A 144179-nucleotide genomic window follows, 5' to 3' on the forward strand; every position below is an offset into this window, starting at 1 on the left:
TTGCCCCTTAACCTCCTCTTGGCTGTGACAGTTTCTCAGATTTTCTTTGTTTTTAATGACCTTGATGATTTTGAGGAGTGCTGGCATTCTGTAGAACTTCCCTCTATGGGAATGCATCTGATATTTCTTCTCATGAGTATATTGGGATTATGGGTATTTGCAAGGAAAATGACCAAGTTGTAAAGTGCCATTTCCATCGTATCATATCATGGGTATGTATATATTACCAACGTGATTTATCATTATTTTGTTGACTGGTTGAGGTGAGATTGTCAGGTTTCTCCATGGTAAGATTACATTTTTTTCAAGGAAGTTACTATGTACAGTCCACAGTTAGGGGGTGGAGATAAGCTCCTCCTTGTGGGGCGAGTATTTATATAAATTGTTTGGATTTCTTAGGTGAGAGAGATGTATCCCTTTTCTTCATTTATTTAATCATATCATTTATTTATGTCAGCATTGCCCATATGTATTTACTTTGCACTTTGGATTTTCATTCTATATTACTTTTTAAATTTTATTCATTTGCTGCTCACGTTGCTCCAGCTTTGGTCAGTGGGGGCCCTTTCAGCTGACCTCCTGCACCTCCTGACATGCTACCATCCTTTTTTGTTTTCAGTTGAGCACTTCCTCACTTTCTAGCTCCCTGAGATTTTACAGGTTTTTTTCATATTTCCTGCACCAGGAAAATATGTTTCTTAGAACTTACCATTTATTCCAGACTGCATGTGTGCTTTTTTTTTAATTAGAGAAGGTTATTAGGCTATCAGATCTGAGCTCTAGCTGCATTCACACATACAATGTATTAGACCCTCCCAGCTGACAGAGCTAGGGAACATATATGTGTATACTAACCCATATACATAGGTTATGTATAACATACAAACATATAACATGTTTATATAACATAAACACACATGCACATATATGTATATATGTGTATAATACCCCATATATATAACCTATAGATATGTGTGATTATGTATATGTGTGATATATGAGTTCATATTTAATGTCTCCAACTCTAATCCTTTATTAAATGGTCCATTCTAAACTCTTCCACAAGGCACAGCATGGCTGTCATGTAATCAGAAACACTGGACATCACTTTAGCACTCTGCTAGGGACCAATTTAAATAGGGAGATCAACAACAGAAGCATAAAATTGCAAAAAGACAAAAAAAACACTGAATAGACTGTGAAAAGGACACTTGTTTTCAGCATGAGAGCTAAACCAAAAGGCAGGATATCTCCTTGTTGCTCTTGGTTGGGAGTGTGTGTGCTGGGCGACTAAAATTATTCCCAGCATCATGTATGTCCATGAATAACTGTAAAAGTGCCACAAGTATTGATTTTTGGGTTACAAACAAATTTCAACGAGTTGGCTAATTCGCAATTACAAAATATGTGAATAATAAAAAATTGCTGTATTAAATATAGGCAACATATAATTTGCATATATTATATGACACCTGGTAAAATGCTTTTATGAATATAGTCAATGAAATAGCTAATAGTAAATATATGTTTTACAAATAAGAAGAGCTATTTCTTAAGTATAAGCTTTTCTGTTGTTTTGAGAAGTGGAGGAAACTCAAAACAATAATTTAAAAAGTTATCTGTAAAGAATATCATTGAGAGGCAGAAGGGAGATTCTGAAAAAAATTTAAAAACTATTAAGGAATGTATCTATTTGGAGACAAGTATTTCATGATGAAAAATGAGCAGTGTGAAATATTGCCAAATTAAATGGCTAAATTGTATCACATGAACTCTAGGTATTGTAAGAATTCAGAGGAGGTGGGATCAATGGAGCTAGAGAATTCAGAGAAGGTTTGGAGAGAATGACTTGAGCCGGAAAATAAGGGAGATAGAAAGATCTGAATGGATGGAGACCAAGGAAAGAAAGGGCTTTCTAGGTCCAGAAATAATGGGAGAGATAAGACAGTAGTTTGGAAGTCATGGAGGAATGTATGCATAGTAAACAGGATGAGATAAGGGAATTTGTGTGACTAAAACTAATAAATAAGATGGAGAGAAAGGTGCAAAATCAGATTCCAGTGAACCTTAAGCTTTGGCAGAAGATTTCAAATGCACTCAATAAAATAATGGTTAAGAATCTATCAAGTGCTTTAGGCCTAGGAAAAGGTAAAAATGTCACATACCTTCTCTCATTTTTTTCTTCACAACAATGCTCTGTGCATGAGTATTATTATTTTCATTATTATAAAGATGAGAAAACTGAAGTTTGATGAGAAATAAGGAAAAGTGACCAAAAGGAGACAAGGGTAATATAAAATTTAATTTTAATAACTGAATTAATATTAAATAGAAAAAGTTTAACTTCTTTTGCCCACTAATGGAAGAATGATTTGACCAGAACCAAACTGTGCCTATAGCTAATTATTGCCCATTTTGCCCATATTAAGAAAATACCTGAGAAAATTCTACTCAGTGTCTTAAGAATAAGATAATTTTCCAGTTTGGTTAATGCTCAATGTCAAGCAAAAACCAATTTGAAATAATTGGAGCCAACAGCACTTGAAGGGCTGGAAAAATAAGCCATAGACTAGGTCCTGCCTGCAACCCCCTCTTACAGAAGTAAGACCTGTGGCAGTCAAGCAGTTGTGTAGCAACTTAACATTCTAGAGCAAAGCTCAAGAATACATACAAGAACACAAAAATATCCAGCACTTAAAATATAGATTTTATAGTTCCTGATAGCCAATCAAAGACTACTAGACATATAAGAAACAGGAAAACTTGACCCCTAGGAAGAACAATCAATCCCACCCCGAACTGCCACAGCTGTTAAAATGAGCAGAAAAGAGCATTAAAACAATTTTAACTGGAAGCTATACAAAACACACAGAAGTGAAGCGGAATCAATTGACCCTGCAGGGGCTGTTTGGAAAGAGGGAGGAAATGGGGACGTCTGTAATCGTGTCAACAATGAAAATAGAAATAAAGAAAAAAACAGAAAGAAAAGAAAAAGGTGGTAAAAGTCCATGGAGGGGAAAAAAAGACAATTATTGAAGAAATGAGGCAATTAGTTCTCAAACTAGAATCACAATATTAGTAAACAATATGTTCAGATATATTAAAAAATCAACATTGAGATGAAAAAAAAGCCAATGAAGTTCTTGTGAAATTGTGTAGGAAAGATAAAAATATTATTGTCGAAAAAAATATTGGATTTGGAGTCCCTCCAACTAAGTTTCAGTCTTTACTCTGTCATATACTACTTTTTTGATCTGGGACAAAATATTAATCACTATGAATCTCAGTTCCCTTATCTGTAATATAGGAATACTAATAATGATGTCAAATTGGTACAAATATGTACACACATACCTTTATGTACTTCACACACACATACATGAAAACACATATGTGTATATTCCCATGACAGTTTGACATGAGATGTGCCAATAAACATAGCAAGTGAGTTTACATGGCTAAAAGTCATGACAGAATTGAGCGTAGCTTTTTTCCGTTAGTGTTATTGTATTAAACTTACATCATTAAGCAACAAAACATTGGTAGATTTTTTTTCAGGACATATGATGAACACGGGGGCTTTAAAAATGAAAAGAGAGTACAGAGAATGTTCAACATAACAGCTTACAAATAAAAATAGGTTCGAGGAAGGCAACACGATTATCCAAGACAGAAAAAGAACTATTGTAAACCCCAGCAGGCTGTCAGGATTATGACAATGGAGGACTTCAGAAATGTGTTAATGAATGAGGAAAAGAAAGAATAAGACCTGCTCATTTCAGCGGTGAGGTCACAGTGGGTCAATCAGAATCTGAAGAAATATGATTAAAAGGAATAAAAAGCCACTTGTGGAAGGTCGGATTATGAATTTCCTCTGTCCTTTCAGTATTTGAGTTCTAAAGCAACCCAGAAAGAGCTTAGCTCTTGGAAGCGGGTGGGTAGGAAAGACCTTATTGGGTCAAATATTGTTGCATTTATAACTCTTTATAAGAAGAGACATTTTTACAGTGTGACTATAGTTTTCTGATCTATAGAGGATTTATAAAAACATACCAACAATTTTTGTAGGATAGATTGGCTATTTAAATACATGAGTAAAATAAATTAATGTTTTCTTCTGTGTAGTATTTTCTTCTCTCCATAATATAAATGCTTTTAATGAGATAATTGAAAACAAGATTAGCTAAGAGGCATATAAAATTTTGGTGACATCTCAAAATTTTCCCATGAATTTGAATTTTTATCCTACATACACATGATTAAATAATAAAATTCAAATATAAGCCAAGTATCTCACAACCACAAAAACAAATAGTTATACATGTTGCTACTATTGGTAGAATGCGGGCTACTTTTAAGAACATACTTTAAAAAAAAATTGATACAACTGCTCTCTCTCTCTGTATCTCTTCATAAATGTAAAAGAATACCGATCAGAAAGCCAAGACTAAGTGTAAATGTCTCTGCTGTATTTTGGATTTTATTGTTGATAATATAACTGAAGAAAAGTTTTTGGATCTTGTGGCTTGACTTTCATGTTGATCCTGGCATGTTAAATTTAAGTAAAAGAATAGGTTGATATGGAGCAAGAATACAAAAGTTTATATGAATCTTGTAATCTCTCTTCATCCACGCATCTATTCTGAGGTGCCTCAACATTTTCTATTAGGATTACTCATTTATTTTTGTTTTTTACATTTACAGTAATATAAGAGACTATTGTAAGCATTCTGAATCCTCAAGATGTACACTTTGTGACTGAATAGTGTTGTGTGATTTTAGGTCTGTCTGCCTGTCTTTTGTGGTGCCTGTTGGGAGTAGGAACTACTAAAGATTTAATGTGTTGCTTCTCCAACTGGAATCTTCATATACCTGAGTGTCTAATAAGGTATATTGGCAACAAGAGAGTTTTCAGTTTTTTCATTACACACACACACACACACACACACACACACACACACACTCTTCTTGGTCAGAAGTTGGATTAGATACTTCCTAAAAGTGGATGTCAAAACACTATTGGCTCTAGGACCCAGGTAAACATGCCTCCAGTTCTTCCTCTCCTACTTTCTGCATCTCCACTCAATGGGGAAAAGCAATATGTACCACATGACAGCTAGGAATGCTGGCAAGAATCCCCCACACACAAAAAATCAAAAAGTAAAGAATCATAATATCTATATATTTTATAATAAATCGGACACTAAGATAAGTAGACAGTGATGGTATTTTGTATGGACAAAAAAAGTACAAGTCATTTTGAGAAATAAAAGGTAAAGCAGTGACTTCAGTGAGGAATACCTCAGTTCTGAGCCCTTTCTTTTTTCTCCAATGTGTGAAAGACATGTAGCACTTCTTCACTACAGTCTTAAAATGTCTAATTTACAGTGCTTTTTAGTCATTGTATGAAACTTAATAAATGAGATGAATGCTTTTAATTCAAAAGAGTATATTATACTTTAAAAAGTACAGTTAAATACTTAAAATAGAAAAAATACCATGACTTCAGAGTGTCTCCAAATATATCTAGCTTCATGGTGAATCTAAACATTAAATGAAGAGAACATATATATGCTAATTTTGGTCAAGTTATCTTAATTTTGTTCAAATCCTCAAAATTAATTGCTTCCTACTCCCTCCCATTCCCATTTCCTCTGCAGCATATAACTCCTCTGGGTGATAATTAGAAACAGGACAGCAATTTTATTAAGTGTCGGACACTGTTGCTCTGCTACACACCAATTAGCACTGATATAAAAACATTGTATGACTGTGACTTACTAGTCTATGTTTCCCTGAAAGCATTGGTTTCAGTGGGTAGCACTGGCTACACATTTTGGACATGGAATGACATAATTATCTTCACTGACTTTGACTACTGTGATTAGGAGAAACAAGTTGTACCATGCCCCAAACTCTAGTATGTAAACTGATTGTACCTCTTAATCTTTTGTAAATAATTCAAATCAGTACCTTCATATCCTCACTTGTTCCCTGTAGAGCAATCCATCTCAGATGTCCTCTAGTTCTTCCCCTAGAAAGAATGTGGCTTTATCTCTAAATACTATCTATTTCATTTGCAGGTGGTTTTCCTTAAAATGATATTATATAATAGGAATCTTATTACCATGGCAACCAAGAGTGGAAGTATCATATTACCTGAAGCCTAAATAATGCTTATCAAATCCCCACTGGTTTTTTTATCCCACGTTGTTATAATAATTTAAAATCAGTGCAGTTCCTGCATTGCTACTTTGATTGTTTCTTTACAAGGTCTTAGTAACCTCTACCAGTCTCCTAATTTCATGTTTTCTATTTAACATAGATCCCCCCTGACTAATATAAATTCCCCTTCTGATCAATTTTGTACACTCACACACACACGTGCATGCTCACACACACACATTCTATCTTTAATGGTGCCAACAACATTAACTTTGAATCAGAAAGTTATAGTGAAAAATTCTAAATGGCTTTGATCTAATTCTTGTTCTATACATTTCTATAGAATTAGCTGATGCCATTCAGAAACGAGAAAGTTGTTTAGATAACATATTAAAGTTCAGGCTAAATAATCTGAATTTATAGTATGTGTTATGTAAATAGTATATACAGATAAATTTGGGCACTTCAACATGGTTACAAGGACTGCAGATATTAAGATATATAAGGTGGGGCAAAAATAAGTTTACAGTTGAGAGTATGCAAAACAGTTTATTTCTGTATCATTACTTATTAATTATTGTATTATTTTCCAGGAATGATGCGTAAGCCTACTTTTGTCCCACCCTATATATCATGTTATGTGTTTATTTGAATTATAAATATAGTTATTATTTCAGTGGTATAAGTGTTAGAAAGTATATAACTATTTTCATTAACTTATTATTTTTATTTCTTAAATTTCTGCTGTATGAGGGCCAAAGAGAAATGATAATAATTCAAAGGTGAATCAGACAAAGTCTTGTTCTTAAAGAAGATAGTTTTATTTGGCAACGATAACTAGTTTTTTTCTTGATTACTGAAACAATTTATTTCTCTTTTCATTCTGATAATTAAAAATTAAATATTTATCTTAAATATTAGGAAGGGTATGGAGCTACATTTAACTGTATTTAGTTTTCCTTTAGGTTTGTCATTGTTTTCTCAACCTCTTCAGTATAAGACATGCTTCATAATCATAAACTTCTTAAGTTTTTTAGTTCCCCTATTTACTCAAATATTTCAAAAAAATTATAACTCAGTTTTTAACAAAAATCATATATTATATCATATGCCATACCATGATTTTATCTTATTTGAGATCTACATATAGGTTTTTTTTTCTTCATTTCTGTATATTCTTAAAAAGACACAGGGGAAGGGGATGGTTTTTTCCATCATTTTTTCCCTAGTGACTACAAAATGGCATGTATTCTTTATTTATATTTTTAGCACCTGTTTTATGTCAGGAATATATTTCATCATTTCTCCACAGTTCTTGTTGCTCAAATGAAAAGTCCTGGGATAGAAAGCAAAAGTGAATAAAAAGCAAAAGACTCAACATGATGTAACGTCTCTAACTAGCTTAGGAAACAGATACAACTGGTGGCATTATTATCCTTTATTTCTTGTGTTTTTTATAATCCAGACCTGAATGAAGTAGCAGTTTAATTTTCTTATGGAAGTGTTGTTTGTCTCAAGGATTTGAAAAAAAAACACAAATATTTATCTTTTTTCCCTCACTATTATGATGCCCAAGTAAACATCTGCTCTTGAGTCGGCAGGATTTCCTTAAACCAAAATGGTCAGTGTGTAGATTTTCACAGCTTTGTTATCAGTGTGCTCAATCAGTGAAACTGTATTAAGCTTTGAAAGTTGTATTCTAGATCTACCCACCACAACTGATGCAGCTAAGGAGGAGTCATAGCTTCAGTTGCAGGATTTAAGGCAGGGTTCCTGAACATGCGTGCCCCATTCCTCCGCCTGTCACCGTGAAAATATGCTGTCAGTGCAGGATCAACTTTGATCCACATGAAATATAGAGAACTGCTAAAAAGAAAGAAATGCACATTAATAAAAAATAAATAATATAAAATAAAAGCAACCTCTGGAAATATAATGGTGATAGTAATAACTGTCCTATTTTGGGGATTGTATTTTTCTTTACTACCAGTGGTGAGAATAAATAGGGAGCTTAGATGCCTTGAAAGAAGGAGCCAGTAAGAACCTGATCATGCTGGAATCTGACATGGAATTTTCAGGGACTGAGAAAAAACTATTATTATGGAAAAAGGTCAGAGAAAGTGCTTTATGTGCATGTAGGATCATGTACCTGTATTAACAGAGAAACCTCATGTTGGTATTAAATATATTAGTAAAGTCTTTTCACATGTTTCTGATGCAAAGAACTCAACTACTTCTTATCTTTGGAGTAGTGATTATACCATTAAGATCAGGGTCAACTCTAAAAGCTGTATAAAGTACTTTACTTCTCAGACCAAACTTTCATTCTTCAAATAATATATGTAATAGACATCTAGGTACAGTTAAAATAAGAAACTCTAAATCAGAGCCAGAATTTTCATTATTTATGAGATTCAGAAATTATAAATAAAAGAGGTCTTTTGCTGTTCTAATATATCTTGTTTCTGACAGGACAATGATGCCCTTGGTTACCCTTTAATTGAATCACTTACAAAACATATTATTATTGAAACAATAAATTATCTTTGTGACCATTAAGATTTTCTTAAAGTGAGATTTGGTTTTTAACAGAAAATTGTATTACATTTAATCCATACTAAGCACTTTATTTCTGGGCTTGATATGTATTTGAATTGCCACTTCATGGGGAAGCCATATTTTAAGATGTTGGAAACAAAACGAAACAAAACAAAACAAAAAAATCCCTCACGATTCTGTCAAGTGGCTAATGTTAATCTTTGTGAAAGCTTAAGTAAAAGTTTTGGTAAGAGGAATATTTAAACACACTTAGCGTGAGTTCTTTATCAATTTAAGCATAAAAGAACAAAAAAGATTGAAGGATTGTTTAGCTTACATATTTGTTTTTCATTCTTTTTCCACCCACCACCCCCAATAATATCCACATTTTATCTTATTCTTTTGTGCCATTCAGTGACAACTTAAATTCCCATTCATCTTAGGATGTCTTGGTCTTTTTTTGTGATTGGGCTAGAAGAGTTGGATGTGTACCTGACATTTTGATGCGGCTTTTTTTTTTTTTTTTGACCTATGCAACTTCTTTGAGAAAAACACTTTGATTTTAGGAGATTTTAGACATGCCACTTTGATGTGCAATATTGATTCAGGGTTGTTTTTGACATGGTTTTAAAAAGACACCATTAAGCTTTCAGCTTTTATTATGACCAGCCTCATTCTGACACTGTATTGACCTTACCTATGCAGATAAGGGATGAGGTGAGCTTTGGGCAGAGAACACCTGTTAGGGATGGACTGAAGCTTAGATAACATGTTAGAGACACTGGCGAGGAGGTCCAGCCCTGGGCAAACTTCATGTATCTAGGAGTGACTACTTACCCTCTTTGTACATATTATCGAGATCTACCAAGCGTTCCAACAAGAACACACTCATTCTTTCATGACTCACTTGTTTCCAAGATTGCTTTATCTCAAATGCTCTGATATTTTCCCCATACACTTTAAGTGGCATTTGAAACACGATGGGATCACCTGTTATCATTTCCAAATGGCCTAGAATATGCAGTTTTTTTTATTACATTTGTAACAACTAGCTCTTGGTGTACTGATTACATATATTGTGAAATATCTTTAAACTGAAAATTTGTAAGACAAAACTTATATCCCCTTAGAAATGAACATATATCACAATCTTAACATATATCTGCATTTTGTCTTCTTATAAAGGTAACATTCAATCATATATATTTGTAAGTAAGACATAAAGTAAAACCCTTAGTAACTGAGGAACAAGAAATGTGATCTAAATCTAATGCCTTAACAAGGTCATTTCTTTCTTGCTATATTAAATTGACTGTATCAAAATGCCTATCTCAAAATGTCTTCTGTTTCAAAACAGTCAAGTGAAAAATGATCATTTTTAAAAAGTTAGGCAGTAGAAAATGTAAATGCCATTGAATTTCTTCACACATCCCATTTTTGTCTACGATCAGCTTTATTAAATCTTGTGTCCATGTTTTGATCAAGATATGAGGGCTGGCTGGCTAATCTTCACACCCAGATGCCATGAACATCACCATGGTTCAGAAGAGAGATTGCAAATTCTCTGTGGTCAGCTAAGCAGCTCTCTGCTTAGTGAAGTCCTGTAACATTACCTGATGAGGTCCTTGAGGACAAATACCTCCAAACTGAAGGGAGATGGCCATCTCTCTTAGTGATTGCCTGCCCTCATGGCTTATATCTAGCAGTGGAAGAGAGGTGAAATAAGTTGTTGAAAGATTTTGTGAAAACAGATATAGGCTACATAAAATTTAATGAGTTTTTACTCCCCTGAGATGGGCTGAAGGTATTGCCTCCCCTCAGGGCACTGGGATATGCCATGCTTTAGCATGGTATACCCAGAATACTAAAGCCACATCACTCTCCGCATTCCTTATTGCGCATTCCTGGCTCCTTATTTGAGGAGGCTACAAGTATGAAAAAATCAGATGTGTGTGCTCTCTTGCGCATGCTTGGGAGAGGACCATAAGAAAAAGTCAGTAAGAGTTATCTTTTATTTTTAAAAATAAGTTGCTGAATAAATTAGTGACCGTGCATGATACCTTGGGTCCTCCTTGACTATAAAAAGAGGTAAATGAAGCCATTATTTTTGCATAGGGAATGTCTAATCTCTTCATGCCTTTTATTCCCCTTATTATTTTGTTTGATTTTACTTTTCTTTTATTAGCCAGGTATTAAAATTACATAGAAATAGAAAATCAATTTTAACATATTTGCATTCTGATATTAATTTGGCAATATTGTCACTGAACACATACAAACACACCCACACACACTATTCATATTCACCCAGACCCACTCATGCCTCAGTCTGTGAACTTGGCTTACTATATATTTGTTGAAGTACAGACAATAAAGGTGAGATAGTTAATTTGCTGACAGGATTATTTTTGTTTGGAAGCAGCTGTGTATGGATCGCATAAAAATTATTTTATAAATAAAGGAAGAAAAAATTTTAAAGCTCTTGTATATGATAAGATGCCTTCAAAATTGTGTTTGGCTCTGAGGTAAAAGTAATATAGAAAAAAGAGATTAAGGTAATCTAGCCTGGTAAATGTTTAAGTAAAAATACTCCAAAAGAAACATGGCTGTGTTATAGAATCATTGATTTGTCTTCTTAATCTAGAAATCTGATTCTCTGAAGGCCTTAGCATATGTATTTATACAAGACTAGAACATCAATATATAAGTGTCTATTTTGTCTTCTCACATAAGCATAACAAAGTCAATCTAAAAGGGGGGGAGATGAGTGGAAAATTGCAGGGCAAGGGGAGGCACCAGCTGAGGTCAGCCACTGTGGCTGGCACATACTAACTGAGGGTAGGGACAGACAATGTTCCCCTGAGTAAACTGAGACCCATAGAACACAGGAAGTATTCTCCTAGTCTGGGGAAAGAGAGCAGTTATTTCTTCAGCTGAAGTTTTTTCACAGCCAGAAACCGATCTTGCTAAAAATTACCCAAAAGACAAAGCATAGTCCATTCCTTTATTTATCGATTTAACTCACACTAGTTATGATTCATAAACATCACAAAATAGATCCAGGTCTTTCACACTCTTCTTCATCCCAACTAACAAAGGAAAATACACAAGATTTGTTCCAACACTTCCATTACCCATTTACCTATTTACCTATTTATTACCTATTGACCTATTTAGAATTTTAGAGCTCTAAAGTCTGCAAATTTATTTGAAAATATGATAGATATCTAAAGGAAAAATTAATGTGGTTTATAGATGAGGTAATACCACCCAAAAAGAGATTTTTGAGAATTTTCACTGGCAACATCTTTTTTCTCATTATGGAGAGTTATTTTTTTTGTTGTTGTTTTTTGGTAGGCTCTTTACAGTTGCCAAATGTACTCTCACCTGCTTTTTAATTTTCACAACCATCCTGTGAAGGAGGCAAACTGTTGCAGCTTTGGAAACAGCTTGGACAGGTAGTGGTTTTCACATACTGCGCTTGAAATAGAGATGCTGCAGTGCCCATCTCCTCTCCTCTCCTCCCTCTCCGCCTTCTCCTCCTGCTGCTCCCTCTCCGCCGCTAGATAAAATCCTTGCGGCTTGCAAGAATCATGCCTGATTTCCTCAGAGGTAGCTAATGCTTGTCAGGAGTAGAGTGGGAGAAATGCAAACAGGATGAGCCTTCTTTGCCGCCCTCAGCTGACCACCATGATAATGTTCCAAGAGGCAGAGCTGAGGGATACCTGGAAATGTTTGAGAGTTCAGTAGCTCACAGATCAGAGCACCATCTGAAAACGGAGTCTTCAGAGCATTGACCTTGGGCTCCAAAGCCTAGCAAAGTTTTGTTATTGTTCTTCAAATTGTTTTTTCCTCTCTTGCATTTCTCTCTACACTGCTCCCAGCTTAAGTACCCAACAAAGAGGCTGTTGTTTCTTTCTCTTTATGAGCATTACAAGAGAACTGAGCTGCCCTTGAATGTGTGCCTTAACATTTTTATGTGCTGTAATTTGAACACACTATAAAGCCACTCAAAATAGCTGCAGATGCCACAGGTTACTCATCTCTGCAATGCAATTTGAAAAGTCTTACAGTTCAGTTTCTAAAATATTTATCTCACATAGATAAGGTTTACAATGAATGCCCCTGGATTTGCTTTAAGCCTTGTTTATTAGTTGTTTAAATTCTTTAAAAAATGATTACATGTTTTCATACTTACTGGTTTGTCATAAAGAAACTAGAGCAAGACATCTGAGGCTATAGAGTAAAAAACTAATGTTATTTTTTTCTGTAAATATATTTTGTATTCTATAAAGTTTTATCTTATTTGTAAAATGTCATACTTTGTGGAACTCTATTTCAAATGTTATAAAATGCTTGCTTTTATCTTAATTACTTTTACATCTCTATAACCATGCTAATATATCTGACTGGACCATAATAAAATAATTATTTCTACACATGATTGAAAGCTATAACGTGCTGAGAACCAGAAGCTGAGTTCACAAAAGTCATAGTTGTCATGGAAGCTATGAAATCCTTTGGTGTTTCACAGAAAGTATTGATAAAACAGACATATACAAACTGTTATCAAAATCCAGTGACCATTATTGTCCCAGGTCACTTGAAAGTTTCTACTAGTGGAAATATCTATCTAAAAAATTACAGAAGCAAAATCATAGAAATGTGTTACTAAAGATAATAGGTTTACTTCCTATATATAAAATGTCTATGTTAATATTGATTAGTATTAAATATACTCTTTTTCATGATTGGAGAAGGGAAGGAGGAGAATTAATACACACACACACACACACACACACACACACACACACACACACATACACTGAGTTGAAAATGCTCCTGTAATTTCCAGATTTCCAAAGTGAGAACACAATACCTAGAGCCAGTTTGCTAATTTTTAATTAGTACTTTTATGCAATTTCTTCTACCAAAAAACAGTACATAAGCTATGCTCTTTGAAAAAGTACCATTATCACTCTCATATTATACATGGCTAAGAGAAGTTAAGAGGCCCCAATAAGCTTCTTTTAAGTCTATATTTCTATATAGAAACATATCTATTTTTAGAATCACTGAAATTAGGATGTAGATTCCAAGTGGCAAATTATTTTCCCCTACTTACCTACTTTTCTTCCTTTAAACCAACGTATCAATAGAATATATTTTATTTTTTTCTTTTTCTAATTGTTGTTCAAGTACAGTTGTCTCCATTTTCCCACCGCCACTTTCAAGTAGCTCAATATGATTTTAAGGAAAATTAAAAATAGGATGTTTTTCAAGAGTTATTGTACACATTCGTAATAATGTATCGATTTATTTCATGTCCATGTATACTTTAAAATATAGTAGCATATTTTGTGTGTGAATAAAACACTCTAAAAGAAATATTGATTAACCATATAATATGAAATAAATATTTTTTTTAGTATAAGCCAGAAACTATGTAAAGCTTTTGCTTGGCTCATACTGTAATAAGTTTAATAAGCATATTTAATAGCCTCCGAAAGGGTTTATAATGGAAATGCTAACACAAACCACAGGTTAATGTCATTTCCCATTTAACTTCCTAGGCTGTAAAAAAACTAGCATGTCCGGGTTTGGGACAGGCCCATCTTCCATGCTTCTCGTTTTCTCTCATCACCTTGGTATAGTGCATGGAGGTCAAGTGGTTTCAAAAGGAATGGCAATGTCATTTTAAAATATGAAAAGGCAACATAGAAAATCGTGGAACCTCAAGGTATAACTGGTTACAGGCTATTCCTTAGGTAAGTGGAAGATTCAAGGGACGACTAGTTACTTATGAATCTAAAGCCTTTTGTACAAGGAGCCAACAATGCACTCTTTGCTTTGCTTTCGGCTGCTTTTCCAGCCTTCATTGGTTTCAGCCCTGTAGGGTAAGGACCCAGGCGGTCAGTTAAGGATGCGGAATGCAGATGAGATCTTTCATTTCTCTAAGATGATACAGTTCCAATTAAACAAAACTAAATTTAAAATGTTAATCTATGATATGGGGAGTTGTGAACACTTAATTTAATATGGTGTCTGAAAACCATGATAACTGGTTGGAAACTGGTTGGAAATACCCTAAATCCCTTCTCCAGACACCCAGCATTACCAACATGTAACCTGGACATGTTACCAACATGTGTGCAGCCCAGTAGCAGAGGAAATACCCAGTGGAGGTACTCAGAAACTCACAGGCTTTTGGAGGCTTAAGAGGGCTTTAACACCAAAATATGGGCTAGCGAAGGTTTGTTCTTAATACCCAGGTTGAAACTTTCAATTTTAGGATCCTCAATAACAGCTGACTATTCTACATTATCACACATATTTGTATTAGTGATATTTTCCTTACTGTTTCATGTTTCTCCTCTGGTAATCTATGTGTCAACAATTAACGATCTCTTCTCTGTAGTCCTGTCTTCCAGTGCTGCCAGAAGAATATGTATTTCTCATGCCTGCTTATATCTTCTCCTGTGCAAAATCCTTGCTTAAATGGTACGTGCTAATACCTAACAGGTATTTGTTCAACACATGATGATCTCCCCAAGGCTTGCAGCAAAGATTCTCAACTTTTCAGGATGGACAGACTGTCCTATCCTCAGAAGGAGGAATTGGGACTATATAACATAAAGAAACATATTCAATATATTTTATTTTCTTTATAAAAACTATTAAAAATATCTTTTTTTTTTTTTTGCCTGGAAGTGATGTAGAGAAGATGGGCTTAAAACAATAGATGGACCATGTTTATACTTTTAAATTTTTATTGTGATAGAAAGACTTATCATGACATTCATTCTCTTGACAAATTTTTTAAGTTTACATTACAGTACATGGACTATATGTGCAATGTTGTAAAGCAGATCTCTAGAATTTAGTCATCTTGCTTAACCAAAATTTTATGCCTATTGTCTAGTAACTCTCTCTTTCTCCCTCCCCACAATCTTTGGAAACCATCATTCTACTTTTACATTCTACAAATTTGACTAGTTTAGATACCTTACATAAGGGATATCATGTAGCATTTGTCTTTATGTGACTGGATTATTTCACTTAGCATTAATGTCCTCAAGATTCATCCATATTGTTGCATATTATGGAATTTCCTCAAGGTAGCTATTAAACAAGAACGCCAAAGACAAAACTGTTGGTGAAGATTTGGAGAACCTGGAACCCTGCATATAGCTGGTAGAAAAGCCAAATGGTATAACCACTATTGTAACAAGTATGGAGGTCCCTCAAAAAACTAAAACTAAAATTAATATATGATCTAGCAATCTCACTTCTGGGTATTTATCCAAAAGTACTGAAATCAGGATCTCAAAGAGATACTCCTATGTTCATTGTAGCACTAGTCATAGTATCTAAGATGTGAAAACAAACTAAATGTTTACTGATGGGTGAATGGATAAAGATAATGTGGTATATACATACAATGGAATGTCATTCTGCCTTAAAAACAGGGAACCTATGGTTTGTGAAGATTAAGAAATATTGGCCTTATAATTTAAAAAATCAAAACCTTTTTGCCTTGCATCCAAAACAGTCAATGTGGCCCCTAATAACCAATGCAAGCTCAACTCCATTCCTCTTATAGACCCTGCTCCTTTCTTCCCCTCGTAACTTGAAGCTCTAGAGAAAAAGACGAATTTCTTGAAATAAATAATGCCTTTGACAATTTTACCATAAAGTCTGTCCTAACTCTCTCAAGCAATTTTAAAAGCACTGTCACCTAATCTCCCCAGTTAGCATGACCAGAAATAATCAATGAAGTTATTTCCAGGGTATGTTAGGCTTACTATTTTTTTAAATTACAATTAAAGATCATAATGTTAGTTGTGATATTAATTTAAACATTTTAACACTCTTTAACTCCACACACCAAAATATATTGGTATTTTTAAAGAAGTAGTGGAACTGAATTTAAGTACATTGATTAGCTAGACTTTCCATGACAAATGTATAAAGTTGTGCTCACTTCACTTTGAATATTATTGATAAGAGATGCAGAATGAAAATAAAACATGATTAGTAAAATATTCTAAAATAGTCATAAGTTATTCTCAGCCAGGTATTTCAGACATTGACAGTATTTTAGTGAAATTTAATTTAGTACTGTTATATGTTTTGAAAATGACAAATGGAAATTTAATGTAATATTTTAATTAAAAAATGAATATATTATTGCTTATAAAACATATTTGAGATAAAATTTTAATAAATCCCACATCTTAAACTTGCTGTTGGGAAATTAAAATGTATTGCATATATTTGTTCATGTATTATCTCTGCTTTAAATATTAGTAGACCCGTCTTACTTCTTAGTTTGTTGAATAGTATCTTCCTTGATAGATTATCTAACAGAGCAGTAAGAAAAAACTGTGTAAGAATTTTTAAAGATATATGAATAATCAGCTTTGCTCTGTTTAAAATTATGATTTTTTTTCAGAGTATATAGTTTTTTTCCTTCCTGGTAAGAGTGAAATCACTTATTTTGCAAATACTGATTTAATTTCAAATATGTTGATGTAACTTATTGTTAAATATACTCATTTCAGTAAATAAACAGAATAAATAAAATATAAAATTGTGGGGAAAATACTCTGTGTGTTTATGTAAATTTTTATATAAGCAGATCTAGTAAAATTTATAAACAATGCAGCTTTGGACCACTTAAAATATTTTTGGAAAAAGAAATATTCAATATTTATACAACATAAGCTTTATCATATATCTTCTGTGCTTTGAGGTTTTTCTAAGTAAGCCATCTATTCTTTGATTATAAGCATATTTACTGATGTTGGTCTAGTATGTGTGTGTGTATATGTATATATCTATACACACAAACACATGTATATTATTTGGGAGGATATTCTAAAATTATAGAATGAATTTTTCCTATTTATTTGTCTGTTTACATAATGCATGTCAGTTATCCTTAAACTTCTTGTGGAAAAAATACTATCTTTTGATCCTACTGAATTAATATAATACCTTTATTATATACTAAAATAAACATTTTTATAGTCAGAAGGAAAAGACCAAAATTGTTTTTAAAAAAGCAGTTAAATCATCTATAAGAGCAAAAGGCTTACTTCTATAAGGTAAAAGTGCTCTTATTAATTAAAAAAATGTATTTTTGTAAGTATAAACCTCCATGTCCTATAAAATGAATCAAAATCTCTCTTCTTTCTTAATTAAATGAAAATAACAGCAAGACTTTTTTTCTTTAAAACAAAAAAAAATGATATAAAGTTTTTTAATTGAACTCAGTATAAGCAATGATGTACAAACTTTTCTGTACTCTGTGGAAGAAGTAAGTTGATACAGACTCTTTGAAACAAGCTGGTAGATATGCCACTTAATTGTCAGTTTAGTAATATATATCATGGTGACTTGTCGTTTATAAATTTATCTTGAAATATACCTGCATTCCAGAAAATGCCAACTAATCTGTAGTATCAGAAAGCAGATCACTGGTGGTCTAGGGGAGGGGCCGAGTGCTGCGCAGGAGGGTAGGATTAAAATAAGGACAACTTCTGGGGCTGATGCATACACTCACCATCTTGAATGTGGTGATGGTTTCTGGCATGTATGCATTTTCAAATCTTATCAAACTGTACAATTTTGCACAATTCATTGCATTGTCAATTATGCCTCAATCAATCTGTTAATATAAAGAGAAAGATATGCACAAAGGTGAAAAATATTATTTGCCAAAAATTTTCCCTTGCATTACCATTTTAAATGGCAACAACTTGTACATAGTCCCCTGCATGCATAGCTAAAATAAAAATAACATCAACCAGACAATATACATAAATGACCTTTAATGTAAAAGTAATTTTAAAAATAAAAAGTAAATAAAACTTTTGCACTGATAAAGATGAAATTTCAAATGGGTGAGAAATCTTTAGATAACTTTTGATATTTAGATACATTTTAATATTATGAATAAAGATTCATAATATATACATTTCCTACTATTGCTTTAATAAGCATGCCTTTTTATTTAAAAATAATCAAGGAAAAATTAACACTTTAACAGATAAGAGGTGAACAGTATAAACTTCTGTATTCATGGAGTAAATTTTATCAAATAATATCAGCTGTATTATAATAGAGTAACTACTGTGTTAGACTATGTGATTCACCAATAAAAAAGCATTTTCATTTTTGCATAGTAAGCAGCAAAGTGTTGAGTCCATATTTGTGGGAAACAAAATGATAGCTCAGCTAGTTTCAGTATGATGGTGGTTTCAATGTCAGCTCAGTTCAAGCCCGTGCAGTGCTATTCATTCACTGCAGAGCTATCCGCTCTGTGGCCTAGGTAGGCCTGGAGGTGTTCTGTTAGTTGAGTTCTCAAAGTCTAGTTTGCTGGCTGGGATCAGAGTCACGCAGGCACAGCTCTGGGAGAGGTGCCCAGAATTTTATAAATAACTTTATGAAGTTTTTTTTCCCCTGAGTTCTTTGCAATTTCCCCAGTACTTTCTGGGACCCTATGAGCTTCCCATTTTGGTCCTTTTGCCAGGAAGCTGGTCCTTTAGTTACCCTACTCTGATATATACTTCCATGGCTGCCAACATAAGGAGCTAAGACAAATTACAAGGAAAAAATTCAAAGCTAACTCTGTTCACTCTTTTGACTACAGAGCTGTACCAATTGAATAGGAAGATTCTACTGTCTGGTAATTTTAGTTCCTATGGGATCCCCTTGCTGATGCTACAGCTACAGCTACAGCTACAGGATTGCTTAGAAGCAGGACTGGATAACCTCTGCTAGAGTTCAGTCCATACCCCAGGACCTGCTTTCAGGTTTGGGGCTACATGACTTTAGGCTGGGAACAGTGGAGAAAAAGAAAAGAGCTAAAGTCACCACAGTTTCTTGTTTCTTCAGTTGCCATCTTCTACATCTACCTGCTATTATTTAATTTTCAGAGCCTTCTGCAAATCCACGCATTCTGCCCAAGGTTTGTGGTCACATTCGCTGGGAAATACATGATGAGTGTGCTTACTCTCACACTCTAAATTGTAACCCAAACAAATGCTTTTCGGTTAATAAATTTACTAGAAACCCTTGCTGTTAAAACCAGTACAAGTGTGTCCCTTAGTGTTTCTGGAGTATAGTATACAATAAAATTGATAAAATATTTAGATAACTGTTAACTTTTAATTTATGTGAGCATATGTATATATTAATATGATGCATTAAATTAGCCTCATGAATATCAGTTTTTTCTCAAGGAAGGAAGCTTTTCCTTCATTAACCTCACAAATGGTCTAGAACTAGTTGTCTCTTTAAGTATGCCTGCTTGCACTTCATTAATCACAATGTGCAGTTCATATCAATGACATTGGCAAGCTTTATTTTAAATTTAAAAATTGGTTTCGTATTTTAAAAGCTTTAGAACAGACACTATTTTTCTAGATGTCAGATACTGTTATCTTCTTTATATAATTCAATTAAATGAACCTGTACCAAATGTGAAAAATGGGCAAAAGAGAGCTCTAAGAGTGCAGGGTGAACCAGCTGGGAAATCTCTGAATATGCACATCGATGTTGGAGTATCCCTGGATAAGTAAGATGTTTCACAGATTGACATGTACATATCAATCTGTACAGTATAGACAGCATTATACTTGATTTGGGAGCAAACTCAGCAAATTAGAGATTGTGGGCCACTGACAGGGGTCCAAGGGAGATCGTGTATCTGAACAGGCTGGCTTAAAATAATTTCTTAAATTTAAATTCTCTTTAAGGCCCAAATATTTATCTTGATATATGCATAACTAAAATAAATTTGTTCAAGAATAACTAGGGCTACGAAGAGTTTGTCTTTTTTCTATTATTCTGCATAGATACAAAACTTGACCACTTCTGACCACCTCCACCGCTACCTTTCTGGTCAAGACCAATGCCATCTATTTATTACCCTGTCTTAGCAATAGCCTCCCAACTGATTGCCCTGGTCCATATTCCGCCTCCTACTGTCCAATATTAGCAGCAAATTCTTGAAAAACTTAAATCAGATCTTAAAACTCCTCTGCTCAAAACCTTCCAATGGGAATCCCTCTGTCACCAGAGTAAAAGCTGAATTGAAGTTTTTGTAATGACCTATACTACCCTACACAGTTTGGACCAAAAATACGCTAACCTCATCTCCTACTAATATTTTTTCTGCCCTCTCTTCTTCAGCCATATTGCCCTCTCTGCACTAGTTTGAACATGCTGGGTCACTTCTGTATTGGGGTCTTTGTTCTGGCTGTTTCTTCTTTTAGAATTCTCTTATCTCTACACCCCTATGCATCATTTTCTTTTCTGCTCCAAGTCTTTACTCAGAGGTCATGTCAGTGAGGTCTTCCCTGGCCCCCACCCCCAATTTCATTTGCAGCTTTCCACTCCCCAGACGTATACTATCTCCTTTTCCTCCTTTATTTGTCTATAGTTCTTATCATCCTCTGTTATACTATAAGTTTTATTGTACTGTTATACTGCATGTATATATAATACATGTATGTATGTGTATTGTTTCCTTCTTTCAGATGATAAGCTGCATGAAGGCAAGAAATAATGTTAGCTTTATTTAATGCTGCTATATTCCTAAGAGCATAGGAAAAAAACAGAGTACTTCATAAATATTGTATATATTTGAGTTAATATGTACATTCTTTAACAGACATCAGAAAGCACAACACCTATTCTGACAATTTTCCACTAGTGATAGATTGCTAATCAAGAATTTTCAGTAAAGGCCTTTGAATAAGAAAGTACTAGTTCTTCTAGAACTTCCTTTGCAATACAAAGGGGTTTGATAGTAATTACATGGAGTCATGGCAAAACCACTGGGGTTCATCTCTGGAACATTTCTTACACTTATTTTTGTCTTTCCAGTCTTCTGATAATTGCCCTAGTTTCTTTCAGCTGCTCTTAGCTGCCTTATTATAGTAACTTCATAACTGACCTTTTGATCTTCTTATCCCTAAGTCTATGATAACCATAGCTTTTTAAGTAATCTTCATGAAAGATGGCTCCAATTTTGTCAGTCTTCCTGCTGATTATTTCATAGAATTCAGGGCTCTTCATGATCTTTCATTTTTGCATTAACTGGTAAAAATTATTCACCATTAAGTATCTTTTCTTCTATGCAATTAGAATCTTTTTTATTTCTGCCATGACTGGTGTGGCTCAGTTGGTTGGGCATCATCCCATAAATCAAAATGGTGCCGGCTCAAATCCTAGTCAAGTCACATGCCTAGGTTGCAGGTTTTTTCCTTTGTCAGCGTGCCTAGGAAAAGTGACCAGTTTCTCTCCCTGTCTCTCTCCCTCCTTTCCAACTTCTCTAAAATAAATAAATAAAATCCTTAAAAAATAATCTTTTTATTCCCTAAATCTCCTTGGTATTTCCTGTCTTCTCAGTTTTGTTCAACATTATCCCTATAACCCTCATTTGCAATCTCACCCAAGTAGTTTTTAATCAGAAAGGTGTATATGAAATTTTAATCTGTGGGGATAACATTCTGTGGTAGGACCACAACTACAGCTACCTTCTTGTGACCATGGGTTATCTAAGAGGATTGATCTCAGAAATATGATCACTGCAATCCACTGTGTGTTGTTTTCCATCTTCATACTCCAGGGCATTTTTAGACACCTCCATCCCCATTCCATGAGGAGATGGGAGGATTCAGGGATACCTCATACAGAGAGAGGCATCTTCCCCTTCACCAGAATTGGGTATTAATAGTTAGTTGGTGCTAATCTGAACCACTCAAGCTCTCCTCCAGCTGGGTTCCCAAGATACTTACCTTCATTACACTAAGAAAAATGATGCAGAAGTTTGTAAACTCTGCAACTTCTCTCGCTTGGGGTTGGAAGTTGCGACTATACTTTTAGTAAATTTATTGAGGAGCTCATAGGTTAAAAATAAAATTATAAATAGAAGCCTTATTGCAAAGATAATTTTCTAATGTGTTTAGCTTATAAAATGGAACAATTGGCTCCTCTGAGAGATTCAGAAAATGCTTCATTAAGGGTTTTATTTCCTTTCTTTTGTTCTCTCTCTCTCTTTCTCTCTCATCTCTGTCTTTAATACTTCCTTTATTTAACACTCTGTGTTTAAATAAAAAACTGGAAATGGTGAAAAGGTAGAGCGTATGTCTTATAAATCAGCTTTCAAAAAATAATTTAAGGGGTAAATCAATAGCCAGAAATTCTAGATATATGTGTAGGGGGCAGGAGGTGAAATGATGGAATTAAAATGGAAGTTTTGATTTCAATAGAAGGCATGACTGAGAATTAAATTGGTCATTGTTATGGAGATAAAAATTTGGGAACAACTTCCAAATTATTCACAGGACAGAATGACCTATATAAGGCACATAAGATCAAATACAGACCTAATTATGGGTCATACCTGTAAGTAACAGGAATATCCAATAACAGCCTGGGTGGTTAACAATAAAAATAACAAGTTATTTAACATGATGATTAAAGTGAGGGAAAAAAGAAAGGAAGGCAAAACGTGGTATATGGAAAAAGAAATCTCCAGATTTAAGTCTGTACTAGGTCTGTTTCCTCCCTTTGTAAAATAGAAAATAGGGTCCCTAGGTTGCTGCCTGGCTCACAGGGCTATTGTCAAGATGAAATGAGATAACACTTGTAAACGCATTTTGAAAAACTCACACATTTTTTACAAATTAAAGTATTAGTAGCAACTTTTGTAAAGCAGAGTACTTGTCATATCACAAGGTATTAGAAAGGACTTATTCTCAAAATTAAATGTAAGATCCAGTTTTTAGTTTGATAAAATGATTTCTAAGCTTAGAATTGATGTAAATCTCTAAGAAAGCTAAAATGTAGGGCTACTCTTTGACCCCAGTTCTCCAAAATGGTGCTCATACTATGTGCCTAGATCAATCTCCTCTTTGTGAAGTCAATGGAAAAAGTTTAACATGGTTGTAGTTGTCCACAGTCCAGCCTCTGGGCAAATGATTAAGGAATGATGTACATTTGTCCTTTATAATATATTATGTACCGCTGGCACATCCCTTTTGTCATCTCTAATTTTAAATGCTTTGCTCTTTTGATTTCTTTGTTTTACTATTTATTTTATTGGGATAATAATGTAGAATCAAATACATAAGATAAATCAAATAAAAGTAATAAGTAAATTAGGCAATAAGGTAGAACTGATAGAAAACAGTTTTGTTTTTTATCATTTCATTTCTATTTGTATTAATTTTAGTTCTTTTTTATCATTTCTTCCTACGTTCTTTGATTTGTTTATAATTTTATAAAGTATCTTGAGCATTTAAAAAATATTTAATGTTGCAGGCATTTTTGAAAGAATCTGTTTCTATATTCCATAAGTTTGATGTATTCTATCAAAAGATCTATTTTCTCTTTTTCATTGCTTTCTAGAGAATGTGCAATTTCATTTTTTTGTTTATTATTTGACACAAGGCTTATTTAGGATCATGCTTCTTCATTTTCAATGAGTCAGGTGTTTGAGGTAAATTTATTTTTATTTCTAAAATTTGATAATGTGATATGAACCGTGGCTTTATTTTTTGAATTTTAGTAGTTATTTCTACCAAGTCCATAATTTTTAATTTGGTATATTTTCATGACAAACCAAAAGTGTATATTGTTTTTTTAATAGATTTATTAAATAGAATTCGGTGTTCTTATTTATTCAATTCTGCCATGTCCTTGCTGATTTTTAGCTGCTAGGTCTGTCAGATTTTGGAATACTTACTAAAATGTTCTTATTATTTTATATTTATCATATTCTAATTGCATTTGTAATCTAGTTTTGGATCAATATGTGGGCAAATATTTCAATGCTGTTTATTTGTTATAATGTTTATATTCTTCATAAATTGAACATTTTACCATTATAGAATTTTCCTCTTTCTGATGTTTAGAGTTTTTATCTAATCTTGGCTTATTTGGTTTATTTTTTCCATCATCTACTTTTTAGTTTTGTGAATTTATATATTTGTGATCTTTCTTCTTCCTGGTTTTCTTTTTCTTTTATGAATTCCTCTGATTCTCAATCTCCCAAGCATATAAATCAGGTCTCAACCATGACCTTCAATGCATCTCTAGAATATTTTAATTCTAAAACAGTGTTTTCAATTTTCAGAAAACATTTTTATGTTGTAATTGAGCAAATGCCCTTGCCTGTCTTTTTTTTTTGTTCAAGCTGTCACTTTCTCTTTACACAGCTATTTTTATTTGGGATGGGTTTTTCTGATATTGTCTGTCTGTTTGCTTCCTTAACATGGACTTTAGTGGGGCTCATGCTTAGCTGCTGGAAGTAAAGGTAGGACTGGTCTCTCCCCAGGCAGGGGCCAGCTGCCCACAGACCTAAGAGCTTGCTGTCTCCTGTAAGGACATCAGCTGCCACAGCTGTCATCCTCTAACCCTCAAGTTTTGAGTAGAGTCTGCTGACTTTGCTGCTCTCTGCAGCTCTCCTAAAGCCAGGTCTCCCCAAAGGTAATCATGGGTTTTTAACTGACTTTCCTTCCACTCAAGACAAGATTGCAACTTAAAGTCAGTTTTGCAAATGAATTAAAATTCAAGTAAAAACCTAGCTGTTGTTTCCCCGCCCACCAGCCTACACACCAGCATTAGGCTATGTTCTCCTGGAAGAAAGGATACATAGCTTTCCATACAAATGGCACCATCCGCTTACTAAGTTGCCAGCCCAGAGGAGATGTTTTACATCGAATCATCTCTCCAAACTAGGTACCTTTTCTTCTTTATCACAAGCAGAGTATAGGGGATGGGAGGACCACCCCCTAGAGCCCACAGATTCCCCTATACAACATGAATCTCAATCTCCCTCGCAATCTTTCTCTCCTTCTCTCCCTCCCTCCCTTCTTCCACCTCCCCTCTCTTTCAAGCTCACACTAATCCTTAGTTCAGAATTTGAAATAAAAAAATGCAAGTTTCCTGGCTCATTTTTGGGTCTTCATTGGGAGAAAAGAAATGAACATTTACTAGTTGTTGCTGTCCTGGATTCTTACAGGGCAAAAAGTCTTACTTGTACCCTCCACACCACACGCTATAGACTCCAGAGAGAGCTTAGCTCAATAGATAGAGGTAGCTAATTTTTAAATTGGGGGTGAATGTATATGGGCAAATATGGACACATTGGGGTGCCATTTTTCTGGAATTCCATGGTCTCTCTCTGGATTTTAAATTCTCAAAGGCTATAAGTTTAAGTATCAATATGGTGGTATAAACTAAATGACACGCATTGCTTAAGTGCTAGTCCCCATTCACCTCTGCAGCCTCACCTTTCACATGTCTTCTGCTTATTCTGCCAGGCCAGCCCCTCTGACCTCCTTTTAGTGCCTCAAGTAAAAACCTAGCTGCTGTTTCCCCAACATTTGCTTTCTCAAATCCCAAGACTCTTCACGCATGTGTTTGTTCATGTTAATTTCTACTCATTGTGCGGATCTCAGACCGGGAGGCTCCTTTCAAGCAGGCTTTCCTGAAGACCTTGGCCCAGCAAAGCCTCCTGAATTAGGCTGCCATCTTCATTGTACTTGTCATAACTCCCATGTGAACCTGTTTCCCCTGCAGTAGATTGCAAGCTTTATGCAGGTGAACCTGGTCTAGGCCAACTCTACGTGCAGCACCTAGCATGGTGCTGAAACAATAGGAGCCAATGGGATTTGTTGTATGAATAAAACGAGGCATCAAAACCCACATTTTTCTACCATATTCTGAAAGCTTCTTCAAAGAAGCTAAAAGCTTGATTTATATATTTTGAGTGGGTCTTTCAAGAACACCTTGTTATAGCACTTAAGTAGTTCTACCTATAATACTACCAACTATTCCTGAAAATAAGTGTTTTATATCACAAAAAAGTTTAAATTTTCAATTACATCATAGTCCTAAGGTTGTAAAAAAAATGAATGACTGTAAAGCAAAGTTGGCTCCACATGATTCTTTAGCTCCACTCCCTATGTTCATATCTTGGCTCTCTCTCCTACTAGATGTATAATGGTGGACAACTTATATCTTTATATGTCTCAGTTCCTCACCTATGAAATGGAGGCAATATTTTCCACTTCATTGGAATGTTGTAATGTGTTTATGTGTATAAAGTTCTTAGGACATCTCCTGGCTTATAGTAAGTTCTCAATGATAAAATGAGCTTTCATTACTATCGTTTCTCTAACATATGAGTAAATGCTTCTATCACTTCTATGCTGTGTAACATTGTATAAGTCACTTCTGCTCTCTGAATTTTAGTGTTCATATAACTAAAATTTGATAAATAATAAACACCAAATAATAATATTCAGGGGACAGTGCCTCACCTGTAGGCATAAAGGCATACAGGCAATGGCTGTTCCAGTTTTAGAAAGGCATGGTAGATTACATGTCTTGTTTAATCTAGGAGAAAAAATAAAAAAGACAGTTTTATTTCAAATAAAAGAAGTTACTTATAAAAAGTTAGATTTTCTAACACATTGATGCCCATCATGATTGTCTCATTAGCGGCCTGAGGCCAGAATTTTGGGAAACACTATCCCAGAGAAGCTGTAAACACTGGTCAGAGAGAATTGAATGGAGGGATCTTGGGTGACATTCCATTTTACTGCATTGACATCAATTTTACCATATCTTTGCAGAGAAATGTTGAAGATTATATGCATTATTAAAATTTTCTCCAATGTTATTATTGTTTGCAAAGGTCTTAGGAGTGATTTTTATTTACTTTCTTTTCACCTAATGAATTGCTTTTGAATTCACCTTACGAAGCTATGTTTTTAGAAGGTTATATCTTTGTGTAATTCCACTGAAGTGATTGTCTTTTCTAGATCATGTAAATTCTCCTCAATTTTACCCTTTAGGTATTTAATTTCACTTACCAATTAGGCAAAACTTCATAAAACTACTGTACATTTTTTTTTTTGCCACTGGTGTCTATTAAGCATAGATTTTAGAACCAAGATTTTAGGGAAAGGAAAAGAAAATGGAAGCATTTACAATGTTTTCTGTGCACATTTGCACTGTGAAATCACTTGTAACAGACCCACACGACTAATTAGAAGATCTTTATTTTGCTGCATTTTTGGCCAAGTCAATGTGACAGGATGTGGGAAGCCGTACCAATTAACAGGCCAGAGCAAGCTGCTCATTTGACAAACATTTAATAAGCAATAAAACAGGAACTTGGAAGTTCTGAAACTCACTGATGGAAAAAGAGAGAGAGGAGTTCTGTTGCTTATCTGGAATAAAGAAGAAACTCAATTACGCTAACAAGATGCAAGCTGTAAAAAAATTTTTTTTTCAGAGTTGAGCTGCATTTTTAGTTTAGCAAGCAACTTCGAGAGGTCATCTAGTCCTTCCTTTCCTTCCAGTTTACATTAAAACACAGCTGTGCAGCCCACAGCCTGCTTTCTTTCTGAGAAGTTAAGTTCTCCTTAATGGGACTGGTTATGGCGGAATGTGAGATTTCTGTTGAAAATGCTAATGAAGATCTGGTATTTCAAGACCTAGTTTCAAACTTCTGTAAATTTCTTGTGATCATCTTTGAACAATTTCAAGGGGCTGATTACGTCTGTGCTGCTCCTTGCCTTTTTCTGGTAGATCTGTGTGTACCTGATTCTGGTGCTATTCCAGCCTCTCACTAAACATGATTGAAACGAAATCATGCCATCATACATTTTCTCCAGGCATTTCCTATGAACAGCCCTTCCCACGTTGCTTTATCATTCAGTGAAAAGCTTCGTGCTTCTAAAAGTCAATAAGTTTTTAAAAAATTTCATCAAGACCTATATGACTTGAATATTAATATCTATATTTGTGAGAAATTGTAAATTACATGCTGTCTACATCTAATTTTATTTATAACTAATATATGCTAAAACATAGAAAATGTGAACTGACAATATAAGTGAAGTGGAACATCATTATTCAAATTAAAAATTATTTTCTATCAAATGGAGGCACAGCATTTTTATTATAAGATTTTAGTACATTTTAAATATAGTTTAATTTGTTTGAAAATAAAATTTTCATCAATATTGACACCTTGTGACTTAATTCAAATATAATCTTAATATTTTTAATTGGCTGAAACAACATTAAAATCAGTGAGTAAAGCTAAGAATAATCTGTGTGTGACTTTTTAACTGATTCAAAATACATTATTTATCCAAACATCTGTTGTTATGTGATATACATTTTTATATAATATTATTTAAAAAATAAATTGATCAAACATAGACTGTAACATAGGTTTTTTATTAAGCATCGGATGCAGAGGGTAGCAAACTGATATGGCCACTGCATGGGGTGCTAGGAAAGGCAAATAGGAAAATAATTCAAAAGCAGAAACTGCAAGCCCTGGAAGTTTTAGCTCAAAGTAATGTTTTTTAGTTGTTGTTGTTTTTCTACTGAGTTGGTTTGTAGTTATCTGCTCTTTGAAAACCTTTTTTTGACTTGTAAAGTATATATTGTATATAAATTCTATAACATTCAAAGAAAGATTGTGATATTGTAATTAGCAACATTATTAACAAGAACAAGATTATGAATATCTACTTTATGTAGGACAACAAATTAAGAACTGACATTTTATTCCTTTTGCAGTGTCTTTAGATATCTTTTACATGGCACAGAGTGTTCTTGTAGGCTTCTTGTTGAAGCACATTTACACTTTTTATTGATTTTCCATGATCAAAAGTGATCTGAAATTCATTAACTTCAATATGAAAGCAACGAGCTTGCTGAAATTCAAAGCAGTATTACATCTTGAAGGCAGGAAATTCCCCTTCCAGTGAATTGGGAATATTCCCAGAGCAAAGGACTCCTAATTAAATATTATTCTTTGGTAGAAAATGTCTTCATTTACTTCAATAAGTTTATGGTAATCACTAAAACTACAAGAAGTCATCTTTTCAGGACAGTTTTAAGAGTTTGCAATTGGGAAGTTTAGAAATGTGATTGTATCTTCCAATACTGAAAAAACAAAAAACCACAAAAAATACCTGTACCTTGTGGTGCGTGAAGTAAGATTTTTTTCACTTATGTTTTTTTATTCTGTTTTTTACTTCATATTCTGTTATATACTGATTTTTAATAGATTTATTAATGTGTTTCCTAATGATAAATATAAGATAAGCCCTCGTACATAAGAGACATTAATAATATCAGGACAGAAAAAATAAAGAAAACAAAAAAAGAAGAGAGTAAGAAGGGCATCCTAAGATCTTTCTGTTTTTCTATGATGCATCATCAGGCAAAATGAAAATAAAGGTATGGTAACCACACAATAATATAAGGGGTTATGTCAACGTGGCAGTGGGTTGCCAGTCCACCGTGGCCTGAATCACAAATGCCATGTGGGGCCGTACGGAGAAAGGCCCCGAGCTACAGAGGAGGCTTTCTTAGCAGAGTGTTCACTATAGTAAATTAATATTTACTATTTTAATAATAATAACACTATGAGGTTATCCACGGACACTGCATCATCACTGAAATAGCTATTTGACAGCTGGTTACGGTGATATTGCATCAGTGACTAGTATGAACTTCTGCATAATGTGTCATTTATATGCTTTTGATTTAGGTAAAAAAATTATTATGCACCAGTATAGAGGACCATATCTGGACATTTTAGAGTTTTCCATTTTCATTAGTGTATTCACTTATTGCAGGACGTTATCAAAAAACATGCTCTACTTCAAATCTACTTTGGAGAATTAACTTTTCATTACAATTGAGGTGAAAGGAAATTCAAATTTTTATTACTAGAGATAGTTTATGTTATATAAAACATTACCAAAAAACATTAAGTTGTCCTTTACATGAAGTTATGCATTTAAGTATTAAATAATACCACTTAAAAGGCAACTGTTAGCAATAGCTTCAAACCTTTGAATAGGAAATGAAAATAAATGTTTAAGGAAATGCTTTTGAACAGTAAATACTTACTGTGAACTATGATAGGTCATTTGAATTGGATTTCCAAACACTTCTCAAAGTTATTAATGAGAAGGCAAGAGTGATTGAAAATATAACAAACTATTTAAGAACAGTTTCTGAAAGAGTGCAATTTAATTATTTACTTCAATTTTATAAGTGGACAGTTACTCATTTTAAACTCACTTACTCTGCCTCAAGGTAGTTACATATCCTGGATTTGACATTTAAATTATGAGTAATCATGGCTACAGACTTGTAGACAAGTTTTGCTAAGTGTGGGTGAGATATCTAGCACACATACACGCAAAAGTTGAGTAGTTGAAAAAGAGATAGTTTAAAAGTTTAAATAGCATTATTGAAACATTGCACAGCAGAGACAGAAAGGAAGACAGAAAGTTAAGGGCTTGTGTTCTTAAAAGATTGTGCTGAGCTTGTGAGACCTTTGAGCAAAGTAAGCAAATATTTTCAAATTGTAGTTAATTTGAAGAGCTTAAAATTTAAACAAAGCTAGAAGTGAAGACACATATCTTTGCTAAGTTTCATTGAAAGACTTTAAGGTAGAGTTAGATTTAAAGTACTAGAGTGATTATGTTCATAGAGGACATATGCACAATAGCAGTATATAATAATAATAATAATTACAAAACAGAGGACATTGCTTACATTTTACCTTACTTCTTCCAAAACTATCCCATAGACAACTACCTAGTTCCTCCAGGTCTAGGTCAATTGACAAAAATAATGCCTAAGACACTGCCCCATGGAGTTTTTATGAGGATAGAAGGACTTATAAAATATTTTTTAAATTGAAAAAACCTTTATAAATGTAAGATATTTATTTTTATACTTATTTTATTTTATATTTACTTTATTTTTTTTTAATTTTTGCTAGCTTACAGAAGATTCTTATTCTGTATTTGGCTAAATGTAATTTTGAAAAAATTGAACTCATGAGCAAACTTTCTACTTAGTAGCTAGACTTGAAAACCAGCCAGAGAATTTTAAAAGTGTTCTTAATGTATAACTTTTCTTACATGTGTAAATTTGATATATAAGCAAATATTCATTGAATTGCAAAATATTATATTTATTCATTAAAGTTCTCAAATATTAACTGGAGAACCTTCCAAGGTAAAAGAAAAATCTTCATTAATAAGGAAGCAAATCCAATTTATAAGCTTTATATGAATTTGTAGAGACACTATCCATAATAGCAGAACACCAATATAAAGAGAACTATGGTACTACAAAATATAACCAACAATTAAAAATCACTTCAATTGTCAAGACTTATTTTACAAAGTGCAAAAAATAATGGGTTGGCAAACACAGGAGTTTTAAAAAATGCCATCTCTTTGTCATTTTCACTTCTGAAAATAATTATTATTTTATTTATTTATGAAACATTTTTTTAGCATTTACTTTGTATAATGAACTGTTTGGGTACTCCTCTTTATTGGTGGCAAATACCATAATATTCTTACCCTCATGGACCTTATGTTATGGCAGAAAATGTTTGTTATTCTAATTTTGAAACTTTGAAGTTTTGATAGAAATTGAAAAATGGTACTAATTTTGATGGTGTTAAGCTATTGATTCAAGATACCAATTCCCCAGGCTGTTTAATGTGTCACATAGGACTTTAACATACATCTTGGTCAAGATGTATTTTGAGAATTTTATTTATTAGGATATCAAATAATAAAGACTGTGCTCTAATAATTTAATTTTAGATTTGGCTATTCTTTGTTTTTATATTTGTATGTCACTTTATTTATTTATTTATTTTTTGCTTTACAAATTAAGATTGGGAAAAATAATGATATTCCAATTATATTTTAAGCCATTGCATAATAATGTTTTGTTAAAAGTTACTATTGGAACAAGCTTTCAGGCATTTACTGTTACACCTGAAAAACAAATACGGAATGTGTTTTTAATTCCCTGGTGAAGTTTTTATAATATTTCCATTGCTGTCTTTATGGAAACTTCAAAGATGTATTTCACCTCTCAGGCAATGATAGAATTCTTAATATTTCCTTCTATGGCTAAAACTGGGGCTGGATGAGGTGAAGTAAGTTGGCTGCCTAGGGAAATGACATCATAAAACATGGGGGCTCAGCTCATGTTCTAGTCCGTGGTGTTTTGAAAGCCTCTATTATCGTAGCACAGCATTGATAATACTTAGCAGAATATTGAAATTCATAGACATAAAGACAAGAACGTAGAAAACAGTCAACGGGGGAATAAGATTGTTTTTCATTTTCTATTTTGGCCTTATCCATACTTAAATATCATCTCTTTTTTTCTTTGTTAATCTTCACACAAATGTTTGGAATGACAGAACAATTAAAAGGAAACCAGATTGCAGCATCTATATCTGTCACTGGAACTAAAATCCGGCAGACAGAAATTCCCTCTGATTTTGCTGCAGTGTATTATCTGAGAAGTAAGCTAAATCTTAACCTAGTTTTATCAGTGTAGGAGTACATTGGAAGAAATGCCTTCTTCATCCTACTCTGAAGGTTGCATTTTTATTTTTATTTTTTGTACTGTATGGTAGATTTTTAAAGGATAAAATTCTACTTAGTTACAAAAAGTTACTATATGTAAAAAAAAAAAATGTGGAATGGCTCACGGGCAACAGTGCTGCACAGTGGACTGTGTGAAATTAACCAGGAGTGTCCAGATAGTTTCAGAGAACATGAAGCCCAGTCTCTGGGACAATGAAAATAACAGTGCTCTCTGTGGATCACTAGCCGTCGTCCAACCTCCAAAGGCGGTGGCTCCATTGACTGTCGTTGCTTCCGTGATGCCAAAGTACATTTGTATCAGCTTCTATAAAATATTGTGACAGCCCTGCATATTGAGTTCCATGTAATATTTTTGTACAAATATACATAACTCTTTTATTCACTGGAGCCAAAATTAAAATGAGAATTTTTGTATGAATTATATTGGTAGATATAAACTCAGAAATCTGTAGCTTCAGGAAATAACATAAGATGGCCTTTTTTGTGTGCCTTAATTAACTGATTTAAATTTGTCATAGCTTTTAAGGGAAAAGTCATCTTCCTCATTTTCCACTTCTCATCATAACATAAATTAAGTCTGGTTTGCTTTTATTACTGAGGATAAAGGTGAGCACTTTTAGACATAATGAAAGCTATTCGTATGAAAACTGTTCATCGGGCATCAGTGTACACAGTGAGCATTTTCGCCCCTGCCAGTTGGATGCCCATAGCTAAAGAGCTTTTTCTAATCATCCAATTAAGAACTTAGCAACTGTTCATAATTGTATATATTTGGTGCATATATCTGATGCATCATCAAACCCCTTATTCTTTAGTTGGAGATGTTTGCTATCTTAATGTCCCTCTGTTGCTTTGAATTGAATAAGCTCTTATGTTTTAGCCTTGATCAATATTTCCTACCTCTTCCCAGGAAATGGCAAATAGAATTTCCAGGCACTTTATCTTGCTGCAGAGGTCTCAACTATCAGCTGCAGCAGGAACATTAGTGTTCAGTTAATTGGTGCAGATGGCCGCAGCACTGATTCTACCATTCCATTCAGAAGAGACCTGCAGTCTGGAGCTGCAACACAGATGTCAGACCAGGGGCTCTGTTGGTATTTGCTGGTGTTGCTTTCAAAAACCATTCTCTCTCTCTCTCTCTATCTCCCCCACCCTACCCTTTCTCTGCCCATCTCTCTTCCTCTCTTTCTTCCCGTTTCTCGTGTATCATTTCATGAATTTAAAACAAGAATTTACATACTTAGAGATAGAGATATGGCTCATATATACCCAGCAATGTTTTTTAAATATGCATTGATTTTTTTTTCAGAATATTCTAGATATAGTAAAAATAAATCAAACACTTAAAAACTGAAAAACACTGGGGAGGAATAAAGAACACAAGTTATAAATGAAGCATTCCTTAATTATAAGAGGGAGATTCAGTAATTTGGAGTTTAGGAGTACACATTTTAAAAGTAGTAAAGTATTCTAAAAGATTGCTTAACATTTAGAGTCCTTAATGGGATGGGGCGGGGGGGGGGAAGAGAGAGAGAGAGAGAGAGAGAGATAGAGAGAGAGAGAGATGACACATGGCAAAATGTCTCCCATGGAAAGTGCTGAAACATAAAAAAGAAGAGATGTAATAAACCTGGTCCAGAGTAAAATACAGTCATTCAAAAGAAAGGAAAGATTTGGAATCAAGAGTGAAGGGCAGAGGGTGGGCTTTGAAGAGGAAGGAGTAGGATGGCAAAAGCACTAGATTTGTGAGGAGTTAGTGGTTAATGGCATAAGAGCTACAACTGGAAAGTTATGTTAGAGTTAGTTTAGAAGTTTTAAAGTTCTTGCTTGGGGATTTAAACTTTTCCTTTAAGTCATTAGTGATTCATTGAAGATTATGGGAAGAGGGGTTCTAAAGAGAGAAGCTGTAAAAATTATGATATGTATTATAGTGACATTTCTTTTTTAGGGGAAATTACTTGTTTGATCCAATCATCTAACCAGGAGTTGGAAATTCTTTCTGTGATGGGCCAGGTAGTAAATATTTTTGGCTCTGTAAGTGATACTGCTCTGTTACAACTACTCAGCTCTGCAATTGCAGCATGAAAGCAGCCACAGACAATACAAAATGAATTACTATGGCTATGTTCCAATAAAAATTCTGTTTATTACACTAAAATTGAAATTTCCTAACATTTTAATGTGTCATAAAATTTTTCTTCTGTTGATTATTTAAAAAATTTCAAAATCATTTCTAACTCATAGGTTGCATAAAAATAGGCAAAGTGCTATATATTGCTGACCCCAAGCTAAACAATAAAAATACTTCTTTTTCATTATATTTCACATAATACCTCATCTTTTTGAGAATATATAGGTTTTCTTAATTCGTAATGATACTATAATTGTAATAAAACGTGCTTTGCAGTAAACAAAGCAATATCTTAGAAAATTAATTTTTGTCTGTAATTTTATTTAATTTTTAGATGACCTTGATAAAATTAATTATTAATTTACTCTCTTAAACTTGTGTTTTACATTGCTTCATATAGCCTATGTTTAAACACATTTGCCACGGATGTATGTTATGGATGTCTTTTTCACTAGGGAAAAATCATTTGAAATGCTGCAGGTGAAATGCCACCAATAGCTCATTTAACTTCTTCCTAGAACATAGTTTTGCTCTGTATAAGTAATGGCATAATTAATTACAATAGAATAGATTATTAATGCTTTGTAAAAGAAAAGACTCATTCTCACACTATTAATATTTTCAATGTAGTTAACTGTTATTTATAATCGACGTCACTTTTCTTTCTTAACATGGTTCAATAAAGAAAATATAAAATGAGTTGGTTAGAAAATCCAAAACCAAAACAGATTATGAATCAACTGAGAAAGTCACTATAAAAAAAGCTGAACTTTTATTTATTTCATGCAATAATACTGCCAGTGTCTTGAAAATCTTATCCAGAGTTACTTTTTCTGGCTCTCTGACATTAATACAGGTAGCTGATAGTATATTAACGTAACTATTTCACTGAGGCTCTTCATTTGTTGGCTGTCTGAAGTTGAATAAGTTGCTTAAAACAAGCTTCCTCTTCTTCATATGTGAAAAGGGGGTGATAGTGGTGACCATTAAATTGTTATTTTAAGAATTAAATGAGATAATACATTCAAAGTGCTAGGCATGGTATCTGTTAAGTGGTAAGCATATAATAACTGTTCTCTATTGTATTTATTCTGTTGTTGCCACATAAATCTACTTGATCTTTCTTTTTTAAAATATATTTCATTGATTATGCTATTACAGTTGTCCCAATTTTTCTTCCTTGGCCCCTCTCTGCCCAGCAGCCCCCTTCCCTCCCGCAATTCCCCTCTTAGTTCCTGTCCATGGAGCGTACATAAAAGTTCTTTGGCTTCTCCATTTCCTACACTATACTTAATATCCCCCTGTCTATTTTGTACCTACCAATTATGCTTCTTAAACCTCGCACCTTATCCCAAGTTCTTCCCCTTCCCTTTCCCACCTGATAACCCTCTGAGTGATTGCCATATCTACGATTCTGTTCCTGTTCTGGTTGTTTGCTTAGTTTTTTGTTTTGTTTTGTTTTTTAGATTCAGTTGTTGATAGTTGTGAATTTTTTTACCATTTTAATGTTTATAGTTTTAGCTTTCTTTTTCTTAAATAAGTCCCTTTAATATATGTAATAATGACTTGGTGATGATGAACTCCTTTAGCTTTACCTTGTCTGGGAAGCACTTTACCTGTCCTTCCATTCTAAATGATTACTTTGCTGGACAGAGTAATTGAGGTTGTAGGTCCTTGCTTTTCATCACTTTGAATACTTCTTGCCAGTCCTATCTTGCTTGAAAAGTTTCTTTTGAGAAATCAGCTGATAGTCTTATGGGAAGTCCTTTGTAGGTATCTCTTTGCTTTTCTCTAGCTGCTTTTAAGATTTTCTCTGTACCTTTAACATTTGGCATTTTACTTATCATGTGTCTTGGTGTGGTCTTTGAGTCCAACTTGTTTGGAACTCTCTGTGCTTTCTGGACTTGCATGTCTATTTCCTTCACTAAGTAAGGAAAGTTTTCTTTCAATATTTTTTCAAATAAGTTTTCAATTTCTTGCTCTTTCTCTCTTCCTTCTGGCATCCCTATGATTCATTCATATGTTGGTATGTTTGAGATGTCCCAGAGGTTTCTTATTCTTTCTTAACTTTTGTGAATTGTTTTTTCTTGCTGTTCTAGTTGAATGCTTATTTCTTCCTTATGTTCCTAATCATTAATTTGAATCCCGGCTTACTCTTCTTCACTGTTGGTTCCCTGTAGATTTTTTTTTATTTCACTTAGTGTAACATTCATTTCTTCCTTTATGTTGTTGCCATACTCAGTGAGTTCTTTGAGAATCCTGATCACCAATGTTTTGAACTCTGCATGTTATAGGTTGGTCATCTCCTTTTCATTTAGTTCTTTTTCTGGGGTTTTGTTCTGTTCTTTCATTTGGGCCATATTTATTTGTCTCCTCAAATTGGCAGCCTCCTTGTGTTTGTTTCTGTGTATTAGGTAGAGCTGCCTTGACTCTCTGTCTTAGTAGCATGGCCTGTTATAGAAAACGCACTGTGAATTGTGTGGAGCAGAGCCTTAGGTAATTGCTAGGTTGCTGCAACCCACTTTACCAGTTTGTGGCTCTGTGTGCAGGAAGAGCTCAGAGAGGGGACAATGCTGCTGCCAAGCTTCTGGTGGTATGCCTGGCACTCGCCCCATTTCCAGTCACTTCATCCACTCCCATATGCAACTGACACCCTCCCAGTCATTTCCCTGCTGTTGAATCCAGAGTGGGCAGTTTTGAGTATGTTTTAAGACTGTGTGGGCCCTTTAAGCAGAGTCTCCTGAAAATCCATCAATTTCTTTTGCCACCCCAACCCCCACTGGTTTCTACAGTAAGAAGTTATAGGAATTTATCTTCCAGGTGCTGGATCCCTGGGCTGTGCAGCCTGGCTTGTTGCTGGGCCTGCTTGCCGCCAAGGTATCCCTCCTAATATTTATACAAGATACTTGAATGTGGGGCCGCCAGTTCTGCCACCACCACCTCTCCATGCCATACTTCATCTCCTAGCTTCTCAGCCCATCTCTAAGTTTCCACCCCTCTTACCCATCTGGATGAATGTGCCTTCTTTAAATCCTTTGTTGCTGAACTTCCATACAGTTTGATTTTCTGACAGTTCTGGGTGTTATTTGTTTTGAGATTTAGTTGTAATTCTCTCTGTGCTTGCAGCAGGAAGGAAAGCATGTCTATCAATGCCTCCATTTTGACCGGAAGTCTGACTTTTCTTATGTGCCCCAATCAACTACTTTGAGTGCTCTCTGCCACAGCTTTGGCTCTGCATCTGGAAATGAATCTTAGAAGCGTCAATGCTTCATAAAAATGTTTTTATTGAGTGATGGTAAAGTATAGTCATTGTATGGTCATGCTCTGACAACATGCACAAATTTAAATGAAAGCCACGCTGTCAAGAAACCCAATGACTCAAGTGAAGGATTCATGCATACAGACCCTGGGATAAAGTCATTCCTTTGTTGAGGACATTTTGTCAGTTTTACTTCGTCAGCCTAAAGATATAAATAGTTAAGACCTGTGCTGATCATTTGCCTATTTGCTCTCCAGTTTATTTCTCTCTCTACCCTTTCCTTCTTGGTACCAGTGCCCAGTAGCACAACACACTATCTTTCCTCCCTGGTTACTGGCTATTGTCAGTGTAGTCAATGGTAGGACTTTGGACGGTAAGAGGAAGGAAGAAGCCAGAACAGTTTTTCCTGTTTTATTTTGGATGGAGTTTTCCAGAGCCGCTGCATTTACTCCTTGGTTTCATGTATGCCAAATAGTTTTGCTCTTTAGCATCACAAGTCTCACCAAGGTGATGTTTCTTTCTTTCTTTCTTTTTCTTTCACCTCCTTTGTGATTAGATGCTCATACTAAATGCCTCTATTAACTAACTGGATTGTGACTAATAGGAAATCAAAGACAAGAGGTCACATTGGCTAAAGATCAGTTTAAACTTAAAGACATTATCATTCAGTTTTGACTGGTTACTTAGGGATCCTAATTAACAACCAATTTATGGTTGATGACTTATATTTTGAAAATACATTTTATCTGTTCATTCGGTCTTTCAGAAGGGAGAAACTTAGATTTATTCTTTGACATGGCGACTCAATAAGGGCATAAATAATCAGGCTAAACTCAAGAATTCTGTGCCTCCAACCTATAATCCTTCCAAGACATCTTTTGTCAAAAAGATGTAACAAGATGATTGTATTTTTAAGTTTTGAACTTCACATCTAGTTTCTGATTTCTGATGCAGTAGGATTTCTTGTATTCTAATAGTATACATTCAAAAAGGAAGTATTGGATTATTAATTTTCAAGATAGATATAAAATCTATATTCTTAAATGAATTGAAAATCCTTGACTTATTAAAATGAAATGATTTAAAACAAGGAAGTATTCTAGAGCTTAGTATATCTGCATAAAAACAGTAGCTCTAGGGTCTACAAAGGATAAAAATTATCAAACAATTTCAAGGCAATATGAAGGAAAATATTAAATTGTTAATGTATATTCATTATTGCTATTTCCATAAATGTTTTTAATGAGCTTTATATCATTTCCCTCCAGAGGTTTTTATTTCCTTTAAGAAATTACATTTTATTTTTACACAAACATTTTATTGTTTAACATAAGTTATAATTTATCTAATATGTTGAATGTTTCTGGGGCAATGCTAATTATTAAAATAGTTACATTATGTTTGCTATTTATCTTCAAGTAATAAATATGCATCTAATTAACTATTATACGACATGAGTAAAAATTGATTTATTAATAGTTGCAGTAAAATGAAATTCTGTTACTTTGAAATATGATATATAAAATGAAAATAATGACAATGAAATAATAAGAATATATTTGAAATATTAAAATAATTTTCTAAACAATGAAAATAAAGAATTTAAAAATATACAAATGAATAATACTAATTTCTGTGGCTTAATATTATTATAGTAGATATTATAAATTCAACATCATTTCTAGAAAATAAAGATTTACTCAGGTATAAAAGAATTTTTATTCTTCTACATCTAAAATACTTATATATATATTTCTTTTAATTTATAAAATTTCCATTAAAGTACATTTGCTTTAAAACATTTCAAAGAGTAAAAGAATAATTATCTTTAGATACTATAGTAGTAATAATATAATATATGCAATATATTTTTTTCATCCACAAGGCATGAAATTGTGCAATGAATTACTAGTCTTAAGAACATTGGTTGACTTTTACAAAGTATTTTATAATGGTAATGTCTTTTTTTTGCACAAATTTCTGAGACTACTCAAGATTATATATAAAGCATCTATACTGATAACTCGGTTTGTCGTTTGATATGCCACATATTCTCTATGATTGAGATTTGCATGGGCGAATAGATATGTGAAATAGCAGAAAGAGTAAATCAAAGAAGTGATATCCAGAATATCCTCTTACATATTTCTAATCCACCTAAGTTTAATGCTAAAAAACTATATATATATAGTTTTATATATATATATATATAAACTATGTATATAAACTTTTTTATATATATAGTTTTTTATATATATATAAACTATGTATATAAACTTTTTTATATATATAAAAACTTTTATATATATATATAAACTCCAGTTTTTTATATATATAAAAGTTTATATATATAAAAACTTCTATATATATAAAAACTTTTATATATATAAACGTTTTTATATATATATAAAAACTCCAGCCTTTACATTCTAAAAGTGCAATAACAAACTTCCAAAGACATTTTATCTCAAAGTAAACCAGCTGCTTAATAAGAGAAGGTAGAAGAGAAACAAAGCATTCTGACCTACACCGTATTATTTTTCTTTTTATTTACTGCTCTTTTTCTAAAAGACTACAGTTTTCTCATCTCATTTTCAAATTTTTATGATCTTTGCAAGGAATCTCTAAGGCAAGTATTATTACCATTTTACATGTTAGAAAACTAAAACTCATCTTAATCTTTCTATCTTAATTTAACAAATGGAAACAAATTATTTTTTTCACTGCAGGTGATCATAGCTATTATATGTTCAGTGTTTTCTATAAACCACACATTTGCTAATCCTTTTATATAACATTTAATCCTACCAACAGTATGAGTTGAATTTTAAAGTTACCATTTTACAGATGAAGAAATAGGAGTTTAGAAACATTAAGTGAAGTTTTTCTTCTTTTAAGTGGTAGAGATGTTTGAAACCAGATCCATCTGACCGGACAGAAAGGAGTTTTATTAGATCTATTTTTAGACAAGCTTTTTAGTCTGTAGTGTTCTATCTTTTATATCTGGTGAAAGACAAGTACTTGTAATCCCAATATTAACTTCTTTTTTTTTTTAAATCATATTCTAGGACCTGAGAACTTACATCACTACAGATAGTAATACTAATGTTGAACAACTTTGTTCTGATTTAACAAATAGGGGTTTATAATAGAGTAGTAGGAGCCTGATTTACTCAACTCTTAAAATACCTTGGTAGTGAGAGCCAAAAACATTGGTCATAATCCAACTTGTTTCATGGACATGGACTGTGCATTTAAATTCAATTTAACTTATACAACACACAAAAATAAACTCAAGATGGATAAAAAAAATTAAATATAAGTCATGACACCATAAAAATCCTAGAGGAGAACATGGGCAGGAAAATTTCAGATACTCCATGTAGCAATATTTTCACTGATATGTCCTAGATCAAGGAACACAAAGGAAAGAATAAACAAATGGGTATTCATCAAAATAAGAAGCTTCTTCATGGCTAAAGAAAACATCAGCAAAATGAAAAGGGAGCCAACCGTATGGAGAAATATGTTTGCCAATGATACTTTGAACAAGGGTTTGATCTCTAAAATATATAAAGAACTCACAGGACTCCACACCAGGAAGACACAAAATCCAATTAAAAATGGGCAAAGGACCTGAACAGACACTTCTCCAAGGAGGACATATAGAAGGCCCAGAGACATATGGAAGGATGTTCAGCATCACTAGTCACTAGAGAGATGCAAATTGAGACCACAATGAGATACCACTTCATACCAGTCAGAATGGCCATCATAAACAAATCAACAAACAACAAGTGCTGCTGAGGTTGTGAAGAAAAGTGGAACCTAGTACCCTGTTGGCGGGAATGCAGACTGGTGCAGACACTGTGGAAAACAGTGTGGAATTTCCTCAAAAAACTATAAATGGAATTGCCTTTTGACCCGGCAATTCCACTGCTGGGATTATACTCTAAGAATCCTAAACACCAGTTCAAAAGAACCAATGCACCCCAATGTTCATAGCAGCACAATTTACAATAGCCAAGTGTTGGAAGCAACCTAAATGGCCATCAGTAAATGAGTGGATCAAAAAACTGTGGTACATTTACACAATGGAAGGTGCTCCTACCCTTTGTAACAGCATGGATGGAACTGGAGAGCATTATGCTAAGTAAAGTAAGCCAATAGGTAAAAGGCAAGTACGATATGATCTCACCCCTAAGTGGAATCTAATCAACAAAACAAACAAGTAAGCAAAATATAACCAGAAACATTGAAATAAACAACAAACTGACAGTAACCAGAGGCAGGTGGGGGCGGATAACAGGGGAAAGAAGGGGAAGGGTCATCAAGGAACATGTATAAAGGACCCACAAAGTGAAAGGGGGGGGAAGGATTGAGGGTGGGAGGTGGGGGTGGGTGGGGCGGGGGAGAGCACTGGGGGGGAAATGGGGACAACTGTACTTGAAAAACAATTTTAAAAAAAGGAAAAAGTAAAGCTCTTGAAAACAGACAATAAATAAATAATAAATAAGTTCAATTTAACTATTTAGAAAGTGCATACATTTGATTAAAAATGTAGACGATTCATTTCATTTACCTTTATGACTTGAAAACATTTTAACTTGAAATACCATCGATGGTAGATTAATATTTTAATTTCTGCTTGTGAAAAACAAGTTAGTTTAAATAAGAATAATAATCATTCTCCACCGCCCAGTACAAAGTTACAAATGCCAATTGCAAAACAACATAACTACCAGAGAAGTATCATAAAGAGAGATTTACACCAGTCCATACAGAAATAAACGAGATTCAAAAATAGTGGAGAAACATTATAAAATATTATATATTTTGAAACTAAGAAAGGGTTTAATTTGCATTGTAAATTACAAATGCTCACAGAAACACACAATTTATATCGAATTATTAGGGAACTTTGGGAGCATATGAAAAAGTTAAGTTATGAGCAATTCCTGTGAAGCAGGACACGAGGAAGCTCTGACGGCCCCACTAACTTTTACCAGCATACAGTGGTGAGAGTTGATCAGGTTTTGAGGAGAACAACAAATGCCCTATTTCTATGCCAGCACTGATGATTGACAAAATAATGGGCTGGACAAAAATCTGCCTGTTAAGCAGAGGTTGGAGTTTGTGGATTAGGTAAAGCAGAACTTCTGAGTTTCCTTTTTTCATAAAACAAACTTTTAGAAAAGTCGGAGAACAGCAAAAATAATTGGGAGAACATGACAGCCACACTTACCTTCAGGTTTCATTTGATGTGGCCAGACGGCTGAATAAAGGGAGGCTGCATTGCAGGAGCACTGGCCCTTCCTTATTTTTCGGAGGGTCACGGGTAGGATTGTCCTGAGGAAATATGACCAAAATCTACACAATTTCTGATAAGAACAATATTAGGTGGAAAAAATATAGTTATTCTAATATTTATAAAAATGAACTAATAATAAACCCCATTCTACCCTGATTTTTATTACTATTACCATGGCTATATGTAATGGAAATCAGTTAGCTGATACTTTCTTTAGGGTTTTTTCTCTGTGATCAAGTATAGTAGCCCTGAGATTTCTTTCTTCATCCTCTCTCAGTCCACTTTACTAATCAAAGCAGCAATAGTTTTGTAAAATAAATTGAGTATTCTTTGTTCTTACTATTTTCTGTAGTACCTTATGTGAGATAGAAATTGCATATACATTATACTTTCAGGAAAACCTAAATATAAAACTATCTAAGTTTGGGCATTTCTTTGGTGTGTACAATGGTCTTTGGTTACCATTTTAATTTTTTATTTATGAATCTATTCAGCTGTTCTCATTCTTTTATATTTTACACTTATTCTTTTATATTTAAAAATTTTATACTTTCCATTTAATATTGTTTTTCTAATATTTTATTGTTGAATTTTTAAACCAATGTTGAGTTATAATTTGTATAAATGCATCCATTTAACCGTAGTTTGAAGAGTTGCCCCCCCACTCCTAAATAACCACTTCCACAATCAAGAATCCTTCAAATCAAAATAATTCTCAGTCTTAGGCATCCCACCACCTCCCACCCCAAAGCAGGACCAAAAAACTACTGAACTGTTTTCAGTCACCACCAAATCCATTTGTCTTTTCCAGAGTTTCATATAAATATTATCATACACTGTGCATTTTGGGGGCTTTATTCTCTCAGTATAATAATTTTGAAAAATTATCCAGGTTGTTGTATGTCTGAGTGTTTTCCTTTCATGGCTAAGAATCCATTAAATGAGTATAGCACAATTTATTTATTCTTTCCCTTGACAATAGACATTTAGGGTGTTGTCAGTTTGGGGCTATTACTCATAAAGCTGCTATGAACATTACTACAGAAGGATTTATGTGGGTCTTAGCTCAGGTTGCTAAAATAAAAATACCATACCACAGACAAGGAAGTGGGGAAGGGGGGTTAAACAACAGACATTACTTCTCACCATTCTGGAGGCTGAGAAATCCAAGATAAGATACTGGCAGATTTGATTCTTGGTGAGATATAGAGTAATGTGCCCTTTTTTTCTCCATTACATTGCAATTTGGACAGTCCTTTTTCTTGATCACTCTGATTAGAGATTTGCCTATGTTCCTGATCTTTTCAATGACCTTTTGATTTTATCAATTTACTCTTAAGAGTTTCTTTACTATCTCACTGATTTCTGCTCTAACCTTCATTATTTCCCTTATTTTATGTAACCGGCTTTAATTTGTTTTCTCTTTTCGGATGATTAGTTAAGGACATATTTAGTTAAATTATTTTGTTAATGCAGCTTTTAATTTTTATGTGTATTGTTTTATAGAAGTGTTTATTTTTATTTTTTCAATGCTTTCTAACTATATACTCTACTATATTATCTATTGAGAGAACTCCATAATAACAATACTTAAAACTTAGGCATTAGAAAGTCAGACTTCTCTAAGACTTAAAAGTTTCTTTGAAAAGCAGCATGATAATTATGTCCATGTTTAATTGTCAAATATATGAATAATTGCTTGTTAAAAAAGAAAGAAAATACCCTCTGAGAATTTCTGGCAGTTTAAAATAAAGTTTTTTTTTTTCTTTAACTTTTACTTTAAAGTAATGTGGAAGAAACATAAAACTTGGTTCCAGAAATCTCAAAAATCTGTTTGGATATATTTTTAGTACCTCTTACTCTTTTTAACTCTCCATTATCACTGTGAACAGGCACAATATGCTCATTTCATTTTTTTTCAAATCCACCAATGAAGTGGTAAAAGGATTAACAAACCGCACATCTCAAGCACAATCATGCTTGTTTACTTAATTAATTTAGCTTTTGCTTCTGGGAATAATGGCTATAAATATATGAAATTTATTTTTATTTTTTAGACCATCAAATATTTTATAGTCAGATAAATTAATATTATTTGTGGTGTATATTTTCTATTATGTTATTTTAAACATACATGTAAGTCAAAATTTAGATTTATTTACTTTTTTATCTTTTAAAAAGATTTTATTTATTTTTTTATTTTTAGACAGAAGAGAAGGGAGGGAGAGAAATGTCAATGTATGGTTTCCTCTCACATGCCCCCCCTAGGGACCTGGTCCACAACCCGGTCATGCACCCTGACTGGGAATCAAACTGGCGACCTCCCTGTTTGCAGGCTCACACTCAATCCACTGAGCCACACTGGCCAGGGCAAAATTTAGATTTATTAGTTCAACAAGTATTTATTCTGTGTACTCTGTTGTAGGAACAGTTTTAGAAATTGGGGATACAACAGCAAATTAAACAGTATGAGGCTGGCCCTTGAGGAGCTTAAGTTCTAGAGGAGAAGAAATATCATCAAGCAAAGTAAATTATACAGAAAAACCCCAGGCTATTTAGAGAGTGAATAGTATGTGAGGAAAAATAAAATAGACAACAGGGCTGAATGATGAGGGGAGATAAGATTGCAATTTTTGATGGGATAGTCAGGTTAGACTCCATTGACAAGTCGACATTCAAGAAAAGATGTGAAAGAGCTGAGAGACAGAGCTGCGTGCATATCTGTGGGAACACACTTGACCAGAGGAATCATTAAGCTCTGTTTTTGAGAAAGAGTCATAATGCTAATGTTTCTGGATAGAGTGAAAACCCATTAAGGAGTCAGCTCTATTGCGTTATGTGAAATTTGTTGTATGATTTTGGATCTGATCTGAGAGGGATTGGACTAAGTTAAAAGAAGAATAAAAAAGCAGCCAAATGAGGAGATTCTTGAGTTATTACTGAGTATGGTCATATATTTTTCTCCATCCAAAGTTATTTTCCCAAATAACTTTGGATGCTACTCTGGTCCTAAAAAGCTCTTGAAAACCACTGTTATATGATTCTTTATAGTATCTGTCAGAAAAAATTATCTTATTTCTGGACTTTTCCTGGTTTTTCTTTCATGTTTACTTGTCCATATCAGTTCGGTTTAACGAAGTACCTGCTAGTCACCAACCACATAGGGCAATTAAGCCCTTGAACTGAGGCTAGTCTGAATTGGGATCTGCTTTAAGTGTAAAATACATGCTAAGTCTCAAATATTTTGTATAAAAGTAATGTAAAATATCTCACTAACATCTTTTTATCTTTAATTACTCGTTGAAATGCAGTTACATGTGAAAACATTTTGGATGTATTCAGTTAAATAAAATATATAAATAAGGTTAATGTTATTAGTTTCCTTTACCTTTTTAATGAAGCTATTGGAAAGTTTAAAGTTACATACATGGCTCAAATTATATTTCCATTGGATAGTGTTGGTTTAGATCTAAGGTGGTTTTCAAAAGTGTGATACTAATATTAGAATAATAAGTGGAATAAGATGGAGTAATAAATAGACATTATATTTGGGGATTATGTACATGGTAATGACAGAGTAAATAATTGGGAAAAATAAATTGTTCAATTAATGATGTGATAACAAATGGATAGGCACATATAAAATAGTCTGGATCTCTATGTGAGAATGAGCTTTCCATGGAATAGCAACATATAGAAAAAAATAAAATAAAATGACATGTTCCAAGGAAAGAAACTTGAAACTGACAGATTTCTGACCAAGAACAATTTCAGTATAACCTATGGCAGCAACAAATTGTTTCTATTTTTTTTCACAATCCTTGGCATCAACCTCTGTTTTTATTTTTCAATGCTTCATCATTTTTGAAGTTATACTAATTATTTCAAAAAAGTATCCTATTTAAAACTACATTTTAATTAAATTAACATATCCAGAGCAGGTCAAAATATTCTATTGTTTACCTTGTTTCACTTAACAAAACATCCATTCAAAAAAAAATCACCCAAATAATATTTTAAGATTAAGGACTCTATTATCCATCTGTGCACATAATCCACTATTGGTTGCAGTTATGGAGGAGATGAAAGTGAAAAAAGTAATAGAATAATACAATGAATACAATGTTTAATTTTAATTAAACATTTTAATAACAATCTATGGCAGACGATAGGGGGAAATTGGTAATGGCTAACAAAGGTTGTACTTCTTTCTAAATGGACAAATCAGTGGTAGACCTAACATTAAAGTGTTAGGATGTTGGAGAGACTGAGCTGGGGCATGAATACCAAATTCTGTCCAGAATCTTGTTTCTGTCTTGCATTGGAGCCTATCAAACTCCTCTTAGCTTCTTAATATCCTGGCTTCAAGTGTCCCACAAATATTGGGCTGGCCAAAAAGTTTGTTTAGCTTTTTTTCATATGATGGCTCTAGTAGTGCTTTGCTGTCTTTAATTTCATTCAAAACAATTTTGTTAGATTGTATTGTGACAGATGTCCTATCAGCACGCATTAAAAAATCAAAATTGGTGAATTTTTGTTCAGTCATTTTAATATTGAAGATAGAAGAAAAGCAACATTTTCAGCATATTATACTTTATTATTTCAGGAAAGGTAAAAACGCAAGTGAAGTGCAAAAAAAGATTTGTGCAGCATATGGAGAAGGTGCTATGACTAATCGAACGTGTCAAAAGTGGTTTGCTAAGTTTCTTGGTACTATTGACATTTTCGCTAAATAATTCTTTGCTGTGGGGCTGTCTTATGCATTGGAAGATGTTTAACAACACCTCTGGCCTCTTCCCGCTAGAAGTCAATAGTGGGAGATAGCTGACATACTCAAAATATCCAAATCAATAAAGTTATTGGTGAAAATGAAAAAGGTGTCTTTTAAAGAAAAAAACTAAATGGACTTTTTGGCCAACCCAATTTTTCCTCCTGCTGGATACTTCTCTCTTGGAAAATCCAAAAGCTCTCCCTTCTGAAAACTTTCTACTCTTTTCCCTGCTTCTTATAGAAGCTTTGCTTTGTAGCTCTGCTATGTAACATGAGCCATCCTCTCTTTCGGTGTCTGTTCTTGCCCAGGGTACACACTTCAGGCCACCTATCTTTAATACACGTCTTACATTTAAGTGCTAGATTCACTGGCTTCTAAGTCCAGCTTCAGTTCTTGAGAATTCAGCCATGAAGTGAGGAGAGCTTGAATGAGGAGAGCTAAGATTAGTATACAATAGTTGTGATTCATTGTGTTTGGATAGCATTTTATTACAAAATTCCTCACATACTTTGTCTTACTTGTGTGTTTTATACAAGTTTGCAGTCTGAGCAGTAAAGGCTTTAATGTTCTCATCATAGATAATAAGGCAATGAAGCCTCAGAGTGGTTAAGCCAATGTCAGAACAATATTTAGTAATGTTCCCTGAACTTGAGTAATTGCCTTTAGGTCCTTAGTTCACCACTGTTTTTTACCATATATTTTGTCTCCACCAAAAAATATGAACTGGAGTTCAATTTTTTATTATACAATTTTAAAATTATATATTTTTGAATGACTATATAATATAGTCCTTCAGTTGATTATCTGCTTATAGAAGCTCGTCTGTTTTAAATATTCGTATGTTAATTAAAGAGGCAAAACTTTTTAGCTAAGTAAAATAGCATTTTGAAGGAATTCCTGCATCATCCAGACACAACTATTGGTCAAATTATTTGTAGCCTAAATGAAGTGATGAAAAACATTTTCTAAGGAAGTAGAAGGGGGTATAATGCTAATATTCAAGTAATGCTTTCTGTGAGATGAGGAAAAATAACTTTGAAATGAAAGCATCCAATACATCATGTCATTTTTTTCCCTCAGCAGTTTTGTTCAGACAAAACAAAAATCTCCTTTGGGCATTGTGACCTGTTTGAATATAATAGAGCTAAGTGGGGAACAAGTTTTTATATAGAAATAACTTACAAAGAGGTATTAGCCACAACTAAAGCATCAAAAGGAAGCGCTAAAGAAGTAGGAATGTGAGCTGAGGACAAATCACTTGTGGGTTTTTATAATACGACTGCTAAGCTTTTTGAATGCTTTCTATGTAGATCATTCAATCCAATAGTGCATCACGTATGGCAACATGGAGAGTATGCTTCACATTCTATTTCCAGCCAGAGAACAAATTTAATGACAGGAGTGATGAAATTATATCAATTTGTACAAGATTGCATCTCATTGTAGTTGTGGCTCCAGCCCAGGTAAAGGAACAAATTCTATCTTAGAGCGTTTCCTGTAGAGTGTAAGAGTCAGATATATGAGAACATTTTCAACACTTCTACTAAGCACTTTAGTTCAAGTCCAGGATGTAAGACTGATACACAGTGATAGAGTAACGAAGTGTTTCTAGTCCAGGAAGTCTTCCTTAAAACCATTAATAATATTTCATACTTTTAAAATATAACTTATGAGTATTTAAATTTTGAACTTAAAAATTTTTATAACTTTTGTATCAAAAAGAAATTGATCAAGAATATAGGTACCAAAAAAACGGAATATTTTTAGTTTCAAATTTGATACAATACAATAAGGTGACTCCGCAGGCAATGAAGGAAGACATTTTGTGGCAGATGATGTGTCTGCTTCCAAGCCATTCTTGAAAATCATAAACAACACAGCTATGCTTCCTGTATTACTATGGTTTCTAACAGTGAACAGTTAACAATTAATTTATAACTAGAGAAAGCTAATTACATTTACTTAAATGTTTGAATTCCAGTGATTATTTGAAAAAAGCAACTAGAGCATATGGATCTCTGGAGTCACACTGCAACATCACAACCGTCACCTGCAACTGAGCTGTGACAGCCCCTGATGACAGGGTTTGTATCCCCTTCTCATCATAGCCCCTTTCAGTCTTCATTTTTCTTACTTATATTTACTTTATTCATTTTTCACACTTGCCTCATAACTGTATATGTTTTTTATTGCCTAATCCAGAAGTTCTACAAGGAGCATCTCATCTTTCAGTACATTTGATTTATGAGACTTCTGGTTAGAACACACTGAAATCTACAATTTTATGCCTTTTTCCGGATAGCTAAAATGTTTTGAAATTGAAAACAAGTAAATCCCACAAAATACTTGTAGTATTAAATGCATGACTTTAAAAGCAAACTATTGGATATAAAAATGAATTAAATTGAAAATACTGACTGTTAATTTAGATACTGTTAATGCGATGCATGTTATCATAGAGATTTTAAAGCCTATGAGCTTGAGTTAAGCTAATACAACTAAATTTCATTAAGCCATTATATGTTTTATCTAATTATAAAAGTGGTCTGCTATTTATAATAAGTAGAAGGAAGAATGTAACTAACTTGCATAAAACTTGACTTTTATGCCCAACACATTAAGCATACATTCTATTTTACCATAGCTTTGTCTCCTGGTCCTCAGATGCATTACTTCTTGCTTTCTTCTCCCACCCTGTGCTCAGGGTGGTAACTTTAGATTTGGATATGTTGTTGGTTGGCTTTCCTACTGCATTCTACCATCATGTCTTATGCAGTTATTAAATATAAGAAGAGCTCCATATTAAATAATGGTATTTTCCAAAGTCCAAACATTAGGAGGCCACGTATTCCAAAGGAAAAGTCATGAATATAAGAGTACAGGGCCAGTCCAGAAAGTATCCAACTGTGTACTATGAAAAATAGAGACATTTATTGAATAAGATACAAGATACAAGAAATGATGTACTAGGACAATGACTCCTCAACCACTTCAAAGTCATGAATGCCTTGAGGAAATCTGGTTAATTGGTAGTGGTTTGAATCAAGTCATTAGCAACTGCAGCATGATGTTCCTTCTGCTCTGGTAGCAGAAGTTACAGAACAAATTTTGCCACAGCAGATTTCATGCCAAGATTCTGTGTCAAAATCTCAGACACAGTGGCTTTTGGAATCCCCAGATCAGCCTCTAGTTCTCACACTGTCAGTTGCCAATCTTTGTTGATTTCAGCCTATTCACATTCAACATTCTCAGGTGTTCTTGTTGCAGGCCTTCCAGAATGTGGGTCACTGTTGACAGATTCCCAAACATCTTTTAATAGTTTGTGCCCCACTTTTATTGGTGTTGCACACACTGAATCATCCTCAAAAGCCTTCTGAATCACCTGCATAGTTTCTGAGGAGAAATGTTCAAGCTTAATGCAAAATTTATGGATTTGTTGCTCTGCTTCCTCAGTCATTTTGAATGCAGTAGCCACACGATACACATGTTCACTCAATGGCATGTACCACCCCCACTGTCTAGTACAGTGAAGTTGTCATTGTTCATGCATTCATGTTCCAGTCACTTTCCTTGGCTGTCAGGTTACATCAAGGTCGCACAAACCATTCTCGTCATGTTAACAATGGAAGGTGGGAGGGGGCAAGGGAAAGAGGTGGGGGGGAGCCAGAGACAAATGTATTTAAAAAGTAAATAAATTAAAAAAAAACAAACAAACAATGGCTGGTGTTTTTCCTCACAAACTTCAGTGTGTATTTGGTTTATAGTATTGTTTATTGTATCAGTTTTCTAGGGCTGCTGTAAGAAAATGTCACAAACTGGGTGGCTTAAAAGTACAGATTCTTCTCTTGGTGGTTTGTTTTGAAGTTCTGGAGACTAGAAATTTGAAATTAATGTGTGGGTAGAGCCTTGTCCTCCTGATGTTTTTAGGGGAGGGCACTTCCTTACCTCTTCCTAGCTGCTGGTGGTTTCCAGCAACCACTGACATCTCTTAGGTTGTAGACACATCACTGCAATTGCTGCCTTTGCCTTCACGTAACATTTCCTCCGTACTTCTGCCTCATCCTCCCTCTGTGTGCGTATGGGTCCATATTTCCCTCTTCCTTATAGGATTAGGGATTAGGAATTACTCTAATGCAGCATAACCTCCCTCATCTGAACTGTGTTCCATGTGCAAAGACTATTTCCAAATATCATCATAAGTTACAGGTATTGATAAATTTTTCTTGGGGAGGGGCCACTATTTATTCAATACAAGCACTAAATATTTCACATTTGGCAGGCATTTTGTACCTAAAATTTTTCATCTATCATATGAAAACTAAAATAAATAAATAAATAAATAGCCTCCATTTTATACACATACAAACAGAAACCTGCAATTATTTCCTAAAATTACTACATTCCAAGTCTGATTTTACTTTCCCCAGAATTTAACTCCTCTTTCTTTATCTTTTTTTTCCTCTTCTGTATACTAGAGGATGCATTCTTTAACAAACTTTGGAGAATGCTTTGACATTAAGGTAGTGAAATGCCTGAGTTCAGTAAATTGCTTAAATAAGTTAATTATCTGGGTAAATAAAAATAGATGTACACTTCTCCAGATACATAGCATAGAAAGAGTCTCAGAGATCTTCCCTCTCCCTCTTCTAAATCATTGTCCAGAATTATATTCTCCTTGAGATTAAAATAAATTCCTATTTAATACAAAGGATAGACTAAGATAATAGACAGAGATTCCTTCAAATATTTAAAAATAGATTATGAGTTTATATATATAACCACTAGAATTTTTGATAAAATAATAACATATCATTAAAAAATCAAATTTAATTCTAGAAAATATATGATTAACATCCATTTAACATATTATAAAACATTATGTTGTGGACTATACTACCTCATCTCAACACCACCTAGGGAAGACATACTAATAAATCTTGAACTATGAGAGGTTAGTTGTAACAGAAATTTATTTTGGTTATTATATTGCAATGCTGAAAAATAAAACCAAATAGTTAGAAAAACTGAAAGATTAGATAACAATGGTTATGAATTAAAAACATAAATGTTATCTAAGGAAGTCAAATATAAATTTTATTTGAGATGTGAAGTGCTGTGATATACTCATTGAGTCTATTAAAATCATATTTTATTATTAAATATTTAAATTTGGTGACAATCTCAAAGAATTTTTTATGCAAAATTACTTCAGTTTAATTTTATATCCTTGCTTTTTCCTTAGGATCTTATCATGCATTTCTATACATTATTGATCCTTGGGTCAATAAATTAATTTTACTGACTTAATAGTTGAAAAATTCATGATCTCAGTATTTAGTTTTGCTTTTAAGTATAAAATATTAAAATATATTAAGCACCTATAAAGAAACCATTTATTAGATATAAATGTATTCTGATGATTTTACCAATGTTGGCACACTGCCATATTTGATTGATATAATTTAAATTAATTTTACAAATATAGGTATTCTACCCCGCCCAATAGACCATTTACTTTGCTTTACTTCTACTTGGCAAATGGTGTATATAATTCTTGAGCAAATCTTTTATTTTACACTGTTAAATGAGTGCACATTCCAGTCCACTCTCCTTGGCTGCCAGGTTATATTAATATTGCACAAACCATTCTCGTTACAGTAACAATGGCTGGATGTTTTCTGGACAGATCTTGTGTATATATAAATCCATAATCACATGTATTTTGTTTAGGTTGGGCTTCCAATTTGTATGAAACTGGCTATAATTGGAAAATATTAATATATTCTATATTATATTATTTGATAAAGTAGGCCTCAACTACATTGAATCTGAAAACAATTTATATTAATTTATCCTTACTATTTGTCTAATATGTTCTAAAAAAATAGGCACTCTTGGAAAATGATGTGGTTATATGTAAAAAACTTCATGTTGCCAATCCATACTTTAGCTATTCAAAAATGGTTTCCTTCCACATGTTGATATATATTAGAGAGGAGAATTAAAAAAATATCAAAATTAATTTATTGTATTAAAATATGTGGGGAGTAGGGAGAAGCATTTTTTTATATTCTGTGTTTTTCATTGATGTTTCCATTACAGTCATAGAAATTTTCCCTCCAGAATATTTACTAAAAGTTGTCTGGAGAAGGATGAGGTAAATAAATACTTCCTTAGAGTATCTATTGAAAGAATTTATTGAAAATTGTGTGAGAAAGGGAGAGAAATGATTTTAAATAAAAATAGCATTACTCTACCAACTGCCACAAATGTATGTCAAACATACCAACTCAGGTCAAAATGCCCCCTTTACTGTGTTAAACTATAACATAAATTGTTCAAGTACAAATGAACAACTAAATATTTATAACATTGTGATCAAGCACTAAAGAGGCTTTCTCTTGTTTAGAGCCTGGAAAATAATCTAGTGGAAATACAGCATGGTATGATTTGAGTTTGGTGAGTGATGTATCTTCCTTTTGTCAGTGACTAAAAGTCATTTAGATATCATAAGATTTCTCAAACAGCTGAAATTTAGAGCAAAGTCCGTATAAATGTTGATGTTCAACAGTAGAAAATGATTCCCTTAAAACAAGTTCTTCTTGTTTATATGTGTTTCTTACTATTTCTTGGAAAGTCTAGTTTTGTACACCCAGTGTTCCATATTCTATATTCTGCTTTAAAGAATTTGATTAAAGGTGCCTGTCACTTTATAGGGCATTAATCTGTAGCATTGTGGGGTTTTTTCCTTATAAGAATTGCTGAACATCCCAAGCATAGGTACATAAATATTGGATGATGGAGTGATTCAAAATTGGATTTTGCTGGGTAGCTTAGAGAAATACAAAGGTGCAGTTGTTGACATTGAAAAAAAAATGGATTGAAATAACATACCACAAAATTGATGAGGCTAGACTTGAGGCAGAAAGGTTCTGAAAGATTGAGAGAACATGGAGGAAATAAAAACCTGGTATTCCTGGGAGGTGAAACAGAAGGTCTTTTATAGTGACTATAAGGAAAAACCAAAGGAGGATAGCAAATAGAGTTTTTGGAAAGTGCCGTTGTGTTCTATGTAACTTTTCAGAAATGGAACAATTTAGAAGTAGCAAAAGTGCTTTGGTGTGGCCATGACATTGGTGACTAAAAGGGAATATAGGAAGTAGTAGAAATAGAAAATGAGAAATTTAAGAAGTTAAATAAAAATGTAGGCCATTGTTTGGGTTATCTGCGAATGAATAATAGAGCTGTGGTAGAGAGGAATATGATGAGTCAGGGCTAAAACTTTCTCTCTGCAAGAAATGCAATCATCAGTCGTAGTGCCAGGATGAGGCGGAGTTCCGGCTGGCCTGATGTCAATGGAGGAAGACGTTAATGCAGGTGTTATGTTGGAAAAGTCTGAAAGAAACCCTCAGGAGAAGTAAGACACTGATCATTCCTTTGAAACATGAGTCATGTAGTGTAAAAAGGTTCTACTCTGAGAAGCTTTGGAAAAATCAGTGACGCCAGGAAGTAACCAGGGTACAGTTAAGGCAAGAAGATGGGTGGGATTCTCGGTAGAGTAGTCAAGGTGGAAAAAAAGTAATTATCTTTTTTTTTTTTTAAATATGACTTGTACAATAACAAGGAATGTTTTAGGAAATGAGGCAAAAAGATGAGAAGTAAGAACTGGGCTAGAGAGAAGGGAGCACAGATTAGTTTGAGGATAAAACATCAGGAAAAGACAAATGACTAGGGAAGTTTATAATGTGGACCAGGATCAAGGCCTGTTGGATTTTGTAAGTGGACGAATAAGAACAAGTAGTAATCTTTGAAATACACTGGCAGAGTGTGGTGGCAGCCTTATTTCTGGCACTCAGGGCACAGAGGGTGAGGTCAGTTAAATTGTTCATTGTTCTCTGTGATCTGGGGATTACCTTCTGAGATCCTAGTGGTTTTCATACCAATAACAGAATTAGCAGAAAACCTGGTAATCAGCTTCCTACTGTAGGCACACAGATGGACCAAGCAGAATTCAGAGGGCATAATTTCTCCTTTGTCAGCAAAGAAATATGTTTGACAATGAATTCCATGAGTCTCTAGATTGGCTCTAAGTGCTTCTGAAGGTACTTCGATGAAGATGAACACCAATAGCTTATCTTCTACCTAAAGTGCTCATCCTCTTCATGAGGTAGTCTTATAAAAGCCAAGACACAGCTACCTTTAAAGAGTAATTTATTTTCAAATGGTTGTGCTCAGAACTAAAAGAACTAATGCTCAGCTGAATTTTTATAAAAATAAATGAGAGAATAATAAGGTAAGAAGATATTCTTTATGAATAGGAAAAAAATAAAAGAAAAAATGTATTACATTCATTCTTCCCTTCTAGCTTTACAATTTATACATATGCTTTATACTAATTATTCAGGGTTTGATGGTCATAGAATGAGAAAAATAAAAGGGAAACATCTGCTTGTGTTACTTTCCTCATGGGGGTTAAGATCTCATGTACTTACCTATAAACTGGGTGTACAAAGTTACACCTATTGAAGGCTTACTCTCTGAAATGAATGATTCTCTTGTGAAAGAAAATAACACATTGTACCAGTAGCATAAATCTTTATTTGAAAAAAAGTCAGACATAAGAAACCTTTAAAGGAGCTGAGAATCTAACTTGGGAAGCACGGCAGATTATTTCATATACCTTCAGTAAGAGAAAGCCTGGTAACTTGAGGCTAGTTTTCAGACTAGTTAGTGAGGGGTGTTACTCAGAAAAGAAAGGAATTGTTCTCGCAGGCTAACAGCCATTGTTTGGGCTATTCGAGTTTTATCGAGGGCAATAGAGAAGGAGAGTTCCAAACTAAGATCATGTCCTTGTGGGATGGGGAAAGAAAGGATCAGCACGACAAGGGACCAGGACCTGTGAGAGCTGCGGTGGCTATTTGTTAATTCTTAGAGTCTTTCATTCTCTTCTACTCATATTTTATCCATGACTAAATTTAAAAATAAGTAAATTGGCTGATATTCTCAGATATACACCAATAACTTATAAACCAATGTGAAATGCTAGGTTTGAGGTCCATTTGGAGTTCAGAGTTCTTCATATTCTAAAAATAAACCGCTCCTTTTTTTACTAAGTGATAAGATTAGTTTTGAATTTATGTATGATATAGATTCAATGTCTGAGTCAATCATTCATTTATTCTTTTCTTCAATAACAAAAATTTATTGGAGATGTTGTATGTGCCACGTTGCTTGTTCTAGGCACTCAACAAACAAGAGATAAAGGGCGAAGACTGCCCTTTAAGAGCTTGCATTTTTTTAACATTTAAAAAAATATTTTATTTGTTTAGTTTTAGACAGAGGAGAATGGAGGGAGGAAGAGAGAGAGAGAAACATCAATGTGCAACAGATGCACTGACCAGGTGACTGTCACACACCTCCAACCGTGGACCCGGCCTGCAACCCAGGCACGGGCCAGGCTGGGAATTGGACCAGTTACCTTTTGGGCCACAGGCCAGCACTCAACCCATTGAACCACACCAGCCAGGGCAAGAGCTTGTATTTTTTAAATATTAGTTACAATATCTTGTCAAGTACAGTAACTTACTAATAAATTAATATATCAAGCTATAATAAAATTTAACTGCTAATTTTAAATGATAAATTTTGTTACTTATTAGTAAATATAAATTTCAAGCAAAAAGGGATCTTCCATTGTGTAAATCTTCCTCATGTGGCTTATATTTGTGGAGTCCCTCCTCACTCCAAGAAGAGATTTTAAAATTATGAAAAAAATGTGGTCATTGCATATATGAAGCATGTCCAGAAAAACTCCAACCATTGTTCCTCTAGCAAGAACAATTTGTGTGGCATCAATGTAATCTGGCAGCCAGAGAGAGTGGACTGGGATCCTCATGCATGAACAATGACAACTTCACTGCACTATTCAGCGGGGTTGTAGACACCACTGAGTGAGCAAGTATACCATGTGGCCAATGTATTCAAAATGACTAAGTGAGTAGAGCAACGAATCTGGATCAAATTTTGCCTTAAGCTTGAACATTTCTCCACAGAAATTATTCAGATGATTCAGAAGGCTTTTGGGGATGATGCAGTGAGTGCAGCACAAATAAAAGGTGGTACAAACACTTCAAAGATGGTCAAGAATCATTGAAAGTGATCCATGTTCTAGAACACCTAAAACAAGCAGAACACATGAGAATATTGAACGTGTAAAGTTTGCAATCAACAAAAATGGGTGACTGACAGTGTGTGACCTACAAGCTGATCTAGGGATTCCAAAAACTACTGTGACTGAGATTGTGATGCAAGATCTTGTCATGAAATGTGTCACGGCAAAATTCATTCCACAGCTTCAGCTAGCAGAGCAGAAGGAACATCATGCTGCAGTTGCTAATGACTCTGGCTCTCCAGGCCTGAAGAAGGTGCGGTGAAGTCTCAGCAAGATCAAGACCATGGTAACTCTATTCTTTGACTGCAAAGGTGTTGTCCATTGCTGGTACACTCTTCCAGGCCTAACAGTTAATAAGTTCTTCAATGTTCTTCATTGTTCTCAATGTTCTTCATTGGTTGAAGGATGCAATATGACAAAAACAGCCACAGCTATGGGCAACTGGTGATTGGTAACTCTATCACTATAATGTACCCAGTCATGCCTCATGTCTTGTGCAGTTTTTTGGCAAAACATTAAATCAGCCAAGTGACTCAGTTCCTCTAAAGTCCAGTTTTGGTGCCTGGGACTTCTGGCTTTTCCCAAAACTAAAATTACCTTTGAAAGGGAAGAGATTTCAGACCATCGATGAAATTCAGGAAAATACGATGGGGCAGTTGATGGCAATTCTATCAAAGGATGTTGCAGAATATTTTGAATAGTGGAAGAGATGTTGGGAGTACTGCGTGAGTTTCTAAGGGGCCTCCTTTGAAGGGGACTGAGGTGTCATTGTCATGTACAATGTTTCTTGTACCTTGTATCTTCTCCAATAACTGTCTCTATTTTTCATAGTACATGGCTTGATACGCTGTGAATAAGCCTTGTCATATGCAGCAGTTTGGAAGACAAGGGGCCATATGCAAAATCTGATAAGCTCAGGGAAGGTAGAGACCTAAAGTAAACACATAGGAGGATATGAAATTGAAACTTTCTAACTAAAATCAGTTCATGGAGGGTAGTCATGTCTTAGGCCAGTATTTTTCCTTAACAAAGTTCATCTTTATGTTAACCTAGCCTGTCTGTTGTCTTTTTCCATCTATAATATACCTTTGCAATGTCAAATTTCCATTTTCCAGACTCTTCAAAGCCCTGGCACCTGCACCAAGGGTTGACCACAAGCCCCCTCATTGTTATTGTAATCATGTTAATTGTTGACTACTGACTACCCTCTACCCTCCTGTGTAAAAGTGTCTATCATTTTACCTTTTATCCAATCCCAGAGGTTTCTCTGCTTTGTTTTCTCTGGCCTCCCTAATCTATCACCAATTGATTTTTTGTAACCCCTGATGCTTCCTTTTTTGATTGTAATGTAGAAAATAAATTGCTAAACTGCCATTCTCTGGAGCATTTCTCAATCCGCTGAGATTTTTCTTCCCTGCAATTGTCCTCAGTGGCTCAAATAAACTCACAAAAATTCTCTGCAGGTTTGAATGTTTCTTCTGTTGACAGCAGCAAAAAATGACTTAGTTGCAACGTGAGTACTTGAAACATCAAATTTATGACTAACAAAGGGGTTGTTTACCATGAGGTGTCCTTAGTTTATCAAAAAGTCTGGAGTATTTCAAAATGATTTTTAATGACAATTTTGAAAGAAATGGGTGTAACCAAAGCTAGAAAGTTGTGAGAGATTGAAATGGAATGTACAAACCTCTGTAAAGGTCCTATTCTTTTTAGGAAGAAGGGGAAGCATGTTGTAAAAGATTGAGTGGTCGGAGGGGACTGTAACTTGAATGACCAATACTCACTGACCTTGGCTGTTTTATTGTATAAAAGGTCACATTTTATTTTTGTACAGATAAACTGCTAAACAAAATCTGTAATGCACTGGAAGAAAAAGCATTTTTCTGCATTTATTTTGCTACTATAAGCACTCCTTTCACCCCATGCTCACTGACGTGTTCATTTCTTTTCTCAGCTTCGAGCAAGGCAGAAGTTCAATGAGATAATATGTTCCATACTTCTTATCATGAGTCAGATTTCACACAACAAAATTTTTCTAGCTGAGAATCTTAAACGCATTCTTTAACCTACAAGAAAAAAGTCTTACAACACTTCAACACATCATTTTATACATTTTATGTTTAGCTGCTTTTAGTGAAAATAAAAATTATCCTGAATATTAAGTCCTCTATTTTATTAATACTAAAACATTCCACAATGGAGTTTTTGTTTGTTCAGTGGGTCACTTTTTTCTCCTTATCTCCACCTCTTTTAACCATTGTATATAGTAATTTTTCCCTCGTGTCTCTAGTTCCAAACTATGGTTTTATAATACAGAGATGTACAAACAAATGGCGTTCTCAAGTAACCAGTGGGATTTTCACTTGGCTGCGTGCAAATTCAATAACCCTCTAAGAACATTTCTTAGGAACTGAAGGATAAAAGTAAAGGGATCCAATCACATTAACTGTGCAAAGTAGTCTCTGAAATCATCAAATCTTAATGAAAGAAAGGATGGCTAAAGAGTTTAGACTCTACTAAAATTTTGGTGGAAAAATGTTTGGCTCCATTTTACTAGCAAAAAACATAGTTAGCAATGCTAGGAAGCTGCAAGAATAATTGTATATTTCTAAAGCCAAAATATGGTTTTTGATATCCTGCCAATTGAATTATATGTTAATCTTATGATAACTAACGTATTCAGAATAACCTTGACCTCAATTTATTTCCCTTGTGCATTCTTGTAATGACTTTTCAGTCCTTGGCATTTCTTGAATTTTCAAGTATATGATAACAATAGTTTGTTTTTTGCAAAGTTTTTCCTTAAGAAGATTATATATTTATCTTCATAACATTGTATAAACCAATTCTTACTAACTCATATTTAAAGTGGTAATAAGATTGATAAAAGACTGAGTTTTTGTTTGTTTATACTCACTATTTACATGTATTTTCCTGATCTTTTATTTAAATTATTGTAGAAGTTGCCAATCCTGTTACTGTGGACTATATAAGTTATTTTCATCCAAAATTAGGATAAAAAGTTAAATTAATTTAACACATTTCTTTAAAAATATATGATTCATACTAGCTTAACTTCCACTTATGGTACTTTCATCCATGTATTGTGAACAGTTTTACTTAACACATACCCATTCTTTCTGTTCCTCTGCCTATCATAAGAGTGACAGAGGTGAGGAAGAAATGAAAGATGATATGAATATTGATTTGTTTCTCAGTGTCTTGGAATGACAGGACTGTTGACTTCTCTTGTTTATATTGCCATTTTCAGCATTGCATTTAATATTACATCTTACTAACTTGTCTGTTTAATATAATAAACATTTACTGAACATATACTAAATGCCAAGTTACTGTACCACAAGGAATAGCAAGCTCAGAAGTTCATAATTCATCTAGCAATCCTACTTCTTGGTATATATCCAAAGGAAATTAAAATGGAATCTCAAAGGGTACTATCTGCATCTTAATGTTTATTCCAGCATTATTAACAATAACCAAGATAAGGAAAAACCTAAGTGTCTATCTATGAATGATTTGATAAAGAAGATATGATATCTATGTATCTACATATCATCTATCTATCTATCATCTATCATCATCATCATCATCATCATCATCAACCAAGAGAAAGAAGGAAGTTTTGCTATTTATGACAGTATAGATGGACCCTAAGGGCATTATGCTAAGTGACATAAGTGAGACAATCACAAATACTCTTTGATGTTTCTTGTATATGGAATCTAAAAAAGCCAGACTCATAGAAACAATGAATAGTAGTTATCAGGGGCTAGAGGTAGAGGAAATGAGGTGATGTTGGTCAAAGGGTACAAACTTCCAGATATAAAATGAATAAGGGATCTAATGTGTAGCATGGTGATTATAGCTAATAATACTGTATTATATACTTGAAAGTTGCTGACAGAACAGATCTCAAATGTTTTCATTACAAAAAAGGAATGATAATTATGTGATATGATGGAGGTGTTAGCTAATGCTATGGTTGTAATTATTTGGCAATATATAATTGACCTTTGAACAACACAGGTTTGAACTGCATAGGTCCACTTATATACAGATTGTTTTCAAGAAATATATAACCATACCCCTGTGTTCTCAGGTTTCGCATCATAGATTCAAACAGCAGCAGATCAAAAGCAGTATTTTGAATCCAGATTTGGAAACCCAAGGGTATGGAGGGTAGTTTGTATGCATTGTTCTACAGAATTTTAATGAAGGGACTTGAGCATCCATGGATTTGAATATCTGTGAGGGTGCTGGAACCAATCCACTGTGGGTACCAAGGATCAACTGAAGTTTTAGGGGAGTAGAAATTGTATGTAAAATTTGACTGCACTCGATCAGGGCTAATAACTTACAACTTTTTAAGGGTAAACTGTTCAAGTGTATCAAATCAACAAATTGTACACTTTAAACTTACACAATGTATTATGTCAATTATATCGTAAAGCTGAAAAAAAAAGAGCAGCTCAAGGCGAGGAGACAAACTCAAACATAAATATACTGATTGAACAGATATACAAGATAAATCTGGAAAGAGTCCAACCATTGTTAATAAAATGAGAACAGTTTGTGCAACATTGATGTAACCTGGCAACCAAGGAAAGTAGACTGGAACGCGCATGCATGAACATTGATGACTTCACTGTACTAGTCAGTGGGGGCAGTACATGCTGTTCAGTGAGCATGTATATTGTGTGACCCTCACATTCAAAATGACTGATTGAGAAGGGCACCAAATCTGCATCAAATTTTGCTTTTAGCTTGAACATTCCTCTGTGGAAATTGCTAGGATGATTCAGAAGGTTGCAGCTACGGGCATCTGGTGATTGGTGGCTTCATCACGACAACTTGCTGGCTCATAACTTCTCATGCAGAGTTTTTGGCAAAACATTAAATCACCCAGGTGACTCAGCCCCCAGATAGCCCAGATTGGGTATTTTGTGACTTCTGGCTTTTCCCCAAACTAAAATCACCTTTGAAAAGGAAGAGATTTCAGACCCTTGATAAGATTCAGGAAAATATGACAGGGCAGCTGCTGGTGATTGGGAGAACTATGTGAGGTCTCAAGATGCCTAATTTGATGGGGACTGAGGTATCATCATTGTCCTATGTACAATATTTTTTGTGTATCTTCTTCAATAAATGTTTCTATTTTTCCTGGTACCTGGCTGGATATTTTCTGAACATATCTCATATCATCACTCAATTCTATGAGGGTGTTCAATAGAAAGAACTCAATTTTATCTGGAAAGTTTCTAAAAATGCTTCAAAAGAAGGGATATTTGAAATGCTCCATATTCTTCACCTTACTTTTTATGTCAGGTATTTTTGCAAATTAAGAAGGCCCAATGATAGCCATATTGATTTTTCTTTTCACTGAACTATAGTGTATTCCAGAGTCAAGTACTACCCTTTCATGAGTAGTGTGGTATGGAAACAAGGATTCCTAGGAAAGATGATCATTAGTCAAGTCCATCAAAAATATTCCTTACAGGATGTAGACCGAGTGATATTGAGATAGCTGAACTGTTCAGAAATGAAATGAGTTTGAGATAGTTAATTAAAAACAAAAATGCAAAGAGATATGAACAGCAAAACTATTCATCAGAGCTGCCTTGCTTATGGAAGGCTTTGTTTTCCTCCATAACATAAAAGGGCCTAAAGCCGCTGCTATTTGTCATGCAAAGATGGCACTAACTCAACCTTATATTATAGGAGTAATTCATTTACAATAGATTAAGTTGCAAGACAGCCTTCTAAGAAGAGCCTATAGTTCCAGTAGGAGTAGTTCAGAAAAGCAAGGTCAGCCAGTACCAGGAGGTCAATATATTTAGGCAAAAGGTTCGTTGTAGGGTGATATGATAAAAAAAATGGAATGGTGCATCAGGGCATTATTGTGGAATTGTTTGAAGAAATGTATTCTTTATATAATAGTTAATCAGTTAAGCATTTATTGAAGGTCTGTAGAGAAATAGAAGTAGAAACACAGAGAGCATACATCTTCATTTGCCTGGGAAAGCCCAGCCCTATGCTGTGGTTCAAGGAGAAGTAGTGTAACTCAACTGACCCTATAATTAATCTTACAAACTGTAATATTTTGGGGTGACCTCTTTCATTCTCAAAAGTATTTCAGTTTGTTGGATTAATTACATGGTCATTCTAGTTTGAATACTTCTCTTTGGGAAGCTATTCATTATTTTTTTACATTTACCTGTGGATCATTTATATTAAAGTCCCTGCAGTTAGTTTTCTATATAACACCATGCAAATTGGAACCGATATGAATAAGCAGATTTCTGAAGTTCTTGTTGTTTGTTTGGTTCCAACTCCTTTGATGCACTTACTGAAAATGCTTAATTTCAAAGCAGATACTGGCTCCTAGGCAGTTTCTCAGCATAATAATTAGTCAAATTTAGACAATAAATGGCCTCATTAGTTACTCCTTTAAGCATTCTCAATACAAATATCTATTTGTAGAATAGATTTTTTCAGCTGCTAATAAATTTGTAGATGATTAAAGAGAGAGCTGTATTTTTTTGTTAACAATTAACTTTTGTTGCCCTGAAATAAATACACTAAAGTGTTGGTGGTCTGAGGCTGAAAGTTAATAGCTTTCAATATCATATAGATTCCAAAGAAAGTATTGATAGTACAGTCACTTCTCCCACCATGCAACTTCCTAATATAGTCAGAGGCATTCCTTTGTTATGCAAATGCCCTATTTAAAGATAACATGCGTACAAAAGAAAGTGATGGAAGGTCATTTCTAAGACTGGACAGATGGATGAAATATTCCACAGAGTGCTTTGGCACGCACCTGGCATTATAGGGATGACAGCTGATGATTAGAATCACAAAGAACAATTTGTATTATCACAGGTGACAGTGTGACTAATTGAGGAGGTTACTTAATACAGAATTGGTCAGTTTCTGTTCAGCTATGCTCAGAATCCAAGGGCTGCAGAAAATGAATACACTGTACACAGTGTTTTCTTAGGGGAACTAAATGAAGGTGGAAGGAAGAGGGGAGGAAGTCTTGCTGAGGGTGTAAAGACTCACAGCAGGCTTTAGATTTGTGCTGCTGAGAAGATGCTCACAGCACAGTTTCAAAGAAACAGAGGAAATAAGAGATAACATACCTTTAAGACAATTTTTATGTAATTTTCTAATAACACTCGACCACAGCTTCTTTTGGAAGTATGAAAAATCCAATGGATTTGGGCCTCATTATGATACATATCACTATTTTCTTGATAATAACATGCCATCAGGCATCTTGGCTGAAGATAACAACAGTGCAGACTTGGGAGTATCTGTGCCTCCATCAGAATATTCAGAGATTTCACTGGTCTTTCAAAGGGGGCTTGCCAAAGGCTTCCCCAGGCTGCATGCACTGCTGCTTTGTCTCTCCTTTATGCCTCATTGACTCTATCAGAAGGCAAACGCATCTCTCAGTTGTCAGACTTCTTGCTGACAACACCTGTCAGTCTGTCACTCCACTTCAGAGAGAGCTACTGTAAGGTGTCATTTGGCAGAATTAGAAAGAAAATGGGAAGAAATGTATCTGAGATAATTATCCTCATGAAGTGAATGATACAACTAATATTTGATAATAAATTCAAGGATCTACTTAAAAGTTAAAGATTATAATGATTTTTACCATAAACACTGATTAGTGGTAGTGCAAATCATGTTGGATTTTCAAATATGGTCAAGAAACTTAAAAAACTTAGAAGGTTTGGACCACTGACTGAGTATCCTTTTTCAAAATCCATATTTAAGGACTCACAGACATGGACAATAGTGTGGTGATTGCTGGGAAGAGGGAGGTATAAGGAGACTAAGTGGTAATGGAAAAATATAATAAAGATTAAATTACAAAAATCCATATTTTTAAAAGGTAAACACTCTCATAGGAATTTTTTGTAGAGTTAGAATATTAAATATTTGATTGTGAAAACAGATTTTAGAAAAGTAAGCCATGTCAGAAAAACCATGTCAGATTCATTTGAAAATGAATCTTATGTAGCAATTTAAAGCATACTAAGTAATGATATGCTCAAGAATGATGAATTCAAAAACACTGTTTTCAGAGATCCCTACTAATGGTTCTTTTTTATTGGTTTATCTTTTATTTATTCAGCAAATAGTTACATCAATCTTAATATAGCATATTGTAATTTTATCTATAAATTGGAAAGGAACTACATAAAAATGTGTAATTGAGTTTCTCTTCATTGTTTTAAAGTTACTTTCCTTAAAACCAAACTATCACATAATCAACAAATTTTAATGTCAACACACACAGGTATTTGAAGCTCTTGGGCTTAATATTTGTTATTTTTTTTCTGTTTCATTTGTATAGTCTGTTTTACATTTTATGAATCTGTTTTAGATAAAAGAATTCAATAGGAAATATTAGTTTTTCCACACATGATCAATATTTTTTATGTATGAGTCATGGCAGAGTGAGTGGAGCACACCGGCCTTCTCCACTTACACTTGTCACAAAGATCTTTTTATTTTCTAATTTTTTGGTCACAGTTTCTTGAGGATGAAAGGTCAACCACAATCTTCCTAAGAAAAAAGATGTCAGTGAATGAAAATGAAACCAAAGCAACCTGTGCAATGAAGTCTTTTTTTGAAATTAGAGCCTTTTTCATAGAACTATTACTATAACTATGGTTTTATTATCTATTATTAATATTACACTTAACTTAATAGTGGATGGAATATCTTAATTTGACAGGTAAACATCCTGAGAAGGTCTTTCCTTAATTCTTATTATTTTCAACAGCAGAAAATAATTCCTAAAGTGCATCATATTAAGTATTTATGCCTTTTTGACCACAAATGACTATTCATTTTATCTAAGTTTATGTAAGAATATGTTTCTTCAGCTTGGTATGCTTTTCTTTATGTATATATGCATATATGTAAATGTCTACATGTATGTCTATGTCTCCTTCCAATCTGTTAATTTTTGTTGTTGCTAGGGAACTTTCTGCAAGATGATAATTACCATAATGACAATAAATAGTTCTTAAATTCAGGTAGAGCATGAGGTTCCCCAATGTTGCCCTGTGTTATATCTCCTCCATTAAAATAGTACTTGTTAAAAAAAGAGTTATTTATTTATTTGTTTTCTGAAGAAATATTTCTAAATCTAAAGTTGCCTACTTATTCTCAAAGTTTATTTTCAATGCCATTCTTCAAAGTAAAACCATTACCATATTATCTTACTCTAAAATAACTTTCAGCAAAAAATAACTTTAATTGAAGAAAAACAAAATGTCTTCTCAAAAAGTTCCAAATCAATGAAGCAGAAATCAAAATTATGGGAAAAGGGACCCAAGAGTTTGCCTTTAAAAATACTTGCTAATTCTAATCTATACTAGTATTTGGCATGTATTGGTGTAAAGAATGTTGCTTCTTTTTATTTTAAAAGTAAACCTCACATCAGATATGCTTTTTGGAGGTAGTGAGTTTATCTTCATTTCATATGAATATTGTTTTCCCCTTGGTTTCTAATTTCTCATTGTGTTCTATCTCAATAATTAGGTTTTCTTTTTTTTTCTTCTAGGACTGTTTCCTGAAGGTGCTTTTCTGAAAAGTAGTCATTTTGCCTAAGTTCCTATGGGCACTCTCTTCTAGTGTGACTTTTCTTATTATTTCTCTTTTCTTAGCCTCTATCTAGATATTACTTCTAGATTTCTCACAACTCTTATCTCTGGACATATATGACAATTGGGCAAGAGGTGGGTAAATGTCTTAGTGTGTTGCAGGGGCTCACCGTATCATTAAATTGAAACCACAGGCAGCTCCAGTCCATCATTACAGGTACCTGCCTGGAACTGCATCTCCTCATCTGCTCCCTGACGTTGTAGAAAGACTCACACCCATATATAACCCTTCACATCACTTATTTGCAGGAAACTTTTAGGGGTGCTTTAGAGATGATGGGGGACACTTCCAGTAACACTGTACAAAACATACATCTAACAAGACCAGGAGTAAGTTTATGAAAATTTGAAGTCTACTAAATGGCGTAAAACCTTAGAAGCACCAACATTTGGGCCAATCATCAGCTTTCACATTAACATTTTGACCAAGAAGTTTAGTTAACTTTTTGGAAAACCATAAAAGAATAGATTACCTAATTAATTATTGTTATTGCAAATTATTATTATTTTTCCTTTAGGAGATACTCTTTCAGAAGTATTTTTTGATGACTGCTGTTACCTCTTTACCTTAGCAAAGGGTTAGGACAGCTACATTTAATATTTGATAAAAATGAACATAGCATGTAGACTCTGATTATTTCAAATCATTTTAATTACTTGACAGTATAATTATCTAAAGTAGATTTGAATTTTTATTCAACTTGCTTCAGTAACTTTGATCATTTCATTCACTCACTGTGCAACAGGTAGCATGCCATGGAATTGATATTAACATTGGGAAGTTAAAATAATTTTAGAAAGAAATCTGGGGGGACATTTGACATCAAATATGGAGAAAATGGTTAAAAATATGGTAACTTTTTATTTGCCAGGAGAGTTTAGCTTATTTTTTGGCTAATGATAAACTAATTTTTTCATGATTCTAATGAGAGTAGACACATTTTTAAAGTCTACTGTTAAGAGTGAACTTGGTAAAAAAAATGACTGTCTTAGTAGAAGATACAAAGGCCAAAAAGATGGTATGGATGTGTGTGTGTGTGTGTGTGTATGTGTGTGTATATATCTCCATCCTTCAGATCAAAAAATAGAAAAAGTGATGAGGTTGTCATAGAAAATATATGAAGAAAAATTGACTTTCTTATAGAATTTTGGAGGAAAGTTAAGTTTATAGTAAGAAGGGAGGAGTAAGTGATTATATTTCAGTTCATATAATAGCAGTAAAACAGAACGCCCATTATGAGGTTTATTTTGTAAGAAAAAGGTTGTTTTTTTTCCAAAAATTATAAGCAGCAGAGTTGGACTTCACAGAGACCATTTGACAGATGGTCACAGGAAAACTCATGAATCTGTCGATCATTTATATCAATTCTGACACCTAATTAAAAATTAAAAGACATGATTTATCATTTTTAAAGAAAAAATTGTAAGGTATACATACTGTACGTTATTGGACATAGCTTTCAAACTGTTCTTCAAACTTCCATAACCTAAGAAATATCTTTGGGCTGAGAGTAACTGTTTCTGCCTGCAGAAATGCATCAGATCATCTTCAGTAGAAATGGTTGTAAATTTTTATACAGAAATCTACTAAGCCTAGGTGTTTACAAGTATTAGAAGTTCTTTGCAGTTACCTTCAGTGGTTTATTGGAAAGGACCATTGTGAAGGGAATTCATTTTTAGTATTGAACTTGATGTAAATCAGGTTGTAACAATTTTATGAACCTCATGTACCCTTCACTCTTCATCAGACATTGTATAATATAGCTTTTTGGAGCAAGAAGTGAAGAGGGAACATCTGCTCTTGAGGTTTCAGAAAAGAATAAAGACGGTGGCCTCATTATGATAGCACTGAGCTTCCTGATGTAAAGTAAACTAAGAATCATTATTAGGTCCCTACTATATACAGAATAATACATTTTGCAATGAGGAAATAGAATAAAAAAAGAAAATAAACCAAAATGTGTTCTTGAAAAGATTGATATTAGTAAATCTGCACCAACCCCAAATTCCTTCTTGTTACTTGTATATACCCTATTATTTCTGACCTTTGAGTCTTAGTGCATGAAGTGGCTTCTGCCTTTACTGGCCTGATACCAGTCCCCTTTCCAATGGAGTAACTCTCACTTCCCTAGGTGACCCCATATTCATGCGCCCATTCCCTGGCCTGTGGCTGGAGACAACTGATCCTGGGGTCTCCTGCCCTGCCCTGTGAACCATATGGAAGCAAAGATATTTCTTCCTCACCTTTCCATCTTCAGTATCTAGCCCAGTGCCAGGCCATGGCCAAACAGTGCACATGGAAGGAAAGAGTGAATGAACAGATGCTTCCTTGGCCTGCACTCTGGAAATGCTACACCATCTCATTCTTCCAGATCAACGAGGAGTTTACAACCATTGAGGGAAACTCAAAGTACATGTCACTCTTCTGCACAATCTACAAGTCTTTCTATCTTAGGCTTTTTGTTTTTTCTTCTTTAAATTCACTTCGCAGCTTTGGTTTTTAATTTTGCCAAATTGAGTGTGAAGAGGAGGAGGGCAGATGAGGGTGATACTGTCAGGAGAGGCTGCCACTTGCCCTGACAGAGTTGTATCCAGAGGCAAGACAAGCAACAAGTATATCTTTTCTCTCATTTTCAAGTGTTCAGTTATGTATTTTCATCTTTTTGTATTAGAAGATTCAGAAGGGCAGACACTGTTTCCCTTGCAGTAGTTGGGTCAGGGTGAAGAGGGATTCAACACCAATTAAAAATAGTATGTAAAAATAGGCATGTTGAAAATGACTTTTATTTTCTGTTTCTTTATGACTCTGGGCATAGTCAGACATTCAATATGTTATATTGTCAATACTTTTGAACAGAAGTGAATTAAACTGAATCATAAACCTTGTACAAATTGCATCAGAAATATATTTGAATGGTGTGCGTGTGTGGTAAGTATACAGAGAGAAAGAGAGAGTGAGAGTGAGCATTTTCTCACTTTTTACATATGGAAATATTTAATTTTTTAATTTAAAAACATTTAAGACATTTACAATTTTAAAATAAGAAAATCTGGCTATCGAAAAAAATTCCATTAATTTTTGTCTTTAGTGACTCTATATAGACTTGAATAGACCCCAAAATGTTGTGGTCTCTGATGCAACTGATAAGCCCAAAGAATAGTCAGGGAAAAGAAGAAAGAAGAGTGGTTGATGGTAATAAAGAGGCATGTTTTTGTTCATTCAAATATCAAGTTGCCACTAGACTTTGTTGTGGATTTCAATGAATACATGTCAAATAGAGACTTGAGGTGGGTATGTCTGTCTCTCAGACTCTTGACTAATCCATTACAGTATTTGTAGCCTATAGCATGTTGAATGTCTACTGGGAGACCACACAGCAGTGATTGTGTGTTTGCACATAAATCATAAGTAGATTTTTTAAAAGACTGGTAGACCAGCAATCCTGTAGTTGTGAGACTATGCTCTTCATTTCCACTCTTATAACATTGGCCTCCAAAAAGAGAAAAGGAAACAGAAAAGTGTGGAAGCATGGAGATGCAATGAGAGAAAAGTAAGGGATATGTCTTGTATAAGATGAGAATGTTTCCGGTGCTTTGGGAAGTCTTTCATATTACTTATATTGCCACTTTAGCCACAGTCTCTGCCATAGATATTAGGCTATGTGAGAGAAAACAGCCAAACCCAATGGAAAGCCATTTCATAATAGGACAAAGTAATACCCAGGCTCTGAGACAGCTGATATCATGAGTTCAGAGTCTGAGGTATTTAGCAGGAGACCTTATATTACATTCCACCTACTGAATTGTTGGAACAAAATTGAACAAAAACCACTATGAGTATTTATATTCTGCTAGTTAACTTAAGCATGTGCCATGTAAGCATATTATATTTTTTGAAATTTTGCAATGTTTTTTCCTGAAGTAATATTTTCTTGATCATTAAATTAAGAACAATTTTTGTGTGTGTGTGCCATAGTTGTTAAAAGTTGGGTTGAAAATATGGTTTTAGCAGATGTAAAATTAAAAATAAAGCTACATGCCACATCCAACCCAAATTAGATTCTTAATTTTGGAAAATTTGCTTTACCATGTTACTAAGCCTCAGTTTTTGTGAAGATTCAATTAAATCATTAAAAAAAAAAACCCCAGCCAAATGGTAGACATGAAGTAAGTTCTTAATAAAAAGAATTAATTATGGAAATTAAATTTACCTGAAAAATCTGTAAACAAAAGGATAAAATTAGACACCATATCATTACTGTATTTCAGAAGAGATTAATACTAGTAATAATCTACATGCATCTTATCGTGTCTTCTAACAACTTCCAATGCAAAGTGCAGAATTAGTTGTAAGATAAGGCTACTTATAAACACAGCAAATATTGTTTATTTCTTCATGTACCAAAAATGACAAAAATAATCTCAAGAATATATTTGTTTCTCTATATGGTAGCTCCTTTTTATGGCCCCTCCAAGGACAATGTCATAAACAAAAGAACTGCTATTTCAAAGAGTTTAAATGTAATAAAACTCGGATAGGAAAATAAAAACTGAGACAGCATATTTTGGGGTAGAAGAATCTTGTACATAGTCATTCTCTGTATGATATTTTTTATGAGGAAAAAGAATTATTTAAGTGATCCCTTGAATTACTTTAGCCTTATTTTGAACATGAATCTACTCTTAATGATCTTAGAATTTATCAGATCCACTGGCCCCCAAATCAGGCTGTTTTGGAATTTTGTTTGAATTCACATTTAAGACACTTAAGACTAGTGTGTCTACTTTGGTAACTGTTTTTCTTTCATCATGGTCAAGGTTATATGAAAAAGTTGTTTTCTCATTCCAGACTGTGTTTCGTGTTATGATTTCACGATTTATGTTACCTGATGCCCTTTCAAGTTATGGTCTAAATTATCCTTTAAAAAATTTTCCACCATTAGATTATTAAGAAATTGCAGTACCACGTTAATGATGATCCTGTCTGCTAACTGTTAGTATCACGGCCTTGTCAGTGTGATGAGCACTATAAAACCTCCCACCAGTCCCGTGAGACAGCTTTTGGAAGCTGTCAGGATAAATGCAGAAAATCGTTTTGTTTGCTGTCCGGAATTCCTGCGATCACTGACTACACACCCGGGCAGCAGAGCGTGTGCTGGCACTGGCCTTCCCTCCTGGGTGCAATGTTTGGAGCACTCCTACCAGTTATATGTTCGAAATAGAATGGATCCAGTTCCAAGTGGTGTGATTGGTACAGGCAGTGCAAGTTTATTAGAGAGACTGAGGTTTGCCCTTGGTCCTGAAAGAACTAAAGGACTATTACTTAAGTCTTAAACAATCTTTCTTGTTGTGTGAAAGAATGAGGTCTATAGCATTCATTTTATGTTATAGCAAGAGGCAGAATGCTGCAGCATGCAGATAGCATGATTTAAACTACCCAAATAAAGCTTAACATGGCATTGCTACAAACAAACAAACTTTCTTATATCAGTAAGTTCATGTTTAAGCAACTTAATATTGAGAGTTTTATATGCATTTGATATATATCCATTATATGAAAATGATCATGTGTCTTGCTAACGATTTTTAAAAGTCTATATTGAGATGCTTTCCTTTGGCACAAGATGGCACTTTAACTTCAGAGATCCAATGTAATCTCCATGAGCTTTCTCCTTGCAAAGGGAAAACACACAGCTCACCCTCTGAAAGTAAGAAACCAGTGAGATATAGGCAAAGAAAAGCAGAAAACAGTTTTGCAATAGAGAAGATGTTTGCATTATGATTCAAGGGCTGGTGGGCAGGGCAGGAAAATAGATGCAAATATCTTTTGTTTAATGAGTTTGAAATTTGAAGGGTTAATCAGTGTTACACATGTGAGCAGAGAACACTTCATTTTTATTATTTTTCATTTTACAACTCATATAGTCCCTTATCAATACACTTGTCTCAAAACATGCCAAAGATACTCTATTGAGAATAAAAATCCCATATATTGTCTTTGTATTAAGTTACTTGATGAGGTACTTGCAGTCACACTGCCACTGCCGCTGTTGCCCTTCTTGTTGTCCCTAGTTGATTGCTCTAGGAGTTCACTGTCCTTGTTTACATGCATGGCAATATTTCTGTATCAGCGCACCCTATTACTAGATATCTCCATTGTCTAAAGCTATTTAGGCAGCCCCTGGGGAAGGAGCATCGAGTTGTGCTGAATTTAAGATGCATGAGCTTGTCAGAGTCACTCTCATCCTTCTCATTTTCATACTTATCAGGAAACATTGTTAGCTCATGGCATTCTTTGCTACTCATTTTATTGAACGGTTCCAGACATGATGCTTAAAATCTTTGGGACAAATGTGTCCTATTGCTGTGCCCAGTAAGATCCATTATACAATAAATTATCATTATAAAAAATAGTAGAGCCAAAAAATGGTTAAGAACCTGGCATAATTGGATTTCCATAAAATATATGCCAATTTTGCCTCATCAGTTTTCAAAAACACAAGAAACAAAACCATAGTGATTATTTAATATGTAATAAGCACAACAAAAATAACACCACTTTTTATTTATAGAGTCCATAAAGGTAGATTGAACATTTTCATATGCACCTTTTCTTTCTTTTACAAAAATGTTACACCTACAGTCATCAGTCCTTAATTGCAACAACTGAATTCAAGCTTGTAAATTTAGGCACACAGTGTTTATGTCATAATGGCTCATGGACTCTGCAGTGGCTGGGGAAGCCAGGCATGGATGTTACACTCAGGAGACAGGAGTCAGCAAATCTGCCCACCGCACTACAGGACTGTCAGCAGCTGCTGCTGCTCAGGGCTGGTCCCTGCGTGCACATACGGAGCTGTTCCAAAGGAAGCAGGCACCTTTGCTGCCCTGCTTGCCAAGTGATTCTTCCACATCCACCTTTAAGGAAGCCAAGTGAGTTTGGGAAATCTTAAATGATACGACTACTAAAAGGGGATCTGGAAAACAGGTTTTTTTTTTCTTTTTCTCCCTTGGCAACGTGGGTGCACAGTATGTGAAGTGTGACAATGTAGAGAGGTGTTTCAAAAGGTTTTGGGCAGATGTGAACTCTAGGTGGTTAAAAAAAGTTTTATTATTCTGTTGTTTCTAGTGAAAATAATTTGAAACTCAGAAGATTTGAAGTCCAGTTCTTATGAAGAACACCAGATCTGCCCTGCAATTGTTAATACATTCAAGATTAAAATACTTTAATATTCAAATTATCTGCACTGTTAAGACCTCTTGGGAAATCTTAGCACTAACTGAGCTTATATCTATGTATTAGAAACATTCATTTCAAAATGTGAAACCTCAGTTTCGTTTTAGTAGAGATATGCTCATTATGTATATCTATCCCTAAGGCTAAAAGAATTTCTGGCACAAAGGCAAAATCAGTTGGCTTTAGCACAGGCAAAAAAATAAAATAAAATAAAATAAAATAAAAAAATCAAACTTCTTGCCAAAATATTAGCCCGAGTGTTTCTGGAGGAATTTTTATTTTAGGAAAATAATTATTTGGTAGTATAGCTTATATAGAGAGAAAAAAAAAAACAATAGTCTAAAGTATGAAGATTTTTAATTCACTCTTCAGTGTCTGTTACTTTTGGTTAATTATATCAAAATCCAAAATTGTTGCTGTCTTTTTTCATGATTTCTTTTCTACCCTTGTACAAAGATACTCACTCTGCTCTTACCCTCCCTTCTTGGCTGTGTCTGTGAAAGTCATGTGCTTTCTATTGCATTCTTCTCTCTGTCTCCCTGTGGTGGTTTTACAGTTAGTATAAGGAAAAGCCTGGAAGTTTCCCCTTTGATATAATCAGACCTCATTTAATCTTTGATATAATCTGCCTCATCTAAAGTTTTAGAAGTACATGGCAATATCTTTTGTAGATGCTTTTACATCTGCTTATTTCTTGAATACTAAATTTTTGTCATAGGCAGAAACCTAATCCAATAAATTTATGCAAAATGGAAATGATCTGATTCATGAAGCTGGGGAGAATGTGGCAGCAGCTCAGAATGGATAAACGAGCCTCAAGGATTGGAACAAGGGTCTCAGTGCTCCCAAAACCTTTGCTGTCTCCCCTTGGATTCATTTTGTATGCAGTCTCTGTCCATGTGGCAGAGACAATGACAATTGGCAGTGCCAGCTTCCCCTCGCTCAAGTAAGTTGCCCTAGAGGGAAAAGAGTGTCTTACTCCGGGAAGCAGATTACTAGCCTCAGAAAATCATGTATTTGAAGATATCTGGGTTACTTCCCAATGGACCAATCACAATTATCCGTAGTTTGGGGCACTAGAATTTTTGGGGCTTGTGTTAGATGACCATCCTGACGAATACTATGACTGACAACCCCACTAGGACCACAAGATATAAAGAAAATCTTCCTAAGAGAAAAGACCACTGTGCAGAACAAAAACAGAATGACACCACCGTAAAGTTACCCAAAATTCTGCCTTACACTGCTCTCTCGTTCTACAGACTGATGAGTCTTCTCATGTCATGAGTACATACTTCAATGCCTTTGATGCCTCTACCACCTCAACAAGTAGTTTAGTTTTTCCCCTTAATTTTTATGGAAAGAGTTTATGAGGGGCACAGATAAGCCATGTGGGGTACAATAATTGGATATCCATTATGTGAAAGAAGCATCAGGACTGGTGAGAATTACTTCTACTGTTGCATTTCTTTAATGCCTAAGTCTCCATGACTGTAAGGTGAATTTAGGGATAACCATTGTGTCATTCCCCTTGTCACTGAGAAACACAGGATTATATCAGACTTCCTTCTTTATGTTCCCATAACACTGTTTTAATGATTATATCCAAGGAAGATGGAGAAAACTTGGAGTTCTTAGTACTTGTTCTGACATCTATCCCCTTGCCCTCCGTACCTATATAAGGTTGATAAAATTAAGCAGTGCATAAAATTAAGACTCAACATTTTAAAAACTGATAAATTATTGTATCCTTCCCCCTCACCTGTAGTAACATGAAATAAGTCTTTTGAATGTGTTTTATTAAGATTGGTGTCCTATAATGCAGAAATGGTTGGATAAGATTTTCTGGGATACCTCCTCAATGCCTACATGATAAAGGGGGACCACAAAAACTAATTTAAGATTATTCTAAGGAGCAGAGTCTGAGTGGCATTCTGAGATCAACAGAAGACACCCATCAATTCAGCATGATTAAAGGTTTATGTGGTTTAAGTGCTGATATTTGACTTGGAGATTATAGGTTATTCAAGGAGTAAGGCCTCTGGATGTCTCCTCTGGGATTTTTTTTCACAGGGAAAGGGTGAGTAGAGGAAGTCTAAAAATACCCTTCTCATACACACTTACTTGATACATGATCTTATAGCACATCCTCACTCCTCTGCACAAGCAATTTATACACATGTCCCAGACCCAGGATGGCCCAAGGCATCAGTGTTCAGTGGTTGGTCAATATTTCACAGATAAAACTTCGATTGTGATTGCATATAAGCTGTCTAATCAATTCTGTTTATGGAGGAAACCCATACATGATACAATGACAATAATTAATAAGGCACATCTTCAGGTTAACTACTTTTTTTGTGATCATTTGGTTCTTTGACAGCCTGGTATATAAACTAACAGTAACATTTATAAAACTTTTATTTCCATTGCCTGTGCATCCTTATCTGCCATTTGCTTAGAATATACATTTTAAAGACAGCTTTATATAAGAAGGCAAATATGTATTTGAAGTTTATGTGAAAAATAGTAGGCTTCTGCTAGAAACTTAACAATGAGCTATTGTGTCTTGTCAAGTATCACTTAGCATAACATCTTGTCCAGGGTAGGGTTGTAGTAAATGTTTATTAAATAAACACATAATTTTTATTAATAATAAGATCATAAGCATTCACAGAGTTAACCTAGTGAGTTCTTTGTGTATCTCTGTATTTTTTGGCTGGTAAATACCACCTATTCATTCCCTTAAGTGGAATGAAGTGAGAACATCTTCAAGTGACTCTCAAAATGAGTGGTAATAGTCATTAGGATTTTTCAAAAATACTCTGATCCTGCCTCTTCTATTCTCATGGTAGAATTGTACTTTCCCTGCTCCTGGTATATACATGAGGGCACGAGACTTCCTTGACAATGAGAGATGAATGGAAGTGATATGTGTTATTTCCAAGTGGTGGCACTAAGAACTTGAGCTTGATTTGCCACATTGACTTCTAAGTTGAAATAAACTTTACTATAGAAACTATGAAAATGAGATAAGCAATTACCAAAGAATATCATTGAAAAATATTCAGTTATGAGTAATACTTAGAGAAATAGACTTTTTAGATATTGTTGGTATATATTAAATTCACAGTCATAATTGGAAATTACAAATAGACTCATTCTTTGTTGTTAGGCATGGGACTAAGCTACACTTAAGGTCACAATAGCTTCTTCTTCTTCTAGCTGTTAAGTATTACACTTACCTTTTTAGAATAACCTAAAATTGTTGCCAGATTATAAGTGACCACTTCATTATTTACAATATTTCCATTAGCCATCACCAATAAGCTGTTTCAGTGATTCCTTTTATTTACAGTTTGGTAAGAGTTTTCTGTCTTTCATTATGTTTCTGCTTCTTTTCACCAAAGAAAAACAGGGAAACCATCTCTTTCTCAGGACCTTTCTTCAATTCTACAGCCTTCCACCTTCAACGATAAGTCAATAATTGGTACAATTTCAAGCACAGACCATTTCTAGGGTATCTTTTCATTAAGCTCTCTCCTGATGACTTTTTACTTTTTACAAATAAGAAATGTTTTCATAAATATATTATTTCATAAAGAAGTTGGTGATATTCAGTCTACTAATTTTTAACTCCCATGTAAGATATTTTTAAAAAGATTTTCATAAAACCTAATACCTTACTCACTTTCATGTGGATATGAAGAAAAACTCTTTGTGATCATAGGGATTTTTTTAAAAAAGAACTTCTTGTTCAATATGAAGTTATAACATTTGTCCTTCCAATGTTAATTTTATGTCTTTGATTAAGCAAACCTAGAAGAACTCACCAATCTATTTCCGCGAAAGATATGTACAGTTAGTGTCTCTGCTGCAGATGAGAATTAGGTTTTTTTTTCTTTTTCAAGGATGTTAGACAAAATTTCTGTTCCAATTGTGCCATACTCTTTACTTTCTGTTTCCCTAACAACAAAGTTAAAGACAGAGACTGAAAGTTGGGACAAAGTTTGAGCTGTTAATTTTTGAATGGTGATGTGATTATTAAGAAGATATTGAAAAGATCTTAGAGAAGAATGAAAAAGTGCTTTAGAGAGTAATTAAAGACTGATCACCTTTAACATGTTTTGTTGCATAGTTCTCAAAACCACTCTCAGGTTTCATGACTCATTAGGAAGATTCTTAAGATACAGCATATATTTATGGTAAAAAATTATTACGGTGAAAGGATACAAAGTATAATCAGCAAAGATAAAAGCCACATAGAGTAAAGTCCATTGGAAACCAGACACAAACTTCCAAGAGTTCTCTCACAGTGGAGTTACATAAGATGTGCTTATTTCCTCCCTTAACAAGTTGTGACATCATCAGTGAATTGTCTTTTACCGGAGAAGCTCATTAGAGACTCCGTGCCTAAATTTGTGGGGGGTCATGTGGGTACTTTTGGCTTATCACATGCCAGACTCCCAGAAGGAAAGTATCGGTACTAATCACATTATTTGCACAGTTTACACAAAATGAGACACTCTTATCCTATCATTGAGAGTAACTGTTTACCAATCAAGTTCCCAGGCATAAGCCAAGGGCCAGTCCTAGAAGGAGGATTTTGAATGGCAGCAGTCACGGGCCTATCGTGTTAACTCTTTTCTGTATACATATTTTGTCCCTTTCCCTACTTGCAACTCCCTTTATTTATTTTCTGTTGCGTTTGAATCAGTTTGTCCTAAATTATTATTTTTCTAATTACTACCATCAACTTTTTCTATTCCTAAAAGATGCCTTCTGGATACAAGTTTCTTATATGGGTGAAAAGAATGTTCTGGAATTAGTGATTGATCATTTGCAACTTTTTAAATATACTAAAAACCACTGATTGGTACACCTTAAAAAGGTGATTTTATAGTGTGTGAAATACATATTTAACATTTTTTTAAAAGACACATTTTCCTTCAGACCTATTTTAAGTTTCCTAGATTGGTTGGTTGGTTGTTTTATCAGCTTTTTTTTTTTTTATAGCAATACTATTTAGTTCCCCTGGTTTCAAACTAAATGTTTTCCAGTCAAAAATATTTCAGAAAGAAAGGTGTTCATGAAAGCTTAACAGTAGTGATATCTTATTTTTGACACGTATCATATATTTCATAAATAAAGTTTATGTACATTATTTAACTCCATCCCCCAGTCTCCTTGTTCATTAAGCAATTAGAGGATCAAACATACAATATAATTATTTATTAATGTAGTAGTTTTCCCAAAAGGCATGACTAGAAATTTGTCATTTAGAGAGGTCTTCAAAGTCTGATATCAGGACAGGCCTCTGGCTGTCTACAGATTTGTGTGAATTGTTTTGAAAAAGCAATTTAGGTTTCTCCCAGGTGGAGACAAGGAAAGGTTTATCTGGACTGCTGAAAAAGACAAAAAGTACTCTGTCATTGTTCTAGTTATTAAAAGGTGCATAATAAATTACCCCAAAATATAGTGGCTTAAAAAGGAAGCCACATTATATTATCTTATACTTTTTGTGGGTGAGGCATTTATAAAGGGCTTGATGGGGTGAAACATCTACTCCATGTGGCACGACAGAATAAACCTGGTGCTCTCCAGCTCACGGCTTGTCTGGACCAGGAGGTCTCTGTACGTTTCACTCAAATGCTTGACATCTTGGTTGGGACAGAAGAAAGCCTGAGTTCAGTTGAGCCCTTCTCTCTCTCTATGCACTGTCAGGACCTATCCATCGGGGTAGTCAGGCATCTTACATGTAGCTTCAAGTTCCAAAAGACCAAAACAGAAGGCTGGCAGTCCCCTCGAAGTCTAGACCAAGGGACTCACAGTGTTGACTTGGTCATTCTGTACAGGTCAAAGCCATCCCTGCCATCCTAGGCACAAGGGGAGAAGAGAGCCACTACCTCTCAATGCAAGAGGTATCGAAGAAGTGTGTGGTCATACTAACTTCATCACAATTACTCACAGAGGATTTTGTGGCTTTGATCATGCCTACTTTTGGGTTGGGATCTCAATGCCTTTTTCTGGCTCCTCAGCTATTCAACAGCAGCCTGAGACTTGATAGCTGAGGACTTTTCTAGCACATCCTTGGTAAGTAACGGTAAAACAGCAGGAACTGGCTGTGACATCTTCTTGCTCAATTGCTAAAATAAACCTTTCAGACTCCCCAGTGCTGACCTTCATTGTTGCACCCAACCAGTTATTACCGAGCATTAATGCCAACTCTTAAGGGAAACTTTAAACAATTCTAAATGTTTTGCTTAAAGCTGGGTTAAAAATGAAAGATTTATCAAAGATTGGATAAAATATACCTAGTGTATCAAGGAGTTGTCCTCTCTGCAGTGAGCGAGGGGCAAGTTTAGTCCATGGCTTTTTGGAGCCCTAGAACAGATGAGATAAAGGATGAATATATTTTAAAGGAAAAGGAGTGCGGTGAGAAAAGTGAAGTACAGAGATTTAGAATTTATAAAAATGAGAATTCCAGGTTAAAAAAAAGAGCAGGGTCCAGGACAGGCATTAGTACAGGAGATTTTTTTTTTTTTTTGAAAGAGCAGCGTTATGAAGAAAAACAAATTTCATTTACTTTATACTTTTAACTATGACATTCTCTGGCTGTGATATGAGGTAAAATACTGTGACTTACTTTAAATATTTACTTTCTCCAACATCACATATAATAAATGAGGATATGATTATTAATTCTACCTTATCTCAGTAGTTTTAGAAGCCTCAGAATCAAGAGCTGTTTTTGAGTCATGGGTATAACTGGTTTTTGATTATAAAATAGTCTATCTATCATCAAAATATTGCTCAGTATTGATTTGTTATATAATTTGCTTAAAATATATTAAACACTTCCTGTGTGCTTGGGCTTGTCAAATTAAGATGAAATTTGAAATTTACAATGACTGTATCTTAGTCACATAAGTTGTTATCTTTCCCTTCTTCACCTTTTTTAAAATCGTTCTTTTGTACTTTTAGAATAGAATTAGCCTTTTGAAAATATTTGACCTTCTTCAAACATTTTCCTGTCCATTAGACAGACCTAGACTCCATGGCTGATACCTGGGGCTGTGAAATGTGCGCTTGCCTAAGGTGGCGGAATTACTCTTACGTAGTGTCTGTTGGCATTTAAAAATAAACCTTGTCATGTTGGAACAAGTGGAAAAAATAGCTCCCCCTGCTGCACTCCCAGCTCTCTTCTCTGTTTGTTGTCCAAAAGATCTGCCTGAGGTTGAAATGCTGACTGGTTCTCAGATACGTCTAAGTGCATTCCTTGCTGTGAAGCAGAATGGAACTTGGATGCTTTTCATAGTCTGTATTTCCTTGCAAAGTTATTAACTCTTTCAACTTTTTCTCCAAAGAGCCACAATAGAAAGGAAGAAAAGAAATAAAGTGCATCTTTTGGCATGCAGCATATTGTAGACTTTAGTTTCTACATCTTTCTCTATAAGTCCTTATGAACCTATGACAATACAAACTTTCTTGAAAAGTTTTTCTTCACATTTTAACCAAGTCTTACTTCACTCAGATTCTATTACAATATTCTACTTCATTCTCCGTGTACCACTCGTAACTGTATTTTTTCTTCACTCTGTTCCAAATTCTTGGAGGCTACTGCGTTGTTATTTCATATAAATTTTTGGTGGTTGGCTATTAGGAAAGCAAGGTTGCAGGCATGGCCTTTTTCAAAGAACCTTGCAGTGCATTTGAAAACAAATAGTTTCTGAGCTAAAAATATTGATACATTCAAAAGACAATTCAAATCCTGTTCACCACAATAATTATATATACACGAAGGTTAGATAAAAATAATTGGTCAAGTCTTAAAATTTTTAAAACTCTCTGAGTATGTGTACAATCTAACATTAGATTATATAATGATGAATAATTGATGTTATGAAAAATGAAGCTGAGGTTATTAAATGTTTAAAGGCTCGGTAGAGTATCTAGTCTCATTTTCATGATCCCTAGTTGAAAGAACAGCAGGGTATTTGTAATTAATTGTAAATCTTTAGAGTGTAAATATAAATTTCAATGTTGCTGTATACTATGTTAGACTAAATGTTGGGTTACTGGGGAGGTACTTGGGTATAAAAGCAACACTGCTTCATCTCTAAGTGTACCCTTCCTGTTCTGAGCCACCCAGGTCTGCAAAAGAAAAGTTCCAAGGAGCATTGCAAAACTCCAGTTGAATTTCAAGCAAGTGTCAATATCAGAAATATCTAATTAAAGAATCAGTCAATGACCCTATGATTTCTGGAACGCCTCAACAATCTTTATAAATGCAGATAATGTTGCTTACTGAGGAAACCAATTTGGGATAAAGTAAGTTGGACTGGAAACCACATACAAGCTCCCAGGAGATGGGATTGGGCAATGTACAAGTATCCATCTGAATGCCAAAAATACAGAGTTAAAAATCCACAGATATCTTAAAAACACAAGGATAAGGATTCCCAATATTCATGCATTGATTTTTCAAAAATTCTAATATATATATCCATAGGTACTATGCTAACTAAGCACTAGGGATGAAGTAATAAATTATCTTTGGCTCTCACATTCTCATGTGAGACACAGACACTGAATATATAGAGAGATAAATTATAACTTTATGTATAAAACAAAAATATTTATCTGAAACCATAAGGAAATACTTTTTTCACCTAATTATGAAATGCTTGCTAATGTCGAAATATCATGAGTCCATTGCCTATAAGCATAGAGCCCCACATATCTGTTTCTAAGCCCTTTTTGCAGAATTCTTTTGTGTCTCCAGGCCAGGGTTCTTGGGTACCGATGAGCTGATTGACTATAACTGATTTAAGACTGAAGATGTAACATCACTGGTTAAATCCACAAATAATTAAATTTTCTCATGGAGAAAGTTTTTTTCAAGGTTCAACATACGACTATAGGCTTTACAAGGCTGTTTTTCTTTTTCTTATCTCACATCTTATATTCTTATCTTTTTTTATTGTATTAGCAACATTCATTCCTATTATTACCAAGAATAAGTGGTCTACTAATCTTGTGCATTTAGAAAATATTCAAATTTTGCTGTTAAAATTCCACATAGACAATGTAGCCTACTACCAAAAGTTGATTTCTAAGAATTTGTTAAGGTCAACACCACTGTTAAGCTATTTAAATAACCATTATCACCTTGATAAATTGATCTAAGGTGCAAGTTGAAATAACACACTGCCTCTGTTAATGACCTTTACCTCTATTTAAATTGGTAAGGTAATGGGTTTGAGGGGTTCTGTATTGTAACTATCAGACAGGTTAATACATTTAATGTAATGATGTCAAAATATGTATATTTGTCCCTTAATATTTAGATTTTTAATGTTTCATCACTACACAGTGTTTTTATCTTTCCCTTCCGTATGTGTGATTAACATTTTCAGCAGAAGTGGAAAAAAAATTGTCATGGGTAAATTGGTTCTTGTTAAGTCACCTTCCATTACAGAGCATGTGCAGTAAAATATCAGTGTGCATAATCATCTCCAAGAACAAGAACCACTTTACATTTTTCATTAATTCACTTTCAGAGTTCTGCTTTGATTAATCTTAGGATACTTGAATACTGGTTTGATAGCTGTTTCAAGTACCTTATAAGTCACTGGGGCATAGAAAAAGCATATACACTTTCAAGTTATCTTAAACTGCAACATACAGATTTTAAAAATATCAGTACCTTAGTGGCATAACTGCTATTTATATTACATTCAGACATTTCTAAAGTCCACAGATTAACACCTATATTTCCAAGTAATGAAACCATTGGAAGTATATGCTTTAAGTTTTCATGCCTGAAATATATTTGTTTTGTTTTAAAACTTTATTACTAAAATATGCATTTTGAAAAATATTATTTTACTAAACTTTTATCAGAATGATTCTGCTTTAATTAAATAATTACACTTCCTATTCAATCCCTTACCCACATGCTCCCAGAATTGTGTGTCATGGCTTCCGTTGGCTCTGTTTGATCAGCCCTGGCTCTGCGTCTCTTACTTTTACTTCATTAGCTGTGTGCCTTTAACCAAGTTCATTAACCTCCCTGGACCTCAATTACTTCATCTGTATGAGAAAGGACTCAGATTAGAAGTCACCTGAGCTCTGGCCCAGTAAGTACATACTTGTGTTGTATGACGAATAGCAGTCTTTTGGTTAATAGGGAAAATCTCTTTGCTCTCCAATTCTAAACAATTACTTTAGTAAAGTAAATTTGAATTGAATGATCACATTCTGACTGCATGTTTTCCTTGGCTACACTATTTTTAGTTTTATAATACCTCAGTATGTTATAAATTAGGGAACTTAGTGAACTAGTTTACTCCCACAGTAAGGTAATATATTAATATTCTGAATATATAAAGTGTATATTTTTATAATTTTTGAATCTAAATAATTCACATGCTTATATAAAGCTATTTTGTTCTCATGAATGATGAAAGTTCTGGAGGAGCCTATTCATTTATCCTCATCTAATCCAGAGTTGAACTTAACAACTGAACAATAAATTAAGGAGCTAGGGACGGAATTAAAATTCTCTGAGCACTTCATTGCTCATAAAGCTGTATTTAAGAACTTGACTTGGACCCAAATCCGAAACCGCATGCTCCCTTCCCTAAAATGTGAACATTAGGACCTGCCAAAAAAAAAAAAAATGGATTCTTGGAGCTTACTTAGTCCAACACAGGCAGAATAATAACTTGTAATGAATGACATGTCTTGCAGAAGATACCTTTTTCATTGCATTTGAAGGATAACTCCCCACCAGGATTTATATATTTTAAAAAAATGTATATTCTTACATGTTTTAACTGTAGTCATCTTCAAATTACTCTTTATTTGATGCAATACACATATAGAGATATTTTTCCACTCTTCAAAATCTTTTGAAAACAGTGTTTGAACTCTGATTTTGACGCCTTTCAGTGCTTCTGCTGGGTTTGTTTGTTTGTTTGTTTCACCTCTTCCACATCAGCAAAATGTTTCTTTTTGAGGACTTTTCTCATCTGGGGTGGGGAGAAAAGGCACTTGGGGTGAGATGGTGTGAGTAGGAGGGTGGGGCATGGGGCCATGCCATTTTTTGGTCAAAAACTGCTGAACACTCAGAGCACACTGTGGGCAAGTGTGATTGTAATCATGATTGTAACCCATCATGAAATGGGCAAAAGTGTTCAAAGAGTCTTCAAAAAAAAAATTCACTGAAGCTGAATGCAGCCTCTCACAACAATGTCAGCTGGTGCATTGATACAGATGGGTTCCTAGAACACTTAGGTAGCAGGGGAAGCCTGTATTACAAAGGCCTGACCTCCAGAAGTTAATTCAGGATTTTTTTGGGGGGGGATCCTCCATCATATAGAGTAAGTTGTTACGATCCCCGCAAGTATGAGCTCAGGAATTAGAGTTTGATCACACACTCTTTATTATTTGGCCAAGTTTTACCTGCGCAGGGGCCACCTTTCCCTCGAAAGGAAAAAGGCGCGCCGCTGTAAGGGTACACGGGTTTTTATAAGCAGAGCAAGCAAGCAGGATACAAGGGCGGGAAGTGGCAGTTAGCGATAGGCTACTTTAGGCAGCTTATTTTCTACTGATTGGGTTCAAGGCTGTTTATCTGAGGCAAGGCTCAACCGTTGTCCTATCTTGTTACTAAGAGGGGCTCCAATTCTTCCCTTTATCCTGGGGTATTGTTTGTTCTAGTTTGGGTCAACTTGTTCCCCTTAGTCTGCTCACACCGTGTTGTTCTTGTCCCATCTGCAAGTTGCAGCACCCTGAGGTTGTTTAGTCTTTCAGCTTAGTTCCTAGTTCCTGTTTCTTGTTTCGGCCTAGACTTGACCTAGTTTTAGAGTTTGGCCCCTTCATAAGTCAGTTGGAGAAAGAGAAAGAGAAAATGACCATGTAATAGATAAAAATTGAGGCTTTAAAAGGATAAATGACTTTCCTCAATATAAAATTAAGAAGGTATTAGAATGGTCTCTTTGGTGCTAAAGCTGGTGCCCTTCACTCCCACATTCTCCTGCCTTGTGTCGTCACTAGCACATACGTCTCACAGGCACAAAACATAGGCACATACTGTCACCTACATCATGGCCACTAAGCAAACCTCCGCTTTACACATCAATACTTTCTAACCCTTTACAAAGGGAACAAAATTCTCAGGGTGAAACAAAAGCAAGGTGTCAGTATGATCTTAGGACAGGTGGGTAACTAATGTAAAGTCTGATACTATAGTCACATAGAGGATCTTGAACTTTATAGAGGTGATAATCTATGTAAAATTTTTAAAAAAGAATGTATTTTTCAGTACATTTTCATGTGGGATTTTGGATATCAAACTAATTATAACCCTAGTTTTTCTTCTGATAAGCATTGCTGGGGAATGAGTTCAAAGATTCAGAGCACTATTACAGCTTGGACAAGGGAATCCTTGGATGTGCCCCTTCCTTTGCCATCAGCCTTTGTCCTCCTGCTAAATGGGTTAGCTAGAAGGTATATGGTCTCTTAACAGGGTTGTGAATAGATCAATATGAAGTAGGTAGGTATAGGCTGATATAGTACACCAGTGACTTCACTGCTTTATTTTCCAGTCTGTTGAACAAGCTTACTAATTGAGTGTTGTCGGGTTCCTTCAGAGAGAAAAGTAGTTGCTCCAAGCCAGCCAGAGGGCTCACTTGTAGTAGGAGAGCCCAACCTGGTGCTTCACTAGGCTAACAGACACCTCTTAACTAATCTGAACTGGGGAAGCACACAATGAGCTCCATTACACGCTGAAGCCATGTTTTTTCATAAAAATATTTTACTATGCAAAGAATTTCTTTATAGAATGACCAAGATAAATGAATTTAGAGTAAATTATGTTTCTTAGTGAACAAAGTTGTAGCAAACATGCCTAGGAGCAATGCTTGAGCAAGTATTTATTTATAAGTTCAGTGGTTTGTTTATTAAATAATATTTTAATATGCATCATATTTATATTTAATTACATATATTTTATCTATATTCTATATTCCATGGACTATCTTGAAATGTTATATTAAATTATGCAATATAGTCATCTTGACAATGATTAATCTACATTACCATAGACTTGTTAGAACTTGAGAATAGTATTATCTCATAAAATGACTAACTAGGATGACCGTTAAGTGCAACAGCTGCAGAGAAAGTAAGAAAAATGTTTATTCATTTATTTAAAAAAATAGTTGTCTTTAATAATTGGTTTTAGTCATTTCTCTCTTATTTTGAAAAAATATATTAACTTGTGCCATCTGAATGAAAATTAAGAATGCTTGGAATAAAAAAAAAAAAAATGAGAAGATGAAGCTAATGTTCAGCATGAATGCCAAGGAGGACCTTAAGAGAAGCCAAATTTGAAGCATTCAATTGCATTTTCAGGAATAGTTTGGACTATCTTGAATGAAAGCACTGAGATTCTTCTTTAACAGGCAGGATCATTAAATTCCTGTTTTCCTATCCTCAGTACTCATTATTCCTGCCCATGTTATAGTCTACACATGAATTAAGATATTAAAGTTATGATGTATTGGATTTTCAAGATTTTTACTTGCAATGGAAATAAAATTGTAATTAAATATTATATATATATATCCTAATATATTTTTCTTTTTAATCCCAATAGAAACAAAGAAATTGAGATGTATAAAATGATTTCTTATTTTTTAGTAGACAAATCTTCAAGTCTATTAATCATTTCTGGGAAGGAAGACTCACTGTTCAGATAAACAGCTGTGTATTTGAACACCATTTTTTGAGAAGGTAACACTGATGAGTGGAAAGCACAGATGGTCCCCCCAGGTTTAATGTGTTATCTACATTAAATATAGATGATATTTCTGTTACCATTGCCTAAGTGCTTTTAGTTATTGTTTTGTTTCATTTTGTGTTTCCTTTTTTCTTTGAGGGGTGATTAATTGATTTGTGTATTTAGCAGATTAACTTTTTAGCAACCAAATACTATCATTTTTATATATTCAATATACTTAGCCTCCTCTTTCCTTTCTAATTAGTCTATCTCCCATTGTTTCAAAAAGTGCCTATGTTTTTCCCTAATAATTCTACAAATATCATTTTGTCACTTGAATTAGACTACCAACGCTTTACATCAAAAGCTCAATTATATTCTTTTATATTTTGATCTCTATTGTCTGACTCAGGCTCAGTTCAACCTTAACTTTCTGTCACTCTGAAAATATACAGTGGTTCTGTTGCCTATGGCACAATAGGGAAATAATAAACAAACAGGGTCTTCTGCTCAGGTGAACTTTATTTTGAGTTGATATGACAAATAATTATAAATACAAGAAATAAAAGCCATTTTATCTCTCCTTTCTGAGATGGAAAGCATTCTTTCCCAGTCATCCTTTGAGGGAAAGAATCTTGTCTTATTTCATCTAAACTCTCTTCTACTTACTATACTAGTGTATTGGTCAAATGAAAACAATATGTTACAGAAAGTAGTGTCACTAGTGCTAAACATGCTAATCTCAAAATTAGTTCTTATTTTTTACTAGCATAAATCAACACCCATTGTACCTTTAGAATATATTATTTCTACATCTCATTATGGAATATCACAACCACACAGTATTTGTTGAGAAAAAAATGATTAAAATACATAGTATTCACTTAAGATTTTAAAAATTCAAAGGTTCACAGCACTCCTGCATGTATCTCTATTTAAAGAGAAACATTATGGATTCTTATGAAGCATTACATTGGAAAAGGAGAATCTTGTATTACGTTCCTTCTTGTCACATGTTTTGGCTAATATAATGTGATGGAAATAACAGTGGAACAGTTAATTCTATGAATAGATCCCAAGAACTTTGAGAGTAATCACGGTTTTAGAACTTTGGCATCACCCTGTGAATAAACCCAGGCTAGACTGAAACCCATGACCCTCAATCTTGACAACCTCAGCCAGATGACAAGATCAGCTGAGCCTGGCCCAGAGCTAAAGAACTGCCCAGCTGATCTGCCAACTCATGAGCCAAACAAATGCTTATCGTTGTAAGTTACTAAGTTTTGAGACAGTATGTTATACAATATAAGACCTTAAAATAACAGAGTACATTCTAAGCACATGGGGGGAGCACAAGATGGCAACTTTAATTCATAATTATATTAAATTTATTTAATTTAAATTAATAATTATATTAAATATAGTAATATTTAATTATATTAAAATAATATAATTTGTTTACTCCATGTGCTACATTACACCATTCTGTCTCTGAACATGTTTCCCTATCCTGTATCTACTACCATTGCCTTAAATACATAATTTAACTAGCTAATTTTGTATTGTTAAAATCATTGATCTAAAAATTTTAAAATTTTTAAAAATGTTAATTATATGTATTTGAAAAAATAAATAAATTAATTAAAAAATAAAAAGAATAAAAATGTTAAGTAAATGCTTGGAGAAGCAGGCAACAAAGGATTTTTTATGCCCCCAAATCTAATTAAGTAACCAGGAATTAAACAGAGCACAGAAGTTGGCTTTGAAAATTGAGAGCACTTGCCAAAGTGAGCTTCAACCTCACATTTCAGAGCATCAGAGAAATTGGGACCCAGGAGGCTCATGTAATGTGGGGAGCTAGTAGAAGAGTCTCTCCTCAAAAAAAAAGAGCATGCAAAAGTCTATGCTCTTAGTTAAAGGATAAATAAAAAATAAACTGCCCCCCCCCTCCCAGCCAGGGTGCCACTGGCAAATGGAAAGCACAGGTGGTTTCTTCCTTGGTTAACAGTCTGAAATTATCAAATCCGTTGGTTCCAAAACTCATGAAGATTAGAATTTAATTCAGAATTATGGCAGAGAGTATAGACAGTACTGATTTGCTCAGTTTTGTTGTATGAATTTCTTTCAGAATATAGAGCATAGTGTTTAATTGATTAGGGGGACTCTCAAGTCAGTTTTTCTGAGTTTGAATCTTGGTTTTATTTTTATTTTAGCTTTGTGTTTTATGCTAAATTATTAAATCTTTTTGCTTTGTCTCCCTTATTTGTTAAGTATGAATTAAGTGAATTATTCTGAAAGTGTTTAGAATATTGCTGAACACATAATACATACTACTTAAGTGATATTTCAAAATATAAGGCATGTTACAAATAATATACATGCCATCATGGAATGAATAGTGTTAAAATCAGGAAAAATATTTTGATGACAGAAACTTGAGTTATGGATCTATTCGCTTGGTAAATTATACTTTTTAAAATATTAAGCATAAAAATACATATGACTAACCCAACATCTATCAAACTAATTGTTTGAAATATTTATCTGACTACATTTCAAGGTTGTAAACATGTCTCTTCAGTAAAGTAATTGTATCATTTGTATTAAGGGATTTGGATCACATTTAGTTGAAAAACAATTTACTATCAGAAATAATCCATTTAGCTCTGGCTGGTGTGGCTCAGTGATTTGAGTGCCAGCCTGCAAACCAAAGGGTCCTCAGTTCAATTCCCAGTCAGGACACGTGACTTGGATTGCAGGCCAGGTCCCCAGTAGGGCACGCATGAGTGCAACCACACATAGATGTTTCTCTCCCTCTCTTTCTCCTCCCTCTTCCCCTCTGTCTAAAAAATAAATGAATAAAATCTTAAGAAAAAGAGAAATAATCCATTTAAATAGTTTTTTTGCAAGGTAAAAATAGTGTATTTTAAAAACCCAGAGAAATTATTAAAAAGCAAATAGAACGTGATATCAATGAAAAAAATTATTTTTTAAAATATTGGTCTACCAAAATCTTTTTTGAAACAAAACAGTACATAAATGCATAATGATGGCACAATTAGCAATTTAAATATTGAATTTACTAATACCAAGAAATAATTAATGAGCTTAGCCCAGAAGCAATAATAAAAGACTTTGCAAAGTTGTGGAAATAGAAAAATCCAAGTGACTTAGATTCTTTTGGAAGACCATATGTTTGCATTTTAATGTCTCTTGAAAATTATGCTAGAATGATTTTTGTATCTATACACAGGAGATGAGGAACTAAAGGACAATATGAATTAATTATAAATTATTGTTACACAATTAAATTTAAAGAAACTTATTTCAGAGTCAGCTTTAAGAATAATCCTTAAAGAGGATTTAAAAACATTACAAATACATTATAATAATCAGCTCTTGAGAATAGTTCAGAGGATGTTTTATAGATAGACACTTCTACTTAAAGAAAGAAACACTCAAGATTGTTAGTTTTAATGCTGTGGCTGGTGTGGCTCAATGGATTGGGTGTCAGCCTGCAAAGCAAAGGGTTGCTTGTCCGATTCCCAGTTAGGGCATATGTCTGGGTTGTGGGCCAGGTCCCCAATGGGGGCGGTGCACAAGAGGCAACCACGCATTGATGTTTCTTTCCCTCTATTTCTCCCTCCTTTCCCCTCTCTAAAAATGAATAAATAAAAGTCTTTTAAAATATGCTACAATTCACTTGGTCACTGTCTATAATTAGTTAGACTTGTGACAAAATGTGAGAACCTAAATTACATCATACTGATTAAATAAGCATCTCGGTTTTAATGAACAGTAATTTTATTCTAAAATAGAGGGTAATGGAAGGAGGAACAATTTCTTATGTAGTTATAACAATAGCAAATTATTAAGTGGCTTATAATATATTTGAGTTCTCTTAATTTTCTGCTTTTTAAATGCAGTTTATATTATCAAATTGCAAATACTTTTAGAAAATGTAAGTATAGATTGATTTTACCTCTTGATTCTAAATGAATGAAGATTAGGGTGTATTGAAACTCTGATATCACTGAAAAGAAGTTTGATCACTTTGTTTTAATGGAAAAAATCAGATATACTTGGAAATTGTAAAATGTTATTTGCAATTAAATTAAATTTCAAAAAGAATGCATGTATACTATGATAACTAATTCACAGAAAACTTAATATTTTTATAGATACTAACATAAATGGCATATCTTTCTTTGCTGACAGCTTAGCCTTCAGTTAGGAAAAAGAAAGTATTCCATTCTAAAAAATCAGAAAAATTTCAGTCTAGTTTTGAGTCATCTTTTTTTTAATCTAATAATAGTAGCAATATTGTTGAAGGACATAGAGTGCATACACACACCATTATGCCCATCAATCAGAACGACCGCTGCTTTCCTAACTTGAACTCCCAGAATGTCAAAGTTTTTTCAAATTCAATTACAAATAACATAAAGTTACTGTTTGTTTTTACAAAGATCTTTGGAGGAGTGAAGGGTGACAGGACCATAGCAACATGTTCTTTTTCCTTTTAAAAATTGATGTAAGAAATTTAAATGTAAGCTAATTAATAAAGAAGTCCAAATTAAACAAAAAATTTACACTTATTTTAGCTAGACCCTTTCTTTCCCTTTATCATGATATGCCATTTGCTTTTGTATAAAAGATGTGGTGAAGCATTTTATATGCCTGTGTAAGTTGGTATATTTATAGGTATGTATCTTTATTCATACATTTTATATATATTATTATACATATATATTTCATTATCAAATAAACAAGTTTAGAGATACAGGAAAACTCTAGCTTCTTTAAAATATGGGAAAATTGAATGCTAATGAAGGTACTAGGTTGGAAAACTATAAGTACTGAAGAATAGGAAAATTTTTCATGTTTTACTGTAAAAATCTAATGTTCCCCAAGGATAAGAATTAAAGAGGCAGAGATAATAGCAGATAATAGGAACCAAGTAACTTGAGCAGTGAAAAACTGACCTTGCTGGTAAGGTGAGATCTGAACTTTGCTATCATTCCTAAAGGTAGGAAAAGAGACCTATACCACTGTCCTTGATGAGGGAACAGGGCAGAAACATAGAAGTTCATAGTGCTGTGGTAGTTTCTTGGATTGATAAATGAACACCCCAAAATATTAATTTAATAGAGCTAGATAAAGCAGTGGGAAGTATTTTGGAGACATTGCAGTGAGAAGCTAAATTGCTCAAAGGAGACCATAGATGATCCCAAACATCTTTTGAGTAATCCTCAAGTTTTGCCCAAGTAAACCAGCCATAACTAGTAGAGAGTTAAATACACACACACACACACACACATACACACACACTTTTAAATGGGTGAAATGTGAAAAAATAGGTTTAAATAGTGTTGCATATGTGGAAAATGTCTTATCTAACTCTAGCTAAGAATCTGAAAGTAAAAACCAGTGCTGCGGGGATGGAAGTAGTAGCTACCTGATTTGCACAGGAAGAGCTCCAGGGGGAAGGACCTGTGCCTGGGGCAGCAGCCTGCAACCCCTTCAGATTACAGGAATGATACATTCATAACAGAAAGAACGGCACTTTCTTTTAAAGACCAAGTAGATATTTAAGAGATATATATTAAAGTATATTTTTAGCATGAAAAGTTAATTATAAATTAATATAATTTTACAAGTCAGGTTTGATTTCATTCTTGAAAATACTCTGGTATATTTTAATTTTTTTCATAATGACATTAATACTATTCTTTTGACCATGTTTTAGACCATTGAATTCATTATATTATGATTTATGTTTAGGATGGGCCTGAGATTCATTCATGTGTATGTGTGTGTATGTATTTTTGACTAAAGAGCTTTATACCATCCACTTATGTGGTTATTTTCCATAATTTGTTTAACTTGATTTATTCTGTAAATAAATGCTTATGTAGGACTTTTTAACTTGCTCTAATAGGCAATTGACTTGTCATTTTTTTCTTTAATGAATAGTAGTTTCTTAAGGTATTATTATGAAATGCTGTGATCAGAAGCTTAATCAAGGATGTATTGTAACAGGTTTCACTTATTGTCTTTTATTTTTCCCCTCTCTGGTGAAATCTGTGGTAGAGCAGAGAGAGGGGCACGCGGCCCTGCTGAGCCATGTAAACAGGTATGGGGCAGTCCTAGAACATGGTCGGAAGTGCTGGTGTGACCACTGTCTTGGAACTGCTCAGGGAAGGCTGCTGGCCTCCAGCACAGTGGCCCTGGCTGCCCATAACAATCAGCTGGAGAATATTTAAAAATACCAATGTTGTGCTTTATCCCTTGAAATTATGATTTAATTTTCTGATGGTAAAGAATGTAATTAAATAAGTCTTGTAGAGCAGGTTGCATGGTCTAGTGTTTTCTAATTTCTTCTGGATCATTCTAATGATCAACAAAGTTTGAGAACAAAGACTCTGGGAGAAGCCCTGCAGGTGGTCAAGTCTGGCAAGAAAAGAATGCTAGGTAGAGTAGCAGTGGTGTGAAGTGGCTGTCTAAAAGCTCCCAGCTTCCCAGACCCTGTGTTCAAGGATCTAGGTGTTTCAGTAGGCCTTGGTCAGGAGTGTGAAGTGTGGAATGGACTTGTAGTTCACAGAAATCATTGATTGGATCTGTGATATAGATCCTATAATCTTGATGGTAAGGAACGGTGGTGTGGCAGAATGTTAGTAGCAAATGCCATTAAATTTCAAAGGGCATGAAGAGAGGGATCATAGTTTGGAGAACCTAGTCCAAGGCACCCACCTCTACTTCTCACTCCCATTCACAGGTTGAGAATGATGAGGGTGGACTCTGCCGCTCAGTATACACAGTGCGCATGGACTTAGACATTTTCTCTGGCGCCACGTTAACCTCCTGGGTAAGAGCTTCTGTGACAGTTTGATGTGAGTGTCTGCATTTGTACTTGAAAAATTCAATCCTGAAAGAGAGGTTACTAAAGCCTGAGAACTCTGAGATTCACAAATTTAAAACTTATTCAGTAACAGCCCTTTTCTCCACTAGGTGGGAGCCTCAGAAGAGGGATTAGAAAGAAATAGCTACATATTTATTGTATTATATGTATAACACAGTTCTATGCATCTATATTCCAAAAATAAAATTATCTTACATTTCTTTTTAATCTTAGAGGTTGAGATGATTTTAGTTGATAAGACTCAATGTAAAGCTTGGTGGATTTCAAGTTCTGGTAACTAGGGAAAAAATTATTTTGGAGACTAAAAGCATATTTTAGCTTTGCCATTTGCCAGTGATGGGAGTTCAGCTCTATCACCCTAAGTTTTTACATTTGTAAAATGTGAATGATTGTTATTTTCCAAAATGTTTTTGAAAACTAAGCATGATAATATTTATTAAAAATATACTGTTATGAATAGTATAAAAATGTTTAAATTATGTCAGGACATGATGCTTCTATTTATCAAGAATAGAAAATTTACTGCATAGTGGTTGATAAATTTTTTGATCTTGCTTTATTTCAATTTGGCAAGATTATTAGCCTAAATATGACTTATTTAAATGACTATAGAAAAATCTGCAACACAATCTTTTATTTGGATAACCTCTCTTCTCAGTTCCCATCCAATACCCATATATGCCCTCCCTCTCATAATATATTTTAAGAAATATGAAAAACTTCAAATGTAAGTATAGAATAAATTTATAGCAATATAACTTTCATCTCCTCCATGGACGTATATATTTAAACAGAGACAAAACTAAAGATGAGGCAAGTTTGGCTATTGAAAATGGCCTAATGAGTTTTTTATGGGATGTGTGAGTTGATCATTTCTGTTAGATATTCAATAATTATTATTTCTTTAGATCTTGATCTGCAAACCTTAAAAGGGCTCTAAATTTTAAAGCAGAACAATTCCTTTCAATTTGAAGGAAGAATAAAGAAGAAGAACTCTTCATAAAGAATTGACTTAGGTCAAGGCTCCTATGAATATATTGAATCTGCAATCCCAGAAACCAATTTCTTTGTTTCAGTTGGCCACACCTTTTCTACTGTTCCTTGACTGCAGTGATGACGGCGACTTCAGTGATGTTGTCCATTGAAATCCATAGAGGTACAGAGAGAGTGAGGCGGGAGCTCACAGTATTGACAGAATTACTGGCTCTATTCCATTCTACAATGAACACAGAGTTATTTTACTGTCAGGTGTTTAGCCTTTCCTTCCTAGTCCTTGTGTCACTTATCAGATGCAACTGTCTTTCCTTTAAAAGGCTAAAGGAATGCTCCAGCAGTATTCACATAGCTGCTTTGCTGATTAGTGACATACCTTTGTGCTGTGCACAAGAATTAGATTCAAAAAAGGATTTGAAACTGGATATTTTTAACATTAGTGCCAAAACATTTTACGAGGAGGAGGAGAAGTTAAAATTAAATTCTGTTCAGCATCTATTTGAAATATGAACCAACTATCCCAGATAAAGAAACTAACCCAGTTCAATAATTGGCTTTCAAACAAATCTATATTATGATCTGCATATTGAATTAAACTTAATACACCTACAAAATTCATTTCATTTCAGACAAAGTTGGCAGTAAAGCTTTTCAGCAAGATACAGGATGATTTCTAGAGAGCAAAGCAAACTTTAAATGAAAGTAGAGTACAGCAAAGATTATTATTTCCTCGTAGAGTATGGATTGTGACTATGAAGATTTCATTACTCTTAAAATTTTATCTTGACATAATACTTGCAAATTTCTCATTGCTTGCCCCAATAACCACAATATTTGATATCTGTAGATGTACTATATTAGCTCACACATGAATAAATAATTTTAAAATTTCTTAATCTTTGTTTATAGACAGTGAATGAATTCCCTGTATCTCCTTAGGGGTTTATTTTTTTCAGAGAAAAGATTAGGTAAGGGCTTAATAAATGTAGAAAATCATAATAGAATATTTCTCTACTGCTAAGTTTTTTGTAAATACTTTCTCCACATTTACCAAAATAGTGTATTTCACATAAATTATTATGAGTTATAGAATATTTGAATTATAAGAGATTCTTTGACATGATCCCATAAAAATCTCATTTAACTGAGAAGTAATTAAAGGCAGAAAGGGGAGTGACATCACAGAATTTATCAGTGACAGCCTTACATCTTTTAGTTTCATAAATTCATCTGTGCCCGTATTTATTCATTGCTATATATTTATTTTGGAAAATTGTTGGGGAGTAGAATATCACTATCACATAGGCCTTTGAAAGTCTCTGTATACTTGTTCCTAATCAGATCCTGGTCCTTTAAAAAAAATTATTTATTTTAGAAAGAAGAAGGAATGGAAGAAGAGAGGGAAACATCAATCTGTAGTTGCCTCTCATGCACCCCCTACTGGGGACCTGGCCCACACTCCAGGTGTGTGCCCTGACTGGGGATTGAAATGGCAACTCTTTCGTTCAAAGGCCGGCACTCAATCCACTGAGCCACACCAGCCAAGGAAGATCCCACTCATTTTAATCCAAGGATAATCAGTAATTTGAATGCTATTATCCCCTTGCTTTACTTTATAGTTTACTACATATGTATTTATTAGTAAAACGCATGTTAATTTTGCACATTTTGGCACTTTATATAAGCAGTATCATATCATATTTTATTTTGAGACTTACTTTATCACCCAACACTTTATTTTTAAAATGCAACTATAATGTGTAAGATGCAGTCCATTCACTTTTACTGCTGCACAGTATTCTGTTTATGGACACACCATTTCTCATTCTTCTTTTGATATATATTTCAATTGTTTCCAGGATCTTGTTATTACAGGCACTGTTGTTATGGTCATTCTTGTCCCTGTCTTGTGTTAACAGGAACAAAGGTTTCTATAGGTTATGCACTTGTGGATTTGTTGGCTCAGGGGATAATCTTATTAAGTTTTACTAGGCAATGTAAGATTGTTTTCCAAAGTGCAGATTTTCTCTTACCTGCAATGAATGAGATTTTCTGGTGATTTATATCTGAACTACTAATTTCATTGTCTAACATCTTAATGTTGCCAGCTTAGTGGATTTGCAATGATAACTTGCTGTCACTTTAACTGGCATTATTCTGAATTCTAATGATATCAATCATCTTATATTTTCTGGCCATTAATATTTTCTCTCCTGTGGAAAAATATATGTGTTTATTTGACTGCTTTATTTTTTATAGAATTATGCAAGTTATTTACTTGCAAAACAAATTATTTATTTGGTAATATATGTGGCCAATGTATTTTCTTCTATTTTGTCCTGATCAGTAACACTTACAAGGCCAGCCACTTTTTAAATATACTCATTCTATATAAATGAAGCATCATGGAAGATGTCTTTATTTTTCAAAAATACTATCTGCATTTGAAAAGCAGGGTGCTTAAGAAAGGAAATAAATTTTATCGACAAGAAAGCTTGTACTGATATCTTAGAGCCAGCTTGAAATTGTTGACATTAAAACGTTTAATTTTACTTTGTGCTTAATGTCTTATATATATTGAAATTTAAAATAATGAACAGCCCCTGAAAATATAAATGCAAGAAATTAGTAGCCAAATTTACACATGAAAACGATGTCAGATAACAAATTGCTCTTTAATGCCCCCTTTAAAGGAGGATTTTGGCTGCCTCCTATTCTATTTTTCTGATTAAAGCAAATGTCAAGGAAGATTGAGAAAATTTGGTTATTGGCAAATCTTTAAATGGGAGATTTCCAGGTTTGCAGGAATCCTTTTCTGGCTAAACTAAATTTTTACCTCTTTTTATTGGTGTACAGCATTCCTCTCCATCCTCAACAACTCCTTACCTCCAACACATGTATACATTTGGAACATTTTCCTATTGTTCACATGTGCAACTTTTATTAATTATGAACATATTTCTTCCTCTGCTTTTGAGAGAAACTTTTCTGGTTTTGAAAAAAAAATATTTCATCATCGTCTTATCTTTCGTTACTGAATTTTTTTCTGCAGAGATGAAATGTTGATTCTTATAGTTTTGTGATTGAAAAAAATAAACAAAGCCACATAGTTGTGAGAGTATAGTGATTTCCAGTCAGCTCTCATCTTGCACGGATTCAAACTTATGACCTGAAGGCGAAACTTGACTCTCTGTCTCCCAGGAACAACCCCTAAAGTTTATTTATTTTTTTATCATTTGTCTTAAACTGGATTAGTAATAGTCTATCCTTTTTGTGTAAAAATATACCTTTCTTTGTAACTAAGACTTTTAAACCAAGTAAAAATATTTTTACAATTATCTCCTTTATAAATAAAACATTTTATCAGTTAGATTTTAGATGCTTTGGGTATATTATTTATCATCATTACTATGACTTATGTTTTAAAAAATTTTTGTTTCATGAAAACCTGCAAAAATAATTAGTATAACAATTTGGTTCTGTGCATTGGGTATGCTATACAATACTTTGATTAGAACACAGTTACTTGAATAACCTAAACTCACACAAATTTTGGCTCCCCACATACCACCTTGATGATGTCAAGAAATGATTAAATTTATTTGAGCCTTATTTTCTAATCAGTAAAAAAGGTTACTGTAAAACATTACCAGATGTGCTTTTGACCATTACACAGGCAATGTGTATGAACTTGAAGCTCTGAGAGCAAGAACATTTCCACATTTGGTATCAGCAGACGGTTACAGTTAACAACATGCAGGCCAAAATTAGTAACAACCAAAATGTCCATCAGTAAGGTAATGCACATCCAAAATACCAGATGTTCATGTTATGAACTACTATCTGCAGTTAAATGGAACATATGAGTTTACATTAACATTAGAAATATTAAAAAATTAAGGTTAAATAGAAAGTGGATTAATAGAATAGACTCACATAAACATATACACAAAAACTCTATGTCATTTCTGAATATATTTATATCTGGCCAAAATATAAAGTCAGGTACTGAAAGAATGTTAGATTTGTTACAGTTGTTTTTCAGGGATGTTAATGAAGAAATGAAACTGGGGATGAGTGTTAAAGAACTTCAGTTTTCTAGTGTTCAGCTTTCTTTTTTGTTCGGCTTTGCTTGTGGCGATGGGTGCACAATGCAACACACAGATGATGTTTTTCTGAGTTGCATACTTGAAACCTATATGGTTTTGTAAAATAATTTGACTCTAATATATTCAATTAAAAAAGATAGAATAAAAAATATGTGTAGTTTTAGAGGATTATATTTTTCTAGAAATTTGTCCATTTTGCCCAGGTTTTCAAGTTTTTTAACATATAGTTATTAATAGTAATTTTTTATAATCCTTTGTAACAAGAAAAATAAAGCACCGAGGAATAAACCTAACCAAAAAGGTAAAAGGCCTTTATTCAGAAAACTACACAACACTGAAGAAAGAAATTAAGGAAGGCACAAATAAATGGGAGAATATACCATGTTCATGGATTAAGAGTTAACATCATCAGAATGTCCATACTACCCAAAGCAATTTATAGATTCAATGCAATCTCTATTAATATACCAATGACATATCTCACAGATACAGAACAAATATTTCAAAAATCTATATGGAACCATAAATGACCCCGAATAGCTACAGCAATTTTGAGAAAGAAGAACAAAGTTGGAGGGATCACTATACTTGACATTAAACTTTATTGCAAGGCCATTGTAACCAAAATAGTCAGGTACTGGCATAAGAACAGACACGCAGATCAATAGAATGGAATAGAAAGCCCGGAAATAAACCCATGTCTCTATGGTCAGTTAATATTTGAAAAAGGGGACAGGAGCATAAAATGGAGTAAAAATAGCCTCTTCAGCAAATGGTGTTGGGAGACCTGGACAGCTACATGCAAAAAAATGAAATTGAACCATCAACTTACACCATACACAAAAATAAACTCAAGATGGATAAATAATTTAAGCCATGACACCATGAAAGCCTTAGACGAGAGCATAGGCAGGAAAATTTTAGATACTCCAAGCAGCAATATTTTCACTGATATATCTGTCCCCTAGAGCAAGGGGCATGAAGAAAAGAAAAAACAAATGGGACTTTATCAAATTAAAAGCTTCTGCATGGCTAAAGGAAACATCAGCAAAATGAAAAGAGAACCAACCATATGGGAAAATATATTTGCCATCGATACCTCAGATAAAGGTTTGATCTCTAAAATATGTAAAGAACTCACACAACTCCACACCAGGAAGACAAACAATCCAATTAAAAAATGGGCAAAAGAACTGAACAGACATTCTCCAAAGAGGACATAGAGAGGACTCAGAGACATATGGAAGAATGCTCAGCATCACTAACCATCAGAGAAATACAAATTAAAACCACAATGAGATACCACTTCACACCAGTCAGAATGGCCATGATAAACAAATCAACAAACAACAAGTGCTGGCGAGGTTGTGGAGAAAAGGGGACCCTAGTGCACTGCTGGTGGGATTGCAGACTGGTGCAGCCACTGAGGAACAAAGTGTGGAATTTCCTCAAAAAACTAAAAATGGAACTGCCTTTTGACCCTTCAATTCTACTGCTGGGGATTATACCCTAAGACTCCTGAAACATCAATTCAAAAGAACCTATGCATCCCAATGTTCATAGCAGTGCAATTAACAACAGCCAAGTGCTGGAAACAGTCTAAGTGGCCATCAGTAAATGAGTGGATCGAAAAACTATGGTACACTTAACACAATGGAATACTACACTGCCACAGCAGAAAGAAAGAAGGAGCTCATATCCTTCCGGACAGCATGGATGGAACTGGAGAGCATTATGCTAAGTGAAGTAAGTCAGGCTATGATAGACAAGTACCTTATGATCGCACCTATAAGCGGAAACTAATCAACAAAACAAACAAGCAAACAAAATATAACCAGAGACATAGAAATAAAGAACAGGCTGATAGTAACAAGAGGGAGGGGGAAGAGAGATAATGGGGCAAAGAAAGGGAAGGGTGGTTAAGGAGCATGTAGAAAGGACCTATGGACAAAGACAACGGAGGAGGGGAGGATTGAATGTGGGGGTGGGTAGGATGGGGGAGATTAATTCTGGGGGGAATGGGGAGAATTATAATTGCCTGACAATGAAAAAAGGAAAAAATGTAAAATAAAGAAAACTAGAAAAAACCCCCACAAAAATATATGTGTATGTATATAACTAATGTATGTATATGCATATATACTGACATAAATGTCTATGTATAAATTTATGTACTATGTTTGTATGTGTATATATGTGTATATGTAAGGAAATAAAAGACATAGGGCAAAATAAAGGATTTGAGGATGAAACCTAAAAATGATAGTCCTATGGAAAAAATTTATTATCCTCTCTTCTTCTTTTCCTCATCTCTCATTTCTCATCTCCTCTCACTTCTCTTCTTTCCTCACTATTTTGTTTTGTTATTTTATCATTTTCTTTTCCAAAGAGACAGTATAAATTTTTCTGTTTCTACACAACATTTAGTAATTCAAATCCATTTTTTAAACTTTGTATACTATTTGATTATGCAAATTTATCACTGTGTATTCTCACATCCTCACCAACAGTATCAGTATTTCCATTTGACCACACTGATACTGAGAATATATATTTTATTTTTATCTGCATTTTCTTATATGAGTTTCTTATATTTATTGACCATTTAGTTTTTTCCTTCTGTAAATTGCTTTTTAACATGTGCATTAGTTTTTCTTTCAATTTGGAATATTCCTATTTGTTCCCTTTCAGATCTTTGCCCAAAAGTCATATTTTCATGATGTACTCTCTATCCCACTTAAAATTGCGTATCCCAGTCATCTGCCATATCTTTTTTATTAATAATTATCACCAACTCTACTTTTTATATCTGTATATCTATATCTGCATGTATATTCTTTATTTACACTTTTGTCTCTTAAATCTAACATGTCAATTCCTCTAGGTCAGAAGGGCAAGGATTTTTGTCTGCCTTCCTTGTGGTGATATTACATATTAGGATCTCAAATATTTTGTGAAACCAATAAATAAGTAAATGTTCAAAAAGTATAAATCTACTGGGTTAGCCCAGAGTTTTACATAGAATTATAAACTTGTTTAAATTCAAATAGACAAGAATATGCAAATTATGATAAAAACAAATAATCACTTCATATAGAAGTAACACATGAAAATAACTGTAACAGAAATTTTTATTAGGAAATGTGGCAGAAAGGGCACTCTATATTGCTGCAATTAACATAAAATATTAAAAGTTTTTTGGGAAGCACTCTTAACAACATCTGCTTAATTTAAAACCACTCAGTACACATTTGCTGGACAATTTATTAAAGACACATGTCATAGTTTATGATAAATTAACAGTACTAACACTTCAGGTTTTAAATACAGCATGGTTTCTAAATTTTAATTATGGATATACATTTTTAAATTATAATAATTCTGACAACTTTTACCCTTGACATGCAAGTAGACATTGGACAGTTTGATTCCTAAAATTCCTCAAATTCTGACATGTTCTGTTTCTGTGACATTTTTCAAGATCCTAAATAATAGTTAAACTGATTAAAAAGTCAGATTTAATGTCATGTGGTCTCTTATATAGATATTCAATAGGACTACTGAAAAACATTAAGAAACACTACAAAAGATAATTAATCCAGACTAAGTTTAAATAGAAAGGAAATTTTCATAAAGATGTCTACTTCTTATAAAAACTATATAAGCAGTGATTCAGTATTAACACCTTACTTTTTAAAAAAAGATTTTATTCATTTACTTTTAAAGAGAAGGGAAGGGAGGGAGATAGAGAGGGAGAGAAACATCCATCAGTTGCCTCCTTCATGCCCCCAACTGGGGACCTGGCTGGCCAACCAGGCATGTGACCCAAATGGGAATCAAACAGGCCCACAGGACAATGCCCAACCCATTGAGCCACATCAGTCAGGGCAATATTAACACCTTTCGGTAAAAAGGCCAAATTAATAAAATGAATTTGTATTATCATTTCATTTCTCTTTGTTCTATAATTAAAGCTGATATCTATAATCATTTCATCAGCTTTACTTTAAACTCATCTTCAGAAATTAATACGTTTTCTGGTTTCTGAATCATGTATCTTCTCTTTGCTCTTAATTATCAGAATTCCTAAGTATTTAGATTTTTCATATGAAAAGGAGTGAAGTTCTGGTATAATATTTTAAAATGTTAAATGAAAACAGTAGAATTAATAATAAACTTTCTAAATTAATAAACAACCAATCGACCAACATTAATTTGACAATTGTTGTTACTATTGGCTCTTTTATCAATAGTGTGACATAATTTATGTAACTTTATTTACCTAGGAGATATTTTTTCAAATATATTTATATTTAATTAAAATAATGGAGAAACACTTCTATTTTTCATACACTAGATTTGTCATAAATTTTAGCTAAGGAAAAATATCCATATAAAATCTTTCTATATATATTATATATGTTTATGTATAAAATATAAATGCATCATATTTTGGATATTTTAGCTCATACTTGTTCTTAACCCATGACTTCTGAGTTTGAAGGACTGTGTTTAAAAAGACCTGCTATTTGAAATTCGTTTCCCAATAACCCAAGTTTAAGCAGAGAATTATTGTTAAATTTATTTCAAATGCGGTTCAATATCACATGCAGAGGCTACCAACATACATGTTGCATGAAAATATTTCAAAATTGACTATAGCATGATCCAAAGTTCTTTCATTCATGGTTTTACCATTGCTTTCTTCTGAAGGAAATAACATTTCTTTTTGTCAAATTTAAGAATGAAAACAACATGCTTGATATTAATGGAAACATTACTTTATAGGATGATATAAAAACAAATTCAGCAAATTCATCATTTATGCCCTCTGTTTTTCTTATTTCTCATCATTAGCTTGGCATAAGTCCTGAAATAAAATACAGTCTCATCTGTCTTTCATTGACAGGCCACTTTAATCAACTGCATGCTGCGCTGGTATGCAATAGATCAGTATGTGTGAACTTGACACTTTCATCATAAGATATGACACCTGTTGAAATGGTGTCAACACAAGCCACAAAAACTATATACTAAAATTACAGCAGGAGGTCTTATTCTGAAAGTTCACTATAGAGATAATTATATAAAGTTTTGTTCACCTTCAAAAAGAAAATTCCATAAACATTTTTAGTGGAGAGCAATAAACAATAACATGAAACTCATTTTGCTTGGCATTATAATAAGGATGATAAATTAATGCTTTTTTTTGGAAGAATTAAAATTTAAGTGATGAGACAAGAATCCTATAAACACCCATTGTTTTTCTAAAAGTGTAAGAATTTTATTTAAATATTTTACTTATTTATTTTTAGGGAGGAGAAGGGAGGGAGTGAGAGAGGGAGAGAAACAGCAGTGTGTGGTTGTCTCTCAAGCTCCCCCTACTGGGAACCTGGCCTGCAACCCAGGCATGTGCCCTGACTGGCAATCGAATTGGCAACCCTTTGGTTCACAGGCCGGCACTCAGTCCACTGAGCCACACCAGCCAGGGCTAAAAGTGTAAGGATTTTTCATACTCCATTCTACCAAGCTTTATTTTATTGATCACCTATATTCTAGAAATTCTGAAAGATTCTAGGGTGCAAATAGGAATAAGACTTGTCCCTGTATTCAGAAAGCTCATAGTCAGTCATGACAGATATTTAAATAGATATTAAGTTTATTATAATTAATTTTTGTTTACTGAGAGTTGAAATACACTATATATTCTTGCGAGCATTGGGAAAAGGGAAAAACATGTTTATTCCAGGGTCTTAGGAATTGATTATGAAAGGCCTCTTGAGAGAGATGAATATTGAAAAGACACCTGAAGGAATTTCTATAAACACAAGTATGGAGCTTATACCTTCCTGAAGTATTTAAATGAGTCTGCATTTGTGACATCTCTTTACCCTTCCACTTGCCCTTCTCCAGTTCCAAGGAATTGGTTATCTAGTCTATGAGTTTTGGCATATTGATCTAAAACTCCTCAATGTCACATGTTTCTGGAAAGGGGTCTTCAGCATGTTCATATAGTTTTAATCATGAGATAGACTGACACATGGGCATGTGCTGGAATTGACCTTTCAATCTTGTAAGAACTTATTATTAAATATTTGGCAATCCCATTTTGAGAGCTTGAAAATTACCATGGTGGTAGTTTTTATATGCTAAAAATTGGTACATGCTGTACCCCCTGTCCTTTCTTACAACTGAATTTACCAATTCACCACTGCATGTACCAAATGAGCCCACAATTGGTGGCCTAAACAGATAATATTTTAGCATCTATTCAAACCAATATTCTTAGTTTTTCAACATTAATTGAGTGGAAAGTGAGTCATTGGCCTATCTGCTGGAGTTCTGTTGACTTCTGGTGACCCATTTTAACTGATAAATATTACAAGATAATATGTAGTATTAATGGAGGTACCTCTTTTATTCCACCTTTTCTATACTTCTTCAACATTACCAGATAATATACAATATAATATTATTTATTGTTCATCTGAATTTAGAATTTAACTGGGCATACTGTATTTTTTTATTTCTTAACCTGGCAGCCTTGCTCCTCTCTAAATTTCAGTCTGATCCCCAGATACCAATAGAATTTTGGAAAGTTTATGATTTATAATTGAAGGAAGTGGAAATGAAGGAAAGATGATCTTTTTAATCTGCTGGTTCTCTGTGAAAAGTTGCAAAGGATTATAGGCTCATATCTAAAAATCTTGTTTTTTAATGTGTTTCTAGTATAGTTTAACTTTGTAAAAGGAGAAAATCAAGTTTAAGTTGGAAAACATAAACATCTTTCTCAAAAGACATAATCTCTCTCCCCAAAAATAATGAGTGAAAAAGAAAATAACCCAAACACATGAAAGTACCCTATTTAGAGAGGACATTTCTAGGTCATAATGTGAAATTTAAATGTATAATTTTAAATACATGTGATACTTTCATGCAATTATCTGAAATCCTGATATGTGAGATTTGGAGCTTATTAAATACAACTTTTTTTCTTTTACATTATATTTTATTGATTATGCTGTTACATTTGCCCCAATTTTTACCCCTCTCTGCCCCACCCCAGCACCTCGCACTCCCTCAGGCAATCTCCATTCCTTTGTTACTGTCCACAGGTCATGCGTGTAAGTTCTTTGGCTACTCCACTTCCTGTACTATACTTTACATCCCCATGGCTATTATGTGACTACCCATTTGTACTTCTTTTTTTGAAGTATACTTTATTGATTATGCTGTTACACTTGTCCCAATTTTTCCCTTTGCCTCCCTCTGCCAGTAACCCCCTTCCCTCCAGCAGACCCCCCCTAAGTTCATGTCCAAGGATCATCCATTTAAGTTCTTTGGCTTCTCCCTTTCCTTAACATCCTCCCTATCTATTTTGTTACTATTCTTAACATCCTCCCTGTCTATTTTGTTCCTACCAGTTATGCTTCTTTATCCCTGAACCATTTTCCCCTTTCTCCTCCTTCCCTCTCCCAGTTGATTACCTTCCAAATAATCCCATACCTATGATTCTGTTCCTGTTCTGGTTGTTTGCTTAGTTTGTTTTTGTTTTTGTTTTTAGATTCAGTTGTTGATAGTTGTGAGTTTGTTGTCATTTTAACATTCATAGTTTTTGATCTTCTTTTTCTTAAATAAGTTCCTTTAACATTTCATGTAATAATGGCTTGGTAATGATGAACTCCTTTAGCTTTACCTCTTCTGGGAAGCACTTTATCTGCCCTTCCCTTCTAAATGATAGCTTTGCTGGATAGAATTATCTTGGTTGTAGGCCCTTGTTTTTCATGACTTTGAATACTTCTTGCCAGTCCCTTCTTGCCTGCAAAGTTTCTTTTGAGAAATCGGCTGACAGTCTTATGTGAACTCCTTTGTAGGTAACTCTGCTTTTCTCTTGCTGCTTATAAGATTTTTCTCTTTATGTTTAACATTTGGCATTTTAATTCTGATGCTTCTGGGTATGGTCCTCTTTGGGTCCAACTTGACGGAGACTCTCTGTGCTCCCTGCACTTGCATGCCTATTTCCTTCACCAAATTAAGGAAGTTTTCTTTCATTATTTTTCAACTGGATTTCCCATTTCTTGCTCTTTCTATTTTCCTTCTGGAATCCCTATGATGTGAATTTTGGATCTCTTGATATTATCCTAGAGACTACTTATACTATTCTCTTTGTTAATCCCCTCACATCTTCACCCATTTCTCCATACCCCCCTCCCATTGGGCAACCATCAAAATGCTCCATATCTATGATCCTGTCTCTGCTCTTCTTGATAGCTTAGTTTGTTTGTTAGATTTGATTGTTGACTGTCTGGAACTATCCCATCTGGTTTCAGGAACTGTAGCCTCACTGATAGGTGAGAGGGCCCCAAGGCTGGAGCTGAGCAAGGAGACCTTGGGAATATAGGCCACCGAGGAGACAAAACCTGCCCACCTGGCAGGGGCTCAGTGTCTGCCTCCCTCACATCACCCTGCTTGGCCCCAGAGGATGGCTGGTTAGTCAATGAAGGGTAAGACCCTTCGATGGCAGGGGCAACCTAAGACAGGCACAGTCACATAGGTGCCATCAGGGAAGGACTTGGGAGACATGAAGAGGAAAAAGACCCTCATCCTTCAACTTTGTCATGGGCAGAGTCCTCTTTCTATCTGAAAGAAGTCTCCTTATCTCTTGCTGGCTCTGCTCTGCCTGCGTGGCTCAGGCTTGAAACAATACTAAAGGCAGGTACATTGCTAAACTGGATCAGGCTGTTCCCGGGGACAATTAGGCCTGGAAAAGGAATGCATTAAATCCTATAAAACTTACTTTGCTAAGAATGCCCTTGAGTTAATGAGTACTGATGTTTGGGGTTGAGCATAGAATGTGATCAGTTTCCCAGGTTTTAGGGCTGAATGGACTCCACCCTGTCTACCAGACCCTGACCTGAGGGAAGTCCCTTTTGTTCCTTCAATTGCTATCTATGATTTCTATTTGTTTTCTGTAAATGTAGCTTTTGACATTGATTGATGGGCTTTGTATCTATGCTTTATACACCTGTACATGTGGTTCTCATTAAAAGCCACTTCAAGAGAAGGGCTTGGGGCATTCTCCACTAAAGGTAATTGCCACTCCTTTCCCTAGCAGACTGAGAAGTGTCTGGGATGACTTACTTTATTTCCCCATCCTTGACACCCACAACGTACTCTGCAGGACAGAGTCTGCCTTCTGCCTCAGCTGGCACCCGAACAGGGACCTTCAGGACCCACACCACCTCAGTTGACAGGTATGTGTTTATTGCCATTTTATTGTTCATAGTTTTGATCTGCTTTTTATTAAATAAGTCCCTTTAACATTTCATATAGTAGTGGTTTGGTGAAGATGAACTTTAGTGTTTTTTTTTTCTTTTTTCTGAGAAGCTCTGTATTTGCCTTTCAATTCTAAATGATAGCTTTGCTGGGTAGAGTAATCTTGACTGTAGATAAATGCTTTTCATGACTTTGAATGTTTCTTGCCAATCCCTTCTAGCCTGTAGTTTCTTTTGAGAAATCCACTGACAGTCTTATGGGAATTTCCCTGTAGGTAACTATCTCCTTTTTTTCTTGCTGCTTTTATGATTTTATCTTTATCTTTAAACTTTGGCATTTTAATTATGATGTGTCTTGGTGTGGGTTTTTTGTGTTCATCTTGTTTGAAGAATAAGAGAAGGGACAAGAAATTGGAAATCTGTTGAAAAAATAAGGAAAGAAAACTTCGCTTTTTTGGTGAAAAAAATAACTTCTTTGTTCGGTATCTGCATGTTGGCCTCATGGAGGTGGTACTTTGCAGTGGTTAAATTTCAGGCTTAAAGTTCTTTCTATCTCAATATGAATTCTATCTTCATTTCCTATCTATTGCATGCCATTGTGCAAATTACTCATTTTTCTGGGTCATGGTTTTGTCTCTAAACTAGTGGCTTAACAAAAGCATCCTACTCATAGAGTTGTGGAAATTGAATGTGTATAGAACATGGAGCATTGCATGGCAAAAGATTTATAGTCAATATACATCAAATATTATTATTATCATTATTATAACTTGGTAAAGGAAGAAAGAAACAAACCCACTGTGAAAAATATGAAAGTGGTTAATAAAATGTACTTTTAAATGTTTATTGTGTTAAAACACAACATAATTTTCAAGTATTATATTAATATTTAAACAGTAAGTCCATGAAATAAACTAGGAGAGTCAGATGAAAATGTTTCAGCCATTTGACTCTGAGAGTTTCCCTGGAGTATATCTTTTGTATCAGGTAGTGAAATATTGATGGAAAATCAAAAGAGTGCACTTTCATGTTGAAAACATTATTGTTAATTGAGTCAGTTTTTAAAATACTACTACTAAGGGTTTATTGAAATATATTAATAGCTCAGCTTTTTCCTATAACTTTAATAATATATTAATGGGAGAAATGGCTAAACAGTTCATAATATCAATGCTTTTGTCTATTAAAATTAACTATAGAATAATACAAATCAAAGTACAAATTATAATTGACTTAGGAATAAAATGGAAGCATTTTAAGTGGCACTTAAAAATCACTATTACTTTAGATGAATGGCTCTATAGAATGTTAGCAACCTGTTTTTGTTCACAGATAATTTTCTGATTTTAGCTAGAATACCTATTGTAGTGGCTCCATTCCTGCAGAATATATTATTACTTCCATCAGTGCATATACACAGTATACAAGCAAATTGGACTTTTTAACAGAACACTAGCTTTGTAGCTTCTTAAACAAATTTAACAATTACAAGTGGTTGTTAACATGGACACACAATAATAAGAAGAGTGACATCTTAGCATGGGAATATTTATAAAAAGGGACCAGCCTGTTCAAGATCACCTTCTCTTCCTTTGGTGATCATTGGCAATATTTCTCTCTGCATTGTGGAAAATGACATGTAGTCTTATGCTTTTAATTTAGAAAGTTTTTGAGTTGGCCCTACATACTTTGAGATAGGAAAATGTCTGCTTTATCCTTGTCAAAAACTGAATGAGTATGTCATTCAAAATAAACTACACTATAGCTTTTAATGAGCTATGTTGTCAACTTTTAATAAACACCTTTCAGTTTCTATATTACCTTCCATCCACATTTCTGTTTCTTCTTTCTACATTATTTTTTTTTCCTTTCCCCACTTTAAATCCATTCACTACAAGTTCAAAAGCTCTGGTGAAGATTTTATTTTTACACATTTGAAAAAATATTCTATGCTGTAAAAAGTGGAGTTAGGTTAAGCTCACTTTGGTTCCTTTGAGTGAAATGCTTTGCATTAGCTGATTAAAGATATAATTATTTTATTTATCTTTGTTTTTAAAATGTTATTAGGGTATTATTTTTTCATGAAATAAATTTAACTATTCAATTTTTTTCTTATTTGTTTACTACTGTATCTAGAAGAGTATCTATCACATAGACTGTGTTTAATACATTTGCTGAAGGTATTAGTTGAATAAACTATGTATTTGTGTCTGTTTTTAATTCATGAAAGCTTTCCTCAATTAGTCTTTACATTTTTCCATCTTTATGTTTTGTTTTGTTTAGCTTTTTAAGTAAAGATAAATTTTTAAAGAAGATATTGCAATTCTTTGCCCTCAATTTGAGTCATCTTGCTTTTCATTTTTCATAAATGTGTTCTTTTCCTCTGTATTACAGTAAAGATTATCAAATTTATGTTATCATAGCATTTTATATGCATTTCTAATATTTTGTGAAATATTTTAAACACATGTAGATTGAGAGAAAATGTCATTTATATCGTACTACATCTGGTAACATTTACCAGCTTCAACAATTATCATAATAATCCATTTTGATTTGTTTAGAGCATCCGCCACTGATCCTCATTAAATAAATGGATTATTTTGAGTCAAATCACAAACCTCATCTCATCTATATATAGTTCATTTAAATTACTAAAAGCCTCTTTGTTTTTAACTTAGCCCCAATAACATTGACACACCATCAATATTAACAGTAATTCCTCAGTATCATTAAATTTCTCACCATTGATTAATTTGATTGTGTATGCATTTTTTCTTTGTCTGGGAAGGATTTTTCCCCCCATTGTTTTTTTTTTACATTACAATCCAAATGTCAGAATCCAAAGATTGTAGTAGAATTATATATAGAATAAAATATTTTCCTGGACATAAATTAGGAAGAAAATAAAATGACTGCAATATATATTTTCTTTAGTGATAAAGGTGATGAAGAAAAATAAATTAAAGTGAAAATACATAAATAAAAATATGATTTAGGAGAAAACCCTTTGAATAGGAGACTTGACTTGAGGTGGTGAACACCCAATACTGTCTAGAGGTGATGAGTTACAGAACTGTACATTTGAAACATGTAAAATTTTATTAATCAATGTCACCTCAATAAATTCTATAAAAAAGAAAAAAGGGAAAAATCCATACATAGGAAAGATAACAAATAATATTTATGTGCTACTTCTCACCTGAAGAAATGTATATCCTAACACAGTCATATGGTTCTTACTCTGTCCTCTCTGGAAATAATTATTATCTTCATTTTTAAAAAATTTTTTTTAAATGCACAAATATTGTTTTATTTTTTAATTTTATATAAATGAGGTGTTGTTTAAATTTATCTGCAAATTAATTTTAACTCACGGTTGTTTATAGTTCATTTATTTTCATAGTTATATAGCTGCAATTTTCAACCGGTGTGCTGTGGCACATTGGTGTGTCATAAGATTTGTTAAAAACATGTGATACCTCACTAATTAATTATGGGAACTGATCTGCTTTCCCTTAGATTTTCAAGGGCAAAAAATTGCAACGACCAACACAACAATAGCTATCTGGTGTGAATGAATCAAATTTATACCTATATATTTTTGTCAGAATAGCAAAAATATATTTTCGGTGTGTCATAGAGTTTTAGTAATTAGCATATATGTGCCATGAGATGAAAGGACTGAAAAATCACTGCTATATAGAATTCTACTCTTTTTAATATAGTACAACATATGTATTTTTTTGGTTAATGTACATAATGCATTTTCAATTAATTTGTTTTATCCAAGGCTTTGACTTATCTTTTTACTTTTTATGATTTCATTGATCATTCAGAAAATCTGAATTTTAATGTGTTTGATTTTATCAATTTTCAATATTTTATTTTAGAATTTAGAATTTCTTAAGAAATTCTCTGTACCCATGAATTATAGAAAGAAATTCCTACACATCTTTTAGAAGTTTTCAAGTTGAATTTTCATATTTAGTTTTCTAATCTGTCTGGGATTGTTTGTTGCATTGCTTAGGCATTCTAAGACTTTCTTTTTCATGAATAAGAGATTCATAAAGCACCACTTAAATGTTCAACACTGATCTATAACACTATGTGTTAAATAATCCAAGTTTCCATGTATATCTGGATCTGTTTCTACACTTAGTAAACTAGGTCCATTCACCTGTCTGCCTATGTGCCAATGCCATGATATCATAATTATGGTGACTTGATGATGTCTCATTATAGCATTTCAAGATCTACAAACATATGCCTTTCCTTCTAAATTGATTTGGCTGTTATTAACCCTTTTTCTTGGTCCTATGAATATAAGAATTATCTTGCTAAGTATATTTACATATTCAATAATCTTTTGTTATTTTGATTAGAATTACATTGAACTAATAATTGATATGGGGAGAAATTTGTAGGACATTATAAATTACCATTTTTTATACACTAAAAAGGCATACTCAATATTTTTAGATGTGTTCCATACTATGTTGACATCTTCAACTTCCTGTTGTTCATGCCTCATTATTTTCACAGTATACATGTTTCTATTAAATTATTTAGCATTTTAAACTCAGTATCTGTCTCTGTTTTCATGGAGCCTATTATGGGTTGAATTCTGCTTACCCTGAAAAGAATATCAAAGTCCTAATTCTCCTTGCCTGTGAGTGTGACCTTATTTGGAAATTGGGTCTTGGAAGATTTAATCAGGTTAAGGTGAGGTCATGCTGAATATGGACAAACCCTAAATCCAATGGCTGGTGTCTTTATAAGGGAAAAGAGAGGGAGATAGAAACAAAGACAGGGAAGGTGGCCGTGTGAAGACACAGGCAGAAAGTGACAAGCCAGAGTCAAGAGTTTCTGGCAGCCACAAAAGACTTGGAAGAGGCAAGTCTTCACTAGATCCTTCGAAGGGAGCATGACTCTGACTTTTGGGTTTCAGATGTGTAGCCTCCAGAACTGTAACAGGATAAAGTTGTTTAAAGCCTCTCAGTTAGAGGTAGTTTGTTATGGAAGCCCTAGGAAATTCACACAGAACCATGTGTTGATTGTGACCTTGGATTTATTGTAATTCTAAAAATGTTATAATCAATAACAATCAATTTCACTTGGTATTATTACTTCATTTGATCAAGCAAAGGCATATTATACATGACAAAAATTGAAAGAGCACTGATATTTTTTGTATGCCTGCTATATGTTAAGATCTGTACTAAGAGCTCTATGTGGATTACTTAATTTACTATTCACAGCAATCTCATGAGGCATTAGCTACTATAAACCTTTATTTAATAGATGAAGTGATCAAGACAGAGATTTTGTTTCTCCCTTTAAAGCTGGTTGAATGGCAGAACCGTGATGCAATCTCAGTTCTGGCTAACATTCCAGTAAGAATACAATATGCCTTTCCTACAAAGTAGGAATTCAAAGATCAGAAGAAAATAAAAAGACATTATTTTTACCCATGCATAGAGATTTAAAAAACAATATTTTATTTAAATAAATATTTTCTTATGACCCCAATATATGAGAGAGGCAGAAGACTGGAGTTCTGTCTGTTTGTTCTAATCAATTTCAGCCTGACGTTAACACCACTCCACTAAGGTGCTATGAAAACTCGCATCTCTGCAAAACATAGAATTAAAATGGACATTTTCATTTTACTAAAGTCTTCATAGGAAATGAGACTTTTTGTGACAAAGTGACATGCCCACAATCATTTTATCAGATCCTAACAGAGCTAAGGTCAATGGAAGTCCTGTTGAGAAGGAGAGTAGCAACACTTCTTACAGCATTATTAATATGGACCATCTGGGCTTCATATTTTTATTCTCATAAATAAAATAAGAAACCCAGGCATTACTAAGCAAACTATCCCACAGCTGCAAGCAGTAACACGAACAGCTGTGATCAATGTGCATTTTATGAAATAATACAGATGTTCTCCATTATAAATATTGCTGAGATATTAAGTGCCATTTGAATAAAGATAAATCACAAAGGTAAAGATTAACAGTGATAGAAAATACGCATCTTAGCTACGTATAAAACACATTGTCTTCCATGTGCTATTTATTAGGCTGTAAAGTACAGATTTTTTGAGCCTGAGGAGGAACTAATAAATTTGAACCAACTACTGAAAATTTTCTTTTACTATTTTTCTTTTCATCTTATCATTGGAGTAGAACACTGAAATGATGAGCATGAACAAATATCTCATATTTGTCAAAACTCCTGAATACTTGGAGCTTTGTAGTCTGGATTGTATAATAATCTTATTTCCTTAAGGTGCACCAAGGCCTTTGAACATCAATTGGTTATATTTGTGAACTTTCACATGGCGAAAGTATGTTAGCTGGAATGATCTTCCCCTAACCTATACCACAAATGTGCGAATGTCAGAATATCTCTTGTGGTCTTATTTTTGGGAAATATTTTTGGGATTATGAATAGCCAGAAATGGGTTAAAACTAAACCTTGAAGATTTTAAAATTGTGGAAGAAAACAAAATAATCAAGATAAACATATATCCTTTAATGCAAGCAGTAAACAAAACAACCAATGTGTAAGAAGCAACCAGTGATTGTCTTAGAGTCACTGGTATTTGCAAAGAGCATTTTCAAATGCCTACACCTCCCTGGATTCCTCTACATGGAGTCAAATAACTCTCTCAAATGTAACAGGAGAGGAACGCTATTATACCCATGTGTACTAATGGCATGTGCCTAAGGCTCCCTATGATCCTGAAAGAGCTTGAAAAGATCTTGTAGAAATCAGTGCTATTGTAACAAATAGAGAGTTATTTTGATATTTACTTCAAATTTCACCCATATTGCTCTTATGCATTAAATCATATAATAATTAGACAGTACGTGTACTAAAAACAGCTTTCTCTTTTTCCTCAAAATCTTAGTCTCGAGCTTTCAAGTGTAGATCAATATTTGAAACATCCTGCTTTGAGCTGGCCTGGTCCTTTGGGTAGAAAATTTGAAGAAACAATAGTGAAAAGATCCAAATTGCCAATAAAAATATGAAAAGTTGTGCAACTTTACTATACAATAAGATATGCATATCAAACTTCCAATATGACACCACCAGAAAGGCTAAAATGAAATAAAAATAGTGAAGTGTGATGAATATGTGTAATAGTTAACACAATTTTTCTACATCCCCATGGGAACATATGATATTTAAAATATTTGGGATTCTTTGGACTTCCAGTCACAATGGCGGTGTAGGCCGACACAGCTTACCTCCTCTCATAACCACATCAAAATTACAACTAAACTATAGAACAACCATTCTCAGAACCATCAGATATAGAGTTGAATGGAAGTCTGACTATGGAATTAAAGAAACCACATTCATCCAGACTGATAGGAGATGCGGAGCAGGTTGGTCCACATCCTTATATGGTGGTTAAAAACTTGGGAGGGCTATCTTGGGAGTGAAGGGTCCCAGCTCCACAACAGATTCTCCAGCCTAGGGTTCCAGTGCCAGGAAGGTAAGTCCATGTAACTTCTAGCGTCAAAAACCAGTAGAGCTGAGTCAGAAGAAGAAACTTCTAGAGTCCCAAGCAGTACCTCTTAAAGAACTCACACATGGCCTGACTCGGATTCACTCCCTCTGAGCTCCAGTATCAGGGTAGGTGCTTGAAAGTCACCGGTGGAATACAGGGAGGAATTGAAGTGTCTGGCATCAAGGTGAGAGTGGGGGGACAACATTCTCCCAGATAGAAAGGCAGACAGAGGCCATTGTACCTTTTCCAAATCACAGAGCCATGAAACTGAAGTCTAGTACCATACCTGAGACTCTATAAGCCTGGCTAACACCATTTGCCCCGCCCTGAGACTCCATCCCACCCAACATATAGGCCCACTCAAGTTGTTAACAGTGACTTTTCTATGTGAGTGGCTAGTCTTGGCTCATGCTTCACAACTTCCTAAATCCTCTCAAATAAGCAACAGCTGGTTCCAGTGAGGCCCCAGAACCCATACTGCTTGCTAAGTGGCCCTTGGTCTGGCAATAGCAGCAGCCAGCCTATATTCACAGCTTGACTCTGCCTGGGAATCTCCAAGACCAGCACAAATAGCAGCCATCTCAGATTGCTTTATAGTTCATAAAGGGTGGCTCCAGGCAGAACACTGGTAATGGCTGAGCTAAGCCAGCACCACCCAGGAAACCCCAGAGGCAGAGCACCCAGTGGACAGCAATAGACCACCTTGGAGCACCACAGCCCTGCTCCTGTGCAGCTGATTCTCCCTGAAAAGCTGAGATTGGTGGTTAGTGGTCAACAGTTAGTCCTTACAGTTGACTGGCCTGAGTAAATCCTTCCCGTTGATTTGCCAACAACAATCAAGGCTCAACTACAAGAGGAGGGTGTACTCAACCCACAAAATGTATGTGCCTTAAGTATTCAGCTTGGGTGATAAGGGAGGATGTGACACTGGACCTACAAGACACCTACTACACTAGGACATACTACCAAGACAGGAAGTCATAGCAGCTTTACCTAATACATAAGAAAAAAACAAAACAAAACAAAAAAACATAGGGAGGCTGCCAAAATGAAAAGACAAAGAAACATGGCCCAAATAAAAGAACAAATCAAAACTCCAGAAAAAAGAGCTAAATTAAATAGGGTTCAATAATCTATCAGATGCAGAGTTAAAAACACTAGTTATAAGGTTGCTCAAAGAAGTTAGAGAGGACCTCAATAGCATAAAAAAGATCCAGTCAGAAATGAAGTACACACTAACTGAAATAAAGAACAATTTACAGGGAAACAACAGTAGAGTGGATAAAGCTGAGAATCAAATCAATGATTTGGAACATAAGGAAGCAAAAAACAACCATTTAGAACAAGAAGAAAATGGAATCCAAAAAAAATGAGTTGTCTAGTACAACTTCAAATGTTCCAACGTTCACATTACAAGTGTGCCAGGAGAAGAGAAAGAGCAGGAATTGAAAATATCTTTGAAAAAATGATGAAAGAAAACTTCCCTAATTTGGTGAAGGAAGAACCTTCCTTCATGCAAGTCCAAGAAGAACAGAGTCCCAAACAAGATGTATGCAGAGTACCACTCCAAGACACATCATAATTAAAATGCCAGATATTAAAGATAAAGAGAGAATCTTAAAAGCAGCAAGAGAAAAGAAGTTAGTTACCTACAGGGGAATTGCCGTAAGACTATAAACTGATTTTTCAAAAGAAACTTCTCAGTCTAGAAGGGATTAGCAAGAAATATTCATAGTCATGATAAGCAGGGACCTATAGCCAAGACTGCTCTACATAGAAAAGCTATTACTTAGAATCAAAAGGCAGATAAAGTGTTTCCCAGGCAAGAAAAAAACTAAAGGAGTTCATCATCACCAAACCATTACTATATGAAATGTGAAAGGGACCTATTTAACAAAGAGATGAAAGCTTTGAAAAATAAAATGAAAATAAATATATATCTACCAACAAATGAATCTAAAAAATAAACTAAGCAAACAAGAACAGAGACAGAATCATAGATATGGAGAGCATTTTGATGGTTGTCAGACGGGAGAGTGGTTGGGGAAATGAGTGAAGAGGTGAGGGAATTAAGAAGTACAAATGGGGTAGTTACAGAATAGCCAAGGGGATGTAAAGTACAGTATAGGAAATGGCGTAGCCAAAGAACATATATGAATGACCCATGGACATGAACAATTGTGTGGGGTTGCTTAGGGGAGTGAGAAGTCCTGAGGGGTGAGCAAATGGGGAAAAATTTAGACAACTGTAATAGCATTATTAATAAAATATAAAAAAGTGAAAATTAAAAAAAAAATAAAACATAGTAAAACAGTTAAATAGCATCTCCTAAAGCTGAATTGCATACTTCATGATGCATGAATTATATACCCAGATATATGCCCAGATGACGTAGGTAAGTATATATGCTTAACAAAAAACCTGAGGTGGAATGTTTATAGCAGTCTATCATTGCCAGGTTCCCTATAAAAGAATAGTGGATAAATTGTGTTATATTGACACAAAGAAATATTATTCAGCAATGAGAGTCAATGACCTGTAACCACAAACAAAAATATAAATGAATCTTATAAAATGCTCTTTAGTCAAAGGAGCCAGATGCAAAAACATACATACTGTATAGTTTAATGGAAAACTCAATAAAAATCAGGTAAAACCTGTTTAATGTTTTCAGGGGTCAGGATAATGAGAACTTTTGGGCAATAGCAATGACTGACGGGGATTACTAAAGAAGTCTCAAAAGCCCTGATCGTATTCTCTTTCTTGTTTTGAGTCTGGTTCCATAGGTGTGTAAAATTTGTGGGAAGCTATCAAGCTGACACTTATAATGTTTGTACTTTCATCTTGTATTACAATAAAATGTTAAAATATATATGTTGAAGTACTATAAGCAGACTTCTTTTTCTGCTCTTAATCCCAGCTCTTATTTTCTGGCCTAACTTTTGTCTATTCTAGGATTCTGCTTAATGTTTACTGTTGAACAGGGGTTTGTTTCAAAAAGTCAAGCATGTTGCCTAGACCTCTCCCTGCTCCCATGACGTTTCTTTTTTCACCTTGAGCTAGATCCCTCTTCTTATAAAGCTTGCACATCACTCTGGTGGTCTTTCTAGAGATAAGAGCTATCACTACTGATATGAGCCCCTACAGTTGTGAAAATTTCTGCTGGTTCTTTGAGGATTTGTGGTTACGGATGTCTGGACTGGACATGGGTTTTAATCGTCCCCTCAAGAGTTGATGTTTTGACTTACAAATTTCTCATGCCAAGAGACTAGTCCTTATTTCTTGGTGAGTTTATTTTAGTCCTATTTAAGCTACTTCTAGGATATTTCTCCTGCCTCCCCATAAGAACAGCGCCACAAGAATAGCTGTCAATTTATTTTTCTGAAAAGTTGCTTTGTTAAGTTAGGTTTGCAACTTAAATTAAAAGATATTATATTTATATTTATATATATATATATAACTGGTTCTTATGTTGTTATTTAAAAGAAGTGAGGATTTATGATTTGTGTGACACTGTAACATTTAAAATTTAATATATAAAGCATTTTGAGGCAGTATCAAATAGGGACAAGAGTTTCTTTGACAATATGAAAAGTGATCTGTATATGAGTAAAGGTTCAAAATCACTGGTGAATTGCTCTAAGTTATCTTTCACAGTTTGCCATATTTCCCATTTTACATGTACCATTGGCTATCCATATTCGTGGTTTTCATGTCTGCAAATTTAACCAACCATGGGTCAAAAATATTTGGACAAAACAATATTACCTTGTTGCTGATGGACACCATGTAGATATACCTATGAGGGTTGTGTCTGAACTTGTACAGATTTTAATTTCTTGTCATTCCCTAAACAATATAGTATATTAATTATCTACATTGTTTTTACATTGCATTGAGTCAAGGAGTAATCTAGAGATGATTTACAATATACAGCAGAATACGTTTGGTTATATGCAAATACTACACCATTTTTATATTAAGGATCTGAGCATCCTTGTATTTTGCTATCCACAAGGGTCCTGGAATTAAGATGTAGAATGCAGGGTTTCAGTTATAGGTATATTGTGGATATGAAGAGATGACTCTACTGAATAAGGTGAAGTGTATATTTATGATCAAAGAACTGTTTTATTTCTTCTGGATACTTATTTTAAACATCCTTTTTCAGATGCTAGTTTCCTCCCTATCATTGACATCTTAAACAGATTCCATAGTATTCTGCTTACTTTTAGACACTTAAAAAACATTTCAAGAATTTAAGAAACAACTTAAGAAAATTCTAAAACAAAGCTTTCTTCTCAAGTTTATTTTCAGCCATCTCCTGGAACCTTTACCTCAAGCCTGTTCTGCTTTTTTCCAGGACAAGGTGTAAGTAAAAATATGGTCTGTTTTCAACCTTCCCTATTCCTTTCAACTCCTCTCCTCAGCTATTCATCCTCAACTGGTAGTCATGTAGAGCTGAACTGGTAAAGCAGTATGAGAAGAATAAGGGTGAGTATATCTCTGCTTATTTGATACCTGTGGTTTGATATTAGCTGGTAAATTCCCTTTTTCCAAAACAGGTGTTCTAATGCTTGTTCTTTTGTTTGGGATTACTAGTACATTCTTTTGAAGACTATGTAAAGCCCCCTAATTTCACTGTCTCCTAACAAAGTGATATGCTCTGCTGTTGACTTAAAGGTTCTGACACCCATTAGGAATGGGTATCAGAATTAAAAGTAAAATAGCAAGTGTTTTTTAGCAGACAGCTACTCAATAATTGACCACCTCAGCACTATTTTTTTTTTTGCATTGCCAATCACTAATATGATGTTGATGTACTAACCCGTCTTTTTTTTTTTTTTTTTAATTTTTATTTTGGCCATAAGTATTTCCTCTTTGGGGAAGTGTCTATCAGGACCTTTGTCCATTTTTTCATTGAATTGTTTGTTTTTTGGGTGTTGAGTTTTGTAAGTTCTTTATAAATTGTGGATATTAACCCCTTATCAGATGTATTGGAGAATATGCTCTCCAATGGGTTGTCTTTTTATTTTGTTGATGGTCTCCTTTGCTGTGCAAAAATTTGTTGTTTGATAAGGTCCCATTTGTTTAGTTTTTATTTTGTTTCCCTGGCCTGAGGAGATGTATCAGATAAAACATTTCTACGAGCAATATCTGAGATATTACTGCTTATGTTTTCTTCTAGGACTTTTATGGTTTCAGGTCTAATATTTAGGTCTTTAATCCATTTTGAATTTATTCTTGTGTGAGGTATAAGAAGGTGGTCTAGCTTCATTTTTTTTTTGCACATTCTATCCAGTGCTCCCACCATCATTTACTGAATAAACTATCATTAGCACATTGTATGTGCTTGCTTTCTCTGTCAAATATTAATTGACTATAAAGTTGTAGGTTTATTTCTGGGCTCTCAGTTCTGTTCCACTGAGCTATGTGTCTTTTTTTATGCCACTACCATGCTGTTTTGATTACTATGGCCTCATAGTATAGTTTGATATTAGGTAGCATGATTCCTCCAACTTTGTTGTTCTTTCTCAGGATCACTGTTGCTATGCAGGGTCTTACATGGTTCCATATAAATTTTTGAAATATTTATTCTAGTTCTGTGAAACATGACATGGGAATCACATTGAATCTATAGTTGCTTTGAGAAGCATGGACATGTAATTATGTTAATTCTTCCTAACCATGAACATGGTATGTGCTTCTACTGATTTGTATTTTCTTCAATTTGTTTCTTCTGTGGTTTATAATTTTCTGAGTACACATCTTTTATATCCTTGGTTAGATTTATTCCTAGGCATTTTATTCTCTTTGAACAATTTTATCTTTTGCAACGGCATGGGTGGACCTGGAGAACATCATGCTAACTGAACTAAGCAAATCAGAGAAAGACAAATACTATATGATTTCTCTTATATATGGCATCTAATGAACAAACTGAGTTAACAAGCAAAATAGAGGCCACTCATAGATAGAGAGCAGGATGACAGCTATTGGTGGGGGGGATTTTTAGAGGGCAGAAGGATTGAGAAAAAAAGAAAAAAAAGGACTCATGGACATGGACAATAGTGTAGTGATTGTCAGGGAGGGAAGTATAAAGGGAGTAAATGGTAATGGGGAAAATACAATTAATTTTTTTTAAATATCATCCTTTTTTTCCTGCCCTTATTCATTAATTTCTTACCTTGTTTTTCCATTCTTCATGTAGAAGTTTCTAGACATACTTTTTATTTCAGTTTATGTAAATTTTATTTTAAAAATCACTTTACCTTCTTAAGAACATAAACTGTTATTAAAGACTTTTAAAATGTGCGTTCAGTTGTTGTTCAATGAGTACAGATTTTTAATCATTTAAGATGAAAAAAGTCCTAGAGATCGGATGTACAACAATGTGTATATAGTTAAGAATACTATAATGTATACTTAAAAATTGTTAAGAGGGTAAATTCATGTTATGAGTTTTTTACAATTTGAAATAAAATCTGTGTCCAAATGGTCTGCTGATTGCAAGTGAGCCTCATCTCTTCATTAAAGTAAGTATTACATCAGAATCTCTTATCAAAAATCTCCAGGAAATGAGAGTCACAAAGGTACTTGCATTGCTGGGGTAACCCTAGCAGCTGTAGTGAATAAATTTCTGCTGTCTTACAGATATTATACATTTTGAGGCCCCTTTCTTGCTCACATGGTGCTTCTGGCTGGCAGGCAGCTTTCTTGCAGGTAGTAACTTAAGAACCCAGGCTCAGTTCATCTGTGGTTCCACCTCAATTAGGTCCTCATTGTCATGCACCTCCAGACAGATGGAGGAGGTGGGAGAGGGAATGGAAGAGGAGACTGCAGATAGAAAGGCATCTTTCTGTGCCTTTCTATTCCAATAAATAATTGGATCTGTGGTAGTAACCCAAGTCTTATTCTTTAAAAACATGAACTGTAGAATATCTTTGAAAAAGGTGTTGAAATGGATAGGCACATGATTAAATGAAATAGAGATAAGCTCTCACTTGAGGTGGAGTAGTGATTGGTAAGTTTCAAGTTTGGATTTGGCATTTGAGTGGGTGTTTGAAGAACATGTATAATGTGATATTAGAAGAGGGGAGGAAAAAAACAAGGACATGCAGCCATTTATATGTTCTTACTGAAATTATTTGGATGCCAAATTTGAAAAGCTTACACATTTAACTGAATCTATTTATTTCTCCTTTTGGTCCTCATTATTCTTAACCTCTACATTAGCGATTTGTCAGAATCAATCTTGAACTTCGTGTGAACAGATCAAACAACTGTTAGTCCGTTATTTTTGTCTGCACGTTTGCATTTGAGATTACAGTTGGAGATGATAAAGCGTTTGTTTATATTTACTTGATAAGATCTTTATGATGTCACCTTAATATTTTTCTATCCTTTACTATACATTATACATTTTAGATACTCAGTGCATCTGAGCTGAATGAATGGTTGATTTTTAAACGGTTGTATAAAAAGCTAGTATCAGTTAGACATTATAAATAGAATAAAGATTTGAGGAAAAAGCATGTATATATCTTCTTCTAAATTAGTGATGTAAAATACTGATTCTAGGCTTGAGAACAATCTGATTCTAAATATATGGATTCTAGAGTGAAAGGAGTAATTTTAGGATGTGATTTCATTATGAGTCTGCATTGTTTTGTTGGACTATATTTGGAATATGTAACATTTCAGCTGAATTATATTTTCTTTTAAAAAGTCATTTGTTTATTAGATATAGAATGCAGGGTTTCAGTTCTAGGTATACTTTTCTAAAGCAGTCAAATAAATCATTAGTTAATCAAAGATTACATGAAAATAATGTAATTATTTTCCTGAAAATATATATATCATTTTAACATACTATTAAAAATCACAATATCATATTTTTAGAACTGAATTTTTTATCTTTATTTTTGTTTCATAAAGAATTCCCATCTTATTAGGGAAAAAATGGACTAAAGATGTGATATTTAAATTCCTAGCCCACTTTACTGTTTTATCAGATAATACATTTAATTCAAGCTGAAGATAATAGAATGTTTGAAATTAAAATAGTAAAATTAGCAGAAAATATAAAATGATGGAAATTGGTTCTTATTTTCATGAAAAATTGTACATAGTCCTATTCATCTCCTATACCCTGTTCCCCATAAAGCAGTCATGTATAGTTCTATTAAAAATACTTTAGATTATAGGTTGCTCAGACCAGAAAATACTGTCATAGGAAACAATCCTAAAGCCCCAGGCTAAGGCAGGATTAAAGTTCTTGAGAATGTAATATTTTTGGCATTTGAAATTTTCCAGACATTACATTGGTGTTAGGTAAAATAATAGAATGATTTTCTTTTTAAAATTTAGGTACTTCAAAGATATATTAGAAAATCTCCAAATGCCAAATAAAACTCATATAATAAAGAATGACACTTAGTGAGTTTTGTAGCCCTGGGTTAAACCATCCATGTTTTAAGACACTAGTACTGCTTATTTTTTAGCTAAAATATCAAAAAAGGCAACTTCTGGATTGCTGCATTACTTTCATTTTTTTCTCTTATGTTGCATGATTTGTTATAGCAGTGGGGATGCATTTTAGGCTGCTTGATTTGTAATTAACAATGGGGGCAAATTACAGCTCTTCAACATTTTAAGTCACTCCTGAGTCTAACCTTAGTACTGTCTATACGCTTTAGTATTCTCCACATAGAATTCATGTCAGGAGTTACTAGAAGAAAAAAAATAGTAAACCAAAAAACTGCTCATTCTTGCAGGACTCAAACTACATTTTTTTCATCTGTTTCAATTATCTCCTACTTGTCTCTTTATCTGAAGTGTTTCCTCTGAGCATGCCTGGCATATGAATTCTCATGCCTGGCACACTTTTGTCTGTTACTCTATCCAAAATCTTCCAATAATTCCTTTTTGTTTAACTGACTGTGCTTAAACACATGGTATGGGAACCTTTCTTCAGTTTATGCAACAAACACACCTTCATCTTTTTTAAAAAATAAAAATTATTTTTCAGTTGTGGTTGATGTGCAATATTATATTTCTTTCAAGTATACAAAATAGTGATTAGACATTTGCATACCTTACAAGATGATCACAATGATAAGTCTAGTATCCATCTGACACTAGACATAGTTATTAAAATAATATTGACTATATTTCCAATGCTGTACTTTACATTCTTGTAATTATTTTTATATCTGACAATTTGTACTTCTTAATTCCTATCACTTATCACCCCTACATCCTTTCATCTAGCAACCATCAATTTGCTTTCCATATCTATAAATGTGTTTCTGTTTAGTTTGTTTCACAGAGTGAAATCGGAAAGGTATGTATTTTCCTTTTTCTGTCTGACTTATTTCACTTAGCAAAATACTCTCTAGGTCCATCCATGTTGTCACAAATGACATAATTTCATTCTCTTTTTTTATGGCTGGGAAATATTTAATTGTATATATGCACTACTTCTTCTTTATCCATTTTTATTTTTAAAAACATTTTTATTTATTTATTTTTATAAAGAGGAGAAGAGAGAGAGAAAGAGAGGGGGAAAAACATCAATGTGTAGTTGCCTCTCATGCGCCCCCTGCTGGGGACCTGGCCTGCAGCTCAGGCTTGAGACCTGACTGGTAATCAAACTGGTGACCCTTTGATTCAAAGGCTGGCGCTCAATCCACTGAGCCACATCGGCCAGGGCTTATCCATTTTTCTATTGATGGACACTTAAGTGTTCATCTTGGTTATTGTAAATAATGCTGCAAAAAACATATACATGGCCAACAGACATCTAAAATGATGCACCACATCTATAATCATCAGGGGAATGGAAATCAAAACCACAATGATATACCATATCACACATATTAGAATGGCTATTTTTTAATAAAATCTACAAAAAAAGCATTAGCAAAGAAGTGGAGAAAAGGGAATCCTCTTGCACTGTTTATGGCATGGACAATTGGTGCAGCTTCTATAGTAGTATGGAATTTCCCCCCAAAATTAAAAATAGGACTCCTATATGACCCAGCAATACCACTTTTTGGTATTTGTCCAAAGAAGTCCAAAACACTGATTAGAAAAAATATATGTACCCCTATGTTCATTGCAGCAGTAAAATTTTTACTCACTCCTTCCTTACTGATGTTTCTGTCATTACCTATTACTATTTTGTGTGTGTTTGTTTATATCTCTTATTGTTGTAATTACACATAATCTTTCTAGTTTTGTTTTTTTAATCTTTGTACTAGATTTTTATTGGTTGATCTACTGCTTTTAAGTATTTTTTTGTCAGTGAAATTATTTTTTCTTTCCTACATTTCATATTCATATTTTTAAACTTTTATTTAAATTTTAAAAAGTCCCTATACCTTTTTTTTTTTTTTTTTTGTAATACTGCAAAGAGCATTCTTGGTTGTAGATTTTGACATTCATTATTTTAAATATTTTCTTTAATTCCCTTCTGGTCTGAGAATTTTTTTTTTTTCTGTTAAGAAATCAGCTGACAGTCCTTTGGGAGCTCTCTTGTATATACCTAACTGCTTTTTTCTTGCTACTTTTAAGATTCTCTCTTTGAATTTAACTTTTGGCATTTTAATTTTGGTGTGTTTTGGTGTGGGCCTCTCTGTGTTCATCTTGCTTGGAACTCTGTACTGCATGTCTATGTCTATTGCCTTTACCAAATTAGGGATGTTTTCAGGCATTATTTCTTAAAATAGATTTCAATCCCTTTCTTTCTCTCTTCTTTTTCTGGGACCCCTATGATGTGAATGTTGGTGTGTTTTATGTTGTTCCAGAAGTCCCTTAAAGTATTCTCTTTTTAAAAAATTCTTGTTCTTTTTTCTGTTTTGCTTGGGTGTTTTCTGCTACCTTGTATTACAGATTATGGATTTAGTCCTCTGCTTCATTAAATTTACTGTAGATTCCCTCTAGAGTATTCTTAATTTCTTTTACTTTATTCTTCAGTTTTGATTTTTTTAATGTTTCCTATATTCTGCTTAATGTTTTCTACTTCTTTGTTTAAGTTCAAACTGAGTTAATCTATTTTCCTTCCAAGTTCATTGAGTGTTGTCATTACCAGTGTTTTGAACTCTATCTTGCAGATTGCTTTTTTCCATTTTGGTTAGTTCTTTTTCCTGGTGTATGAACTTTACCCATGCAATAAAAATGGCTAAATATTTCACTTTCCTTGTTAATATACATGACTATTGCTACCTTCAAATTACATGTTTAGTTCCACTTTATTATTGCTATCTTTCTGATGAGAATCACTAAGATATCATAAAAGTGCCCTGCCATCTGACAGAAGCCAATACAAAGTAAAGTTTTGCTTTCTTAAAGCTTTTCCCCAAAACACCTAACATAAGCTTAAACTTCCTAGGTTCACACAGCCTCATCCTGAGACATCCCATGGGTCCTCCATTGTGTGAGCTCTGATTTAATTAAATGCATTGATAATTTCAACTTTTTTCAACTGCAGCTCTGACCCTGATTGTGGTCTTTGAATGAAAAGCCTTGACAATTATTCCTTTGATAACACGTGTGTGAGTTTCTTAGCAATCCTATCTCTCTTTCCCACCCTCTCTGTATCATCATAAAATCTCTGAGTTTTCCATTTATACAATTCAATTTTATAGTAAATTATTCTAAGGCACAAAACATTTGGGGAAAATGTATTGCAATTCTTAAATACATATTGTATTTCAGATGGGGGTGTTTTTCTGTTTTCAGCTTACTATGTTTCTGCCTATTACTCATTTACCTCTAGCCTGTAAAAATTTCCCTGACCATCTTTATTTTTGAGTTGGTTATGCTTTATTTGGCAGCACATTTACTTTGTTCTCAGTTAGCATGTGTAAATTATTGTTGATACCCATCCCACCCCATTCGAGAACTGTTTTTCTCTCTCCTTTAATTAGTTTAAGTAATGTATTATATTGTATTTACTTTTTGGTTGGAGATAGAGTGTTACAGTGCTGTATGACTTTAACTGACTATTGCTAAGTTAAGAAATACACACACACACACAAATATACACATAAATTTACTTCATCTGATTGGATTTCATTCTGCCATCATGGAAACTTTCTCTAGGTTTTAGATAGATGTCTAAAACAGATAGATTTCAAAAATGAGCCTTTAAAAATAGCAGTCCCCTGTAACTTTTGTCTTTTGCTGAGATTCTGACCATCTGCCGTGATTGTCGCAGTTTGATTTTCTGGAAATCAGACAGTATTAGGTGAGAGATATTAGGGTTTTATTGATTTACTCGCTTTTTCCGTCTAAGGTGGAGGAAGAATAGAGCCAGGTGATACTGACTCATGTCTGAATCTTTTATATTTATTTTTCTTTTGTTGTTTTTCCTATTGCCACATTTATTATTTACAAGTTATTCCTTTTGCAGTTTCCTCTGAATAATCATTTTTAATAATTTTCTTGTTTCCCTAGTATTGAAGAAGGGATTAGCTATGAGTTTGATTGGTGTATATATCTTCTTTCTTGCCATCTATACTTATCCGTTCAAATCAAAATTCTTTTATATTTCAACTCAGAAAAATATAATGTTTTCTTTTTATGTTTTAAAAGTTTCCCATACATGGAAATTTCCTGACTTTAATTGAAACAAAATTCTTCTTTGAAATCCCAGACTTGATATATAAACAATTGCCCAGATATGAATTCTTTAAGATGATAATAATTTATTTCATGATCTTTACATATTATGTACAAACAGCCTCTGTACAAAATTATTTAGTACACAGGTTATTTCAGAATGAGTGTTTGATAAAAAATTTTGAAGTATGAACTAAATTAACAGGGACACAATGCAACTACTACACATAAAATATATGTATCTGTTAAAAAATTAATAGTATCTTCTATCCTTTTTATTGTCCACTTTCTGCTTTCATAATACAAAAATCTTGGTTCCCAGAACATTAGCTTCTACTATCTTTATACTCATATACAAAAAATGTAAGCATTAATCAAACACATATTCATACTGTATTTTCTTGTGAATTATCTTCATTATTATGGGTCCATTCATCATCTTTTTTTTTGCAAGTTGGCTTTCTTATTCATTAAGCATCATAAACTATCTCCCATCCATACATTCATTGTTTCATCAGGATCTATTGATTTAATTTTTTAATGAAATGATTTTAATGTGTATTATTTAATTATTGAATAATAGGTCAATTGGATATATTTAGATTCTTTCTTTTCTTTTTCTTTCTTTCACTATTAGAAATAATCCTGTGATATACATACTTGTTGCAATATTTAATATATTATTTTATTTCTATGGTTATTTTCTTAAAAGTGAAATTATTAGAGCAAAGAGTATGCACACTTGTAATTCTAAAAGATATTGCTAGGTTAAATTTCAACAGCAGTAGATATTCACAAATGATTAATATATCATAATGTATGGCATTTCTTAATCTTCTAAATCGCATAGGTGAAAAATTGACATATCACTGCATGGTAACTATGTATTTCCTTTGTTACTGGACATTTTAGCTTGCTTTCAAATGTTTATTGATTCTTTGAAGATATTTATATTGGATTGTTTCTTTTTTAAATCAGATAGTATAAAATTTCTAAATATTAATGTCAACTCTGTATTTCCTGTATATATTTCCCTGTTTCTCTAAGCTATTATTAATCTTCTAGCATTTTATAATTCATAGCTATATATTTAAGAGTTTTTGGGGTTCTCAATTAGATGTAGTCTTAAGTTCTGTTCTAAAATAATTTATCACTCTTATTATGTTTAAAATTTTAATTTAATATTCTATAATAATTGTATGTAATATTAAGAAAGGTTTTATTCACTGCTTTTTTTCAGATCTTTTATATGAGCACTATTTGCTGAACACACCATTTTTCCTAATGCTTTGAAATGCCAAGTATATTTGGTTACCAGTTGCCTCTTATATGCTAACATTTCTTTGTGGAATATTCCTGTATTACACTGATCTATTACTACTTTTATTACTGTAATGATTCTATTCCATTTTTCCTTTCAGTGGTCCTATAGCTTTTTGTCTGTTAAGATACTTTCCACAAATTTTTCACCATTCTCAGGTATTTAAGTACATAAAGATTATTTGATACTTGACTATAAAATAAAGTAAGGTCCACTACCATGAGTTCAATCATTCATGGCCTTTCTGTGGAAAGAATTTCTAATTATTGCTGCAGTAAGACACACTTTTAACATACAAAACAGATACTGAAAAGGAAAAAAAAAGTTTGAATAAAAGAAAAAAGGGAAAGGAAAGTATGTCAGCTACAGTGTTAATCTTTTTAATGTATTATCTTTTATAAGCTCACTTTAAAAGAAGTATTATGTTTACTTTATGAATAAATGTGGAGTTTGTAATAATTTAGTATGATATATAATTCTGATGCTTTTATACTATTGCACAGTGTCTTTGTCAGCATACTCATGTATGCAAGACAAGCAGTCCTATGGGTTGCTCCAGGAATTGCTCACGTTTGTTAAATAAAGAAATCCCTGCTGCTACTTGTCCTGGAATATGACACATTAAGCTGCATGTGTGAGACACAGCTGGATTGCAAGACAACTCTAGCATTTTTGAACATCTACCTTTTGGGACTTTTTGGGTATGAATTATTTTGAAGTTGTACTTTTCCCCAATAGTGAATGCCATATATACCACATGGCCTTATCTACACCTTAAGTTACATATTATCTGCAAATGGGTAGGGAAAAAAGTGTCCAATATTATTTTTGTAATATAGTAAAAGAAAATAGAAAGGAATACATTTTTTAGATTGTCTTAGTTGTTCTTGTGATGACACATTACACTGAAAGTCAGAACATAAATAGTCCGACCATTTGATTTATATACTTTCCCTAAAATAACAAAAGAAAATTAGTATTTACTATTGATGGCATTCTAGAATAGTTTAAGGTCTTCATTCAATTTATTAGAAAAAAGCTAGAGGAAGAATATTAAAGAAATCTATTTAGACAGCTAAGTATAATCCCATCTAAGAACTGCAGGTGTGTGTGTGTGTGTGTGTGTGTGTGTGTGTGTGTGTGTGTATAATCATCAATAATTAACAATTAAATTATTCTTTGGTATCCAACCTCTATCTTTACTCTTTGCCATTGTTGACATAAATATTCATATCTGAGCCTATTGCTGAATTGTATGAACAAATTCCAGTATAATTTTTATAACTGTGGAATGTTATAAAGCCAGTATTATTTACTACTTCTGAGCTCTAGCTTTGACATTAATTATACCTTCTGTTTGAATCTTGCGTTCACTCATTTTTGTATATTTAGACTTATAGAGGTTAAGTAAATTACCCTGCCTTTTTATCTGTAAAATGTAATAATTCTTCTTAAATAATTGGAAGGACATTGTGAGATTATATTCTCTTGGAGTAGTGTGCACTTATTTTTATAACAGTTATATATTTATATTTACTTATTATAGACATAATTCCCTATAACTTGAAGTGCCATAAAGGTAGAAGTCTTGTGTATGTTCTTATCATGATAGTCTTATTGTCTTGCAAAGGCACAACACATAGTAGGCCCTCAAAATTTATATGTTAAATCAATAAAAATATATAAAAATAACAATGTAGTGTCTGGAACATTACCCCTATTACTTATTAAATATATCTATTCATTATAAAATGCTTAATATATTAAAATTTGGCCTTTGAGCTTATTTTTTTTAAGTTCTAAAATTTCAACTGGTTTAAAATAAATGATGAAAAAAATGTGTTCACCAGAAAAACTAGTTTACTAGGTTTTAGCCAGTCTCCAAAAGGATTTCTTTCTAATCTAGCTGAATTAAAGGTATAAAAAATGGGGTTGCTAACAAGATACTGAGAGGCCATTAACTACAGAGATGTTAGAAGTCTACACAATAATAAATGAGATCAGTTGAATGTCATAAGCTCTCTTTGTTGACAGATCTATTTTAAATTATAGCAAACATAGTGATAATTAATTACATTTCCTAAAACTATAAACACAATTTCTATACAGAGAGCTGAAAACAAATCTGATATTTTATAGCAAAATACCAAGTGGCATTTGTTGTTTTGTAAGTGTTCTCTGGAATAAGGTACTTGAACAGGATAAAGATAAAAGGGCAATGACAAAAAGATGATTTATTTCCCAATTGTTCATTCCTTTCCAATAAGCAAGCAACAATGCTACACAGTTAGAGAATTCACTATATTTGACAAGGGAAAATAAATCTGTAGTTCATCATCATTTGTTTTATTTACTAATATCAACTTTCTTTTCATTTAAAAATTCAAGCACATTTTGGTATTTTGAATATCTGGGTGATTTGCATCTCTCTGGAGCTTAACATTAGACTTAGTACATGGTATGTAAATAATAAGTATTCATGGAAGGGCTAAGTGTTTCTACTTTTTAAATAAATGTTGTCAAAAACAAGTAGTCTAACAGATCATTAACATGAAAATCTTACTCAACAAAGTTTAATAAATATTGAATGCCATCAAATGTTCTTGTTTGATCAAAATTAACATTAAATAGTCTTCCCATAGCAATAATTTAAAACTAAAATCAACTAAAATCAACCGCTGATGCAGACATAACACAACTCTTATTTGATAAGAGAAAAAATTCAGATTCTGATTCTTCTGGATATGTTCAGCTTAAATAATTTTAATTGTTTCATAAAGAAATTAAAACCTCCAGCAGCTTGATAAAGTTCACTCAGATAATTGATGGTAGAACCCAAATTAATATCCAAGTTTCTCTTCTTCTTATCCAATGACCTTTTAGTGCATAGCAGAGATAATGTTAGTGAGAAAACTGATCTTACTCCCTTGTCAAGACAAATTATTTAAGACAGATATTCTGCTTTTAATAAATCCATATTTACCAAGGATATATAGAGAAATATATGAACATTTCTTAGTTTTAAAATCTAATAATTTGTTCTCCTGGCTGGCAAAAAAAAAGTTTTTCTATTTAGATGAACCTTCTAGAATCATCAAATAATTATATGTCACAACACAATAACAACTTTAACTTTGATTTATGAATTATCTAATTTTCATTAAATAATTTACATCATTTAAAATAATGAATGTGTAATCTATTAGTATAGTAGAACTATCAAATAAATACATGAAGATAAATATTCTTTTTCATTTTAATATGTACCATTTATCACAACTATAATGAATTCTCTACTTTTTACTCAATTATTAATTGTTGAACTTTGGGTTTTTTAGAGCATGTTATAAATGATAGATGAATTCAAAGCAAGCATAGGACAAGTTATAAAAATTATTAAATTAAAGTTGTAATTCCAAAGTTTATTCATTTTAATTTCCTTCAAAACATTTTCATTACGTGGCATTATGACTCTTTATCTGCTTATTTTTTTCTTCCCTCTAGAACCCAGAATGTCAAACTAACTAATTTATTAATTTTCCTTAAAATTCAAGCTTTGATAAATATTCTAAGCATATGGTGGTTTCATCATCATATACTCGTTTTGTCTAGAATATATACCCATTAAAAGTTGGAAAAATTATGATGAAGTGTTTGGGGAATAATAAATTAAAAATACAACCAGAGGCATTGTTTCTGTTCCCATTGTCTCACCAGTGCCATTATTTTTTCCAATAATAGTTTGGGGAAACCATGAAACATAGCTGATATTGATTACTTTTAAGCCTGAGATACCTCACGATTTACAGTGATAACTTTCTGCTCACAATATTATATCTCTGTTTGTAGGAAGTGGTGCCAACTCAGGCAGAGGTCTAGTCCCACAGCTCTCTTAGTGCTCCTCTTATTTCCATGTCTCTGCATAATGTCACAATGTCACGGTAACCCTTTCCTGTTCTTTATTTTAGGTAAGAACTAGAGATAGGAAGAACTATCAGAAATTATCAATGCTTTTGTAAATCCATGAAAAAAGGCTAATTTATTTTCTTACAATGTGTTTTTAACTATTTAAGTTTATTTTCAGTATTTGAAAACCATCTGTACTTCTCAGATGTCAAAAGAATAATAACTTGTTGAATTTGTTGAATGTACTATTTATTTGGTAGCCTATGGAAATTTCTTCGATTAATAATACTAAAAGGCAGTCTGGCAGGTATAGCTTAGAAATTATTATAGTAAATATGAGGACAAAGCACAGAAAAATTATAAATAGATGCAGTATACAGGCAAGAAGTATAATCCCAAGGATTCGACTCCTTGTTTCCTTTTTGTTCTTTCTTTAGTTAGTTGTAGTAACTTTACCTTAACTCTGATATTTTACCCTAAGGAAATTCAGGTTATAATTAGCCATTCCTATGTAACTAGGTGGGTGAAGTCGGTCCTCAAGGTGTAAGTACTGTCATGTACAATCTCAAAGGCCAAATATTAATATATTGTGAACTGTGGAACATGTTATAATTTACTTTTCTTATTGTGTTTCTTATCCAAAACCTACACATTTATGAATACCATGCTAACTCGTATCTTTAATTCTAGCACATAATACACATTTTACTTAGAGCTGGATTGTTATAACATAGGACTTGGTGTTTCTACCTAAATAAAATTTTTTTATGATTGCTTTCACAGGGTTGTACTGCTACATTTGCTACAACATATTTAGGTAGAATATTACATACTTAAGGATGTCATTTCTCACCCTGGCTGGTGTGGCTCAGTGGATTGAGTGCTGGACTGAGAACACAAGGTTGCTGGTTAGATTCCCAGGCAAGGCACATGCCCAGGTTGTGAGCTAGGACCCCAGCAAGGGGCGCTCGAGAAACAAGCATACATTAATGTTTCTCTCCCATTTTCTCCCCTCTCCCCCTCTTTCTAAAAATAAATAAATAAATAAAATCTTTAAAGAAAAAAAATGTCATTTTTCTGATGTTATATATTTTCACTCAATAACAAATTTTTTTTCTTGGTTATTTTAAGAGAGGACAAATATCTTCCAAAAATAATGAAGTGACTTATAACTTTTAGCTACATGGCTACATGGTCAACACCTTTTCAGGACTTGAAGGATATGTGTGTTTTTTGGGTATGGGGGGTATCCTGACAGCTCTTGGCCCATAGCCGCCCTGACCAGTCTATCTTTACAGTGACACTTCCCATGTATTGCTACCACCACCGGCAGGTTCTCCTCTTTGCAGGGCAATCAGTGCTATTCTCAGTAAAGAGAAGAGGTTCTCTTTATGCGTCTTAGGGAACCCTCCCAGTTTATTTTTTTAATTTAATCAGAAAATCTGTTGGTTTGTGTGTGTGTGCATGCACTAGTTGTTAGAATGCCTTTCAGTGAAACAATAACTACATACTCTCTTTTTTTCTTCTGTTTTTAGTCAAACGCTCTGCATCGAAACCACAGTTGTGCAAATATATACTACCTGCTGACAAGCTCAAAAACAATCTTAATTCTTCTGATCACTGAGTAATTATTTAGATTCTTGTCATCCCTTGCCACTAAAACACACCATACACTCATACACACCTATGACACAATCGGTCTCTCAAATAGCAACATTTTTGCTAGAAAAAAAATAAAAGCTTTTGCTAGAAAAAAAATAAGTGATTGAATCACTTAATTTAATTTGAACGCCTCTCTCCCTTTTCTCTCATATATATGAGGTCTGTGCAGGAGGTATCCAGCCAAATAATGTGAAAAATACAGACATTTATTGAAGAAGATACAAGAAATATTCTACTAGGACAATGGCACCTCTTTCCTCTTCAGCTAGGTACCTTGGGACCTCACACACTTCCAGTTGCCACCAGCTACCCTGTCACATTTTCCTGAATCTCATCAATAGTCTGAAACCACTTCCCTTTCAAAGGTGATTTTAGTTTTGGGAAAAGCCAGACATTGCATGGTGCCAAATCAGAGCTGTAGGGGGGCTGAGTCACCTGGGTGATTTGATATTTTGCCAAAAAACTCTGCATGAGACATGATGCATGAGCGGGCACATTGTCATAATGAAGCTGCTAATCCCCAGTTGCCCATAGCTGCAGCCTTCTGAATTATCTGAATAGTTTTCACGTAGGAATGTTCAAGCTTAACGCAAAATTCGATGCAGATTCATTGTTCTACTCAGTCATTTTGAATGTGATGGCCACACAATACGCATGCTGACTCAATGGCATCTACTGCCTGTACTGACTAGTATAGTAAAGTCATCATTGCTCACACGCGAGCATTCCAGTCCACTCTCCTTGGCTTCCGGGTTACATCAATGTCGTGCAAATCATATTTGTTATATTAGCAATGGCTGGACTTTTTTCCTGATAGATCTCATGTATGTGTGTGTATGCATATATTCATATATATACACATATATAATGCATAATATATATGCATAAAATTACTATCATTTCAAATTTTGTGCAACTATGATTTAAAGATATCTTAAATAACTTGTTCAAGGTCACATAATCAATAAGCATTAGAGCTCAGATCTGAGCTCACATCTTTCCATCTAAAGGTCAGGTGATCTTATTGTAGCACTGGAGACACTGTGCTCCAGAGGAGGGCAGTAGGTTGATGATTGTTTGATTTCTTAGAACTGACTCTTCAGCAGGACTTCTCAATTCACAAAGCACTGCACCAGTCTGATTCCATCTGAGCCACTGAACCACAGTACAAGCTGTGAGTTCTCTCTCTAGTTTAAACAAGGGAGAGACTGGGTGAAGGGGTCACAGGGCTATGGACTAAGAGAGAAGAATTCCAGGTTCAATTAGAGGATTTGGAAGTGATATCCAAAATGCTGCTGCATTTTATATGGTGGTAATAACTGAGGGATTCAGCCCTGAGAAGCTCCTGCTGTTGCAGAATGTACTAATGAACAGAAGACAGGATTAGAAGATCTAGGTGTGTCAATGTGATGGCTGTCTTCTTTGCATTGGGTTCATTTTGTGCCTTCAGCTGGTGGTGAGAAGGCTCAACTGTGAACAACCAAAGATAAACCTAGTGGATGAATTTGTTTTTCATTCCTCCTTTGTCACTTTTGTTTTTCAGTGCATTCTTCATAATGCCCATTGTACCACACATGTGGCTAAGGCCTCCTTACTTCCACTGAGCTGATAACAGGCTCTGTTGAGTCTGCCTTGGGATTTGATCATTCATTTTGTCCCATTTTAATCACTAGGGTAATAAATTTATTCAATGTAACAAAAATTAATTGGGTAGCCATCCTCTAACAGAACTCCACATTAGAAAGAAATTCCTAGGAAAAAAATGCCTTATTTAAAAGAGCAATGATAATCATATTCACTATAACTAACATTTCTCAGGCTCTTGCGAAATTGGCACTATCTGAGCACTTCAACGTTATCTTCTATAATCTTCATAAAATCTCCATGAGTTAGATATGATTTCCATCTTTCATTTTTGTACATGGAATTTCTCTGATGCTTAAAAAGATTAGGGATGCCTAAAGCCACATAGAAAGTGGTAGAGAGCTTATTAAGAGCAATTTGTTGAATATAATTGTTTGTATTTGAACCACGGCACTATACGGGACTGGCAAGCACTACATGTTGAGATTATACCTTCACTCACCCTATAGGGGCCCATTTCAACTTTGCAGGGGGAACTCTTGATTAATAATAATTCTGTGGAGCTCTAATGTGGGTCTCTAGTCCTTTTCTTTAAACTGTAACCATTTTCAGAATGTCAGCTGATAACTCATGAGTCTCATTTGGTGTTGGGCACATGAGTTGAAGGTGTGCAGACAGCACAGAAACAATGGCATTGTCAAGTATTAGCACGCCCAGTGCAGGGCTGCAGCAATGCAGGTCACCGCAGGTGGGGGCCATGCCACCAATGTAAATTCTAAATAACCCTGAACCCCAAAGTGAGAAATAATCATCTTATAAAGGAAAACAGGCCTGCCTCATGACCTTCCACCAGCCTAAATATATTGTGTTCTGAAGTGTTTATTCTTCAACACGCTCCAGTCTTCATAGCCATCTAACCTGCCCAAAACACAAAAACTAGATTAAGTTAAATTAATTGCCACAATGCTTCCATGGAAAGCTTGAACTTCTGGTCCTTGGAAGCCCTGATGAATGATTGCTGCTTTGCCAGTTTGCTGCTTGCAGAGTTAAACAGAAAGTGAACAGATCTGGCTGCCTGTCCTGTCCTACCTGACATACCAAGTAAGCTTCTCTGTACGCGCTGAGGTATCTCCTCCATTCCTCTGTATCATCCCCTGTCAAGACATTCAGAAGCAGTGGTCTCTATTGCCAAGCCCTTTAATATCTGAGATCTTTGGAAACGGACTGTTATATGATAACAAATAGGAAAAGCCCTTTCCCCAACTCTTGTTTCTAAAACATTCTTTGGCTGCTTGCTGCCTTAGGTTGTTCCAGACATCAGCCCATTGGCAGAGGCAGCCAGTTTTGGATTCACTGCTCTGTGCCTTGGAAAAACACAGGTTCCAGCCAATCACTGCAATGGCATGATCTGAATCGCTCACTGGGTTAGTCACTGCTTTATCACACTTTGTTGTTATTTTTTCAGTGTACCTATCAACCTGTCAAATCTTGTTTTCCTGGTTCTGACAATCACTGAGCCGTGGCCAGAAGACAAATATGTATGGGGATTTTTTGTTTGAGGAGGAAAAAAGAAATCAGCCCTAATAGACTAGCTGTTCCTCACCCTTGGGGTCTAGCTATGCCACATACCAAATGGCTTCTGTCAAAGCAGCCATTCTTCCGGTTTAGGCAGCTCACAAAGGTTTCCGGGTGCAGTACACTCTTTTTAAATTTGTTGATATAGCCTGGCATCAACTGAAAAGCTAAGCTCAACATCTGTGACCCTCGAAACAAGCCTGTATTGAAAATAGCCACAGAACTTCGAGCCAGGATTTGGCTTGATGACCTGCTGACACTTCTCAGATGCAAAATGTCTATCAAGCTTCTCATTGCTGGACCTGAGTAAATAATGCCAAATGAAGGAGGCTTGTCACTTGATTCTTTTGCCACTTATCTCTAACTCTTCTGTACTTTTGTAAGATTATTTCTCTGGTTGTGTTCACTGTTTCCTTGTTCAATATTTCAATCTGAAAAAAATTCAAAAAGTATTACAAATAAAACAAAGTGATCAGGTATACCTCACATCAGAAAAAAATTTTTAAAAGTTTTTAAATTTTGACTTTAACATAAATTAAAAATAATAAATTGCCAAAAGTTTGGAAGCAAGATTGCAAAATCAAACTGTATGTTTTAGCCGGTCCATTTCATATTTCAGAGTTATGTTCCAAATGTATTTTGCAAGTCACAAGGAATTGTTTTTTGATCCAGTTTGTTTGCCTAAAGAAGAGGGACATTAGGCATAATATCAATAACAACTTCATAAATTCCTTGAGTACCTTAAATAAAGCAATATAGTTTCATCTATGTAGAATGCTATTCCCCCAACATAAGGCCATATCTGTGATAAAGGAATCTCTCCTTAGTGTTTCTCATGCACAAAGTGGTCTTTTTGTCATAATTCTCCTAAATGTTTAAAGAAAACTTTATCTTAGAGTGTCAAAAATCCAAATTGAAATAAAATAAAAGTGGGAGATGAAGGTTTTTTTTACCTTCTTTGAACTTACAGTTCATTAAAAATAGCAAAAATAGGTGTGCAATGCTCATAATGAATACTGACTTATTGTAAGGTGTGTGTGAATGTGCTTGTTCACATATACCACCATGTGTTTGGGCATGCACATGGTCATGCATCCTGTTGTTTACAGCTCATAGTTTCCCAAAGACTATCATCTGTTCCTCAAACATTATGGAACGGTGCTTACTTGGCACCATTTCAGCACTTGCCAAGGATCAGAAGACCTGATTTCCCTTCCTGATCCAGCTACTTAATAATTTTGTAATTTTGATCATATCACTAAATTTCTTTCTTTTAAAATTTTTTTATTGTTGTTCAATTACATATCACTAAATTTGTTAAGCACATTAATTTCATTCATTTTTTGCTGAAAAGAAAAATTATTGTCCCTTTCTCAACTTTTTTCTATACCTTTTTAGAAATGATATACTCTTTCTTAGTGTTTCAATTGATACTGTTGAATATGCTTATACTCCCATTACTTGGTTGGATAGTTGTAAAAGACATTTCTTGCCTTACACCATAAATGAGGCTATCAGAGAACTCCCTTACTTGGTACACTCTTTCTCTCTTGCATTCTAATTTGTTTCTAGTTGCATTTCCGCTATAGACCAGCCTCTTGCTATTGCAGAACAATCAGCAGGGTTCTATTGCTCGCAGCCTGTAGGTAAACTCAAGTCAGAAGTTTGGTGAAAAAAGAAAGAAGTTGTTTATTTAAAGATTATACAGTCTTGGAACAATGGCAAGTTTCTGCCTTAGAGCTCTGATCTTTTTAAAACACCCAAAGATTAATAATCCTGCCACCCTCTGCCAGGCCAGACCAGTTCAAGGAAGTGCCTGGAATCCCTTTTTCCACTCCTAAAATTACCATCCTTTGGGGAACACATATGTCTCTAAAGTCATCATGCAGGCTGCCTAACTGGAGCCCAGTCACAGTTCGGCTCCAGGAGTCTCACATGAATCTATGCTCCTGGCTGGGCATGGCTGGGAATGTTTCTGTGTTGAAGGGGCACCAGAAACATTCCCAGACTGTGCGGCCTCTAGGGGTCCACTGCAGTGAGGGGAAGGGAGAAGACTGTGTGTTTCTCAGTGTGTTGCATTTTAAAGACTTGGCCCAGAAATATATGCGTGACAAAGCATGTGGCTTTCTCGTCAATGTGTGCCAATGTCTGACATTTTTGTCAGCTCCCCAGTGTCTTTATCCCTTTTCTGGCTGCCACATTATGGAAGGAGGCAGAAGTTTTCCAGCCACACATGGGTGCACAACCATCTTGGCCTGAAGTGGGACGTCTGGCCCCCATGACTTGCTCAGGCTCTGTACAAGCTCCCTTTGGCTGGGTCACAAGCTTGCCAGTTGTTCACCCTCCCCTGAGGTAAGGAAACCTATTTTGCAGGCTGTGGTTTCAAACTTCCACTTCAGGGTTTTTTCCTGTCCCCCTCTGGGGGAAGGTATTGACTCTGGTGTCTCTACTGGGGTCCCCTTTCTGCTCTCCAGCAACCTGGCTCAACTCACTCTGTTACATTATGTTTACATTGTCACTGGGCACTGTATATGTATTCTGAGCTGTCACGCGGCACTGGACTCAGTTTATGCACCACAATGGATCTGTAAACTTATTTGCTTTCTGAAACAGTATCGCTAGCAAGAGCTTCCTCTCCTAACAGCCATGTAGTTAAGTTGTTATTGCTGCCATAGGCTCCAAAGACCAAAGGTTCTGCTTTGGTAGTTGCTCCTAGGTCTTTCCTGTCACATAGAGAAAACAAAACAAAACAAAACCCCAGTGGCATGTAATCTGATTGATGCCTATTTCACTGGCCTTCCACATTTAGCTTTGGGGCTTTTCTATTGCTACTGAGGCATGAGAAACGGCGGATGGGCTTGTCAGCCATGCATGCCAGGCCAGGCCCACTGGCCTGCGGGCAGCATAGGGCAGGTAAGGAGCTCACTGACCTGTGCAGGGCCCAGGATGTCATCATTGCTGCATTGGCCACTGGCTTTCACAGCAGATGTTGGGGAGCCTAATGGTGCAATTCAGAAGCATGGGAGAATTGAGGTCCTATGAAGCATACTTTGTCTAAAATAGTAAAGTCTTCTTCTTCTCTATCCTCAGGACAGATGGTTCAAGGA

The sequence above is a fragment of the Pteronotus mesoamericanus genome, unplaced genomic scaffold (genome assembly GCF_021234165.1).
Source record: "Pteronotus mesoamericanus isolate MK-2021 breed Mesoamerican mustached bat unplaced genomic scaffold, CSHL_Meso_final contig_116, whole genome shotgun sequence".
In the NCBI taxonomy this organism is placed as follows: Eukaryota; Metazoa; Chordata; class Mammalia; order Chiroptera; family Mormoopidae; genus Pteronotus; species Pteronotus mesoamericanus.